The 144,179-nt window shown below is 38.4% G+C and overlaps 3 protein-coding genes across 6 annotated transcripts; 2 read left to right on the forward strand and 1 right to left on the reverse strand.

The window, feature by feature from the left end:
* Positions 1-619: 619 nt before the first annotated feature.
* Positions 620-45,119, forward strand: INTS10 (integrator complex subunit 10). 2 transcript variants are annotated; one of them, XM_032235313.1, is made up of 18 exons: positions 620-756; positions 1,876-1,943; positions 3,920-4,023; positions 6,093-6,232; positions 7,287-7,368; positions 8,813-8,953; positions 12,878-13,049; positions 14,353-14,522; positions 17,485-17,618; positions 18,356-18,509; positions 18,968-19,050; positions 23,517-23,669; positions 26,153-26,261; positions 27,048-27,127; positions 29,916-30,078; positions 30,861-30,954; positions 42,188-42,265; positions 44,510-45,119. In XM_032235313.1, the coding sequence occupies exons 1-18, from the start codon at positions 628-630 to the stop codon at positions 44,664-44,666; spliced, it is 2,211 nt and encodes a 736-aa protein (XP_032091204.1). In that variant the 5' UTR covers positions 620-627; the 3' UTR covers positions 44,667-45,119. The 2 variants fall into 2 exon arrangements, with proteins under 2 accessions (XP_032091204.1, XP_032091203.1); XM_032235312.1 differs by lacking the exon at positions 42,188-42,265.
* Positions 45,120-45,290: 171 nt separating this feature from the next.
* HGSNAT (heparan-alpha-glucosaminide N-acetyltransferase) lies at positions 45,291-79,121 on the reverse strand. Of its 2 annotated transcripts, XM_032235314.1 has the most exons (18): positions 78,956-79,120; positions 76,711-76,826; positions 76,164-76,294; positions 75,345-75,466; positions 71,044-71,113; positions 70,612-70,681; positions 67,251-67,360; positions 64,709-64,785; positions 64,278-64,308; positions 60,920-61,080; positions 58,738-58,853; positions 57,050-57,171; positions 55,979-56,105; positions 53,031-53,117; positions 52,535-52,612; positions 50,457-50,527; positions 50,262-50,374; positions 45,291-45,751 (listed from the first exon to the last, which is right to left on the reverse strand). In XM_032235314.1, exons 1-18 carry the CDS (start codon positions 79,044-79,046, stop codon positions 45,570-45,572), a joined length of 1,875 nt encoding a protein of 624 aa, XP_032091205.1. In that variant the 5' UTR covers positions 79,047-79,120; the 3' UTR covers positions 45,291-45,569. The 2 variants fall into 2 exon arrangements, with proteins under 2 accessions (XP_032091205.1, XP_032091206.1); XM_032235315.1 differs by lacking the exon at positions 50,262-50,374 and having other exon boundaries at positions 45,617-45,751; positions 78,956-79,121.
* Positions 79,122-82,129: 3,008 nt separating this feature from the next.
* Positions 82,130-86,464, forward strand: POMK (protein O-mannose kinase). Of its 2 annotated transcripts, XM_032237922.1 has the most exons (3): positions 82,131-82,345; positions 83,388-83,698; positions 84,881-86,464. In XM_032237922.1, exons 2-3 carry the CDS (start codon positions 83,393-83,395, stop codon positions 85,649-85,651), a joined length of 1,077 nt encoding a protein of 358 aa, XP_032093813.1. In that variant the 5' UTR covers positions 82,131-82,345; positions 83,388-83,392; the 3' UTR covers positions 85,652-86,464. The 2 variants fall into 2 exon arrangements, with proteins under 2 accessions (XP_032093812.1, XP_032093813.1); XM_032237921.1 differs by having other exon boundaries at positions 82,130-83,698.
* The last annotated feature ends 57,715 nt before the right edge of the window (positions 86,465-144,179 follow it).

A 144,179-nucleotide genomic window follows, 5' to 3' on the forward strand; every position in this document is an offset into this window, starting at 1 on the left:
AGTACTATAGTACTAGTATACTACTAGTATACTATAGTACTATTTCGTACTATTTGTGATAGTACGTTTACTTTAAAGTTATCCTCGAGTTTTGGAAACAGTTTTAAGTACCAAATGCGTACATAAGAGTGAAAAGATTTAGAAAGTCAATGTAGCTATGATAAGCAGCAGATTATCTGTGTTGTCAAAAACTAATGGAAGATTCACAAACTCAACTCTAAATCTTTCCTTATTTTAATAAATATTTTACTTTTTTTTAAAAAGTCCCTCGGAAACTTCATATACAGTTTAACCTACTATGGTGGTTACAAGGGAGAGGTTACAATTTAGCTACAAAAATCCAGGGAATACCTTCAGAGCTTCACTGCCTTCAGCAGTGAACAGTATCACTCCACCTGCGAAATATATTGCAAGAAAACAAAGAGTGATTTATAGAGTAACCTGAAAAGGTCATGATATGGATATCCAATATTCAACAGTTACTTCGTCCATAAAAAAAAAAGACCGCGTAACTTCAGATATTGAGCATGCGTAGAATTGTTCTCCGACTTCATTCGTCCTAGGAAGTAATAGAGCGATTTTTACTGGGCCGTTATGTACGCATGCGCGGTTTTAAAGGCCTGCAATATGTCGGCGTTGGGCGATTGTGAGTTTTTGGTGAAGCGAGCCCGGGAACTAGTCCAAGGAGACCTGTGGGCTGCCAAAGCTTGGCTTATCACCGCGCGGAGTCTCTATCCTGCCGACTTCAACATTCAGGTTGGTTGGTTGTGGATTTGGTGTTCGGAATGCCGCCTGTTTTACTTGTTTTCTGGTGCTTCGCTTCAGCCGAGCTCCACCGCCTCTGACCTGCCGCTTTCCAGAGAACTTTATCCTTTGCATTTGGAGGCAGCATCTTTCTTGCCTTTGACGAGAGGCTCTTTTCCTCGTGCGAAGGGATAACGTTGAAAAAAACCTTTTTAAAAGACTGTAGTAGAGAAATCAAAGATTGTATTATTTGGTATCTTTCCTCTGCTTCACATAAAAATAAAAACAAAAACAATTCATATCCCCTCAGAATCGAATCATTGTGGGGAAACGGATTGTCAGATTATTGCTTTCATTATTTAAATATTCTTGCTTCCTGAATTAGGAAGAGCAACTGATTGCCCTCACTCCTTTTCTTCTGTAGTGCAGGATTAGAAGACGTTGAAGGTAGATTTTAAATCCTTGTAAAATAATTCATTTATATTATTGCCTCAGGGAGAATCAGTTTAACAAAAAATGGAATGAGAAGAGGTGAAACCCTTTTAGATTGTGGTCTAAACAAGAGATGATGATTGTGATCTTTGCCAGAAATGGATTAAGGTTCCAAAAGAGTACACTACAATAACTGCACAAAATTCCTCCTGACAACTAATACTATTTAAACCTAAATTAGGGGACCAAGAATCATATAAAAATGAAGATATTTACAACAATGACCTGAACTTAAAATATAAAGAATGTGGTGAAAAGGGGGTTGCCTTTCATAAACTAATTTTGAAAGAAGGCCTTCTGGAAAAAAATATTATAATATAAAGAAATTAGGCTTTCATAATAAAATTTGCAAGCATCAACCTTTGACCACCCTATTTTATTCCCTTAATGTTTTCCAGTAATCTCATAAAACAGTTGGGTTAAACCCAATTGATAGTAATGGAGAAACTTTGGGGAAATGAACAGTGAAACCTGTAGAATACCACAATTTTAATATGATAGAATTGATGTCTCTATTAGTGTTAATGGTTCTGTTCTTCATTTTTTTCTCATTCTAGTTATGGTAAGTTAGAAAAGTTTGCAAGATGTTCAGTGTAGGAATGTTTTTGTCTCTTCACACTCTTCTTTCTTGTTTTCTAGTATGAGATGTACTCCATTGAGAAGAATGCAGAACGAACAGCATCAGCAGGCAGATTGTTATATGACATGTAAGACATATTTTACTGGATTTTTCCCAAATTAGGATTGAATGGATGGGATAACCTATTTCATTTGTAATTGATCTGTTTTATAATAAGATGTGATGCATTCTATTCCCTGCAGATGACCAAGTGCTCTCTGAAATTTAAATCAGTATGAGAATACCTTTATGTGCAATTGCTTTTTATTGTACATGTAGTATTTGATGTATGACCACAATTGGGCCCAAAATTTATGTTGCTAAATGAACCATTTGTTAAGTGAGTTTTGCCCATTTTACAACTGGGGAGGCAATATGGCGTTAAGAAGCTGTGGGAGTATGAATGGATAGCCAGAAAGGAAAAAGCCACCAGCCATAGGGGAGGCAAGCAAAGATGATGCAGGTCAGTGGCGGAAAGGGTGGGTGGGTGGAAACGATTATAAATATGGGTTAGCATGAATTTTTATTATGTGACCATACGGTTGCATTGGTTGGTCAAGGGCCAGTTATTATCAGTGTCACCATAATTTCAAATGGTCACTGAATTAATTGACATTAAATGAAGACTACCTGTAATAAATTAATCTGATAAGAGGGACAATCAAGATCTTTAAAGATTTATTTTTGAAGAAAGACATCTAGATTTATGGAGGTATGGAAGTGAAAGATGTGCAGATAGATTCAAAGTGGGAAAAGTGCTTTGGATTCAGCATGTGCATGCTTGTACCTTTTGGAAATCTTGCTTTATCCATGTTTCTCATAGCACCCATGCAATACCAAGAAAATGTACATTTTCCTAGGACCACTCAGTAGCCCCCAGAATCTGGCAAGTTTTCTTTTAGCTACCTCTATAACAAGTGCACCCATGTTGGATCCTGCTTTGGATCCAAATACTGATATCTTGGGGGGGAAATACTTAACATATATATGGTATGGATAGAATTTGTCACCTAATGATATCTATGAACAGTAAATTCAGAATGGATAAAAACATTTTTCTCATAGTTATAATTAATATATGGAATTTGTTAACATAGAATTTCAAGTTTTAAAGAGCAGTGTTAAATGAGGGAATATTGAATAGTTTCTTAGAACCCTTTTAGCAGTCATAGAAGCTTCTGGGCTGACCTCTTTAAAAGAGAGCTTTCATAGAAAAACAAAAAACTTCACATGCCTCAGCTTTTTTATATTTTTTCAATGGAAAAGTTTTCACTAGCAAAGAAGTGTCTTATTCTATTTTATGACAATAAGCTGAAATTATATACCTCAAGCACAAAATTTATTAGACAAAACTTTTTAAACGATGAATATAACTTGCTATAGGTACTTTTATATAAAAACTTTGTACATTTTCCTGATTCTTTTCTTTTAATTAATATTGGTCATGTATTATTATAAAACATAAATATTACATTATATTATTTGGGTACAGTAGTTTTTTTTATATAGTATTGACTAGAAATTAACACATGATTTAAATAACATAAAACTTTAAAGAAAAAAGTTGTTAATATAAACTATGTTTTCTAAAATGTTAATGTTATGATTGCATTCAGAACTAAGAGCAGCATTGATTGCATTAAATTGCATTAAATTTATTTATTATTTATTTATATTTCACATTTCTGTACTGCCCACCTCCCTCAAATGTTATTTGATATAAGGTTTTTATCTTAAGTTTAGTACTTTTACTACATGATGTATTCAGTATTAAAAAAAATGCTTTAAAAAAACTATTTGCTTTCCAATTTCCCCTTTTTTATCCCTTAACCAATGAATGTTCATATTGTCCTTTTTCTTTTACTTGTTGGTTTTTGAGCATTGATTATTTGAATAGCTAATTTTTATTTTTTTTGTGGTTCCATAATATAACTTGTACTGCTGTTAATATGACCAGTTTGGCAAAACCTTTTCACTTTCATAGCATACTTTTCATAACAAAATTTCAGCTGTTCTTAGTGATTTCAAGTAGAAATTTCTCTTGTCCCCTATTCTTTATTTCAGGTTTGTAAATTTTCCAGAGCAACCAGTGGTATGGCGGGAGATTAGTATTATCACATCAGCACTTCGTAATGATTCACAGGATAAGCAAACAGAGTTTTTAAAAGGTATAAATTTCTTCTAGACTTAAATTCCTTGGAAAATGATGTTTATTGGTGTGTTAATGAACTTGATTTGTAGGAAGCTTTGATGAACAAGATGATGGTAGGTTTTCTTCTATATTGCACTACCCAATATGAGAATCAGTGAGACGAGACAATATGAGATGGAAGAGACATTGGAGAGTCCAAACCCTGGTCAGGCAGGAAACCCTGTAGTGTTTCAAATAAATGGTTGCCCAATATCTTCTTAAAAACCTCCAGGGTTGGAACATTTACATCATCTGAGGCAAGTTGTTCCACTGATTAATTGTTCTAACTGTCAGGAAATTTCTTCTTAGTTCTAGGTTGCTTCTTTCCTTGATTAGTTTCCAACCATTGTTTCTTGTCCTGCCCTCAGGTGCTTTGAAGAATAGCTTGACTCCCTCTACTTTGTGACAATCTGTGAGATATTGGAACATTACTACAATGTAGTAACCCCTAGTCCTTCGTTTCATTAAACTGGACATACTCAATTCCAGCAACCGTTCTTTATATGTTTTAGCTTTCAGTCCACTAATCATCTGTGATGTTCTTATCTGTGCTCTTTCTAGAGTCTCAACATCTTTTTTTATATCATGGCGACCAAAAAAGGAGACGGGTATTCCAAGTGTGGCCCACATTATAAAGTAGTATTAACACTTCACATGACAATGAGCGATGAGCAGTAAGGGAAGTGAGCACCGGCCAGTACCTGCCTGGGAGAAATCAGGGGGAAAGGGAGAAGGCATGCGCACCGGATGGCTTCTCTTCTGCTTTCTGGCATGCCAATGCGCGTGAAGACCAGCTGGCTGCTGCACCAGAACCCGGAAGACCAACTGGTGATGGCTTCGCTGCCAGGAGAAATGGCTCTGCATGCCACTTCTGGCATGCATGCCATAGGTTCGCTATCACAGATCTAGATTCTTCTTAAAAACATCCAATGTTGGAGCGCCCACTATTTCTGGAGATAAGCTGTTCCACTGATTAATTGTCCTCATTGTTAGAAAGTTTCTCTCTAATTCCAGATTTTTTCTCTCTTTGATTAGTTTCTAATCATTGTTTCTTATTCTGCCCTCTGGTGCTTTGGAGAATAATTTGACCTCTTCTTCTTTGTGGCAGCCACTGAACTACTAGAATACTGCTATCATGTCACCCCTAATTCTTCTTTTCTTTAGCCAAACCCAAATCCTGCAGCCGTTCTTCATATGTTTTAGTCTCCAGACTTTTGAGCATCTTAGTTGCTCTTTTGAAAGGCTCTCAATTCACTCATGCTTTGGTCACTTCTTGGGTAAACTAATGTGGGTATAATGTAGTTGGGATGGCCTTTGAAGACTATCCAGAAGATTCAATGTGTAAATTGCTGCAGTGAATGGCACACATTACACCTGCTCTACAAGCTGTATTGATCGCCAGTTGCTTCTGGGTCTATTTTAAGGTACTGTTTTTGATCTTTGAAGCCCTTTCTATTATTATTTGAGGAACTTTCACCACCCGATTACATTTGCCCATCCTATCAAGTCTGCCAGAAGAGGTATGCTATGAGTTTCATCTAGAAAAGTTTCATCTGGTGGTATGCAGGAGATTTACTTTTTCTATCCTGGTGCCTGCCCCATGGAACATTATTCTCCTCCCACCAGGTGAGATTGGCTCTATCCTTGATAACTTCTAGAAGTCCCCGGAAACATGGCTGTCCTGGGAGCTTAAGGATCAAAAAGAAATGGTGATCTAATAAGATGGTTGCATTGTTTTTAACATAATTTCTACTAACTTGCTCTATAATGTTGCTGATATATTTTAAAGTTTTACTTATTTTAATATTTTAATTTTACAATTTTTTATTTTGTGCCATTTTTCTGCAAGATGCTATAAATATGATAAATACATAAATAAATCTGGAAAAAGATTCTCTTAGGACAGAATACTTGAGCTAATGTGTCTAACTCTTCCTTAGATTTTTATGTCTTTTTTCCTCCTATCTTCACCCCATACTTTCAGTTTCTAATTTTTACCTGTATCTATCTTTTAAAAACATTAATTCAATATTGCTCTCCTTTTAGGTTTATTTGAAACTCTTCCTGGCCGGGTTCAATGTGAAATGTTATTAAAAGCTACAGACCAGTGCTTCAATACTTTAGAACGGGCAGAAATGTTACTATTGCTTTTACGGCGTTTTCCTGAGACTGTGGTTCAGCATGGGGTAAGAGGATGAAGATTATATGCTAAATACTTGCATATTATTTCTTTAAAATATTGTAAAGCTTCAACAAACAAACGTATGTGTTTAGAATCAACTTGGTAGATGAAAGTACCGATAGATGGGATGGAAATAACGGCAATTTCTAGCAGCAATAACCAATATTGGGAGCATGAGGTTTGGCCTCTTTCCTAAGAAAATGTTATTGTCCAAAAGCTTGATTGAGATGATAATGTAGTTTTGTATGCATATTCCTTCCTTTTTACTTTGAAAGTAAGAAGTCCTCAACTTGTTTACAAAGATACAGGTAGTTCTTGGCTTACAACCATTCAAAGTTACAACAGCACTGAAAAAAGTCATTTCAGCACCTCCATGATTGATATTAAAAGAGCCAAGGTGGCGCAGTGGTTAAATGCAGCACTGCAGGCTACTGCTAGATCAGCAGTTCAGCGGTTCAAATCTCACCGGCTCAGGGTTGACTCAGCCTTCCATCCTTCCGAGGTGGGTAAAATGAGGACCCAGATTGTTGGGGGCAATATGCTGACTCTCTGTAAACCGCTTAGAGAGGGCTGAAAGCCCTATGAAGCGGTATATAAGTCTACTGCTATTGCTATTGCTATTGCTATATCTGACTGCTTGGCAACTGGCATGTATTTGTGATGATTGAAGTAATCTGGGGCCATGTGTTCACTATTTGCGATCTTCCTGAATTTCAGACAAGCAGAGTCAATAGGAGAAGCTGGATTCACTTAGTGATCACATGATTCACTTAACAACTAAAGTGATTCATTTAACAACCATGGCAAAAAAGCTCATAAAATTAAGCATAATTCATTTAACAATTGCCTTTCTTAACAATCAAAATTCTGGTCCCATTTGTGGTCATAATTGAGGACTACCTGTATTTTTATTGTGTTGGCCATAACATGTTAAATAGCTGTAGGTTTTGAAGTATTGAGAAAGAATTGGCAGCTTTATTTATGCAATATGTTACAAACAATCTGAAAAACATAAAAGGAAGAAGAAACAAATTTGATTTTCTTTAAATTTTGCAAAGGTGGGCCTTGGGGAAACATTATTAGAAGCAGAAAATATTGAAGATCAAGAGTCACCTGTTAATTGCTTTAGAAAATTATTTGGTAAGAATATAATTTTGTTCCAAAAAGTTTGTTTTATACATTGAAGGTTGTGAGATCATAGTTGTAAAATCTTTAAAATATATGCTTGAATATGAGTTGTGTGAGTAAATTAACATTCATTTATGTCATTGTTTTCCTTTGGTTTGTCAACTGACTGAAGTTGGAATGAAAAGTAAAATGGGCATGATGAATATTATTTAAATATTTAGAACAATTTGGGAAATAGGGAATAATGACACATTAATTTACTCTTTATATTTGAAACTCCTCTATTCTTTTTTCGTATTATCTCTTTGGGAACAGGGAATAATGATCCCAACATATTTGTAGTAAAAAGAACCTAACAGTAGTAAAAAATGAAATTCTACAGGTAGTGCTTAATTTATAATATTTATTCAGCAACTGAAGTTATGACAGCACTGAACAAATTGTGGTTACAATTGGACATTGGCATTCTGGCTGTCCCAGCATTGTGCTCTGAGAGTTTGACAACCCATTTGAACTTACAGAAAATCAGTAGGGAAGCCAGCAAGGAAGGTCACAAATAGTTGTAGTAAATCTTCATTACTTGCACACCCTCCATAGCCCTTCTGCACTCTCATTCATCCCCTCATGCCTGATTTACGCCATACATAAATGCATACTCTCCCCAACCCATGCTGTGCCTCTTGTGCACTCCCTTGCACCCTCATGTATCCTCATGCTCACTTCTCACGACCAGCCATACCCTTTCTGACCTGCATTGTGCCTCTTTCTCTGACCTGTGCTTTCACACATCCCCTCACACCCTTCCTGCTCTGCACCATGTTTCTTGTACACCTTCTTGATTCTCCTTGTACTCTTATGTGCCCTCCCCAACCAATTCCTGCCCAATCTTTCCTTCCTTCCCTCACCTGCCTGCAGGCCTGGAAGTTGCAATTTCTTTCTGGCTTCCTCATTCACTTTGGTTGTGGGAAGCTAGTAGCCTCACCTAATGATCATGGAATTTGGTTATAATATAATATAATAATATATAATATTGGGATTATAGAGGTTGCTGTTGCTAAGCAATGTGATTTTGCTGTATGACCTCATTATTTAGCAACAGAAATTCCAGTCCCAATTGCCATTGTAAGTTTAGGACTATCACGTTAAAAATGTAGTTGATTGATTTATTGATGTTGTAAACCAATTCACTTTCTATGATTCTGGATGGCTAATTCCAAACATAGATGAATATTTCAGAAGGAGAACATCTGAAAAATGATTTTCTTCTTCCTAGAGAAGAGAGAATATCCATTTGTTGCTTAATTTAAATAAGTTATTAGTTTTAGCTATTGTTAGTAGGACTTTATTTTAAATGAATTGCAAATACCTTGCTTAAGGAATATAGATAACGCTTTGTTAAATAATGACATGATGCAGGAAACTGACAAATTTAATTTGATTTCATTATCATTTTTAGTTTGTGATGTTCTGCCTTTAATAATTAACAACCCTGATGTACGACTTCCTTCCACATTGTTATACAAGTATCTGAATAAGGCTGCAGAATTTTATATAAATTATGTGACTAGATCATCACCGACAGAAAACCAATATCCAGGTAAAAATACTAGACCAAAATGCACTAATAAGGTAGAAATTAATATATATCAAAGAGAATAAAGAGAAATTAATATATATCAAAGCAGTGGCTTGGTTTATACAGCATATGAATATTATTCAAGAATCTTAAAATCTTCAATGAAGCAGTATAGCCATGTTTACATAATTCAGGAAGGACTGATAGAGCACAAGATGGTTGGGGCAGAGGGGCCTTTTCACTGTGGCTATGGAGTAGCTAGCAGTAGTGACAACACTTGGGCTGAGATAGATGTCTGAGGGCAGTGGTAGCTGGCTGAAACTTCTTAAAACCTTGGGCATTTACTGGCATGTGCTGCTGTGCAGGATGACCAAAAGGACAGAGATTGGGGGTGGGAATAAAAGTGGGTAAAGGGAATTGAAGCTCCCCTGCAGTTATAAATTCAGTCATGCTACCAAGATCCCAAATTTTGATCAGATGACTGGTAATGGTGGCTGCAATGGCTGAAACTTCAGGATCAGTGACAAATACCATTTGTTTAGCACCACCATAATTTTAAGCAGTCACTGAATGAATTGTTCTTAACCAAGGACTACCTATATGTCACTCTCAAATAAACAACCTATATTGTGGCTTATGTAATGATACTGTTTTTCCACAGCAGGATAAGATAATATCTAGAATTCTGTAGCATCTGAATTTCAAGTTAAGTTCTCATTCTGGTTATTCATGGCAACAATGAAAATTATTTATATTATCTTCTTCCTAGTTGCTTTTTCTTTTTTTCCGTAGTCCTAATATTCCCTGCACAATTTCCATCCAAATCCAAGCCCTATTCAGTTTCCAAACAAAAAACAAGGCTGGACAAGTACTTAGTAATAACATTACATTAATTTTAACCTTAACTTCCATGCTGTGTGTTTCTCCCTCTTGGTAAGGGAGAATGTAAATTTCGGAACTGTGATTTAACATGTGGTTCTTTTATATATTTTATTTTCTATTTTAAGAAAATTTATATTGCTGCCCAACCCAGTCTTGGTGAGTCTGAGCAACCTACGAATATTAAAACCTAGTATAAAAACAATGAAAAGCCATAAACCCCAGACCTCTGGCAACAACATCAATCAAATAAGCCACATGATAGGCTCCATCCCACTCTGGGATCCCCAGGCCTGTTGGCAAAACCAGGTCTTCAGGGTCTTGTGAAAGAGTTACAAAGTAGGGGCCAGTCTTACATCCACGGGGTTGATCTTCTACAGAGTGGGAGTCATCATAAAATAGAAATAGATTAGAATATTGTTACTTTAAATGTCCATTAATCAGCATTGCATTCAGCTCTCAAAAGAACCATTATGCATATACCCACATATATATGATACAGAAACATCACAGTCTGGTTTGAATGTATACAAGATGGATGGCATAAGGGAAAAAGGTTGTTACAGAATTTAGTAGTCTGCTAGAAAAACTTTGAAATCTCCTCCCAGAGCGGAGCAACAGAAACAGACTGTGAAGTGGGTGCGTGGGGTCCCCAACAATGCTTCGAGCTCTAAGCATATAGTGCTTATAAGCAATATCCTGAATAATGACAAGCAAGCATCCTATAATCTTCTCAGCTGTCCTTACCACTCTATATGGATCTTCTATCTGAAGCACTGTTTCCACCAAACTAAACTGGTGCAGTTTTTTTGTTAAAATGCTCTCAATCGCGCCTCTGTAAAAAGTGGTCAAGACAGGACAAAGATATGCTCTCTTCATCCGATGCAGAAAATGCAAATGCTGGTTTGCACATTTACTGAAGATAACATATGAAGAGACCAAGTCAGATTGTTAGCTATCTGCATCCCCAGATACTTAATACTGTTGACCACTTCCATAGCTGCAGCCCTTCTTGGTCATACTAGATGAACCCACTTAGAAGAGAGGACTCATAACTTTTCTTGCCTGCCCAGTCAGGTTGATGTGATCTGGAAAAGATGACCCTTCAAATAGCCTCATCCCAAGCCATCTAGGGTTTTAAAAGTAACACCTTGAATTAGTCCTGGAAGCAAATGCACAACCAATGCAGCTCCTGAAGAGAGATGACACATGCCATCTAGACCTGCAGAAAATCATGTGCGCTACTGCATTTTGAATATGTTGAAGCTTCCATATGCTTTTCAAAGGCTCCAGTATGTAGAGTATGTTTCAATAGAGTCAGGTACTGAGGATTTCATAGCTGCCAGCTGATGTAAGGTTGTAATCTGTAAACTGATGCAATGTGGATGATTCAGCAATATAGTTATAGCCTATTTAAGACTGATGGATCCACACAAGTCATTTACCCCCTTAAATAGTCAAGATGGGAAGTGATTAGGGCGTGAGTGTAATTACCATTTCATTTCACTTATCTCTGCCTACTTTATCATCTTCAAATATTGTGATAAAGTGGAAATTCAGATGATGTCAATTCTTAGTGTTTGTTGGATTTAAACTCTTCAAGTAGCCTATTAGGTAGTCTATTTTTTTATTTTTAATCTTTTAATTTCTCCTTCCCACCCCCTTATAATTGTAGTTTCTAGTATTAAAACTAGAAACTACAATTATAAGATGCAATCAAAAAATCTGCATTCTTTTGAAAAATTATCACTGTAGTCTAAAAGCAAAATAAGATATTAGAATTAATATAACCAAGTAATGTAAAAAACTAGATCTTTTTTCAGATACTTTCAGAACAAAATTGGTCTAAAATCTCTAGATTTTTATTACTCGGTGTATATTTATGTATAAAGAATTGAATTTCTGCTTCAAGAGGATTGTAACTTAAACATAACAGAGAAGATAGCAAAAGAAAGGAAGAGGAATTGATAAAATAAAGAGATGAAATTGAGGGCTCAGATTGTTGGGGGCAATATGCTGCTCTGTAAACCATTTAGAGAGGGCTCTAAAGCACTGTGAATACTATATAAGTCTAAGTTCTATTGCTATTGTAATAGATCGCCTTGTCTATACACTAAGGGGTTTTTATAATGGGTAATTCAAATAATGATTGACAGAAAAAAACACTATGCCTTTAAGAACAGATTTCTTAGGGGCATAAAGAATAACAGAGCTAAATTAATGAAAATCACAATTAAGAATGCACATAGAGAAATCAACTCTTTATGGATTTCAAGAATTAAAGATAAAAAAAATGTTTATAGAATTTAGTGGGTCTCCCCTGCTTGTCTTGATACTGGATTTATCTCTGTTTTTCTCTCCCTCCCTCCATCCATCAATTCATCTATCTATATATCTATCAAATTTATGTAGCTGGCCTTCACACCAGAAGTTACTCTGGGAGGCATATAACAATCAAATGAAACCAACATAGGAAAACAATTAAAACAATCATCTTTAAAATATGGGCAATTATTTGGTCTTAACAAACATTGGAGCACATTTGTATTTGTATTTATTAATATTTATATGCCGCCCTTTTCCCCAAGGGGACTCAGGGCGGCTCACAATTCAAGGGGAGGGGGAGACAAACCGAGTTACATATAGGACAATACATCATTAAAAGCACAACATTCATACAATTCGGGTACGGTGAAGGTCTTTAGCCTCAGGCCTGTTGGGACAGCCAGGTTTTAAGTGCTATGCGGAAGGTCTGGAGGGTGGTGAGGGTACGAATCTCCACGGGGAGTTCGTTCCATAGGGTCGGAGCTGCCACAGAGAAGGCTCTCCTCCGCGTAGTTGCCAGTCGACATTGACTGGCTGATGGAACTCGGGGGAGGCCTAACCTGTGGGATCTAATTGGTCGAGTGGAGGTAATTGGCAGTAGGCAGTCTCTCAAGTACCCAGATCCAATACCACATCATTAGTATTTCATATAAATATTCATTGCTGAAGTAGGAACTAAAAGTTGTTTTGGATGTTGGACTAATTTTTAATAATTAATTAACTGATTTTATTCACTTCTAGGAACACAGGACACATCTGATCTTGTGTCCCCTAATAAACGAAGTGCTCAGAAATATATTATTGAAGGTCTCACTGAGAAATCATGCCAGATTACAGATCCTTGGGAAAGGATATTCAAAATACTATCCATAGTAGGTGTGAGATGTGAATGGCAGATGGACGTGGCAAGAAGGTTTGATAAATTGTTAATTTCTTAAAATATATCTAATTAACTATTTGATGAACTTTGGCCTGATTCTTGTTGACAGAACGGTACAGCTGGCCCTTGACCTATAACATTTTATTTAGTGAACATTCTAAGATACAACAGGACTGAAAAAAGTGACTTAGAATCGTTTTTCACATTTAGGACCATGGCAGCCTTCCCTTGATCATGTGATCAAAATTTAGACATTTGTCAGCTTATTCATGTTTATGTTGCAGTGTCCCAAGGTCATGTGATCTCCAATTGTTCTTACAAGGAAAGTCAAAGGGAAAGCCAGATTCACAACTAATTAATTATCAAATATTACTAATTTAATAATTCTAGTAATTCATTAAGAACTGTAGCAAGAAAAGTCATGAAATAGGGCAAAGTTCACTTAACAACATTCTCAGTTAGCAACAAATTTTGGACGAAAAACGGCTGAAAAAGAAGGCCGAAGTCCTGGCCAGCATGCAGGAGCCGACAGGGCAACGCCTTGTGTATCCTAATAAATGGCTTCACGTGCCATCACGGCTCAATACTCTTCAGCCTGGAGTCACTCATCAAGTTTAGTATCTTACAGATTTGTCATCTTTCCAGGCATGTGGTAAAATTAGTAAATGAGATTTTTAAAAGAGATAGCGATTGGAGGGCAGAACTGGAGAATTTATTTTCAGTACCTATTGGCTGGGGGAGAAAGGCCAACAAGTCCGCCCTCCCAGCTTTTTTCCATTGGTTGGAAAAGACTGAGAGGTTTTCAGTCTTTTAATGGCCTGATTTGAAATGGAAAGCTTTGAAAGAGCAGCCATTTCTTCAATAAATTGTTAGAGTGCTAAAAATGATGACCGCTTCCGGTGACATGGGAAGCAGAGCCATGCATTATGGGGTCATCTCGGAGTGGGATGAGGAGACGAGGTCAGGGGTGCTGTAACATTCCTATGGTAGGTAACAAGGGCAAATGAATACTTGGGTTCTGTATAGTCACCATAAATTTGAAATGGGGTTGTATATAAAGTAGGGGAGAGTGTCTATTTTAACTTTGAATGACCATTAAGTGACTTGTCCTATCTCAATGACTATTTGTATTCACTTTTAGCTGGCACCTATGAGCCTCCCTTATTTTGTGTTGTTCAGAAGGTCACCTAACTTGAAGATTTTGGGGGGATAAAGTAAGGAAAATACTCCTTATAAATTGGGTTTTCTCTTTTTCCATTAAATTAATTTTTAGAATGTGTTTTACTTTATTGTATATTATAAATTCCAGTATAACTGAATATTCTTTTATCTTTAGAAGTTTTGGTGACATATTGCTGAAAATGAAAGATGTCTGCAGATATATAAGTAATTATGATAATGAAGCTCATGCAAAGTACAAGACCCAAGTAGTGTATTCCACAATGCTGGTCTTCTTCAAGAATGCATTCCAATATATCAGCAGCATCCAACCTTCTCTTTTTCAGGGTGAGTTGAAATGATGCCCTTCCTGTATCCATTTGGGCAGGTTTGCCAGAATTACTTTTGTATGAAATCTAACTTAATAGTGTTATTGGCATTTTGAAATGAAGCATTTGTATTGAGATAACATTCTATTTTCCACACTTACTATGTACACACTGCACTAAAAATCTAATTATGATGTGAAATTATTGAACTGTTCTAACTAGTGATAACTGCATTATGTATTAGCATAATCCACCTTTTCTTCCTATGTGCGCCTTGGACATAAGGTCATGAGCTGTGTGTGTGTTTTTCGTAGTTCTTTTTCCCTTTTGAAGTGAGAGCAGGAAAAATTTGGTGCCAGAACTTTAGAAGCTGCCATATTTTTCGGAGTATAAGACACACCTTTTTCCTTAAAAAAGATTTCAACATACAGAAACCATGGAGGATTCCTCAAGAGCAGATCTCCCTCAGCCAAGGAGTCATCAGTCATCCGGACCCCCAGTGGCTTCAACTGGCCATCTGGCACTTGAGGGGGAGCTCCTGAGGGGGAGCTCCTTTCTGACAATGGTCCTTCAGACCATTCCAGAAGACCATCCACAACACGCATATACGACGCGACCTGGGCCGCATTTTCCACTTGGTGCAAGGGGCGTGAAATTGTAGACTTTTCAGCATCCATACCCCAACTTCTGGACTTCCTTCAAGAGGTGTTGGACAAAGGGTTGGCGTCCAATACTCTCTTTCGCCAGGTTGCAGCCTTGTCCACTCTACTGGCTAGAGACACTCATCAGTCCCTGAGTGAACACCCTCAGGTCAGGAGTTTCCTGAAGGGCACATCCAACATCTGCCCTCAGGCTATAAACATGTACCGTTCCTAGAACTTACCTTATGTTCTGCGAGCCCTGACGAACGCGCCCTTCGAACCGATTTGAACTGCCTGTCTCTGGCATTTGACTCTTAAAACTGCCTTCTTAGTAGCAATTACTTCTGCTAGGAGGGTATCAGAGATTGCAGTACTTTCTGTCAAGGAGGAACTGTGTATTATCCATCACGACCGGGTCATCCTGTGACTCGATCCTTCCTTCATACCAAAAGTGAATACTCAATTTCACAGGGCCCAGGAGGTGATCCTCCCAAACGTTTGCCCCAGACTTAAGCATTCTAAGGAACGTTCCTGGCACAAGCTAGACGTTTGACGAGCGGTGCGCATATATATTAAAAGGACTAAGGACTTTAGACATTCAGAGTCATTGTGTCGTTTCAGCCTGGGTCATTGGGCCGTAAGGTCCCTTCCTCAACCATTGGACGTTGGCTGCGGGCCTGTATAAAAATAGTTTATGAGCATCAGGGCAGGTCCGTGTCAGGTCGAGTGACGGCACACTCTACAAGAAGTGCAGCCACTACAGTAGCCTAGGCGACCCAAGCGTTCATCATTGACATTTGCAGAGTGGCTACGTGGGCGTCTCCCACAGCATTCATCAGAAATTATAAAATTGACACCTTTGCCTCAGCCGAAGTCTCCTTTGGAAGATGTGTTTTACAGCAAGTTGCCTCGGCTTCGGACAATCTGACACGATTTCTTCCCTCCTTGGGACACAATAGCTTGGGTATGTCCCATACTTTCACTCTCCAAGCAGCGCACAGGAGAATGACCGTTGGTTTACCTGAATGATCGTTCTCTGAGCACTGCAGGAGAGTCGAAACCTGCCCAGGGTTTATTACTGTGTCCAAGATTCTGCATAATGATCAAGATACATGAAAGGTGTTGTCAGCGGACAAGACTTTGTTTTTAAACTGCCCTCAATGAGGCAAAGGAGGCATGGTCAAAGAAAAATCTACTCAGTTCTAGGGCAGATAGACTGTATTTAACCCATGCTTGGACTCTCCCGCAGCGCCCAGAGAACGACCAGTCAGGTAGGCCAATGGTCATTTTTTGCCTCCCGAAGCCCCGTGCCCTTGATCAAAATGGCCATGTCTAGCCTCTAGGAAGCCTCTTGGGGGGCTGAGAAGGGCAGAAATGAGCAAAAAATGGGCCATTTTTTGCCCTCAGCAGCACTCTATAAGCCTCCATAAGACTATGCATGCAATTTTTTTTTGGCAAAAAATGGGCCATTTTTTTTGCACATTTTGTCCCCTCCCGAGCACTGTAAGCCCCCCCAAGGCTACTCATGCCTTTTTTTAAAAAAAAGCAGGCCCGTTTTCACAAAAAAACTCCCCCCCCCCTTTTTGGAAAGCTCTTTAACTGATTGATAAGAATTACATTGATCAAGTGCTGTGCCAGCAGAAACAAACTCTTAGGTACTGCAGATTGTCAGCGATTTCCTTCTCCAGCACATGGATAAATACACCTGGAAACATCTACCTACCTACCTACCCTCTCTCTCTCCCTAACTACCTACTGTATTTCTCTCTATTTCTCTCTCTCCCTCTATCTACCAACCTATCTACTCTCTCCCTACCTATCTACTGTATTTCTCTCTCTCTTTCTCTTTCTCTATCCCTCTACCTACCTACCTACACTCTCTCCCTCTCCCTCACCTACCTACTGTATTTCTCTCCCTCTCTATCTCCCTCCCTCTTTACCTACCTAACTACTCTCTCTCTCTCCCTACCTACTGTATTTCTCTCTCTTTCTCTCTATTTCTCTCCCTCTCTATCCCTTTATCTTCCTACTTACTTTTTTAAAAAATTTGCCTCTTCAAAACCTTGGTGCATCTTATACTCTGGGGCGTCTTATACTCCGAAAAATACGATAACTGCTATTATCAGAACTAACTGGGATTTGGAATCTTTTTATGGCAGCATTCCCCAATATAGAACCTTTTAAATATGTTTAAATATTTAATCAAAGAAAAATATGGCATTGCTTACATTTTGATCATAAACATTTGTGGTATTAATAACTAACTTATGTTGAAGCATATATTTCATAAACCAATAATAACAGGAAAAATAGAAGTAATTTTTTTCATTTTACACCTAGGATCAAATGCTTCAAACCAAGTTCCATTGATTCTCATCGAGGATGTGTCCAATGTTTTTGGTGATACAGATATTGAACGTAGCAAACATGTTCACAAGAAACGAAAACTTCCTGAAGGGAGAGAGAAAACAATGGTAATTTTCTCCTCTGTTTTTTTAAATAGAAATGTTATGTAATCTGTTGTAGTGTTTGAAATATTGCCCAAACATTTTCTTTCCAAAATACTGATATAGATTGATATACAAAATAAACTTGTCAAAGAGAAATTTTAAACTTTCAAGATACATTCTCAGTGTCTGTTTTCTTGTTTTTAGAAAATCTTACTCAGGTAAAAATAATCCCAACTGTTAACAGCAGTCTGGAGAATAGTTAAAACAATGCTTTTCTGGAAGACCATTCGTGATTACTGTGTGCATTTTTAAATAAGACAGGAACTAAAATGCGTTCAACTCATTTGTGAATGGGTGTATATGTGAGTATGGTAATATCATACCTCTATATGCCCTACGTATTGGTATGTAAGTCCATCTGCACGTAAGCTGACCCTCATTTTTTAACCAAAATATGAAAAATGGATAATTCATGGGATTACTAATGGGTAAACCAATTAAAAATAAACGTACAAAAATTTGATTGCTATCTTATTTAAGTGACACATTTTTATAGTATTGGTTAACATTTTGAGGGATAGCCTATCTGAAGATGGACTTATAAGGAGCAAGCAACTAAAGGAAGATCCATATCATTAATTTTGGTTATTACTTAAATTTTTATTATGGGTTATTTTTATCTCAGAGAAATGCATGATTTAATAGTTTGGTTTGATCTAGTTGACTACTGCTTGGATTTTTGTGTTTTGTCTTTGGAGTAGAGCTCTGATGATGAAGATCCTTCTGGGAAAGGCAAAAATAGAGTCATTACAATAAATGCAACAGATCTCCCAAATTCTGTTGAAGTACAAGAGAGCTTTAGATTGGCTAGAGAGAGCTGGGAACTTTTACATTCATTGGAATCATTGGATAAAGGTACTTTACTATAATATGAAAAAATATTTAGAGAGTTTGTTGTAATTGTCAATTCTTTATGTTGAATCTTAGATTTTTGACAGGGAAGGAGGCATCATTAATCTTTCCTTTAATGAGACTTGCTGAAAATCTTAAATTAAAAATAAATAATTATTATAATTATTATAACACCTATACTGTTACATTTTACTGGGTTGATTATTCACTGAACTTCATTGCTGTTGGTTTCAATAGAAGCTGTATCCTTTTTGATTATGAATCTACATGAAAATAAAATATTTTTATCTTTCAAAGGAGCTAACACAATTTAGGGCAGTTGTTTACATTATCAGAAGCAGACATAAGAAGTTTATAATCAAATTTAAATTGATGAATCCTATGTCATTTTCTCACAACTGAGAAAGAACTGTTTCAAATACATTATCTTATATTTTCGTCTACTTCACTTCATTTTACAGAATTTACAAGAATTTGTGTGTCTTGGAAGACAGATACCTGGCTTTGGTTGAGAATCTTCCTCACAGATATGATTATCTATCAGGTAAAAATTCCAGGAGCAAACAGACCTATGTATAATCTTCCTTAAGCCTTTGTCATAAGCATTTAGATCAAGGCTCCCAAATTCATCAGCTCCTGTCTTGGAGACAGCGACGGGCCAGACACTGCCACCTTGGCCCTGAACCAGCTCGGCTGGGCGCTCCCCTTCGGGAGTGCAGAGGAGGTGGTGAGCTCACAAAGCTGGCGTCCTGAGTGAAAGGGAAGTGGGGCAAGAAGGTCACTGGGGATGCCAGGCTGTGCATGCTCGTCACCTACACATGCATCCAGGGGGGCAGGGCCAAGGCGGCAGGAGTGACCCCCTGCCGTCTCTGTGGCTACCCTGGAGGCCAGCCTAAGGCTGCCCACATTCAAGCCTCGACGGCTGCTGCAAAGTTGTAGGACAGCACCTTGCTCACCACCAGAATCTCCATGACCTGCTCACTGGCCCAGCCTCAAAACCTGTGAGTGCTTCCCTTTCACTGGGACTGCCCTTTGCATAGCAAAACCATGGCCACTGGCAGCACTGCCAACCTCTCCCCTTCATCTCTTCCTTGGCAAGGAGAGAAGAAGGAAGGAAGGAAGGAGATTGAGGAGGGAGTCAGGGAAGGAAGGGAAGAAGGAGGGAAGGAGATTGGAATGAGAGGGACTGAGTCTGAGGGACATGTTGATAATTTCCTTAGCACCTGGTCACCAGTAGCACTGTTGTCCTTTTGCCATCCCTTTGTCTTCTCATCCTGGTCTCTCCTGATGGTCTCCCATCCTATCGCTAAGGATGCTTTGGTTACAAAGCCTGCAGTGGTGGAATTCAAGATCAACTTTTAAGAGCACCCCCATGGAAGAAGCCAAGAAGCTGAGGGCAAAATCAGAAATGCGGGGGTGACTGGAGTGCCCCTCCACAAGGAGTGTGAAGGGAAGCAGACATCTTCCCTCTGAGGAAAAGAGGAGGTGGCGAAGTCCCCATGGAGGGACATGTCACATGCCTCTGTCGCCCCTGCCCCCGCTACTGGACTACTGCAACGTGCTCTACATGGGGCAGCCCTTGAAGAGTATTCGGCGACTTCAGCTTGTCCAGAATGCAGTCGCGCGAGCGATTGTGGGTGCACCTTGGTTCACCCACGTAACACCTATCCTCCGCGAGCTGCACTGGCTGCCTATTGGTCTCCGGATACGCTTCAAGGCGCTAGTCGTCACTTATAAAGCCCTTCATGGTATTGGACCTGGGTACTTGAGAGACCGCCTACTGCCAATTACCTCCACTAGACCAATTAGATCCCACAGACTAGGCCTCCTCTGAATTCCATCTGCCGGCCAGTGTCGACTGGCGACTACCCGGAGGAGAGCCTTCTCTGTGGCTGCTCCGACCCTCTGGAACGAACTCCCCGTGGAGATTTGTACCCTCACCACCCTCCAGGCGTTCCGCATAGCCCTTAAAACCTGGCTGTTCCGACATGCCTGGGGCTAAAGATTTGCTGCCCCTATCTCGAATGGTATGATTGTTGTGCTTTTTAACTATGTATAGTTTTGTGTTCTTGTTAAACTGTTTGTATCCCCCCCCCCCTTTCCTTTTTGAGTTGTGAGCCGCCCTGAGTCCCCTTAGGGAAAAGGGCGGCATACAAATGAAATAAAACTCTAAACTCTAAACTCTACTTTTGCTCTTGGCTTCTTGGCTTTTTCCATGGGGGCGCGCTTAAAGTCGATCTTGAAGAGCTGGAAGACGTTTTGTTAGATCGCCACCAAACTCATCGTTGGGAGAGGTGTAGCCCCTGAATACACAAGAAGTCTTGGGCAAAGTTCTTCCAAAGTTCGGCCAAGTTGTCACCTCCTTCTCAGACCAGCCGGTTCTTCGAACTAGTTAAAATTTCCACTACTAGTTTCCTCGAACCGGTCCGAACCACCTGAATATCACTTCTGAAAGCTATGTCTCTTCATATGGAGAGGGGGTGGGCCTCCTTGTGACCCACCCACTTTGTCCTCCTGCACCTACATGAGCAACCTGGCTAAAGAGAGTGAATACAGTAGCAGAAGCCTTGAGGAGGAGGCTAGTGGGCACCCCTCGGGAAAACAGGCCTGGGCTGGGTCAGGCTACAGGTTCCAAGTGCCCCGGGAACTCAAGGGCCAGGCTGTGCACTGACCCTCTGTTGTCCAGGGTTCTGAGCAGCCTGTGCTGCCATCTGGGGGACCTCCACATGGCCTGAGAGGGACCGCAAGGCTCCTCTGGTGGACTAGGCTTTGGGGCTTGCCCTGGTGTCACTTTTCTCCACTGGAGACCTCTGGATACCCCCTTCCAGCCTTGCCTGGCCCCCCACAGAAGACAGAGGATGATGCTGTTGCATGTGGAAGCGTGGAGAAGAAAGTTTGCAGGAAGCAGTATTCTCCGAGTCCAATATCTGCCTTGACATATCTCTGGAGAGAGGAAGGGGGTGGTGGGGGAGCTGCGTGAGAGAAGGCTGTCCCAACAAGCCAGCATCCTTACCATACATGATTGGAAATGGGGATTCTCTTTTGAGAAGAGCCAGCCTCCCTCATCAGTTCCAGGGAGGTCTGTTCCCCTGCCTTCTCCTCTTGCTCTCCAGAGATCTGTCAAAGCAGAAGATGGACTCAAAAGAAACTGCCTCCTGCAAACTTTTTCTTCCGTGCTTCCACAAGCAGCAGCATCGTCCTCCATCTCCTGCTTTGCCAGGAGGGGACACTGGACAAGGAAACAGCAACAAAGTCTGGGATTGGGAGAAGAATATCTCCTTTGGCATGACGTGGCATGCACGCACACACGATCACAAACATATTTTAAATTTGGAGACTTTTATCCACATCTGAGTTTACAAGCTGCCAATCATCCCAGGACTTGGAGGGAAGGCCCTCTAATTCCTTTGTGGATAAAAGCCCCCAAACGTGGAATATGGTATGTGCGTGTATGTGAGTGCAGGCACTTGGCTGCCAGGAGTTTGGGGAGATGAGCAGTTTATGGGGCATCAAATTGATCCCAAGTTGAGTTAGCCATTGCGATTTGTTCCATCCAATCCCAGCTGTCCTGAGTCAGCCACGCCCAGTGAATGGCATTGAGACAGCCATGCCTACTCAGCCATGGCCACCTAGTCTTGGCAACCTAGCTATTGGCCCTTTGAGGGTAACCATAATGCTGATGCAGCCCTCAGTGAAATTGAGTTTGACACCCTAGCTGTAGATTTAACAATTGTCAACAAGCAAGACAAAAAAGCCTGGACTGTGGATGTGGCAGTTACTGGAGACAGCAAAATAGGAGAGAGATAATTAGAGAAAGTCGCAAAAATATAAAAACCTATAAATAGAAATTGAATAACTGAAGAAAGCAAATGCAGTACCAATAGTAATAAGCACATTGGATATAATCCCAAAACAACTGAAGCATCATTTTAATACCATTGCCCTTGACAAAATCACCACCTGTCAATTACTAAAGGCAGCTTTACTCAGAACAGCTTCCATTCTATATTGATACTTTTAATACCAGCACATCAATCAATATCTGCCTGTCTGAGGTCCTTGGGAAGGAATTGATAAGTAGGTAAAAATGCCAAATCTAGTCTAAACAACTGACTCTGCAGTGAAACGATAATAATTTATTAAAGGGTGTAGTTGATCATACAGCTCTGAGTAACATTCACCAAAAGCCAACTCACCTTCTGGTTAGGCTGGAGATGCCAAACAACCTATTATTTATCAGCCATCTATTGATCTCCAGACATTTATCAATATTGATCATTTTGTAGAATCTTGATTTAAATGAATGATGACATGTTTTAACTAAACATTTTGAGTAACCTTATAATCTTCATAGCTCTACAGGAAAATCCCAAAGAAGAGTGGAACAATACTTCATTGAGATAGACTAAAAACAGAATGTGAATTTGCCCTTCCCTCCCTATTATACTCCAGGGAATTGGAGATGGGGAGGGGAAGCCAGTCTGAGTTTCTTTCTAATACTGTCCAGTCTTCCTAGACTTAATGCTTGTTTTGTACCAGTTATTGTTTTAAATGCATCTGGTTTTTTTTATTCCCTACAATTGGATGGATTATAAATAGAATACGAAGTAGCATTCCCTTCTTACAAGATTTAATGAAGAAATATCTAAAGCATTTTGATGTTTTATATTATAAAAATATAAAGTGCTGGTAAAATATAAAACTGCTAATTCAAAATTTGCCTCTTTCATAAATTCATAAATTTAGTATGCTAAATTCAGAGCTTTGAGCATATTGTTTTTCTTAAAACTGGAGCATAAGAAAGACCCTCAACTTTATAAGGCTCTTTTAAGAGCTGTAAAAAACTTGTGTGAAGCTAATTACTTATGCAGTGTATTACACCTGTCAGTATTAATATGTTTACTTCTGTATGAAAATTACTATCTGAAAATCTTGGAACTTTTGTAAATTATTTGCATTATAAAATGGAACAGTATTTTTTTAGTGATTTGATTTTTATTCTTTTGAAAGGGTCAATATAAAAAAGCAATTGCCAGCTTACATCACTTAGCAGCTCTGCAAGGATCTCATTGTCCACAACAAATTATGGGGCAAGGATCGCTAGAAAATCAACGACCTCTAATCCAGTTAGCGACTTGTCATTTTGCTCTTGGAGAATACCATGTAAGCCCTGCCTGACTGCCTGCTTTTTACTGTTAAGTTTGGTATTTATGAGAAATGCAGGTTACTGAGACCAGACAAAATCTTTACAACTACTTTAGTGTATGAATTTGACTTTCAATTTGATTAGGATGAGTAAAATTATATTCATTTATATATAACTTATCTGCTTTCTTTTCATGCAAATTGAAGAATGTATTACACCAGTAAAATGGATAATATGTACACTGAAAGCCAATGTAGTGAGGTGACTAAGGCATTGGACTGACATTATGCATTCAGAGGCTAGTCCATCTTTGGCCATAGAAGTTCACTGGCTCACTATGGACCAGTCATTCTCTTAACCAACTCTACCTTAAAATATTGCTGTATTGTTGGAGAAAGTAGCAGAAGAGAGGACTTCATATGCCATCTTCAGGTTCTGCATAAAAATAGAAAATAGTTAACAGAAACTATATGTATATTAATAAAGGAGAATATTTGTAGCTTGGGGTTGAAATGGGAGGATCCTTAGTGCTCTCTGAGCTTGCTTGCCTTCTTGCAGACATTTCATTACCCTACCTAGATAACATCATCAATGCTAATAAGGAGTGCTGTTCGCTGTCAGTTTATATTTTGGTGACTTGCTTGTCTGTATTGGTGGGAGTGGCGTTAGAGATTATTTGGTTGGCCTGTGTACTGATGGCTCTTCGGTAGTTTCTTGATTGGGGTATTGCTTATTGCTATGCTGATCTGAGTGCTGATTACTAGTGAAGTGCTGGAGACTTTTTCTCTTTTGGGCTTTCGATTGTCTCATTTGCACAAATAGACATCTACAACTACCAGTACATGGAATCAGCTAGCACACCAGTCAACCAACCCCCTTCAAAACATCCTAAGCAAACTAAAAGACACAACAAGCCCAGAAGAAAAAAAGAACAGAAGTTATCTACAGCATACAGTGAGAACTGCAACAACCACTATGTAGGACAAACAGCCAGAAGACTGGTAGAATGTATCCATGAACACAAACTGGCAGTCAGAAGACATGATGAAACATCTAGACAAATTTAACCATAGTTTTAATTGGGAAAATGTAACAATCCTAGACCAGGCCAAATAAAAAAACGCCAAGGAATTTCTAGAAGTCTGGTACTTTGACAAATTAGCCATCAATAGAGACATAGACATTAACAACATCCATAGACTATGCAAAAGATACAACCCACCACCTCTCCACCAATAATCAGCACTCAGATCAGCATAGATTAACTTCAGGCCAACAATCCAGTAAGCAGTACTGCCCAAGAGCCATCAGTAAACAGCCCAACCAAAGAATCTCTAAGATCACTCCTACCCAAACAGACAGGCAACACACCAGAATATAGTGACAGAAAACAGCACTCAGTAGCACTGATGATGTTACCTAATTAGGATAATGAAATTTTCTGCAAGAAAATAAACAAGCTCAGAGAGCACCTAGGACCCTCTAATATAATATTGTATATTATACAATTTATACATACACACTCCCGCAGACAAATTACATTAATTACATTTAGGCCCAGAAGCGGACTGGGTGACTTTGGGGCAGTAACTCTTAGGATCATCAATAAAGAATGGTTTGATTTGGGTTGATTATTATGGTTGTATCCACTCACCTACCCACCTACAAATGTGTACCTAGAATTGTGCATCTATTTCAAATCTTCCATTAAGCTCTCCCAGCTTTACCTGTGAATCCCAAGTGACAGTTAATGAGCTGTGCTTTTCAGTTCTATTTTTAAATCCTATTTAATCTTAAGAGAACGACAAACAAGTCTTTGAAATGAAGATGAAGTCAGATATAATTGCATATATTGGTTTTTCTTAGCAAACTTAATTTGCAGAAGAATCACATTCTATCCATTGCAGTTTTACAATTTGTAATTCAAGTTTTGTTGTAGTGCATTAGCTGAATCTGAATAGGGAGGCTGCTTAATTCAAATACCATTTCATCCATAAATCTACTCAGTTTGCCTTAAGCAGCTTCAGTTTCTTTTGCAACATATATATTTAGTAATATATCCATTTAATTTAACAATAACAATTAAGGTGACTAAATAGTAATTCTTGTCTTCCAAAAATGAGGTTTCTTTAAGCAGCATTTTTGACAAAAAAATCCAAATATTTCAGTATTTTCTCTCTGCTGAAAGGATTCAAGTTTATTTTGACCAAGATCAGCTAGAATTTTCCTTTGTGAGCAAAACTGGAAATGAAAACTGAAAGCCATATATTGATTGCATAACCTATAATGGTAATTTTTCAGTGTTCACTCTTTAATATTATTACTATTGGCTTTCCCCACACTCAATAGCTAGAAATGGTATAATAAAATTCTTTTATAAATGTACTTTCTCTCATTCCTAAGAACAACATGGTAATACAATTGCTGGTTATTTTTGTTTGTTGTAATTTTTTGATGTATAGACATTTTATATATAATGGAGCTCACCTTTTCTTTGTAGTTGACTTGTGAAAAAATTCTTGACTTAATGTGTTTCATGACACTTCCCATACAAGAAGGAGCCAAAATACAAGAAGATCAGCCTGTATTAAAGTCAAAATTCAGGAAAGGTAAATTATAACTTTGTCTCCAAATAGTAAATTTGAGTATTTTAAATTATGATTTCTGAAAAAAATATTGAATATTGTAATATCCTGAAAGGGCAATTGACAAAATGGCAAAAAATATGCTACCTTTTAGGAAGAACTATGGGTAAAAGCAGCTTACAGATTTTATATTAAATTTTTTGTGTGCTCTACTCCCAGAACTGGGCAAAGGAGTGGATAGTTTTGGGAAAAATAACTGACCATTAGAATTACCAGTGATGGCAAGAAAGGACTTATTTCTTATTAAGCCCCTTGGATTCTAATAATTAACTAGTGGCTTTTAGTGGGAGGAGATATATATGGTAGCATATATAGGAATAATTGCTCCCCTACCCCCACACTATACAGGTGAAAACCACCAAACGTTGAGTAGCTTATCACAATGTAGGGCAAATAAATTATTTTACTATTCTGGAATGTATAGATGATATATGAATACTTATCCAAATAAAGAATCATTTATGCCAAGAAATGTAATTTATTTAGCACAGGCGTTTAATTAAAACATTAATACCTGGTTTCTGTTTAAACACCACCAGGAAAAGGAAGCCAAACATTACATTATGTAGTCAGCCACTATCAAACTGCTCTTATTGTTGGGAGGGCTTTTTTCCTAACATTCAATTGGAATCGGACTTTCTATAACATAAACACATTTTATAGATATTAAAATGGATATAATTTTAGGTCTGTCATACTTGCTTTTAATTCTATTTGATTTTAATATTTTCAAAACTATTATTTGTCTAGTTTCAGAGCTGAAGCTTTGGCCATGCAACAGTAAAACTATTATGCCTTACTGTCTCCGATTACTATTAGCTTGTTTTAAGGTAATTTATTATATTTGTGGTGAAGTAAATTGTTACTATATTTTTTTTTTTATATTTTCTTCCAATTTTTCATTCTATTCATGTTGGCTTCAGTATTTATGTTAGCATATATTAATGCAGTGCTTATTAAGATACAAACAACTTGAAATCAGCTTAATTAAATCATTGATATCAAATAAACTATGAGTCAGTTTTAAGAGAGTTAAAAATGGTTACCCTGATTACCAATTAGTAATCAAGTCGCTGTCCTAATTGAAGTTTAAACAGTTTTTCACTTAAATGCTGAAGAATAACAAACATTCTCATAGGAAAATGAACTAGTAAGCAATCTCTAAAAAAGAAACACATTTCTATATATTTGGGGGGGGGGGTGTCAGTCTAAATAAATGTTCCTTGTAGTAATAGCATCATTATTGAGAAGAATCTTTTTATAGCCATTTGTAATTGTAGATCAAATTTATAAATGCTGATTGCTTCTTTAGGAAAGGAAAGATAACTCAGTCATTTAGCAGAATATTTCCAGGACCTTCCAGCTGAATGTGAATTAAATGATCCATTCACTTTTAAAGAATATGGAAGGAAAAATGACCTTTCAATTCATGTTAATCCCAAAGGTGTCCCAACTCTCCTTGAAGTAAGTCTCATTCGCCTCTCAACATTGAAGGTACTTTATGAGGACTATTAACTAAAATAATTGGCTATCAAGGTCATCTCAAATTTGTGAAATTTTATAGATTTGAATTGGCATCTTCATTTTTTAACATGAATCTTCAATGTGTCATGTACATGACAGTGTTGGAACAATTGTTTTCTACATTAGAGAGGTGTCATAACAGATTGGAAAAAATAAAGATAACAAAAAAAATTCAAAACATTGAAGGTATTGACTTCATGATTGAAGCAATGGAATAATTATTTTTATTATAGGGATAAATTGTATATTACTAGCTAACAGAACATTGCAGCATTAGTACTTTAAACATCTCTGCTGTTCATTTCATTATTGCATATTGTTATTCTTGTGGTAGGCAAGTTGACTGAGCTGATACTTGTACAGATTGGAGCCCCATTGTGAGGGTGATAGATGATTTCTAAATAAATAAATACAATTATTTAATTAATTTATACAGGTAGTAATTCTGGTATTGATTGATTGCTTCTTTACTGAACTTATTTGCCATCCATTTTGCTATCCCGTGACTCTGGACAGCCCATAGTCAGATAAAACCATAGTATAAAAAATTAAAATAGTAAAACAATGAAGCAATGAATACATTTAAATTAACAAGAAATAGCTTAAATAATAGGGGCTATGATGAAGGTAGAAGGGAGATCTTGTTAATACTCCAGGATGACACACCACTATCTGGGCTTCAGGTCAAGTGGCAGAGCAGTTTTTAAGATCTTTATAGGACAAGAGGTCGGGGTGGATCTCACCCCAAGAGATACGATATTCCAGAGGGCAGACATTATGGCAGAAAAGACTTTTCCTGGATCTTGACAGCCAAAATTCCTTGGTGGTTAAGGTCTGCAGCATGCCCCTTCTGCGGATACAATGAGGAAATTCAATTCCATTAGGGTGAGATGGTTCCTCAGGTAACCTGGATTCATGCCATGAATAGAGTATTGCACCTTGCAATACTCCAGTACTACGATATCAGTTGCATATGTACCTGATATATATAGCAAAGTTTTGTTAAGATATGCATGTTAAAATAATATGTAAAGCTTAAAGAATTACCTCTTGAGAAATATTTATCCAAGGATGGCTTCACCTCTATAATCAGTTTTGCTATGTTTTGGGTAAAAGGAGTTTATAAGAATTTATTTTTTTCTAATATCCTGACTAGATGTTCCAAGATTAAATTCATTTTTGTCACATGCTATCTGACCAAAGCTTGGAACTTACATATTTTTAATATTTATTTGCTTCTTAGCCCAATGTAGAATCATTCTGTATTTAGGTAGTACATTTGCTTCTAGTACTCATTATATGAACAGAGTGTAACAGATCCTCCCTTTTTACAATTGTGGTGAGTACCATATGTCCATTTGCAGTGAGGAAACTCTTTTAAGTTCTACATAGAAAAACATAGTTTCCACATAGTTCTAAGGATCCAGTTTACATGGTAACTTTTGTAAGTAGGATTCTGCACTTGAAGACTCTCTTGTTATACATATTTAACATTTGGGGAGAACTGCTGACACAGTGTGACTTGAAAGAAGATTTACTTCATGGTGAATACTACACACAAATGTATTGTCTAAATAACTGAATATAAGTGTTACTGTGTTTCCCTGAAAATAAGAAAGGGTCTTGTTTTCTTTTGACCCCCAAAATAAACTCTTGGCCATATTTGTGGTGAGGTCTTATTATTTTTGAGGTGCAGGAGGTGGCCAGTGTAGTCACCTCATGGCTGCTGCTGTGTTGCAATATTTTGGGGGGAGGGCTTATTTTAACACATGCTCTCAAAAGCCTGATTGGGCTTATTATTCGGGGAGATCTTATTTTCAGGAAAACAGAGTCACCTTCATTCTAAGCTACCTTTAATTGTTTTGAGAACTTTTAACACTTGTTGTTCAATATATCCCACCCTAATAACAGCCCACAAATTTTATATGTTTTTTAGAATAGCATACTGGAAAAAGTATGAATAATATTTTTGAGTACTAAAAATAATTCTTAGAAAAATGAAACAATTTGAAGTATATCTCTCCATTATATTTGTTTGAAACAAAACTTTCTGAGATGCTGTTTACATTGTTTGGTTTTTTTCCCCCCTAACAGCTGAAAGCTTTCACAGACAACAGGGATGATATGGCATTGGGTCATGTGATTGTGTTGTTACAGCATGAGTGGCCAAGGGGTGAAAACTTATTCTTGAAAGCAGTTAACAAAATCTGCCAGCAAGCAAACTTCCAATATGAAAAATTTTTCAACTATATTACAAGTATCCTTTGTCTTCAGTGGATCAATATAGGAGATAAACAGTTTCTCCAAGAACACATTTTTTTTCAGATTATTAAGAATACTGGAATGTAAAATCTAATGGAATATTATACATAATAGTTGAAACAGATGTAAAAAGCAAATAAGAGGATGATGGAATTTTGAGTGTGCTATAAGAAACATGAGTTCAGAAATATTGCCAAGATCACATAACATATTGAACCAATAGTAGACTGGTTAATGTAGTTTGTTTGGTTTGATTTAACATTGTATGAACCAAATCATTGTGGTCTGTAAACCATAGCTTAGGCCTTTTGTATTAGATGTGAACGTGACCAATTTTGTTTACTCAGGAAGCAGGATTAAAATAAATCATGAATGGTGCTTGAACCTTTTTGTTATTTTATAGAAAGAGCAAGCTATATACTTTAAGATATGGTATGCTTTTCTGATACTAAGAACAAGAGGCTGATGTATAGTCATTTTTGTTCCTAAGTAAATTCTTTGGAACTCAAGGGGGTTTATTCCTAGATAAACTTATAAAGGATAGTTGTGTTACTCTGTTGCAAGGATAAAACTGACAAAATTACAGCTATAGTTAAATTAAGATATTATAATAAACTAATAGATACATCATATCTTGTTTGGGAACAAAATAAAGATTAAAAACTTTAAAGACATCAGCAATGAGGGATACAATTAGAAGAGAGTAGAGGAATCAGATAATGGATCATAGTAATTTTTTCAAAGATACTTTCTTTTGCACCTGAACATTTGTTTTAGATATTGATATGCTGGAGGAATTTGCCTACTTAAGAACACAAGAAGGAGGAAAAATTCATTTGGAATTATTGCCAAATCAGGCAATGCTAATAAAGTAAGAAAATATTTTTCCAAATTTTAAAAGTTTGTGAACTTACTCTAAAGGCTGCTATACTTTGTTTGTTAAGCCTAAACTGATGTTAAAACACTATGGTATTTATGAAACATTCAGATAAATGTTAGGCTTATTTCTGAGTATATTTTAGATATTCAGAGGATTGCTATGCAGAAATATGATATATTTTTGGTTGAGTGAGCTTTTTAACCATAGTAAAGATTATGTGGCATTAAATACTGTATATCTCACTTGGCCTGTAAAATAGCTAATCTGGAGTGGATGTAATTTTCACAAAGTAATAACCTTGATATATTGGATTAAAGTGATGAAGAACATTTATAAATACATAATTGAAGATGATAGATACAGTATGTAGGATTCTCAGATGAAAGTTCAAACATGATGAATTCATAATTGGATCAATAGCATGTTATAAATATCTCAGTATAATGTGTTTTACAAATTTTGTTTCCTTAACTGTAAAAATAGAGAAATGTTATTGGAAAAAAGATATTATTTTGACAATTCAGAGATATCCAAGTTCGATATGTTTTATATGAACTGTGATATTTTGGAATAATGAGACAGTGATACATGTCTTGGCTTATAAGCATTTTCTCTTGATAAATATTTATTTGCTCTTGTTTGTATTTCATTGAGCTGCAATTTAATTCATGATGTTAGTTATTATTTTTAAAGACTTGCTAGCACAGGGCCTGGATACCTGAGAGACTGCTTGTTTCCAAGGGTTTTTGCCTGCTCAGTACGTTCACTTCAGGTCTTCTCCATTAAAATTGCCATCTTGTGGGACCTAGGAAGCATGTCTTCTTTGATGCAGCTCCCACATTTTGGAACAACTTCCCCCCACCATAAGGAGGGCTCCTCCTTTTCTAGGGTTTCAGAAAACTTTCCTGTTTTGGTCTCAGGCCTGAGGTAGATGTTTATTATTCGTCCAGTGATTCCTGTTTTGTCTTGTTGATCTTGGTTTTTATTAGATTATTTGTATCTGGACTCTCAGATTTAACATTTTAACTGTTTTTAGTTTTTTTCTAGTTTTATACATTGCCCAGAATCTACCGGAGTTGTATGCACAATAAATTTAAATAAAATAAATTTTGAATGCTTATGATAGCAGAAAGTCAGCCAGATATTGTCTTGATTTTCAAAGTGTGATCAAAATATTTTCCCTCCACAAAAGGATGTTGACTTGATAGCAAGGTTAAATTAACTGAAAAATCCGTACAGGACTTCCGCCTTAATGGAGGTTCACATCTCACAAGTACATTGGTTACTAGTTTGCTTCTGGATTTTTTTTAAAATTTATTTATTTATTTATTTATTTATTTATTTATTTAATTAATTAATTAATTTGTATGCCGCCCACTCTCAAAGAGACTCAGGGTAGCTTATAAGTAAAAAAATGGAAAGGGAAGGACATGCAAAAACAAGACAACATTAAAAGATCCACAACATTCACAACTTAGGAAGGGGCTGGACAAACTCAACAGCCCCAGGCCTGCCGGAACAGCCAGGTCTTGGTTGCTTTGCGGAAGGCTGGAAGGGTAGTAAGGGTCCGGATCTGTGCGGGGAGATCGTTCCATAGGGCCGGAGCAGCAACAGAGAAGGCCCTCCCCTGGGGAGTCGCCAGCCAACATTGACCGGCAGATGGAATCCGGAGGAGGCCTAATCTGTGCGATCTTATAGGCCTCAAGGAGGTAATTGGCAGGAGGCGGTCTCTCAAGTAGCCAGGTCCGATACCATGTAGAGCTTTAAAAGTAATGACTAGCACTTTGAAGTGGGCCGGAGAGCAATGGGAAGCCAGTGCAGATCGCGGAGGATAGGTGTAACGCTCGCGTGACTGCGTTCTGGACTAACTGGAGTCTTCGAACACTCTTCAAGAGCAGCCCCATGTAGAGCGTGTTACAGTAATCCAGTCTTGAGGTGACGAGGGCGTGAGTGACCACCCGGTCCAGATAGGGTCGCAATTGGTGCACCAGGCGAACCTGGGCAAAGGCCCCCCTGGTCACAGCCGACAAGTGATGTTCTAACGTCAGCCGCGGATCCAGGAGGACTCCCAAATTGCGAACCCTCTCTGAGGGGCGTATAATTTCACCCCCCAAGCTAAGAGATGGAATAGCTGGACCATCTTTGGGAGGGAGCATCAATAGCCACTTGGTCTTGTCGGGATTGAGTGCAAGCTTGTTCGTTCCCATCCAGACTCTTAACAGCCTCCAAGCACTGGCACATCACTTCTACCGCTTCACTGAGTTGGCACGGGGCGGACAGATACAGTTGCGTATCGTCCGTGTATTGGTGGTATTTAATCCCGTGCCGTCGTATGATCTCACCCAGCGGCTTCATGTAGATGTTAAATAGGAGGGGGGACAGGACCGAACCCTGCGGCACCCCATAATTGAGGGGCCTAGGGGTCGATCTCTGCCCTCTGACCAACACCAACTGTGACCTATCCGAGAGGTAGGAGGAGAACCACCGATGAACGATGCCTCCCACTCCCGCCTCTCGCAACCATCGCAGAAGGATACCATGGTCAATGGTATCGAAGGCCGCTGAAAGGTCAAGAAGCACAAGGATAGAAGAGTGACCCCTATCCCTGGCTCGCCAGAGATCATCGATCAGCGCAACCAAAGCAGTTTCCGTGCTGTAGCCGGGCCTGAAACCCGACTGAAAGGAATCCAGATAATCGGTTTCATCCAAGGTCCGTCGGAGTTGAAAGGCCACCACTTTCTCAACAACCTTCCCAACAAAGGGGAGGTTGGAGACTGGACGATAGTTACTCAAAATGGCTGGGTCCAGAGAGGGTTTCTTCAGGAGGGGTCTCACCACCGCATCCTTTAGGAGGTGCGGGAAGGATCCCTCCTTAAGAGAGGTGTTAGCTATCGTCTGGAGCCAGCCACGTGTCACCTCCCTGCTGGTCGAGACCAGCCAGGAGGGGCACAGGTCCAGTATACAGGTGGAGGCACTCACCACTCCCATGGCCTTGTCCACTTCCTCAGGAGCGACAAGTTGAAACTCGCTCCATAAAATCCGCTCAAGACCTTCCCACGGTACCTCGGCTGGTACCGTGCAATTGGAGTCTACATCTGCCCGAATCTGAGCGACTTTATCCGTTAGAAAGTGAACAAATTTCTCAGCTCTACCCTGTAAAGGTCACCCGCATCCCTCCCTTTCAAGAGGGAGCGGGCTATTCTAAACAAGGTGGCTGGGCGCGATTCAGTGGATGCAATAAGAGTGGCAAAATGTGCACATTTTGCTGCCTGTATTGCCACGAGATAGGTCCTGATATAGGCTCTCATCAATGCTCGGTCGGATTCAGAGTTACTAGCCCTCCTGCGGCGCTCTAGACGTCTCTTTGGGCGCTTCATCTCTCGGAGTTGCTTGGTAAACCAAGGAGCCCTTCTGGATCCATTGCCTCAGAGAGGCTGTAAAGGCGCAATCCGGTTTAGTGCCCCCGCCGCCGCTGTGTTCCAAGCAGCGACTAAGGACTCTACCGGACTGTGGACGAGAGAGACAGGTATGTCCCCAAGCGCTGTCTGAAATCCCATAGAGTCCATCAGGCATCTGGGGCGGAACCACCTAATCAGTTCCACCCTCCCTACAGTGGGGGATTGGTTTCCGAAAGTCAAGCCTCAGTAGGAAGTGATCAGACCATGACAAGGGCAATATCTTAATGCCCTTCAAATCTAGATCATGTCTCCACTGCTTCGAGAGGAATACGAGGTCAAGCGTGTGACCCGCTGAGTGAGTCGGACCCCGAATTACTTGGGTCAAGTCCATGGCTGCCATGGAAGCCATGAACTCCTGCGCCTCGTCAGAGTGTTCACCGAGCGAAGGCAGGTTGAAATCCCCAAGCACCATAAACCTGGGGAACTCTACCGCCAGCTCGGCTGCCGATTCGAGGAACGAGGGGAGGGCTGTTGCAATGCTGTTGAGAGGTAGGTACATTAACAACAAGCCCACTTGACCCTCAAGGTCCAACTTCACCAGCAGGGATTCACACCCGACATGCTCCGGAGCAGGGATCCTATGAGGAACTAATGACCTTCGGATGATGACAGCCACTCCCCCACCCCTTTCCTGCGGTCGCGGCTGATGGAGCATCTGAAACCCTTCTGGGCACATTTCAGTGAGGGGGACTCCTCCCTCCGGGCCCAGCCAGGTTTCAGTAATACATGCCAGATCTGCCCCCTCGTCTAATATTAGGTCCCGGATGAGGGGAGCTTTGTGAACCACAGACCTGGCATTTAGCAACAACAGCCTGAGACCAGGGCCCTGACAACTCTTCGCCATCTGGTCCTGGAGTGGAACTAACAGGGCCGGAAGCAGGGATTGACGTAGCAAACCCTCCTTCCACAGTAATGGCTAGCCCTGAAGTTCCCGCCGTACCTGCCCCTCCCCTTCATGATCATAATGCTCCGGCCCACCCCTGCACCCGTAGACCCCATTTCCCTTCCCGTAGCCTCCGCTCTCTCCGGCAGGCCATTTATATCAATCATTCTAGGACGGGAGGTAGGAGCTAGAATTGAAGGTACTGGTAATGGTTTATTAAATCCTACATGGCATAGGGCTGGATTATTTGTAGGATTGCCTCTCATCTATCACATCTACCACGAGATCTGGTGGGAAAGAGAAGTTGAAGGTTGCTGTCCATAAAGGAATGTCATCTGATGTGACTCAGGAGGAGAGCCTTTTCTACTTTGATACTTGCCATTTGGAACATCATTCTTTCTTAAGTTGAATTGGCCCTGACTTTGTTGGCCTTCTAAAAGAGTGAAGGAATGGCTTTGGCATCTGGTCTGGGGAGCCAGTAACATATATATGGAGCCTGCAAAATAACTATGGAAATTGAATGCTTTTTCCTACAAATTATTGAGAATGGGATGGTTTATGTTTTTTATTGTTTTAAGTTTTTAAAATATTTTTAATGACTTTGGTTATTTTCCCGTATTGTATTGTATTGTATTTTATCAGTTTTAGGCCCAGTACTCTTCAAGATCTTCCTAAACAATCTAGATGAGAGAATAGAAGGGGAATTCAACAAATTTGCAGATGACACTAAGCTGGTAGGAGCACCAACACCCAGAAGATGGGCTCAAGAATCAAAAGGATTTTGACAGACTTGAGCCCTATCTAGAAAAGTGAAATTTAATGTAGAAAAAAAGTAAAATCTTACACTTAGAAAGACTAACTGTACAGGTACAAACTAGGTTAAACTTGGCTCAATGCCAGTAACTGAGAGGAATCTTGGGAGTCCAAGCGGACAGTCACTTAAATATAAGTGAACTATGTATGGCAGCAGCCAAAAAAGCCAATGCAATCCTAGGATATAATCAAAATAATGTGAAATATTAGTACCACTTTATAAAGCCTTAAAAGGACTATGGATAATGTATAGTGTTTTTTAATACAGAATAATAGAGTTGGAAGGCACCTTGAAAGTCTTCTAATCCAGCCCTCTACTCAAGTAAGAGACCCTATTCCATTATAATCAATCATTTCAGACTAGTTAATGTCCTGTCTCTTCTTAAAAACCTTCAGTGAGGGAGCACCCAAAATTTCTGAAGGCAAGCTGTTCCACTAGTTATTGTTCTCATTGTTAGGAAATTTCTCATTAGTTTTAGGTTGCTTCTCTCATTCATTAGTTTCCATCCATTGTTTCTTGCCTTGCCTTCTGGTGCTTTGGAAAAAGTCCCCCCCCCTTTTTTTGTGGCAGCCCCTCAAATATTGGAATTCTGCTATCATGTCATCTCTAGTCCATCTTTTATCTAAACTAGTCATATTCAATACCTGCAACCATTCTTCATATGTTTTAGTCTCTTGGCCCCTAATCATCTTTGTTGCTCCTTTCTGCATTGTTTCCAAAGTTGCAACATCTTTTTTACAATGTGGTGACCAAAACTGGATGAAGTTCTAAGTCTTACTAAGATTTTATAAAGCAATACTAATACTTCTTGTGATATGTGAAATATCACATTGGCATAAATATTCAGACCCTTTGCAACAGCACTTGAAATTTAGCTCTGGTGCCTCCCATTTCTCTTGATGGTTGCTAACATGTTTCTATACCTTGATTGGAGTCAACCTATGGTAAATTAAATTGATTGGATACGATTTGGAAAGTCACACACCTCTATATAGAAGGGTTTACACTTGACAATGCATACTGTAGGAGAGCAAAAGTCATGAGGTCAAAGGAAGTGCCTGCAAAGCTCAGAGACAGGATTATTGCAAGGCACAGAACTGGGGAAAGATACAATAAAATTTATGCTGCACTGATGATTCCTAAGAGTGGCCTCCATAATTCTCAAATGGAAGAAGTTTGGCAAAACCAGGATTCTTCCAAGAGTTGGTCACCCGATCAAATGAGTATTCATGGGAGATGGGCCTTAGTAAGAGAAGTGACCAAGAATTTGATGGTCACTCTGACGGAACTCAAGAGATCCTGTGTGGAGATGGGACAGAGTTCCAGAGGGACAAGCATCACTGCAGCCCTCCACTAACCTGGGCTTTATGGCAGAGTGACTGGATGGAAGCCTCTCCTCAGTGCCGAACACATGAGAGCCCGCTTGGAGTTTGCAAAAAAGCACCCGGAGTTCTCTCAATCTGTGAGGAACAAGGTTCTCTGATCTAATGAAACTAAGATTGAACTGTTAGGCCTCAATTCTAAAGATATGTCTGGAGGAAACCAGGTACTACTCATTATCTACCCAATATCCCAATGAAGCATGGTGGTGAGAGCATCATGGTGTGGAAGTGTTTTTCACCAGCAGGGACTAGGAGCCTGGTCAGGGTTGAGGGAAAGGTGAATAGAGCAAAGTAGAGCACTCAGGACCTCAGACTGGGCTGAAGGTTCACTTTCCAATGTAACAACGATCCTAAGCACACAACCAAGACAACACAGGAGTGGCTTAGGGACAACTCTGAATGTCCTAGCATGGCCCAGCCAGAGCCCTGACTTGAACCCTATGGCCCATCTCTGGAGAAACCTGAAAATTGCTGTCCATCAACAGTTGCCATTGAATCTGGCTGAGCTTGAGAGGATTTTCAAGGAAGAATGGCAAAAAATCCCCCAATCCATGTGTGCAAAGATTGTTGTATCATACCTAAATAGACTCGAGGCTGAAATTGCTGCCAAAGGTGCTTCAACAAAATACTGAATGAAAGGTCTGAATACTTATGCCAATGTGATATTTCAGTTTTTTTCTTTTTAATAAATTTACAGACATTTCTAAAATTTTGTTTCACTTTGTTGTTATAGGGTACTGAGTGCTGATTAATGAGAAAAAATGAATTTCAACAACTGTACAATCAGCATAACAAAAGTGAAGGGCGGTCTGAATACTTTCTGAATTCACTGTAGTACAATTTATCACATCTAGGATATAGTCTAGTATCCGTGATTTAATACCGAAATCACCGAACTGGAACATATTATCAACACTACAAAGCTCTACATTATGGGTAGCTAACATGGTGTCTTCCAGATGTGTTCCCACAATCTTTCATTATTTGCCTTGCTATCTATGGTTACTTATGGTAGAACTTTTAATTGAAAACATTTGCATGGGAGATGTTTTAGAAGCCTGGAAAAGGCTTGTTCACTTCAGCGGAGTTGAATTTTCTATCCATATATATTATCTGTTGGGCTTCCAAAATGACAGGAATTGGGAAGCTTGAGCAGTAGAAATGTGTTTTCAGTCCAAAAACTATTTTGGTCATATTGCATTTTCATTGATTATTTTTTATAATTAGCTTAAAAGTTTATTGCGGTTATAGACTACAAACAAAGGAAAATACAAAAAGAAACTCAGCTCGCAAGAAGAAAGCTGAAGAGGTGATTAACCAATGTCCACTAGGCTTACTACATTATGAATTTCTCTGATACGCATAATGCAAAGTGAGAAATCTGCAAGGAAAATAAGGGGGATATCATTCTGATTTACCACTTACTCTTATTTTTCTGGGTATGAGAGAGCCTGATATTTCTGAATCTCTTATCTGTTATTGGATTCATGCTGCTATTCATATCCAGTGAAGTCCCAAGTTAAAATATTGAGTTCTATCAACTATTACCAAAAGCTTTTTGGCTTAAAAAAGCTTTTTCTTTATCTTCTATGCACATTAGATTCTCAGTTATTCCAAATAGTAACCCCAAAAAAGTAAATTTCCTTATAACATGTTTTTATTGCATCCAACATGTTTATTAGAATATTGGTTCTCAATATTTGGGGCACATTATCAAACAACCTACATTTCACTAAGATTATAAAAAGCCTATTTTATCCCAAAACATGTATAGTCATTTTTAATTTGCTGAGGTAAATTTTAAAAGTTTCAAAGTTTTAGTCTTATGCCCAATTTACCTATGATTTATACATGCTACTGGTTGAGAAGATAATAGCAGCCAAATGTTCTGCGTATAGGGAAAGAGTTTTGTATTTTATATAATTACAAGGTAATCCCTTGTTACCATTCTTTTCCCTGGGATAGGGGAGTTAATTTCACAAAACATTTTCCGAAGTACTTTCTTACTAAGAATATATTCTTAAGAGACTAAGTCTTTATTTTACTTTTCCAAGTTAAATTTGTATTTTTCAAAGCCAGTGAATTTTAATTATCAGGTTGGCAGTTGTGTGATGGAATGCATTATTGTGGTATACAAATAAAAGTGACTGTCAATCCTGAAGCTGATCTGGCCGAAGCCATCTTGGAGCTTCAGGACTGCCACGCTGGAGCGAGGGATAGGGAGGAGGGATTAGAGATAGCTGGGGTTGTGCAGTTATAATAAAATGCTTTTTCTTGGGGACCAAGGACATTTTCACACCTGGCTGGAGGAAGGAGGAATGATGTCACCAGATCAGTGAATGCTGCCTTGATAGGGCCACGTGACTGATTGTTTGGGGTTGAGGAAAAAAAACTTACTTTTAATTAGATGAAAACCAAGGTGCCCCTCAGTTGGTTTTCAAAAGATATGTGCCAATACGATATTTCCAGTAGAGCTATTCTTTGAGGAATCTACCTGTCTCAGAGTTTTTGCTTGCTATGAATCTATTACTTGGAATCCTGACACTGACTCCATCCTACCTAACAGTTTCAGTTGCTAAACCTTCTATTATGACTACTAATGTGCACCACATTGAACTATGAAACAATGATCTGTTCTTCTATTGTATAATAATCGTATGGGTTTCAAGTCATAATTTTGGTGAATAGACAGGAAATTGGACCTTTGCCCTGAATTAGCGAGAAAGGATTAGTTGCAATAGCATTCTTTCCCCAGTTACAGTTCTGTTTACCTTCTTTAGCTCATTTCTCTATTTAGCATTATTACACCTGTTGTAGAGTCTGATCTTTAATTGAAAGTTCTGTTTCAAACATTTGGGTTTAAGTAGTGGTTCAGCTTTATCATGCCACAACTTTATTAAGAGCATAATGCAATTCGTTTGCAGAAGGGACATTTGCTGATCATAAAATAATTCCTGTGTCCAATTTCTTGTAAATGTGTTGGAGAACCAGATTGGCATAGTGGTTGAAGCACGAGGCTAGGGAGACTCTTGAGTTCCAGTCGCACCATAGCTACAAACCCAGCTGTCACTTTCTCTTAGTATAAGATGCACCTTTCCCTCCCCTAAGAACGTGGAAATGTTGATGCGTCTTATACACTGAGTACAGTCTTTTTTGGCCTCCCGAAGCCCCACTCTCGCATCCCATTTTTGCAAAAAACGGAGGTGTTTTTGCCTTCCCTCAGGCCCTAGCAGCACTCTGCATGCTTCAGCAGGGCTCGGGTAAGGCAAAAACGTTTTCGCTGCTAGAGGCTGAGTGAAGATACAAACTTTTTTTTCTTGCCCCTTTGAAATCTTGGTGCTTCTTATACACCTGTGCGTCGTTTAGACTGAAAAATATGGTAAATTCAGTAGAATTCTGTTAGAAGCTTTCAAACTGATATGACTTCCAACAGGACTTCTCAAATGCTAATATAAAAGATATATAAATTTGTTTTCTTATCTTTTTAATAGATATATGAAACAAATCTATTAGGTACCATTTTGGTTAATGGGGGTGGGGAAAACCATCTCTAAAGCATCAGTATCAGTGAAATTATTGCAGCTTTTCATTGTACAGCAGCAATTAAGAAAAATGCTGGAAAAATAATAAAACACTGGAGAAGGCAAAAATTACAATACGTATTTCCTGTAGCACATATGAATAATAATAAACTTCAAGTGACATTAACTTGCAGCTATTACCAAAAAAGAATGTATTTCATGCCTTAATATTCTGCTAAATTTCTGTTTGGAAGCATTTGTAGTGTAAGTCAGTTCTGGAATGGTCAAGCCCTGGTGGTGCAGTGGTTAGAATGCAGTATTGCAGGCTAACTGTTCACAGCCTGGAGTTAGATCCTGATGACATTCAAGGTTGACTCTGCCTTCTATCCTTCCAACATCGTTAAAATGAGGACCCAAATTATTGGGGGCAATATGCTGAAATTGCAAACTGTCCAGAGACTGCTTAAGGCACTTTAGGGCGGTATATAAATCTAAGAGCTATTGCTATTGAAATGTTATGTTTTCTTTTCTCTTTCAAAATACCTTGGTTTTGCTGTTGATTTGTTTTCTTTTGAAAGTTGCTTTCACAAAATTACTAAAAGAAATATTCAGGAAAAGAATTATAGAAGCTGCAGTTTCCCTAGATGTGCCCTGGGGCAAGAAAAGGTGTACCATACCTGATGCCTAGTAGCCCTTTCTATTTTGTAAAAGAAAGAGGTGGCTTGATATTATCTGTTACATTGGTAGCCTAGTCTAACAGTAATGGTTTTCTTCCATTTGAAAAAGACATAGCGAATCAGAGTATGTGCTTCAGGGGATATCTTATATTCTCTTCAATATGTGAACATTTGCTGAGCTTCCTTACTGAAATTTTACATGCCATCCAAGGATTGCTTGCCACATTGTATCTTTCTTGGTAAAGGCATTATTTATGCCAACAAGATTTAAATCCTCAGCTGACTTCTTGAATGCTCTTCTTTGAAACACCTAGGCTTGCGAAGCTTTTTCTGTTTCATCTCTAATAAAAAAATCAATTGGATGCTTGCACTAGGATTTAGACTTGATTTGTACTCCTCTTAATGTATACGTTACTGGAGAATTGATTTTGTAGCACAGCGGGAAGTTGGTGTGTGTGTTTGAATGCTGCTGTTTGCTGTTTTTTAAAGGACTTCTAGCCCTCCACTGGGGTTACTGCAGCAGGAATTCATACCTGTACTACAGCCCAGCATGCAGACTGCTGACAGGTACAAAGCAGGAGGACACCCCTGCTCATAGTGTGCTGTCTTTTCGTCAATATGTTGTACCGGTCATGGTTATCAGACCTTTGTTAATTCCATGCTTTTGTTCTTCATTTGTGCCTACACCATTTGGCAAATTGTTTTATTATTGTTAACATTTGTTATTTTTTCATGTTACTGGCCCATGTATGTTAAACTTTTAAATGGATTATATAATAAAACGATGCTCTATTTTTTTCTGGACAAACTAGTCCATTCTTTTATAATGTAGCTAAACATTGACTTTAATATGTTAAGACTGGCAAGGATTTTCATGGAATTTTTCATATTCTTTACTTTCACTACATTGCTTGTTCCTATTTTCTTTGCCTCTTGAGAAGCAAATTTGACTATAAGCAGCGGAAGAAAATTGATCTATGCAGTTTAGTGCAGTTAGTAATCTTGGAATATATATATATATATATATATACATACACATACATATATATACACATATACACATACATACATACACATATATATGTATGTGTGTGTATATATATACATACACACACATATACATACATACATACATACATACATACATACATACATACATACATACATACATACATACATACATATATATATATATATATCCATCCTGATTTCTGGTTTGCGGTTTCAGCAAGTTGTTTCTTCAACAAGAAATTAGCCTTCTGTTAAAACACTATATGGGCAAGATAGAGGCAATGAAAAGACAGCATATAAATAATGTGAAGTCTTATTTAAAATCAAACAAATGCAGCCTTATTAAATATGTGGTTTAAGAACTAAAATGTGATACATATTTTTCTGGAATTGAGGTCAAATTGTGCATTTTTACTTTGACAATTAGCCTCAGCTAATTCGTGATATTGTAGAGAGGGTTTTTTAGATAAAATAGTAATAACTGTTGTAAAGCAATTTCGGAAGATTAAAGACTTGCAATTCATTTCTACCATTGCCTTCCTCTTTTTTGCCCATTTTTATTTTGAACACTCTACCAATAGCTAGAGGTTGTATAACAAAGAAATACGCTGTAGTCCATGGTGGATATACAGCAGTTTCTGGTGTCTTAATAGTTCTGTTATGTACTGATGATGTGTCCCAACCCATTAAGATAAATTGGGTGCTTATGTGTTGCAACATGGTTAAATCTTAACCTTTCAAATTGCTTGAGAATCCATAGGTCATACCTGAGCGCAAGATCATAGCAATAGGAGGAAAAAGCAGAGTCTGGAGAAACTAAAATGAAGTTTAGAATGTCCATTACAAAATGGCATAATCTGACTCATTTCTGTAGCTCTTGGTGCTGCAGTAGTGGTTATAGTGGAATTGGTAATCATTGACTTATAACCAATCATTTAATGGCAAATCAGAGATATGATGCTGCTGAAAAAAATGAGTTATGATTTGTCCTCAAAGTTACATTTGTACTAACTGCACGATCATATGATTGCAGTTTGGGTGCTTGGCAACCAGCTCATTTACAACAGTTGCAGTGTTCTAGTCATGTGATCACAAATTGGGGCCTTCCCAAATGGCTTTCAACAAGGAAAATCAATGGCCAGATTCGGTTAACAACCATGTTAAAAATGGTCCCGGAATTCCTTGCTTAATAACTGCATCACTCAGCAACCAAATTCTGGTCCCAATTGTGGTCATAAGTTGAGGACTACTTACTACTATTTAACAGTAAATAGTACTGTTGATTCTTCTCTTGTTAGGCCATAAATTATTTAATTTCTTATGGAGAGAGTAATGTAGCGTTTTGGGCAGGGATATCATCTCCAGAACTTTACAGTTATATTACTACATATATATTGACCTGCTTTTATTCTATTTTGGTAAATAATTTATGCTAAAAATGAAATACAGTATTAGTTCTAATATTCTTTTAACTTGCAGTCATAAAAATATTCTTATGGCCAAATTTAAACCTGAATACAATTGTTCTTCAGCATGGCTACTTTAATACACTGCATTAAAGAGATCCAGACATTTCAGGACTTAAGATTCTAGGATGTGTTTCCATACCTTTAAAATCATTTGGAGGTTTTACATAAAATCTTATAATATATGTATGATCCTTATCACAGAACATTTTCATTCTATAAATATTTTAAAATGTTAACTGGAATGTTCTACAACCAATACTATGTAGTTTTCATTTTACAAGATGTAGCTCCATGGCCTTTAATTTTTTTGTGTGTGTTATTATAATTGCAGACATCACACTATCACCAGAGGAATCACCAAAGGTGTGAAGGAAGATTTCCGTCTGGCAATGGAGCGTCAAGTATCACGCTGTGGAGAAAACTTGATGATGGTATTGCATAGATTCTGTATGAGTGAGAAGATTTTGCTTCTTCAGACATTGAGCTGAGTCGACGTCACTTGAGCTCCTTTATTGGAGTTGAGAAGCAAATAAGAAGGAAAATCATTATCATTCCATTGGGGCCAGCCAGTTATCCTTAGCTGCTGAAGCAAAGTTGCTGGAAAAGTATAGCCAAACTTCATGACTTCAACTTTTGACTTTGGCATTCTAAATAAAATAAGCTTTCAAAATTAATTAAAAATCATCCTTTCATTAAAAAAATAATCTAGTTTAGATACAAGACTGGATTTAAAATTGTAGGTAAGTAATAGAAATCCATAATTCCATTACAGTCATATTACAATAATTCATAAGTCATGTAAAGCTGATACAGATATTCATCATGATATTTTGCTGGAGATCATCATGGTCAAGTGTTCTGCCTGATATCATCAAGCAAGCAGGCTGACGGCAGATACAAGTCATTTGTAAGCCATATTTGACTATTGCTTAAGTGCATCTTAGCTTTACAAAACAAATATAGCAGCTGAACTGAAGCCATGAAGGAGACTGAAGAGTACTGTTGTTCATTCCATTCTACAATCTTGAATTGCGGCACAATAAAATGAACAGAATCTTCCTGACCCTGCATAGTCCCAAATACCACTGCATAATCTATGTGATTTTTATGAGGCAAATTTCTGAATACTTGTGTACCAAAAATTCTTTTGAAAATACCATTATTGGAAAGCATTCAGTACATTTATTTAGAAATTGAATAATGTAGAAAATAAAGTTTGAACAAAGTCTTGTTTTACTAAATGGAAGGCTAACTAAATATACAGATTTCACTTCAAAATAATCTGGAATGTAAACCAAATACAGGACCCTTCGGGGAAAAAATGTGACAATAATATGAGGGGAAATACAACGTTCTTATAGCCCATACTTTTTGATTTGTATTAAGTTGAATTATATCTTCCAAAATATCCTTTTCTGGTAGAGTATATATGATATGATAACCCATAAAGATGTAGCAATTAGATCCTGAGTCAAATGTTCACTGTGTGATTGTGTATCATGCAGCTTCCATTTAAAAGGAAAATAGTTTTCAAATATTTCATGTCCTACATAAACAAGAATGGAGTTCATACCTGTAAAGAAATAAAAAATACCATCAGAAAAGTAATAATGCATTTGTGTGTGTGTGTGTGAGAGAGAGAGAGAGAAATTTGCCACTCATTGCTTTGAAGCAGCTCTGGGCAGCTTATAACATTAAAAACAATAAGATCATAAAAGATCAGAATTTCTAAGAATAAAAATAGAATTATAATCTAAAGTAAAGTTACAGTTAAAAGATACGACAGGAGGAAGATGGGATTTTTCTCTTCAACCACCTTCAGTATGCTATTCCCTTGTTGGGGTCCCAAGCCTCCTGGCAGAATCAGGCCCTTTTGAAAGGCTGGGAGTCAATCTCATCTTGGGATAAGATATTCTAAAGGGCAGAAGCCACAGCAGAGAAGACTTTTCTGGACTTTGCACCTGAAAGTCCCTATGTGATGGGCCCACAGCATGCCCTCTCTGCTGGGATAGGTAAGACAGGGCAGTCCCATCGGGGTGAGGATGGTTCCTTAAGTCAGTGGTCCCCAACCCCCGGTCCGCGGACCGGTGCCGGGCCGTGGAGTACCTGGCACCGGGCTGCGCAGCGGCCGGGGGCCATGATTGCTGCAGCGGCCGGGGGCCATGATCCCTGCTGCCTCTTCACCCACACGCGCAGCCTGAGATCAACCCCGGGACTCGAACCCGAGAGCCGCCTCTCCGGTCCAAACCCCACTCCCACCCCGGCCGCCCGCCCGGCCGCCTTGGTAGCCCGTGGAGACGGAGTGCGTTCGGTTCGCCGCTACCTGGGGGCGCCGTCCCCATGACATCACCGCGGAGTCCTCGCCTCCTTCCCTGGCGAGGCTTTCTCCCCGCCAGCCAATCAGAGGCCAGTCCCCGGGCAAGCGGGGACAAGTTGCTGGCCGGTCGAAGCAGAAGCGGGAGATTGGAGGGGGGGAGAGAGAGAGAGAGAGCGCTGGGCGGGTGGCAGCGCGTTCCACAGCGGACTAGGCATGCCGCGGGCTGCCAACCCCCCCACACACACACACGTACACACACTGCCTCTCTGGCAATTGGCTGCCCAGGAAGGGAGCGGGGAGCTTTCACAGATAGGAACGTGATGGGGTTTGTTTCCTTCCCCCACTCCTGAGCCCCCTTTTTTTTTTTTGCTTGCCTTCTGGGGTCTCCGCCGTGGAGCAGCCGAGGTCAGATGGGGAGGCGGAGAGAGAGAGAGAGAGAGAGAGATGGGCGGGTGGCAGCTGTCTGTGAAACATCTTCCCCTCCCCACCTCCTGGGCAGCCAATTGCCAGAGAGGCACGGTGGGGGTGGTGGGGGTGGTAGGAAATAAAAAGAGAAGTTGCCCTTTCATTTTGCAATCTCTCTCTACGACCTTGTTTCATTCTCTTCCCTTTTGTTTCGTCCTCATTTCTCAATCTCAGCAACTTTAACACTTTTGGACTTCAACTCCCCAAATTGCCCAGCCAGCTAGAATAGATAGATAGATGGTGGATAGGTGATTGATAGATAGAGAGGGATGGATGGATGGATGGATGGATGGATAAATAGATAAATAGATAGATAGATGATAGATAGATAGAGGATATATACACATACACGCATACACACATACATACACAGAGAGAGACAGAGACAGAGACAGACATGGATGGATAGATATCACAGAAGTGAGTACACCCCCTCACATTTTATCAATATTTAAGTATATCTTGCAGCAGTTTAGACATTAATGGCTGGGGGCCATGATCGCTGCAGAACAACGCCCCCCCACCCCTGCGCGCGCTCAGCGGGCCACGGTAAAATTATCAAAGGCTGACTGGTCCGCGGCGATAAAAAGGTTGGGGACCACTGCCTTAAGTAACCTGGACCGATGCCATGCAGAGCTTTAATTCATCCTGAATTTCACTCAGAAGCAACATCATGTATAATATGGGCCACTCTAGGGAATCCCTGGAACCACAGTAATCCACATGTGATGACCAGGGCTTGAGTGATTGAAAATAGGGACTCTTGATCCAGGAAAAACTAATTGCTACACAACATAAAATGCAAAAGCCACCTATTATTTGACCAGGAGTTGTGAGGCAGGAGAAACCCCCAAGTTGCAGGTGCATTCTGTAACCCCATCCAGAACCGAAGTCCCAGATTTTGAAACTCTATGCTCCCAAAACCATCAGGTTTTGGCTGAAGACTATTGTACCGCATCCAAGTCCTTACAGCCTCCAGGCATGGCGAGATAGCATCACTTGGATCAACAGAGGTGGAGATATAAAGTTGAGTATCATCAGCATATTGAAATTCAACCCATGAGGGCGAATGATCTCACCCAGTGGCTTTATATAGATATTAAAAAGGATGGAGAAAGTGCTATGTCCTGCAGCATACTACAAAGAAGTGGCCATGGATCTCCCTGTTAACACCAGTTGGGACTGGTCTTGGAGAAGGGAGCAAACTGAGCACACAACTGTGCTGCCCAGCCACAAACCCCAAACTGGCCCAAAGAATAGGGTTGAAATCTGCAGAGAGGTTCAAGAGCGCAAGTATGGTTGCACAACTTTCATCCTGCTCTTGCTAGATATCATCAACAAATGTGACCAATGTTGTTTCTGTTCTATAACTAGGCCTGAATTTGACAGGAAGGGGTCTAAATAATTCAGGAACCTCTGAAGTTGCCAAGCAATCACTTCTTTCTGAGGAAGGAAAAACGGGAACTGACAAAAATTGTCCAGGTAGATAAGATCAAGTGATAATTTTTAAGAAGGTGGTAGTCCAGGTACTCCTTAAAGCACCCAGAAACCTCGCCTCTTGCAATAAATTTATTACTGCTTGAATCACCTGACAGTCACCATCTTGGAGGCTTTCACCAATCAGGTGATTAATCCTGTTCAGTTCATCATGTCCAGCAGGATTGAACAGTTCCCAGGTAATTGGGCAAGATCTTGAGCACCTCATATGGACTTACACTATGCATAAGTTCCAACTGAGAACAAACCCAAATCTCCATTAGATCTTGAACAAATGCCTCTGTTTGACTTTGAAGATGATCAATCAAGCCTTCCTATCCCAGGAGAGACTTGATGATACAAAAGAGGACCAATGGAGGACATTGTAAATGCAATAAGGGTGTAGAAATACTGTTTCTCTGCTCTTACTGCCACAAGATAAGCCATAATAGCAGCTCTAAGTCAGATTCATCATTCACTTTTCTTCAATGTGCTCTAGTCGTCTCTCAATCTTTTTCAGAATCTGCAGCTCCTCCATGTACCTTGTGGAAAATCGGGAGAGTTGGGTTGAGAGGCCACATAGGGGCAGTCCTGGCTGTCCTTTGATTCCAGGATGTTACCAAGGCTTTGGAAGGGTTGTGCAGTAAAATCCCTAGAATGTCCCCCAAATTCCCTCAACATTCAGGGCCATCAGTTTTTGGAAGCAGATCACGCAAACGGGGTTGGCCTCCTTGCCAGTGTATGGTGGTGACACAAGTGATCTCAAGAATACCAGGGTGTGCTCTGACTATAATGGGACAATGTTATATTCTCCAACACCTCATGTTGTTCTGACAAGAAGATTATATGTGTGACTACTATCTCAACTTAGGTTTTAGATGATCTGTGATAGGCCCATGGCCGCCACGATGACCATCAACCCTTAGGCCGCTTCAGATGCCAAATCTAGGAATGACAGGCTGAAGTCTTTCAGAACCTTAAGTCTGGGGAAATCCACTAACTGCCCCAAATGGCCTCCAGCATCTCAAGCAGGAAGATTGTCATGCAGCAGGGATGCTGGTACAATAGCAACAATTTCAACTGGTCCCGTCAGCCCAGCTTTAGAAACTGTCTCACAACCAGGAATTTATGAAGCACAGTCCCTGAATGCCAAGAGATTATCAAATTACCACTGCCACCTCACCCCATCCCACCTACCCTACCCTACCCTGGAGTTTCAGTCCTCTTCCATGGCTTCTAAATGACTTGAAAATTTCTATAAACCACAAATAATGACCCATATATCACATTGCAATAATCATTAAGAGGATTAAGGAAGTAAAAAATTCCTATAAACTACAAATATAATATCACAATGGAACAAAATGGTATTTTTTTTTACCAGATGACATCTAAACATTATTGGTTATCAATCCCACAAATCCTGCCACCAGTATTTTCAGTTGTCCCTAAAGCTACTTGAGTTTCTTTTATAATTAATCCAAATTAGACTTTCCAGGACATTCCTACAGAATAATCAAGCTATATCATTCCAGCAGCTATTTCACCCATATTGCATGGAATCATTATTTCAACCATAAGCTGATGATGGCACACATCATGATTCCAGGAAATTCAGTCCACTTGTTAGCAAAAATTTTCAGTGAAAATTGAACAATGCATCTAGTGAGGCTGCTAGAACAATATAAACCAGTGTAAAACTGGGTGGGAGAGATAGAAACTTCCCACTATGAATCAACAGACAAAGAAAATCTACCAAGGTCTTCATTGCCACCTAGGTGTTTAATCTGAAAAAAGTTAAATTTTTATTTTTAAGCATACTCACCTGGATAAAAAAATGGAGCACCTGACCATACCTTCTTAACATCTATAAGATAGTATATCAACATCAGAAGTATAAAGGCAAAGCTGCTCAGTGTTGTCACGTATGAAATTGACCTGCAGGAATGTTAAAAGGTAATCCAAGATTTATCTATCAAATATCAGTTTATAGAATAAAATGATTCCATATGTTCCTCACCATAAATTCTTGTTAACTGGAATGAAGCCTGCATCTTTTGAGCATTTTGTCAACACCATAGAAATGACACCCTAAAAAAAGCACAGATATTTTAAATGAAAACTAATGCTGGACTTACAGAATGTTATTTAATTTGTCTGCCCACTTGTTTTGCTAGTTCATTCTCTAGAAAACTACCTTATATTCCTAAAATCTCAATAAGCAATTGCTCAATCATTTGTAACATGCGATCGGGAGCTTTCAATACATATCTCTTCCAATCAACAGGTTCTAAGATTTTTTTTCACTTCTCATATCATATAATCCTCAGAACATAATAGTGTCACTGATTGTTCTCCTTTGTTCTTTATGTCTTCCTACAACTTATGTCTTCCTACTGCTCACCTCCTGACAAACTCCTATTTGATGTCATGCTTGACTTGCTCTGAATTACTCCAGAGCTGCTGCTCTGCCAATCCTAGAACATAGAATTATACAGTTGGAAGGGACTTCATGTTTTCTAGACTGGCACCATGCTTGAGCAGGAGCCCTATTCCATTTCAAACAAATGATTGTCCAGTCTCTTGAAAACTCACAACTTCTGGAGGCAAGGTATTAGGAAATTTATCTTTAGTTCTAGATTGTTTCTCTCCTTGGTTAGTTTCCAACCACTGTTTCTTGTCTTGGCTTTCGGTTCTTTGAAAACTGTTTGACCTCCTCATTTTTGTAGAAGCCCCTCAAATATTAAAACAGTACTGCCGTGTCATCCCCTAATCCTTTTCATTAGACTAAACTCCTATAACCATTCTTTGTATGATTTAGTCTCCAGCTCCCTAATGCTTTTTGCTATTCTCTGCACTCTTTCCAGAGTCACAACATCTTTTTTTATATTGTGGTGATCAAAACTTGATATAGTATTCCAAGTGTGGTCTTACTAAAGCTTTGTAAAGCAGTACTAGAACTTCACGTGATCTTGATTCTATCCCTCCATTAATGCAGCCTAGGATTGCATTAGTTTTGGATGCTGCTGTGATTGTTCAGTAGGACTCCAAGGTCCCTCTCACAGTTACTAGCATTAAGCCAACTTTCACCTAGTTTATACCTAGACATATTTTTTTCTTACCTTAGTGTAAAATCTTATATCTATGTTGAATTTTGTATTGTTAAATACAGCCCAGGGTTCAAGTCCGTCAAGATTTTTTTAAAATTTTGAGCTTGTCTTCTGGGGTATTGGCTATTCCTGCCAGCTTCGTGTTGTTTAAATTTGATGAGTTTCCCTTTAATTCCCTTATCTATATCATTTATGAAGATATTGCAGAGTATTGGGCCTAAAACACTACGTTGGAGTACCTCACTACTTATCTCCCTTCATACGGATATAGTTCCATTGAAGACTACACACTAAGTACAATTTGTCAGCCAGTAACAAACCCACTTGCTGGTGGTGCCGTCTATCCCACATTTTACTAACTTGCCAAGAAGTAGGTTTTGGTTACTTATCAAATGCTGTACTGAAATCTAAATGTACTATGTCCATAGCATTTTACTGATCTACTAATTTTGTCCCTTTGTCAAAGAATGAAATTAGATTTGTTTGGCATGATCTGTTTTTGGCTTCTGTTTTAATGTTGTTTGTATCTAGGTGTTTGCAGATTTGTTCCTTGATTATCTTTTCCAAGATCTTTCCGGGGATTGATATTAGGCTGATTGGTCTGTATTTTCCGGGATCTATTCCCCTCCCCCATTTTTTAAGATGACGACCATGTCAACTTTTTTCCAGTCTTCAGGCAGTTCCCTGGTGATCCAAGAACTTTGAAAGCTGTGGTTCTGAAATCACATTTGTCAGTTCCTTCAGAATTCTGGGATGTAATCCATCAGGACCCGGTAATTTGAATCCATCTAGAGATGACAGGTGTTCTCTTATTTTTGCATATTTTAATTTACATTCTAAGTGTGATCCTCTAAAGAACTGAAATTCAGTTTATTGCCCAGGAAATATTCATCTCTTTTGAACCAAATTTACTAGAAAAGAACACACTTCAAAAGAATTGATAAATAAATATAGTACTTGACCTAACAAAGCAATATTTGTAACTTACCATTATTACACCCCACACAAAAAATCGAAGAATTATTTCCTTATGCTGATCTCTATAAAACAAAAGAATTTTTCCTCCCTTGAAGAAAAACAAGAACATTAAATGTGGCTTAGGATAGTTTTAGTAGACTAATAAAGTGAAACAGAACTAGTTCATGATGTAAATATTGCAGCATTAAATAGTTCTATTAATACCTTCATCTAATCTGATTTTGGAGTATGTTTTTCTTAACCATATTAAAATTTCTCAGCATTGTAATGTAAATAAGAGCAGTTATTAAATAATTAATTCTGACGTTCTATGACTTGTTTGAAATGTTAAAATAAGTATTTCCTTGTGTTGTTCCAAAAAACCTATTTGAACAACACTTGTATTATTATACCTATGGAAGGGCCACCCACCCCTCATACTTATATAGGGAATTATAATCTCTCATCTTTCTATATAGCACTTGATGAAACTTTTTTTGCTTATGTAGAGGAAGAGAATACAATACCTGAAGTCCCAAAAATGCCATAAGAACAGAATTTATTGTTCCTAAAATTCCTTCAGGGTCAAAGGGGACTGTAGTAAGATACAACACCTATAGATTGAGAAAGGTACATTAGAAATTCTGTTTAATTTTATTGAAACATTAGTTGCTAATTTAAATACAATTTGATTTAGCAATACTAAACTATTTAGCAACTATTTATAAAATTTGTTTGTCATCCATCTCACTGCGAGATGCCTCTGGGCGACTTACATTAAAAGCAGTAAAACCATACATATAGATAGATAGAAAGATAAAACTAGAACAGTAAGTAAATATATAATATGTATACAAAACAGTAAGAGTAAGAATACAAAGTTATGATTAAAAAATAGAAGCAGGATGCATAGTAGGGGAGGTACCATTGAGGCCCCAGGCCAAATGACACAACTAGGGCTTCAAACTCTTAATGAGGAAGGGTGAGGGCAGATCTCACCCCAGGGGCACAAGATGCTCCAAAGGGCTGGCACCATGGCAGAGAAGGCTCTTAATTCTGGACCCCACCAGCTAGAATTCCTTGACCAATGGGGTGTTCAGCATGCATCCTCTACCCAGCATGGTTGAGATGGTTCTTCAAGTAATCTGGATTCATGGCATGCAGGGCTTTATAGATAATAACCAATACCCCAAAAGCAAACTAGCAGTCAAGTGCAGCTCGCAGAACAGAAGTATAACATAGACCACTCTAGGGGATCCGAAGACTGCCTATACTTCCAGTTGAAGCTTCAGAATGCTGTTGTGTAGCCCGATGCAGAGCTTTAGATCTAAAAATGTTTTTTGTTCAGATGTTTCTTCTGACCCTGAATTTCTATGTCACGAGACTGGGAGCAACACATAGGCATAGTTATTCCATTCCAGTTAGAAAGTAGGAATAGCATGGGAGTTACCTGTGCCTACTGTCACTTAGTGTTAGACATCTGGATGGAGAAATTTTATTTGTTATATTTAATTTATTTTAAATGTATTTATTTATTTGAAAATAGAAGATCTAAAGTAAATTTAGGGCTATTACAAATGCATAATTGTGATAACTATAGCAGTAATTCACTTAAATTATTGTTCAATAGGACATAATTTAAGTTAAATGAAGTGAAGATGGGAAAAAATAGCCAAGCCATTCTACATATTGCTAGCACTAAAACTTACTGAAAAATAGGTGAAATTGCTCCAGCCATTGCATTTCTTATCTGCTTTCTAAAGTCTTAGAGGTGGAGAACCTCAACTATTTCTGCAATGTGCAATCATAAAATTACTTTAAGAAATTAAAGAATGGTAATGTTGATTTCCTTGTTTGAATGAAATTGTAAGTGAAAGTTCTGTCACATAATATGTATCTTCTTTACATTTTAAAAATATTTAAAAATATTTCTAATGAAAATATTATGTGAACACATTAAGAAGAAAAGTTACCGTATATACTCGAGTATAGGCCGACCCGAATATAAGCCGAGGCACCTAATTTTACCACAAAAAACTGGAAAAGTTATTGACTCGAGTATAAGCCTAGGGTGGGAAATGCAGCAGCTACCGGTAAATTTCAAAAATAAAAATAGATACCAATAATGTTTTTGAATATTTATTTCAAAGAAAAACAGTAAACTAGCGGTGTATTCAATGAAATACTTCACTCACCTCATGATGCTGATGTCCCGCTGTGATGATGATGTCCCGTGCAGCCGCGGGAGCGATGTCCCGCCTCCTATGACACACGGCACAGTGATTCCTATCATTGGATCACTGTACCAGAGGAGGTGGGACATCGCTATGTGGCTGCTTGCCATAACAAGGAGGAGGTGGGACATCGTTGCAGAGCGGCAGGAGGGGGAGGAAGGGGAATCGTAAGACAGCCCTGCATTACATTAGAACGTGAGGAGGGGGGATGGTGCGGTGCGCGCTGCGCGGCAAACTGACACAGAGGGAGGGGAAACTCACAGGGGCACTGGGCCATTCACGAGTGTCACCCAGCGGCATGGCCCCGCCCCTTTTTCTCCTCCATTTCGGGCAAATTTTTCACTGACTCGAGTATAAGCCGAGGCGGCTTTTTTCAGCCCAAAAAGTGGGCTGAAAAACTAGGCTTATACTCGAGTATATACAGTACTTGATTTCAAGGAATAAATACAGAAAATAAGAAGCTGGCAGCAATTTTGAAGAATTACAAAAATTGAAATCACAATTTGCCTTCCAATATTCTTAATAAGCAGTGATAAAACTTTGAACCAGGTTGAATCTAGCACTACTGCAACGTGCTCTACATGGGGCAGCCCTTGAAGAGCATTCGGAGACTTCAGCTTGTCCAGAATGCAGCCGCGCGAGCGATCGTGGGTGCACCTCGGTTCACCCACATAACACCTATCCTCCGCGAGCTGCACTGGCTGCCTATTGGTCTTCGGATACGCTTCAAGGCGCTAGTCGTCACTTATAAAGCCCTTCATGGTATTGGACCTGGGTACTTGAGAGACCGCCTGCTGCCAATTACCTCCAATAGACCGATCAGATCCCACAGATTAGGCCTCCTCCGAATTCCATCCGCCGGCCAATGCCGACTGGCGACTACCCGGAGGAGAGCCTTCTCTGTGGCTGCTCCGACCCTCTGGAACGAACTCCCTGTGGGGATTCGAACCCTCACCACCCTCTAGGCCTTCCGCAAAGCCCTTAAAACCTGGCTGTTCCGACAGGCCTGGGGCTAAAGAGTTTTTGCCCCCCTTCTTGAATGGTATGGTTGTTGTGTGTTTTTAAATTTTGTATTGCTATTTCTCGTCTTTTTATTCCCCTGTCTGTACCCCCTTCCCTGATTGAATTGTGAGCCGCCCTGAGTCCCCTTCGGGGAAAAGGGCGGCATATAAATGTAATAAATCCAATCCAATCCAATCATTTTACAAATAGTTGATAGATGTTTGGAATGTTTAACTCACATTAGAAGATGGATGTTGATAGATATGTTTTCCTCCTAGAAGCAAATGATCAATGTAAGCTGCTGCCCCTCCAGTACAGTTGGGAAACTTTCCAAAACTGCCAATACCTCCAGGTCCAAGGTAGCCTCTACAGGAGGGGAGGAAAAAATATTTGTGAGTCATATGTTAGCATGGGTGTGATCAGACTGATTTGAAAAGGTCAAGAGCTCTTTTTGTGTAGTGTGTAGTATAATGAGAAAGCAGCTTTGCAAGCTATTAAGATTGTATGTACAATGGCTTCCAGAATATGTCAACAATTTTCGCAACTGGCCAATGTCCATCATTTCATTTTATTGCTTTTCCCACTGTCCATAAAAATCCCAAAACAGGAATCTCATGACAAAATTCTTAGCCTGACTATCATATCTAAGCCATTTTCACAGCCCTTTAGAAGTTCCATATGTGAATCACTAAAAAAAAAAAAAGCAGTCTAGGGATAAATAGCACTCCTGGAATAGTTAGCTCCAACTAATTTCAGTGAAGCTTCTTAATTTAATTTTATTTAATTTTAAATTTTATTTATTTTGTCAAGCACGTATAGGATAACAGATACAAGTATAAACATGATTATGAATACAGGAAATGGATACGAATAAGTGGGGACAGTAGGACAGGAATGGTAGGCATGTTGTTGCGCTTATGCATGCCCCTTACAGACCTCTTAGGAATAGGGTGAGGTCAACAATAGAAAGTCTAAGGTTAAAGTTATGGGGGTTTCGGGATGAAACCACAGAGTCTGGTACTACATTCCAGGCATTGACCACTCTGTTGCTGAAGTTGTATTTTCTGCAACTGAGTTTGAAGTGATTTACATTAAGTTTGTATCTATTGTGAGATCGTGTATTGTTGGGGTTGAAGCTGAAGTAGTCATGAGAATATTGTAGCCAGTTGTCACTCAAGTTAACTAATGGCAAATAAATATTATTTTAATGCTAAACATTGCAGTGTTATTAATCAGAACAGCATATTAAATCTTATAGGTATCTGGAAAAGATAGAATTGAAAAGAAAAAGGATTTAAGTTTCAACTGACTTTGGACATCCAGGTACACTCAAAAAAAAGGTGAGACACAGCCAAAGTCCTTCAAGGGCCAGCATAAAAAGCCACTGGGGCCAATAAGGAAGAATATCCTGAAGAGCAGGGTAGGAAGTTTCCTATTAAAACATAGAAAGAAAAGTAAAATGTGCGTAATTCAAGTTTCATTGGGAAACTCCTACAAGTGCTGAATTTGCTGAAGGTATTTACTCTAACACAATTTGTATACTTTCAAAAGGTTTTCTTCTATTAAATATCTTCATAACACTAGTTAACTTCAGCCACTGACATATGGGCCAATCTTTTTTTTCCACAATGGAAAAGAAAAACTAATGTGAATACACTTGCATTCAGTGTGTAAACTATTTCAGTGGTTTTCAGTCCAGATCAAGCATTACAGTCAGGTAACTGATTTGTTATCTAATAACTTACTTTTATCATTCTTCCATTTTCAATTTTTTTGAGCAATCCAAAAAGAAGCAATATATTCATTAACAAAGAAAACAAAATTAAACAAATGTTAACAGTATTAAACATTAAAACAGCTAGCAAAAATAAAGCACCCCAGTAAAGCATTAGGAAGGGCCTAGCTAATCCCAAAACCCATTTCTCACTCCTTTCTTTGATTCATCACCTACACTAGCTAGATATTTGAAGGAGTGTTTTAAACTTGTATGTTTAATACATAGTTCAATTGATGTGGAAGAGAAGGACTCCATTTTGTTTTGGACTTAAAGCTAAGTGCTGCCTCTTTTGTCTGTTCTAAGAAATAGATCAAAGAACTATATTCAGGTAGTAAACATTCTATAACCTAAACCCATTTCAAATACTGAATGACAAGAACAAGAAGCAAAAATTAGCAACTTTATTCTTGAAAAGTTTAATAATCTAGGCTTCTACGAGATGCCTGAAGTCACCTTTTTGACCTAATTTACTTTACTTCAGGAGAAGCTTTTAATTCAGGAACAACTCCACCAGATGACACACTTAAAATGCAATAGCAGCACAAAAGCCCTGTATGCTTGGAAAATTATTCTGATGTATTGTTCTTTAAAGCGTTCTGAAAAAAGATACTTCTGTCTAAATCATTTAAGAAACTCTATTGCTTTCTTGGGGACGCGATGGCTCAATATTAAATTCAATATTAAAATTGAACAGACCTCTCTGAACAGATGGGGAGGGACACAATGACACCTATCTCCTATTTACAACACAGTTCTTTCAACAGTTCCAAGGTTCCACACCCATTTATAATATTCAGATATCCCTGAGGGCACAGATAAACCTCCAATAGCCTCAATGACTCTCAGAGAGAATGCCAACAACCAGATGACTGCAAGGGAAATAAATCCTTCCATTCTCCATCATTAAGTCATAACTGAAGAAGCTTCTTGAATGAGAAGTGAAATGTCTTTAAGGAAAAACAAAGAAAATCCAATTGCTTTTTGAAAAAGTACCTTTGGGACAATCATGATCTGGATGACTTAGAATTTCCATAGATATTGGGGTAAGTTAACTATTTAAGCAAGGGAGATAACTGATAACTTGTATTTGATGCATTCAATAAGCTCTATTTCACTTTTCTCTAAATTTCATATTGAAGCAGAGTTTTAATTTTTGAATTAGGAAAAGCCAATACTCTCTTCACTTTAAGTTGAAATACTACTATTAAACCATTCACTGACCAGAGTACTGTTCTCAGGTGCAGGTTTGACAAAGAGCAGTTCTAGTGTTGCAACAACAAAATATGTGCAAGCCAATCTTTGGAGCACACCTGGAATTCGTAGATTATCCAAGGAAACTAAAAAAACCAAAACAAATAAAAGCAATACAAGTGAGCATAAAAGTTTACTGAATAATGGATGCAGAAGTAGTTCTCATACTGTCCTATATATATATATATATATATATATATATATATATATATATATATATATATATATATATATATATATATATATATATATATATATATATATATATATATATATATATATATATATATATATATACTGTTTCCAAATTAACAGTGTTATAACTGGATTTTAATCTAAGCAAATTAACCCAATTACTTTAAGAAATATTATGTAGCAAACAAGGAAAATTAATTTTTTTGATTGGAAATGAGAAAAGTAATTTTTTAAGGGAGACTATTGAAGTTAATAATTCCAGTTTTAATTTCAGTAGTCCTCAATTTCTTGTTCCCCTTTCTTACTTACTGTATTTTTCAGAATATAAGACACACCATGGTTTCGCAGAGGTAAATTCAAAAAAAGTTTTTGCACTCTGCAGGCTTCCCAAATCCTCTGCATGCCTCGTTTTTTGCAAAAAAAAAAAAAAAAAAAAAAAAAAAGAGCATGCAGAGCTTTGGAAGACTTGTAGAGTGTTCCTGGGGGTTTGGGGTGTGTGTGTCAAAAACTAGCAAAAACCAGCCCACTTTTTGGAAAACAAGGGGGGCATGCAGAACTTTGGGAGGCTCGTAGAGTGCTCATGCGGGCTTGGGGGACAAAAATGGTCCATTTTTTGCTCGTTTTTGCCCTCCCCAGCCCCCAGGAGCACTTTGCAAGCCTTTCAAACTCTCTGCATGTCCATTTTTGCAAAGGGGGTTGGGTTTCAGTAGGCCAAAAATGCTGTATTTAGTGTATAAGATGCACCCAGATTTTCACCCTGTTTTTGGGGGGAGATAGTCACACCTAGTCCTATGTAATTATTATTTAGTTTTTGACTGTTCAGTCATGTCTGAATCTTGGTGTGATGACTCAGGGCTGGACATGAAAGCAACATAGCAGGAGTGAAGGCTTAATTCCCTTTTATTGCTCCAACTCCCCCCCCCCCCCAAAAGTCCCCACAATTCATTGTAAGTAATTATGTAACTTCTGAGGTGAATAATAGAATAAAAAAAGAATGTTTTTTTCGACTCCAATATGATACACTGGATTAAAAACATGAATCAGAACAAAAGAAAAATTGTTAATTCTAATACCTGAATTAAATATAAATTTATCCTCCGAACTATCATGTTGCTTCCGAAGTCATTTTATTCCACTCCCTTTATAATACTTAGATTTATACCCTTTATGTGCATTAAGATGAGATGTTACAATGATTTGGAAACAATATGAAAAGTAATTATCATGTTTTCCCCAAAATAAGACCCGGTCTTATTTTCTTTTGGGCCCCAAAATAAGCATGGGATGTTTTACCTGCTTACCTTAGGACCACCACAGCCAGGCCTCCCACACTCCAAGACCTGTTGTGCTGCTGCCTGAGTTCTTCTGCAGCCGCTTCTAGGCAGACACCATGTGGTGTATTGTTCTGGTGCCACCACTTGCAGAACAGTGGTGCAATGCGCCATATGGCATTTGGCCACGAGCAGTAGCACTGGTGCAAAGTGTCATGTGGCATCCAGCCACAAGTGGCTGCTGAAGTCAGGCAGCAGCACAACATGTCTTGGAGTGTGTCAGGGCATGGGAGGCCTGGCTGCACCAGTCTTAAGGTAAGTGAGTGTGGGGCATATGAGTCAGCTCCACTCCCCACCCTCATCCTAGCTTGATTTTTACACATGCACCTCAACCCATCTCATGCAATTAGACAGTGGGACGGAGTGGGTGGGATCTTAACTAGGACTTATTTTTGGGCTAGGTCTCACATTAGGTGCACCCCTAAAAATCAAGGTAGGGCTTATTTTCAGGATAGGCCTTACTTTTGGGAAAACATGGTACTACTTTGCAAGAACTCATGTAGTTGCAACAGTTTGTACATAGTTCCACCTGTATGAATTTCCATTTTTTCAAAATTCTATTGTGATATACAAAGTGAAGGGCACGATTTTAATCAATATAAAAATATAAATCTCTTAGCACTTACGTGGTCCAAGGCAATAATTTGGGTTTACAATTATTAGTCCTATTAAAAATAGGAGGAGACTTCTCCATAAAACTTTGCCCAGCAATTGCCATTTGGAACAACCCCGTCTTAACATGACACTGAAGGACAGTGAAATAGAGGTGCCCATAATAAATACAAACCTAGAAATGAAAAGGAGAAACAGAAAATCAGAAAAAGACATATATTATCTGAGGATGAAATTAACTTCAAGAATTGAAAAACTTTAGAAAAACAAATATGAATCTTGTATTGGCAATGAAAGGGGGACAATTTGAATATTAGAAAAAGAGTTGAACAGTTCCTCTCTTTCCCAATGATCTACAATAAATTCCAGAAAACTACTATATTTTTCTGAGTATAAGACTCACCTTATACTCAAAAAAGAGGCTGAAAATCTGGGTGCATCTTATACATTGAATACAGCATTTTTTGCCTCCTGAAGCTCCGCCCCTTCACCAAAATGGCTGTGTATACCCTTATGGAGGCTTTCAGAGAGCTCCTGGGGGCTGGGGAGGGCAGAAAGGTGTGAAAAATGTGACGTTTCTTTGCCCCCCCCCCAAGTCCCCAGCAGCACTCTATAAGCCTTCATAAGGCAATGCATGCACATTTTTTGACAAAAAACAGGGCCATTTTTGCAAAAAAATGAGCTTTTGCTCATTTTTGGCCCCCCCACTCACCCAGGAACACTCTGCAAGCTCCTCCAAGGCTATTCATGACTTTTATTTGGAAAAAAAACTGGCCGTTTTCACAAAAACCAGGCTGTTTTGGGGAGGTTTGCAGAGTGCAAAACTTTTTTTTTCCTTTTTGGAAAGCTCTTGGAAACTGATTGATGAGAATTACATTGATCAAGTGCTGTGGCAGCAGAAACAAAGTCTTAGTAGCTGCAGATTGTCAGCGATTTTCTTCTCCAGCACATGGATAAATACATCTGGAAACATCTACCTACATACCTACTCTCTCTTCTTCCCTCCCTCCCTCCCTATTGTATTTCTCTCTCTCTCTATCCTTCTACCTACCAACCTACCTACTCTATTTCTCTCTCTATCCCTCTACCTACCTACCTACATTCTCTCTCCCTACCTACCTACCTATTCTCTCTCTATTTCTTTCTCTATCCGTCTACCTACCTACCTACACACACTCTCTCTCCCTATCTACCTACTGTTTTTCTCTATTTCTCTCTCTTCCTTCATCTACCTACCTAATTACTCTCTCTCTCCCCCTACTTTCCTACTGTATTTCTCTCTCTTTCTCACCCTCTCTATCCCTCTATCTTCCTACTCACTTTTTTAAAAAAATTGCCACTTCAAAACCTTAGTGCGTCTTATACTCTGGTGTGTCTTATACTCTGAAAAATACGGTATTTCTTTGTTTCAATATTACTAGAAAATGCAAAAGACTTGAGCTCTTCTTTAACATACATATTCTCTGCAGTTCTTTTGTGGGTTCCATAGTACAAACTATGTGGAACATATTTTTATATAATAAAAAATCAACTATTCCAAAATTCTATTTTTCACTTACCAATTTGGCAAGAGCCTTCCTTGTATCTATTACTTTCCAAATTTTGATCCAAAAGTCCTCCTTTACCCAAACTGTTTAGACATAGCCTACTTCTTCATAATATAGAAAAATGTAGGATAGACAGCATCACCACCAGATAGATTTGCAGTTGGCTGACCAACTGCACTCAGAGTGTAGTCTCCAATGAAACTATATCGATATAGAGGCAAGCATGCAATGGGGCACCTTTAGATTCTGTTTTAGGGCTAATACTTTTCAACATCTTCATAAACTATTTGGAAGAGAGGATAGAAGAGGAACTTCTATTCTCTCATCATTGCAGATGATAGCAAGCTGGAGAGAATAGCTAACATTTTAGAAGATTGTCTCAAGATCCAGAAAGAACTTGACAGACTTTAATACTGGCCCCTATCCAACAAAATGCAATTCAAGTAAGGGAAAAATTAGGTTTTACACTTATGCAAGAAAACCCAAATGCTCAGGAATAGAATAGGTGATACCTGGCTTAAGAGCAGTAAACTGGGATCTGGGAAGCCTAGTGAACTATTAAATATGAGCCAGCAGTGTACTGCAGCCTCCAAAAAAACAGTACAGTCCTAGTCTGAATCAACAAAAGGATAGTGTCAAGATCACGTGTAGTACTGCTTTATAATCCCTTGGTAAGACCACACTTGGAATACTGTGTCCAGTTTTGATCACTACAATACAAAAAGGATGTTGAGACTCTAGAAAGAACTGAGAGAAGAGCAACAAAGTTGATTAGAAGACTGAGGCTAAAATATGACAAAAAGTTGTAGGAATTGGGTATGTCTAACAAAGAAAAGGAGTAAGGTGTGACATAACAGCAGTCTTCCAATATTTGAGGTTCTGTCATAGAGAAGAGGGGTTGACCTATTCCCCAAAGCACCTGAAGGCAGAATGCAAAGTAACTGATTGAAATCTATCAAAGAAAGATTCAATTTAGAATTAAGGAGAAATTTCTGACAGTAAGAACAATTAATCAATGGAATAGTTTGCCTCCAGAAGTGGTGAGTACTACCACTTCTTGTAGTATAACTCCCTCAGTGAAATACATTATTGTTGCTGGTAAAAATTCTTTAAATTGTAAGATGAAAAAATAGACTGAAATAGACTTCTACTGAAATATAAAAAAAAGTTGACTGTGAAAGAATGAATACTTAGATTTGCTGAGGAAAACTGCAAAAAATAAGAACACAGTGCAAAGGAGAGGGGGACAGAAAATTATGCCAGCTCAAAGAAGCACTTCCTGCATGAACTTCCAAACCTAGTCCTATCTCAGCAATGAAACATCTACATATGATGGAAGAAATTGAGCAGATGGACCATTTAGGAAACTTGAGCCAGCAGAGGGATGGGAAGAGCAACAAAAGACAGGATGATGTCACATTTGCAACTGACTGTAGCTGAGATGAGGATTTCATGTATTTCTTTTTTTGAGAAACAGTCAGTGGATCTCTCTTATGGTGGGAAGTATAGAGCAGCCTTCTGTTAAATGAACTGCATGACAATGTTAAGGTTTTTATGCTTTGGAAAAACAACTTTAGGAATTATATTTAAAAATCCAATTATTTTTTAAAAATAAAGTTTTGGAATTGCATGCACTTATTACCATTTTATTCTAAAACTACAGTTTAAAGAAAGTCACTGGAAACAGTAACCATTTTGGCGATTAAGAATCCAACTAAACTTGTCCTGACCAAACTGACAGACCAAATTAGAGATATTCCCATATGGATTTCTTCTGAATGGACTTATAATTAAATTCAAGCTATTAGTAATCAACATGAATTACCATGGAAAGACGAGGTCTGCTATTGTTAAGCCTATAAAGAGAAACAGACATTGTTAATGTTCATAACAATGAAGAACTACTATTCTTAGATAATTAAATGTACTATCTGGTTCTAAAGTATTATTAACTGTTAACAAATACATTCTGAACTTTCTAAAAGACATAATACAAGGTCTGCACATTGAAAAGTAGTATTCTGAAGTGAATAAGTTAAAAAAAAGAATTTATTTCAAACCACATACAGGTCCCATTCCTCCCTTTTTTCCTCTTTCTCTGCTTGTCCAACTACAAACTATTAATTATCCTTACTGAACATTAGTTGGAACAGCGGAATTTTAAAAACTCCCAAACTCCCAAAGCAGAACAGTAAATGAGGCAATTTCATTTTATATAAATAATGCGGGAGGACAAATGGATTTTGAATATCTTACCATTCCAGCTCTGATGCTTGAAGAACCAATACTTTCCTCCACCATAATTCACAAAGATCATAATTGTAAGTGCCAGGCTATAAAGTCAAACAGATATCATAATCACACACTGAATGCATATATTAACAATTCTGAATACACTTTTTCATTGTTGTAGTGATAAAATATTGTTTCTCAATAAGTCTTAAATTAGTAAATTTGATCAATACTTTTATCTTTCAAATTGTGACAGCACAGAGAATATATTGTCATTTAAATGTTACCAAATAATTTTTTTAATGGGGTAGGTGGGTCAGATATAGCAACATCAAAAGAGACCAGCAGAAATACTTAAAAGATTTCATGAATACTTTCACAAAATAGCTGCCAGAAGAATATGGCAAATCTCAAAATGCTCATTTTCCCCCCTGAACCATGCTCGCCTAGCCAGTGTGATGGGAACTTTTAAGAGTTCTTGGGCCAGAATGAAAGCTCTATCTAGGACTTGGAATCACATGAGCAGAAAATGCCCATTTCACTACTGGGTTTGCCTATAAATACAAGACATTTGAAGAAACCTGAAGCAAGATTTTTTCAGGTGAGTTCAGCTTGGAGGTGGGGCTTCCAGGATTTTTCACCTGGAAAAAAAATGGCCATTAAAAATAAAAAGACAAATATGGACAATATAAATTGCCTACTACTACACTGTAATGTAGTGTCTAAGGGAACTAGATCTCTTTAGCCTACCAAAGAGAAGATTTGGATATGATAGTCATCTTCCAGTTTTGAAAGGCTGTTACATGAAAGAGGGGCTCAATTTAGTCTCCATAATACCTGACAGCAGGACAAGAAGCAACGGATGGAAGTTCAACAAAGGGAGATCTAGCCTGGAATTAAGGAGAATTTTCCTGATAGTGGAAACAATTAATCAATGGGATAGGTTGTCTCCTGGAGCTGTGGGTCCTTCATCCCTGGAGGTTTTCAAGAAAAGATTGGACAATTTTCTGGTAAAGTATAAGGGCAATTCTGCCAGGGCTAGGGGATTAAACTAGAAAACCTCCAAGATTTCTTCTAGTGGCTAAGGCTGGAAAAAAATGTTCAACAATGTAAGTACACAAAAGAGGCCAATTCTGAAATACTAAATTCCTGTTTTAAATGTAACATACATTTAACAGAAAATAAATTGAAAAGCATTGAGGAAAATAACTTGGCTTAACAAATTTAAATTGTAGGCAAAAATAAGCTGCAAAAACCAGTTTATATTTGTTCTCATCCATCCAGTTCAACAAAATTCCCATTTCATACCAGAAAACTGCAGATTCTAGAGAACGGTCTAGAACAACCTGTGCTGGCAGAGGACACATGCTACAGACCCTGTCAATCAAGGATTTTCAGATGACAGGATCTTTGATAAGATGGGTGGCAGAAGTGGTATTCAGCAGGTTCTGACCAGTTCTGAAGAACCGGGAGCAGAAATTTTGAGTAGTTCAGAGAACCAGTAAATACCACTTGATTGCCCCCCCCCCCCCCGTCTATTCTCTGCCTCCTGAGTCCCAGCTGATCTGGAGGAAATGGGGATTTTGCAATAACCTTCCCCTGCCACGCCCACCAAGCCATGCTCACAGAACCAGTAGCAAATGTTTTTGAATCCCAACACTGATGGGCGGCACATAAATTTAAGAAATAAACAACTGTCGCTCAACATGGATTATCCAGATATGTTAGGATACATTTCCCGGATTGCCACCCAATGATGATGTTCATGTCAAGGACATCAGATTGAGAAGGCTCATCAAAAAAATAGAAGTATTCAAAATAAATAGACATATTCTTTCATTTTCTTAAAGAAACCCAGCAGACTAGTTTAGCCCCTTCCAAGTAGGCAACATACAGTACAACCTTTTCTTGTCTCCTTCTCTATATTCTTGTGCATACATTTCAAAATGGTGTGTTGATTGCAATACGTGTTTTTATTACCCACAGATGCTTTTGATCAACAGGGGTTTTATCAGATCTTACTTCTGCTACAATTTAGATTTTATCAAAAGAAAAAAGGTGCAGCAGCTTCTCAATTAAAAAAAAACAGTGCAAAAAAAAAAAAAGGAAACTATCCTAATCCCTAAAACAAGATTAAATCTGATGAGGGTTCAAGCAGATATGATGTTGCTCACATGTACCAGATCATTAATCCCATCTAGAAGAGCCTTAAATGTGTTGTGTTCTCTAAGCTCAATTGTTTAACAGACAACAACCTGAAATCAGAACCTTCAAAATCAAGGTGATTTCTGTTACTTCAGGGACATATGAAGTGAATCTACACAAGAGTCCAGTTCCTTACCACAGTAAAGAACAGGAAGTGCCAGTTATATCAGTTTTAACAGATTGTACCTGTTCTATTGTTCTGTCATTATTTATAGCATCACTGTAAAGGACAAGTGGGTTCCACTCTTGGTAGCTGTCTTTCACGAAGGTGAATATTACTGCACCTATAAATCTCAGCTGATAATATCCTCAAAGACATTTACAGAAAAATTGTAAGGAATTATCCAGAACTGCAATTTACCCTCTGAAGGTATCCAGGGAACTAAGTCTCTGTAGAGAAGAAGCAGTGTTCCATACCCGTATTGGGAATTCTCCACCAATGGAATCTGTTCTGCTTGGGGATCCAAGCTCCTGAAAAATGAAGATTCACTATGAAAATTTAGTTATAAAATTAGTAATCCTGATAAGAGTCTTGTCTTTCCATGTTTCCAGCATGTGTGTGTGTGTGTGTGTGTGTGTGTGTGTGTGTGTATCTGAACACAAACCCAAACTCTGGCTTAAATATGTAGATGACACATTAGTAATTTGACCAAACGGGAAGGAAAAACTGGACAACTTCCTCACACATCTCAACAGCCTACACCCCAAAATACAATTTACTATGGAAATAGAAGGTAACAACCAACTTCCCTTTCTGGACATCCTAATCTACAAAAAACCCAATGGCTCCCTAGGACACACCATCTACTGGAGAAAAAAACACAGACCAACCATTACTTAAACACACAATCCCATCACCACCCTGCACAGATCAACTCCATAGCCAAAACCCTCATCTCCAGAACCAAACACCTAGCTGACAAAGATCACCTGAAAACAGAATTACACACTCTCACAAACGTATTAATTTCCAACGGATTCCAAAGAAACACAATTACCAATCTAATCCAAAAGGAGACACCCGCCCCCAAGAACCGAGACACAGAACAGGACAATGGCATCGCCCTCCTCCCTTACATCAACGGCACCACAGATAAAATCAGCAAAATTCTCCACAAGCACAATATCAAGACAGCTTTCGGCCCTGACCAAAAAATAGCCAACATCTTAAGAAACCCCAAAGACAAGATCCAGCTAGAAAACTAAGGAGTCTATGAAATACCATGCAAAATCTTCCCAGCCACATACATTGGACAAACTAATAGGACAATAAATGCATGCATTGCAGAACACAAGAACGCAGTCAGAAAAGAAGAAAAAACGTCCTCCCTTTTCCAGCACCTTAAAGCAACAAGACATAAAATTGATTTTGAAGGAATCAAATTAATCTCCAAAACTGAACACTTCAACAAGAGAATAATTATGGAAGCCATCGAAATAGAGAAACACCCCTACAACATGAATAAACGTGAGATATCTACTGCCTATCAGACATCTGGAAACTAGACCTAGTCAACAAACAAGTCCCATCCATGAAAACCTACACCGGATCAAGAACAACACAGGACGCCACCACCAATCACCCCCACCAGACTCAAACCCAAACCCAGTCCATAGACGAAATGCAACCACCATCCAGAAGCCAAATCATGGCGGCATCACCAACTGCTGCACCCCTCTCTGACTCCCACACAAAGCAAACTGACACATGCCATGAACACATGGCCAGACCACAAACCCGGAGCCAAACCAAAGCCCAGGATGTTACATCACAGCCATCTGCTCAGGACATTACATCACAGAACTCAGGAGGTTACAATGCAAAGGCTCAGGATGTTACAATGCAGCCAACCTCCCAGGATGTTGCAGCACAGGACTCAGGATATTACTACACTAGAGCTCGGGATGTCATCACACAGCCCGTTACCCAGGCCGTTACAACACAAAAGACTAATGGGCACACAGCTAGTACCTTAGCCACACAGGATGTTACGAAACAGCCAACTAATCTACATACATCAACTCCATCAACTAATCAAGATGTAACTACACAGCCAACCAACCCGCTTACAGCAACAAAGCCAGCACTCCACACCCACCCACCAATATTTATAGAAGGACGGCAGCTCCGATCACGCTTTGCTCACACAAGCACAAAGCCAGAGGTACCAGCCTGAAGAAATATATATATTTCACATACCATGTTCCGTATTGAATTGGATAATTCTAACATTGTTTTCCTTCAATCATTCTTTCAATGAAAGCTGAATCTATATCCCAAATGCACAGAAATATGCCCCTATATTCATCTAAAACCTCTGCATGCTATTCAATCTAAACTTTTGTAAGTACTCTTCAAGGTTCCATGTTGTGTTCCAAATCTAATTCACATGGAAAGAGAAATGATCTCATTGGAGATGACAGTTTGTATTTGCTGTTTCTCTTATTGGCTCAAGCTTTTTCGTGATGACTTGATGGCAAGATGGAAAGCAATTGAATTATTATAGTCTGCTTTCCTGGAAACCTTTCAGATCTGAAAATTACCTATCCAGTCTGGTTTGTTCAGTACTTTTTCCTTTTGATTCACTTTTATGCTCTTACTCTTGGCAGAACATTACCGTTGCCTAAGAATGCTTAAGGTTCATAATCCTGAAATTATGTCGTAAATAAGTTATAGTATTGTTTTATCTTAATTTTTATCTATTTTGTTTTGCCTTCTTTTATTTTGTTTACTTCTCAAATCTGTACACTTTAATCAGCAGGTAGTGGTTTTGTAGGAGATGACATGCCTGAGCCTGAAGGAGGGGTCAAATGAGTCATCAGTCATAAGTCCCTGTGTGCCCACAAGATCCCTGGTGCTTGACAGGTTTTACTGTATTGCTTTTATTGTAGATGTGTCTACTTTTATGTGATGTTTTTGTGTTATAGCTACTTTGCTGGTCATTGACTATAAAAAAAATACTATGCTATGCTTTCTATGAAAAAATACATAGTTTGATATTGGGGGTTCAGAGCTCAGCTCTTGAAAGACTAGGGGAAAAAGTTAATTGGTTTTATAAGACTCATCAATTTTCTTTCTTTTTGCTTTAACAATTAGCCATCATAGATATAGATATTTTATTATAGTATTTAGCCATGTCCTCCACAGCAACTATATGGTGAGAATGGTCCCTATATTCTTAAAATGTCCAAATGAGCATGTTGACCCCAATAGCTCGGGCTAATTCTGTACACTCACCACTGTACCAATTGGGAATTCATAGACATATTTGGTGCTCTTTTAATTGTATTTCGCCTCATTCTAGAGCAAAACAAAGAATAAGTATAGCATTCTTCTCTAGCATAACTAAACAAAGATCAGTACTAATATCATATCAGTGATAATAGAGCAATCTATTTAGGCTGAAACAATGATATCCATTTATGCAAGCTTTACTAAACTCAGATTGACTTTTATTTCTTTTTAAGCAAAAATCATAAAAGAACGAGTGCATGTCGTTCAATGTCTGAAGCATTTATATGAAAAGCAACTCAGCTGCAGTGATGTTAGGTTACCTTCAAATGCTTTGAAGGTTATCTGTGATGGTTTTTACACAATTATTCCATGATCATAAAGCTCTCAGTCTTAATGGTCAACATGCATGACTAAAGTCATCGGAGAGAACTTATTTGTAAAGAGAACAATCCAATTATCAGTCAATAATTTATATGATCCCACTTACTGAATTAATAAGTCGATCAGTTTCTCTAGGATCCATCTTTTTGAAGAACCATTTTCTTACTATTTCAGTGCTATAAAACAGAAATTTAGAAAATCAGATTTTAGTCTTGAATAACACAAATGTTCTTCTAAAATCATCATCCTTAAAACATTGTCACAATTAAGCACTTTAAAGCCGTTAAAATAATTTTCTCTCAAAACAAGGCAATTATGGGAGCCAACTGATAAAGTTTTGTGGAGAAAATCCCCACTGAAGGACCTTTCCTTAATAAACATGAAAAAATACTTCTCCAAAAGCATATATTTTGAGAAGGATTTCTGGGATAAATCTCAATACATTGCCATATTGTTCAATGATTAAATTAAGGTTTAAATGCAAATATGGAAAATAATGAATACATCCAATTAGTCTCATTTTAAAATATTTACTTACTTTATGAAAAACTGTCCAATCATCAGAATAATGAAAATGCCCATGTAGATGAGAAATGCATATAAAATAGCTGCATAAAAGAACACATAATTACTGTAAATAATAAGGTATGCATTCTACAGCAAATTATTTCATTTTTTTTAAAGGTCCATTTGTGCTTATTAAGCTTATAATTGAAAGTTTACTTCCAAGGTTGAAACCAAACTTTGTAAACGTATAAAAAAGGCATGGTGTTTCCATATTTAATGTAAACCATAAAATGGATTTCTTTTTCACTTTTTGACAAGCATTTTGTGAAATACTAAAACTTCTAAATTATTCAATTCTTTCAAGAAGCATTATGAAAGATCTTCACTGTAATAAACATTTTTATGTCAGTTTCCTGGAGAAGGATTAGCTAGGAAAAAAAATAACAATTAGACATTACACTATAGCAAAGTGTAACAACGTATTAAAATATTTAGATAATAGGTAAGTAAAATGAGGTAGGTTCAAATATAATTTAAAAACTTATGTAACTTCCATACAATACCCTAAAAATAGCCTACATAACTATATTTCTTACTAATGTGCTTTGAGAGGAGCCAGAAATAAATGATTAAAGATATTGCAGCAATACGAATGGAAACAGTTTTATTGAAATCGTGAGCATCAAGAATAACTACGGAGGAGGAGAGTGGGGGAAGCAGCAGCAATACAAGTAATATAAAAAGCAATAAATGCAATTGATATAAGATGTGCCTATAAATTAATAACATAATGTGTGCTCCTGTAACATATCTTTTAAATTTTCTTGAACAAATTTGAGTTCACTTATTTATTAATCTAACCTCATTTCTTGCTGCACAACAGATGGAAAGGAAAATACTAAAGTCAGAAATAAAATCTTCATCAATATTCTTAAGGCTAGAGCTTGCATGAAGGAATACTAAAGACAAACATTATTTAGGAGAAAAACAATGATGATAGGAAAGGCTGAGTTATTTAAGCTTTCTAAAGTTAATTACCTGTACTCTCCTCTATTATGGAATAACAGAGAAGTCAGTATAAAGACTGAACTGAGAAAGGTGATGAAAACCTTGAGAACATTCATCCAACCTACAATAAGCATGTTTCAAAGACATGGAACATTAAGTCTTTTAGACATGGGAAAGAAATAAAAATCCAGAGATGCTCGGCTAACTACAGATAATCCTCATGTAGCAACTACAATTGGAATTGGCAACTCTGTGATTAAAGGAGACATCCGCTGATTGAAAAATCATGTAATCACAACAGTTCTTATGATTTTGCTTCAACGTTTTCTTTTGTTTAAGCATCAGAAGATTATGATCCCAAAACAAGTGAACCCAAATGGCTGGAAAGCTTTCTAGAATTTAACTTATAAGGAAGCCAGGTAAAAAGGAGAAATCGTATAGCCCTTTCTCCCATTCTCCTATCCTGGAGTAAATGCTCACACCAGAACTGGGATGATTGGCAAGATGGTTTATATTTACATTAATGTTTTGTATTTACATTATTTGGAGAGGAGATTACAAAAGAGTAAGCAGGTACACAATGAGGAATACACATTGAAAAGAACGTGTTAGCCATGGCTGTTTGCCTTGCCAGTGGTTTAGGTAACAAAAGCCTTTACTATTAGGGGAAGCCCCCCACCCCAATTCTTTGAATAATGAAATATTTTGGGGAATATTAAAAGAAACAGATTATATTTCCTGAAAGGGAGAAATGGAGACACATGCTCTTAAAAACAGAACACAGACTCAGCCTTTCTTAATATCCCCAGCAGATATTTTGTGCTCATTAAGGAAGATTGGGCCAGTCTATTCACAAGACAAGATGAAGCTCCTTTAGTTCTGATTGGCTGGTGGGGAATGGAATAATGCAAAGCACAACATGGGAGAACAAACCTGTCAGGACTAGATTCAGCAGTCCATTTGCATTTAAAAGACAAAGGACACTCTTATGAAGACAGCAAAGTCCACATTTTGGACAGAGAGGAATGCTGGTTTGAAAGAAGGGTCAAAGAGGCCATCTATATCAAAATCGAACAGCTCTCTCTCAACAGAGGGGAAGGGATATGACATCATCTATCTCCAGTCTGCAACACAATTCTTTCAACAGTTCCAAGAAGGCGCCACACTCATTTGCACTTGTCAGGTGATCCTGATTACACAGATAACCCTCCAGATGGCCTCAGCGACTCGCTGAAAGGATGCAAATGAACAACTGTCTACAAGGAGTATGAATCCTTCCATTCCCCATCATCTAGTCAGAGCTGAAGAAGCTTCTTGGATGAGAAGCGAAACAATTTCAAATAACAACCCACCCACCCCGCCCCAGTTGCAGAAAATCCAGTTGCCTCTTGAAAAAAAGCACCTTTGGTATAGATCCTATGGCACTAAGGCATAATCTTGAGTGATAATTTGGGAAGAGTTTGAACCTTTTAATTATGATGAGTAGATAGTGTTTGAATTTGTGAGTTCCGCTACCTATGTTTTACATAAGATTAATATTTTCTTATGGGAGAAGGTGGTGCCATTTAAATGCGAATCTTTGTTGGGCATCTCTCTTCTTGACCACATCACAAATGACATCATTCTACAATATTTTGGTGTGGCACCAATTATAGAGAAGATAAGAGAAGGCCAGCTCCCCTAGTATGGACATCTCCTGAGAGCACCGTTGCCAAGACTGCCTACCAACTAGAAGTCAATGGCTAGCAACCTTGCAGGCACCCAAAACAGAGGTGGCAAGACACCATCAGCAAAGATATGCAAGCCACGGGCCTGTGCCCTAGAGACGCAGTTGACGATGCAACATGCCATTCAATGATCTAAACAAGCAGACCCTGCACTTGCAGGAACACACTAGGAAGAAGGTGACTCCATTTGTCTTCAAAGAGGTAGTTGTCTGCCCTCTCTTCAAGAAGCCTATACTGAACGATTTCAACCAATTTTCCTTTTGATTAAAGGTAGCACTAATCTTTTGATCGCTTTTGGTGGGGTGGGATGGGTAGTCCATCCATCTGGCTTTCTTTGATCTCTCGGTGAGTTTGATATCATCAATCATGGCATTCTTCGGGACTGACTCAAGAGGTTGGAAGTAAGAGCCATGGGGTTGCAGTAATTGTCCTTTTTCTGAGGCCTGTAGCAGTTGGTGTTGATTTAGGTAGTCCTCGACATGACAATTGACCTCAAAATTTCTGTTGCTAAATAGACATTTGTTAACTGAGTTTTGCTCCATTTTAAATTTTTGTTGCCACAGTTGTTAAGTGACTCACTACAATTGTTAAGTTAGTACAACAGTTGTTAATTGAATCTGGCTTCCTCTTTGACTTTGCTTGTCATATGACTCTAAGACACCACAACCATCATAAATATGAGTTAGTTGTCTCTGAAGCATCTGAATTTGGATCATGTGACCATGGGGATGTTGCAGCAGTTTTAAGTATGACAAATGATCAGAAGTCACTTTTTGCAGTGTAATTTTGCAGTGTAATTTTGAACTGTTGTAAGTTGAGGATTTTTTACATCGAGCTCTGTCATGATTTGTTTTATATAGTACTTTCATTTTTTTCAACAGAAGCAAATGCAACACTCATATAATCACACCATTAGAAGGGTCTTACAATTAGTCTTCTATTCCAACCCCTATTAATCTACTAATTATTCTTAACATTTGAAAACTGTTAATGAATGGATAGCAATAGCAAGAGACATATACAGGTTCATATGCTTTACAGCACTCTCTAAGCAGTTTACAGAATCAGCACATTGGCCCTAGCAATCTGGGTCCTCAGATTTACCTCGGAAGGATGGAAGGCTGAGTCAACAGTCAAGATGAAACACCTGGCATTGGACAGAGTTAGCCTGCAATATTGTGTTCTAACCACTGCACTACCATGGCTCTTAGGATAGATTTACCACTGTTCTAGGCAGACTATTTTACTTCTTAATTCTTATAAAATTCTTCCTAATATTCAGCTAAATTCTTTAATTTCAACCTATTGGTTTTTATTCTATCCCCAATTTTAAAATACGGTAATCAAGTATGGTAAGAAGCAGGCTGAACTGTTCAGAAGTGATTGCAGAGTTACTTGGCAAATTTCTACTCTGCAAGTCTTAGGTTCCTCTTGTCTTATAGGATATAGGGTGAACTGAGATGGGATAGCACACCTGCCTAGAAATAGTTAAGCCTAACATGACTGTACGACAACTAGTTAGTTTTCTAAATGAATTAAGGTAAGCATTAAGACAATTAACAAACAATACAAGTTATAAAAGTTTAAAGTAACATACGTAGATAGCTGTTGAGAGGACTTTGACTGATAACTATATCACATGTAATGTACATGGGGTTGTTCTGGAGATGCCTAATCCTTAAGGAATAGTTTCCATATTCTCCAAAATGATAATGAATGCTAGAGACAGCAAAGAGGAAAAAATACTTGTGAAGTTAGTTCAGGTTAGAACAATTCTGACAACATATGAACAGAAGTAGGGCCCTTAAAAATTTAAATGAGCTAAATATAAATAACCCCATTAAACATAATCTTAAATTCATCCAGTTTTCCCGATATGTTAATATTTGATACATTAGGTTATCGAAATTCTTAAGAAAGAGGTCTCACATAAAATGCTGTTACTGCTCACAAAGTCAGGAGTCTCCAACATACCTGACCACTTTACAGGTGCTAAAGAAACAGAGAGCTTTAAGCACTATGAATATACTTGGATGTTTTCTTACTGATATGTAAGTTTATGGAATACATGCAAATCTCAACAATTCTCGATATGCTAACTTTCCTCATATTATACTTCTCATTTCATTTGCTGCAATTTCTATCTTTGAACTGTTTATCCTATCATTTATTACTTCACATTTTCTAATATAATTTTGCTTTTACACAGATGTTTGGATATAGTCAGCAACTGCAGTTGCCTATTTAATTTTGTTTACATAATGTTAATGTTTTAGTATAAAATTAAATAATATACCTAAATCGACATTTCAATCCCTTTTTGGATAAATTATCTAAATAAATTACTTACAATACATCTGTGATTTCTTTAAGTGATAACCACATAGCAGAAACTATGCATCTTTAAAGGACTAACCTGCACAGTTCTTTTCCTTCTTTCACATTATTGACCATCAGTGTGAGAGCATGCTGAGTATCAATACCTACAAAGTGAGTTTCTTTCGATGTTCTGTTCATCGGGATAGAAATCAGCTCCTGTTGCAAACACTAAAAAATGAGGAAAAAAGAATAAAGACCACAACAAATTGATTTGCCTTGCAGTAGATGAACCAATATTACCTTTAAAATGAAAAACAAATAAAAGGGTTACTGGATCTAGAATAAACAATGTGGTTTGTGCTAAAGGAAATAGTTGCCTGTTGAAACTATACAATTCTAAGATTTTAAAAATGGCTTGATTTTATATATTCAGAGTTCTAGTACCTAAAATAAAATGCACTTAATTGAGCTAGCTGTATCTATTTGCTTGTGATTAGACCAGTTTTCTTCCATAACTATCATTCAGTCCAAACATGAATCAAATCCGAATTGCAGTTTGATTTAGATGAAGCATTTCATCCAACTTGAATCATTTTATGTATTTTGTTTATAGGACTTTCCCCTCCCCTCAAAATTTTCATTACCTCATAACAGTAATCTGAGACCCAAAAAATGGACAAGTTGTCAATGGGCAATTCATTATGAATTCGTAATAAAGCTTGATCCATTTTCAAGTTCCACTGACGCCGTCTGGATATATCTAGAATTAAAAATGAAGGTGATTTAATATTTATATAATTAAAAAATCAGAATTTTTGTGCAGCAATTGAGATTTGAGGAATCCTGGAATTGTCTCTTTTTTCTTGTGTACTTTGAGGCCTCAAAAAACATTTCAGAAAGGAAATCAGTAATGTAATGTGGTTGTTATATGTTCTCTTTATACCAAGTAAATTATCAACATAGCAGAATATTGTATTATATAGCAATAACATAAATAACCAATATAATAAAACTGCCTTCAAGAACTGCCTTCTTTGAATTTTTCGTTACTAAATACAGGCAGTCCTTGACTTACAATAGTAGTGACCATTTAAAGTTACAACGGCAGAGAAAAAGTGACTTATTACCATTTTTCACACTTGTGACCACTGTAGCAGTCTCATGGTCACATGAGGTTCACACACAAAAACATTATTTTCTCATTTGTATTTTAGATTTATGTATCAGGAAGTTGATAGCTGAGTGAAAGCAGAAGTAGAAAATGAAATAAGCAAGCAAATAGTTGATAGGAACGACCCATCTGATTTTCATTAGATAATATTCACAACGAAAAATGGATGTCTGGATTTTTTTTTACTTTAGAATAGAATAACAGAGTTGGAAGGGACTTTGGAGGTCTTCTAGTTCAACCCCCTACTTAGGCAGGCAACCCTATACCGCCGTTTCAGACAAAAGGTTGTCCAACCTCTAATTAAAAACCAGTGTTGAAGCATTCACAGTTTCTGGAGGTAAGTTGTCCCATTGATTAATTGTTCTGTCAAACAAATTGCTTGACAGTTATACATTGCTTTTGTCCTTGATTAGTTTCCATCCATTGCTTCTTGTCCTGCCCTCAGATGCTTTAGAGAATAGGTTGAGTCCTTCTTTGTGAAAACCCGAGATATCAGAACACTGCTATCATGTCACCCCTACTTCTTCTTTTCATCAGACTAGACATACCCAATTTTAAGAGCTCTATTTTATATGTTTTACCCTCCAGTTCCCTAATCATCTTTGTTGCTCTTCTCTGCACTCTTTCTAGAGTCTCAATATTTTTTTACACTGTGGATGCAGTATTCCAAGTGTAGCCTTTCAAAGGCAATATAAAGTGATATTAACACTTCATGTGATCTTAATTCTATCCCTGTTAATGCAGCCTAAATTGTGTTGGCTTTTTTGGCAGCTGCTACACACTGCTGGCTCATATGTAAATGATAGGATAGGATAACACCCTGTCCGACACCCTGCCTAGGCAGGAAATCCTATACCACTTCAGACAAATGGTTATCCAACATCTTAAAAACTTCCAGTGTTGGAGCATTCACAGCTTCTGGAGGTAAGTTGTTCCACTGATTAATTGTTCTAACTATCAGGAAATTGTCCACTAGGACTCCAAGAATCCTCTGTTACTACTATTGAGCAAGGTACCACCTATACTCAAGCTGTGCATTTGGTTTTTCTTGCCTTTTCATCATTGAATTTCATTTTGTTAGATAATGCCCCATGTTCAAGCCTGTCAAAATTCTTCTGTATCTTAAACCTATCTTCTGGAGTGTTGGCTATTCCTGCCAGCTTGGTATTGTCTGCAAATTTGATGAGTTCCCCATCTATCCCATCCTCCAAATCATTGATGAAGATGTTGAAGAGTACTGGGCCTAAAACAGAGCCTTGGGATACCCCGGTGCATACTTCCCTCCTCGCAGATGCAGTTCCATTGAGGACTACATATTGTGTGTGGTTGGCCAATCAGTTCCGAATCCATCCGATGGTGATGCTGTCTTATCCACATTGGATTTAAGTGCATGTTTAGCTTTTGATTGTTGTTTTTAAGCATCTCCTAATGTCTCCAGAAAGCGAAAATAATAAATTGCAAGCAATGGTGCCCTTGAAGCAAAGAATGATGAATCCATTCATTAAAAGCCGGGCCTCCCGTCCCTCCTCCCCAACTGTCGGTTGATTCCCACTTGCTGAGGAGCTCTTCTCGAAGGGATCTGGAGTCGAGCATCTTTTCATCGGGCAAAACAAAAGCAAAGGGATTCTGCGCCTTCAAAAGCTCCTGGTAGAAGTGCGAAGGAGGCAGCCCTTGCAGGGTATAAGAGAAGATACTGTGGTGGGGAAGAAAAGGCTTACCGTGGGGCTGAGCTAAGCCCGACACAAGGAGGGCGATAAGCGCCCCTCCGAGATAGGCGGCCGAGCGACCCCGACAATCCGATGCCACCATACTGGCTGCCTCTCTTCCTTCTTTGCTCGAAAACGGACGAGAGAACAGCTCGTAGAAGAGGAGGAGGAGCAGGAGACAGCTTCCTGCCCTTTCTTTCTCCCCCGCCCCGCGCGCACTCCGCGATATTTGGGGATAAAGCACGACTGGAGCTGCCATTGGGTAATCGCCATGTCTTAGATTTAGGTGGTCTTGAGCACTGAAGAGAGCGCAAAGGGCTCCGAAAACGGGGTTCCAGTGACCAGGCTTAATTTAATCATGCTTTTTTCATTCACGTGATTTTGGGTTTATTTTGTCGTTTCTTGGTCAGTTTTAAATACTTCTACTCCTTCTGTCTGTTTTAAATCACTGCTATCATTTCTGATTTCTGAGCAGTTTTTCTAAGTTGCGAGGACCCACTTCAGGCTGGGTGAGGAATTCTGGGAGTTGAAGTCTTTGCATAGCAAAGTTGTCAAGGTTAAGAAACGCTGCTCTAGAATAGGGGAATTCTGGTAGTTGAAGTCCTCCAGGCTTAAAGTTGCCAAGGTTGGAGACTCCCGCTCTAGAAAGAATACAGGTGTTATGTATTCTGAAACCTTCAATACTTTAAAACAGGTAGTCATCAAGTTACCATCACAATTGAACCCAAAATTTCTGTTAAGCTTGTTTTGCCCCATGTTACGACTTTTGCCACAGTAGTTAAATGAATCAGTAGTTATTATATCTTAACTTAGTTATTGTGAAGTGAATCTGGTTTCCTCATTGACTTTGCTTGTTAGAAGGGCTCCAAAGGGGACCACATGACCTCGGTCAGAACAATGGTCATAAATATCAACCAATTGCCAAGCATCTGAATTTTGATCACATGATCATGGGGATGCTGCAAGGGTTGAAAAATCAGCCATAAGTCATCATTTTCAGTGCTGTCCTAACTTTGAATGGTCACTAAATGAACTGCTGTGAGGACTTACGTTTGTAGTAAAATTTCAATTTGGTGCTTACAAAATAAACTCCCAATCTATAGTATTGTTAACGATTTAGCAAATTTATTAGTATATTACACTTTTGCTGTGGCGACATCCCACAACATGTAGGTAAACCAAATAAGTCTTTTGCTATACTGATATAGCAATTGATGACTGTACTTTCATTGGAATGATACAAGTAATAATGCTTACATGTAGAGTTCCTATAATTACAGCATAGTTTTTGCTCCTAAATCAGTTTAAACCATAGTGCTTTCCATTCCATATTTTAGATTGAGAAAAGAACCTCATATACATGAAATTATGACCAAATTATTAAATGTCTTGATAGCTAAAGTGTGCACAGTATATATGTACTGTTTGGCAAATAGGAAAACAATAGCATAATATTTCAACTCATTTTATTAGCAAGCATGTGCAAAAGGTATGTCAATGATTACACACACGCGTGCGTGTGCACGCACACACAAAAATGTTGGAATTCTGGGATGACTTAAAAGATAAGGTCAAAGGAACTTCCTGCAGACCTCAGAAATAGGATTATTGCAAGGCACAAATCTGGGGAAGGCTCCAATAAAATTCCTGCTACACTGAAGATTCCTAAGAGCCCAGTGATCTCCATACTTCTCAAATGGAAGAAGTTTGGCACAACCAGGACTCTTCTAAGAGCTGGTCACCTTGTCAAATGAGGGGGAGATGGGCCTTAGTAAGAGAGGTGACCAAAAACCCAATGCTCCCTCTGACTGAGTTCCAGAGATTCTGTGTGGAGATGGGACAGAGTTCCAGAAGGACAACCATCACTGCAGCCCTCCACCAATCTGGGCTTTTTGGCAGAGGGACTGGAGGGAAGCTTCTCAGTGCCACATGAAAGCCCATTTGGGGTTTGCAAAAAAGCACCTAAAAGATTTTCAGATTGTGAGAAACAAAATTCTTTGGTCTGATGAAACCAAGATGGAACTGTTTGGCCTCAGTTTTAAATGATATATCTGGAAAAAACAGGTATCGCTCATCACCTGTCCAATATCATCCCAACAATGAAGTATGGTTTGGAGGTGGGAGACTGGTCAGAGTTGAAGGAAAGCTAAATAGAGCAAAGTACAGGGATATCCTCAATGAAAACCTTTTCCACAATGCTCAGGACCTCAGACTGGGCCAAAGGTTCACTTTACAACATGACAACGTTCCTAAACACACAGCCAAGACAACATAGGAGTGGCTTAGGGCAGTGTTTTTCAACCTTTTTTGTGCAAAGGCACACTTTTTTCATGAAAAAAATCACGAGGCACACCACCATTAGAAAATGTTAAAAAAATTTAACTCTGTGCCTATATTGACTATATATAAAGTAATTCTCCCACGGCACACCTTACACTATGTCACGGCACACTAGTGTGCCGCGGCACAGTGGTTGAAAAACACTGGCTTAGGGATAACTCTGAATGTTCTAGAGTGATCAAGTCAGAGGTCTGACTTGAACCCTATTGACCATTTCTGGAGGGACCTGAAAATGGCTGTCCACCAATGGTTGCCATTGAGCTTGAGGATCCCCCAATCCAGGCGTGACTAATACTCCAAAAGACTCCAGGCTGTAATTGCTGCCAAAGGTCCTTCAACAAAGTATTGATTGAAAGGTCTGAATACTTATGCCAATGTGATATTTCAGTTTTTTTTTAAAAATAAATTTTCAGACAGTTCTAAAATTTTGTTTTCACTTGTCGTTATGGGGTACTGTGTAGGTTAATTAGGGGAAATGATATCCTACATTTTGTAGGATCAGGCTGCAGCATAACATTGACAAAAAGTGAAGAGTCTGAATAGTTTCTGAATGCACTTTATTGTACACTTTTTAATTAAGCATTTCTATTTTGCATTTTAGGTTAAAAAAAAAATCCTATTAAGATTTTAAACATGAATGGAAGGAGACAAAGCATGATCTAGTGAATAAAGGACTGTTATTTGGATGCTCTGAGAAGCTACCGTAATACAATGTATATATCCATTCAAATCTCTCTCTAGAAACACTTAAATGTCCCAAAATTATCAAAGTTATATTCACACACAAGTTTATAGTAAAAGCCAACCAACTATATTTTTAGTTTTCCAAATGTTCTTGTTAAGAAGTAAAAAGAAAGATATGTTTCCTCTGTCAGCTTCAGCACAGAAAGGCTTTATATTTCAATCAGAATCTGAGAAACTAAAGAAAGGGAATATGTCACTCTACCCTGTTTTAGCTCTATGTGCAACGCCGGATACCACGTGTGGCTCAAAGCAGGGAACCCTGGGATTGTCTTATGCCGATATTGATAATGGTATATAAACTATGAAGATAGGGAACAGGTAAGCATAGTACAATAGGATAAATCTATTTAATAAAATTTATGTCATTCTGCCCCGAATTTCTGAGATGATGCAAACCAGACAGATTTTTAAATTCTTTTTACTCTGTTGCTTTTTTCAAGTCCTATCTGTTTCTTTAAGATCTATACATTAATTTAGGCATATCGGTAGAAATATATTCCATTATATTCTCTATATTAAATTATCTCTAAGAAGGTGGATTTCCTGAAAACAGAAGTTGTGAAAACACATCCCGAGAAATAGTCAGATTAAAAATAATCAGAAAATAATGTGGCTTCCGTGAATTTATATGTCTTGTTTTCATTAAGTGTATTGAATTTTAAAATTTATTTGAAAGCCTTAGTAATTCAGCTAGACTTGTTTGTGAATAGTCATTAGCTATTAACAGTAAATATTTCCTACCGAAATCATTAAAACCAGAAGCATTTAAAATATTAGAATTTGAGTACGGTAATATCTATGATGAAAACATTCATTAATGATTTCTACCAGAGATCCATAGAATTTGATAGTCAAACAATGTTTATTATTCGTCAGGCTATGTATAAGATATTCACAAAGAACATAATTGAAGCTCAGAACCAAGTTAAACAATCTTCTGCTTTCCTTTTTTAAATCCACAAGTGGTGCATACATTTATTCCCTTATATATTTAATCATGTTCTCCAAAAGGGATATTTTGCTTCAGCAAATATAATTTGAAATTATGGGTTTTTAATATTAAAGTATTAATTGAATCTCATATCAGTTAGTAAACAGATGCAAATAGATACATGTATCTAGCATTTGAGTAAATTGAATTAATGCATATTTTCCCCTGTGTGCAGAATTGTTTCAGTATATCATGATTTATGAAAGGAAACATATTACCACAACACATTCTCATTTTCTATGTATATTTCATATTTTTTGAGACCATAGAATTGCTATGTACAAAAATAAAATAAAATCATTCTGAAATATCACTTCTTTTGCTGTTTTGCTATGTTCGATTAATAATTTGTTACTGTTTATTTTTCAGAAATTATGAAAGATGATAGTTTTACAACATGGACAAAAAAGGCTTGTGATTTAAAAAGTGATATTAAGCAAAAGCTGATCCTTTTAGCCTTGCTTTTGTTTTTAACTGTGCTGCTTGTGATCTTGTTTCTCTACCAATACCTCGGCAATGTATATTTTTCCTATGGAGAATCCTATGTTGAGCAAAATTTCTGTCCACGTGGTTACTTCAAATTAGGAACTATGAAGAACTGCTCACCATGGTTGTCTTGCCAGGCTATAAAAAGAGAAGTCCGTAAACTGAAGCATGTTGGTGGAGGAGCTGTAAAAAGGGTTTGTTTAACTTCATGGATCTCAAACATAATAAAATATTATTCTATACATTTCCAGGTCACTATTTATGGCCAATGATAACCCCAATCTACAGAGAGATACATAGGTATTCTCAGAATCCACTATTGTTGTCAAAATGATAAAAGCAATATTACATTGTTATGTATAGAAAGCAGTTGCAACACATTTACAAAAGGATAGAATTTCTGTCATATCAGCCATTATTTTATGTCACTTCCCCTTTCCCTCATGAAGATGCTGCTGAAAAAATTGTTGTTCTTAATATATCTGAAATCAATTTGTAAGTAAATGCTGATGATTCCAGATGACGTCTAGAAATAAATACTCATATATGTTTTACAAGTGCTTATAACACAATAACTTATTTTCATTTACTGAAGTATTTCTAAATAAAACTTATTTGTTGAGATATGGCATAGACATGATATTTACTAAATTTTCTTGTGTTATTTACATCTAATTGGCACTCATTACTACATTAATAAATGAACTCTCATCTTTTAAGGTTAAAGTTGGGCATGGCCAAATGGTGCTGTTACCACCTGAATTAGAAAATAATTGAATTTTAATTTCCAGTTGCTTTCCCCATCTTTTCTTTCCACTTATTTGCAAAAAGAAGAGCTCAATGGAATTTTGAAAGAAGTTTCTTAGCTTTATATACACTGAGTATGACTGAGCTGAGATTTAGGCAAACCCTCCCCCATTTCAATAAGAGAAAAATATTCTAAGCTCATATTTTGAAGGAGAAAATTAGTTATTTAGAAGATATATATTTTAATACTTAAAAGTATATACTTATGTACCAAATTATATAGAATAAAAGCAGGGAATAGATGAAGGAATATGTACTATAATAAAAATATTTCTGGTTCATTCATAGAAAACACTCCGTATCAGTTTATAGATATGATTATAGATGGGTTTGATCCATCTTTGTAGGAGACATAAGGATTAATTAAATGCTGCTGACTAGTGTTCTATTATGTATGATCTGTTTTGAAATACTGAAATATAGTGGCCTTTGTTATAATTGGAAGCTTAGTAAGGGCATGGATCTTGTTAACTCATAAAATGAATAGCATGTTTAAATAATAGTGAACATTAGTGACTGTATGTGTGAGATGCATTTACATATTTCTTCCCCCACCCCTTTCTTTCTAGGTCTTTCTTTCTGAGTGGAAAGAAAACAAAGTGGCACTTTCCCAGCTAACTGTGCCAGAGCTACAAGAAGACTTTATTCATGGGCTTCAGATGCTAAAAAAGTTACAAAGCAAGCATGTGGTCAAACTCCTTGGATATTGTGAAGAGGAGTTCATGATCCTTACGGAGTATCACCCATTTGGGTCCTTGAAAAATGTTAATGAGATATTGAACCTTCCAAAATATAAGAATTATAATACATGGCATAACAGATTTCTGCTTGCCATAGGCTATGTGAGCATTATCCATTTTTTACACAATAACCCCCTTGGCACTTTTGTTATGTGTGACTCCAGTGATCTGAATAAAACACTGTCACAATACTTACTGACTAGCAGCTTTCAGGTGATTGTGAATGATTTGGATGCCTTGCCCCTCTTGAATAGGAGGGCTGGTGAATTGATTAAGTGTGGTCATCGGGAACTGGAAGGTGAATGGGTTGCTCCTGAGCAGCTTTGGCCACATGGAAAAGAAGTACCTTTTGAAGACCATCTCATGCCTGCCTATAATGAAATGATAGACATATGGAAAATCCCTGATGTTTCTAACTTTCTCCTGGGAGATGTTGATGGGAGTGATCTTGTCAGATTTCACTTATTCAGTATACATGAAGCATGTAAAAAAAATGCAGCTGAAAGACCTTCCTCTCAGATGGTACTGGACAGATATAACAATGTTCTTGCCTCACTTGTGAAAGAAGCAACGGTGTCCAATACAAGGGACATGTTATAAAAAGATTGGAATGCTTTGACAGCACGACTAATATTGGGTATGTTCAATGTCAGTGTTTGATTTTTTTTTTCAACGTGGAAAGTAGCCGAGAATGTAAAAATATAAGCATAAGAATTCTCAAATAACTTTAAATGTTTATAAGATCTTGCATAGGAACAAAAGCGTGTACTTGAAAATTCATATTGTTTTCATATTTTAATTTTAAAATAAAATTTCTGGGTCATGGTAGCACTAGTGTATTAAACATCAATCATTTGATAGCAATTCTAGTATTTTTTAAAAATTTATTATTGATGATTGTGCAATTCTTTCTCTTGATTTTTTTTTTTAGTATGTTCCCAATTAACCTCATTTCTGTCCTGGTAAAATTTCTTCTTGGATTTTAATTCCATCAAGATGTTAATGTAATCTTGAATAAGTTGTGCTACGATCAATATATGAAGAATGAACACTTGAGTATGTAATTGTAACAATTGCAAGAATGTTACGGTTTCAGATAAAACTTCTTATTGTCTAAGGAAGCATTGCTGCTCAGTTAACCTAGTTCAAAGGTATGAAACAAACCAGTGTACAAGTTCCATGTTTCCTTTTATTAGTAGCAAAAGCATCAATATTTCTTTAGGAATGCTAATGTGAGAGGATTTTAATATTTTGACAAATGCACTTTTGGAAAACATTTCCTGTGTATAATGATTTAAATCCATACCAAGAAATCTTTTGAAATTCAAAATGAACTTAAGTGGGAGAAAACAATGCTGATTGAAGCCATTTGAATGAATGAAGTCAACAATGAATAAATATTTTTCCAAAGGATGAATGTTTTCAGCTGGAGGTCATGTTTTACACTGTCACTATATCAATTACCTAAATAGTAGTATACACACTAGTGTAATGCATTTTGGTAGTATACAAAAATATAATAATGTACCATAACATTGAAAATATTAATAGTATTCTTGTTATTTATATTGTTATCCTTTACACATTATGCATATTGCACATTTTTCATATTTATTATATTTATTGGATTTCCATCCTGCCAGACTCCCTAATATAGCAACTCTGGATAAGCTCACAATGTAATAATGTATTTATCGAGAGAAATCTCTTTAAAATATTTATATATAGAAAGAATAGGCAGAAGATTAATCTCGATCTACTAGAATTTTTAGCTCTTAGTTACTTAACAACAGTATTCTTCCTAAATTCTTGGATAAATTATGAATATTTGGATAACCAAGGAGGACTTTTCTTGTGGAAGGATTAAGATCCGCTCAGATCTGGTATTAAAAATAATTCCAATCTTCTACCTTCCTTAATTCTTGAGTATATTCTTTTTTGGAATCTGCGTTAATGTTCATGTTTGGAAAAAAGTTTTGGTTTTAAATTTGTTAATTTTAATTTTTTAATTTTAAAAAAGGATTAGAGTGTTCATTTAACCTTAGAAAGACATGATAATTCTTCAAGGGCAATTGAAAAAATAGTTCTGTTAGGTCCACAAGAAAATATTGAGCCAAATTACATTAAAGAGTGAGTGTCAACTCTTAAAACAACTCTGGTTGGAGCCATATTTTCTCTATTGTTTCCTAATTGCCATGCTTATGGGGTGGGAGACTTATGAAATGTAGAATATTTTCTTCCAAAGTGCCAGACATAACAGCTATAGACTCGTGAGAACCAAGGCAAACTCAACGTACTCTAGCAACGGCAGGAGGAAGTGCTGAGAGGTTCATTACCTGCTTGGTTGGCTAACGCGACCTGTGACACAAGGAGTGGTGGTGGCCAGTATCTATTATTTAATTATACCGAAGCACGGGGATTATTCAGAGTTGGTTTCACATTTGATCGTGCCAATATGATGTATCCAGTAAACAGGATCTTTTAAGAAAGCCACAATCTCAAGAGTCATGAAATAATTGGGAGTATTACTTGGAATCATGACATTGAGTTTTAGTACCTATCTAGCTGTTTCAAGAGGATTCCACAAATACAGAATTTTGAGGAAGTTCTGAAAATGTTTTTTAGGCTCAGAAACATTTAAGTTTAGTGAACCTTACCATAAATCAGGTGTATCATTGAGGGCCGCATCAGTAGTATGGTTGCCCTCAAAGTGCCAGTTGCATGTAAGACTGATGATTCACAGAAGCCAGGTGGGCATGGCTGGGTGATTGTAGCCAGGTTTCCATGACTAGGTGGGCATGGCCAGCTCAACGCCACTCACTGGTGCAGCTGATTTGGAATGGCTGGGTCAGGATGTAACAAGTCACGCCAGCTAACTCAATAGGATAATTCAATGCCACACATGTTCCCTGCTCCCCAAACTGCTAGCAGCCAAGCACATTTGTTTGGCTGCACACACACACATGTGCGCGCGCGCACACACACACACACACACACATCTTTCCAAGCTCAGGCATGATTGACAGTTTGCAAACTTAGATGTGGATAAAAGCTGATGGAGGTGTTGCTGCTGGCTTCATGCTGATCTACAACAACTTTGTGGTAGCCACCCATGTTAGAAAACATAGCCTTAGATCTAGCCTCTGGCTGAGGCTGTGGCAACAGGGACTGGTCCCTTGCTCTCTCCAGGGTGCTCCACGGACCAGATCTAACAATATCGCAGGACCGATGTGGCCTGCAGGCCTTGTGTTTGATATGTCTGCCTTAGATCAACTATTTGATGAGCTCTGTAAGAAGGGTTAACTAGAATGCATCTTCTTCAACCACCATATGGATGCAATTAAAGTTATGTTGAAAGCAAACAATTCAGACCAGCGATTCCCCAGTACCATCGAAGAATATATTCTGTGTGCAGTGAACCGGTGGAAGATATCTTTATCATTTCACTCCAGAGAAAGGCCCAAAAACAGGAAAACCTGTTCAAGTAATTTCAGATAATCTGGTGTATTTCATGAAGAAGAAAGGCATTGGCAAAAGCTTAAAAACCATTGGAGGAGATTCTACAAATATTAATATTGGCTGATAATGTAGTGACATGCACTGGGTAGAGGTCAAGGTTGACTGGAAGTTGATCTGGTTTGTGTGTGCACTCCACACAAATGAGTTATACTTTCCAACACTTAATCACAACTTTGGATGGGAAGACCTTGTCTAACTACAAATAGGCAGGTAAAATTGGCAACATGCTAGACACTGCAACAGAACTTGACATTTGTCAAGCCAACAAATAGCTTGATATGTATAATTAATTATAGAAATATTCAATATTCAATCATTTCCCTGATGGAAGATGGAGGAAAGTATGGGAAAAGAAATTAAAAGGAAGGTTGATAGACTTTTCTAGGATTATGAAGAATACTTTCCAAAATGCATCCAAGAGTTTCTGTTGCACTGCAAACTTCTGCAAGTTGCAGGTAGACAGAAATCCAAAATAACAAACTGATTCAAGATTTCTTGGTAACGCAGGCAGATTTAACTCAGATTTATATATATAAAATTTTTATTTGACATATGTAAATAAATAAAATTAATTAAAATTGCTCTGCTTCTATTTTATTTACACTCCTCATTTCATTTAGGAATATTGGTGTAATAGCCTTTTACCAAAGTGTTGGATTTAAGCTGGAGCCAGAAGACTTGCATTCGAGCACCATGTGCTATGAAATTCAATTACTGAGTTTGCACATTATGTTAAACTAAGCCTTGTTTTCGTAGTTTGTTGAATAGTGCAAATTGTGATCTTTATCAAGATAACTTTAGTTCAGTTATCACATTTCCATCTGTCTACAAACTTTCCTCAATAATGTTAGCTTTAACCTCATCCTCCCCAGTGCCTTCAATGATCTACAAACTCTTAAACCTTCCAAGCTAGATGGCACCTCAGGCAATTATCCCTCAACATAGCTAGAGGATCACCAAGATTACTGCAGATGGGGACTACAGTCAAGAAATTAAAAGACTCTTGCTCCTGGGGAGGAAAGCTATGGCAAATCTAGACAGCATACTAAAAAGCAGAGGCATTACCCTGCCAACAAAAGTGCGTATAGTCAAGGCTTTCCCAGTTGAAATGCATGGCTGTGAAAATTGGACTATAAGGAAGGCTGAGCAGCAAAGAATTTAGCCTTTCAACTATAGTGCTGGAAAAGACTTCTGTGAGTCCCTTGGATTGCAAGGCGATCAAACCAGTCAGTCCTAGAGGAAATCAACTCTGACTGTTCTTTAGAAGGCCAGATCCTGAAGAAGAAACTCAAATACTTTGGCCACCTAATGAGAAGGAAGGACTTACTGGAGAAGAGCCTAATTGTGGGAAAGATTGAGTGCAAAAGAAGAAGGGGACGACAGAGAATGAGGTGGTTGGATGGAGTCACCAAAGCAGTAGACATGAGCTTAAATGGACTCCAGAGGATGGTAGAGGACAGGAAGGCTTGGAGGAATGTTGTCCATGAGGTCATAACTTTGCAACTAACAACAACAAAACAGCTGTAGGATACTTGGCTTAGGGAGGTTACTCTAAAAAACTAAAACCAGTCAGACTATTTAGCCCTTTTTTAACCTGCTACAGATTCCAAAAACCATTCATTATCAGTTACCCTTCCAACCAACAGGTTCAATCCATATTTAAAACTAAATCATAACCTAACATATACCAAAGTGCTTTTTATTGGTATGGAAATGTCACCGAACGTAAGAATCATCCCCAAATATGAATCTTTGGGTGAGCAAAAGCCCATCTTAGTAGGGAACAACCTTTTTTTTCTGACTGCACTGTAACTGGTAATATTACTTTTATATCTCTTTGGGTTTTTCACTCTAACCTGCCTTACACTCTCCATTTCCATATTAACCCGACTGAGTTTCATATGAAGTTCAGCCATGACATTCCCTCTGGGGTGTAATTCAGCAGGTTCTGAAAGGTTCTGGACAACCAGTAGTAGAAATTTTGAGTAGTTCGGAGAATCAGTAAATACCATCTTTGGCAGGCCCCAGAGCAGGGTGGGAATGGAGATTTTGCAATATCCTTCCCCCAGGAGTGGGGAAGGAATGGAGAGTTTGCAGATTCTTGAATCTGCCTTCCCCCTGTGCATCTGTCTCCACCTGTTGCCAGTGCTGCAGTACAAAGATGAGCCTCCTGTGGCTCTTCACCTGCTCCAGCCCACTGACTCTCGGCTTTCCCACAGCCTGAGTGGTGCATCTGGATCGCATGTTTCCCCCCACCTCTGCCTCCCCTTGCTGTTTGGACAGGTAATCAATTCACCTGCACTGTGGATGCTGCAGCTTCTGCCAGACAACATTGACCCCTGCACTCTCACCACCTCTGGTGCTGGTCATGTTCTTCTGGCTGATGGCGGTCTTAACTGGGGCTTATTTTGGGTTGCTTATATTAGGAGCATGCTTAAAAATCAGGCTAGGGCTTATTTTCTGGTTAGGGTTTATTTTTGCGGAAACACTTGACTGAAGAATATAATTGAGCCCAACATTTTGTTGCAGGGCATGACAGTTGCTAAATAGGTTTTTCCCATTTTACAATCTTTCTTGCCATAGTGGTTAAGTGAATCCAGCTTCCTCATTGACTTTGCTTGTCCAAAGATCATAAAAGGGAATCATATGACCTCTGGACACTGCAACCTTTGTAAATGTAGTCCAATTGCCAAGCATATGAATTCTGATCATATGACCATGGGAATGCTGCAATGTTCCTAAGTGTGAAAAACAGTCATAAATCACTTTTTTTCTGGGGAATATTTTGCAATACGAGGGACATGTAACTCCAAACAGTCAGTAAACAAATAGTAAAGCAAATAATCAACTATGGATCATTAAGCACTCTATTGGTTGAATTACCATAAGTCATTGCGGTTATAAGTCATAAATCTTTTATTTAAGCCAATTTCAATTTGTTGAGCAACACAATTTAGGGTGACTAGTGTACATAATTCAAGAAATTCAAGAAATGAAGTGTACATTTGACAGAGTAGGTTCTCTAACTTAGTGACTTTTCTTATATAAATACAGTTTTGCTTCATTGACACTACTACATCTTAGGGACTTTTGTTTTAAATGTTTTAATTACAATTTTAATTTTATATTAAAATATTTTAGTTTAGTTTTATTTTAAATGCTTTAATTTTATTTTGTTTCATATAGAGAGTTTGGTCTAGTGGCATCAGGCTAGAAACCAGGAGAGTGAGAGTTCAAATCCTGCTTTAGCTATGAAAGCTAGCAGAGTGACTTTGGGCCAGTTTCTCTTTCTCAGCCCAACCCATCTCCCAAGGTTGTTGTTGTTGTGGGGAAAATAGGAGGATGAGTCTCATATCTGTACTTAGAACAGAACATATTTGCTGATATTCTGCCTTAGTTATATGTAACTCTTTCCACTTTTTATACTTGTTCTTTTTGTCTTTCAATTTATCAGACGTTTTTTATGCAGCCATGCTGGTTTCTTTTGAGAGCTGTTGTTTTTCTTTTTAATTGGTATTGTGCTAGACAGGGTTTTTATAATCTAACTTTTCAAAATTTCCCAAGCTTCTTGAGTTGTTTTCCCCTTGAGGATTCTCATCAATGGAATCATTCCCAAGCTCTAAGTTTATTGAAATTAGCTCTCTTAAAGTCCAAGACTCTAGTTTGATTTTGTTCTATTGCTTGTGTTTGCATAATGTTGAATTTCAATATTGCATGATCATTCCTCCCCAAGCTTCTTGTAGATAGAATAGAATAGAATAGAATAGAATAGAATAGAATTCATTATTGGCCAAGTATGATTGGACACACAAGGAATTTCCCTTTGGTACATATGCTCTCAGCGTACATAAAAAGACAATGTACATTAGTCAAGAATCATAAGGTACAACACTTAATGATTGTCATAGGGTACAAATAAGCATTCAGGAAGCAATCAATATCAATATAAATTGTAAGGATACAAGTAACAAAGTTATAGTCCTGCAATCATAAGTGGGAAGAGATAGGCGACTGGAACAATGAGAAGATTAATAGTAATAGTAATGCCCCATTTTTCACATACCCCCACCTCCAGAAGTATTCTACAGGCCAAAACATGCAGAAATGCCAGTTTTTAACCACTTGGGGTGTCTGTATGTCCCATTTTTCACCCAACCCCCACCTTCAAAACGTCTGTGCAGGCAAAAATTGTTGGCCTTACCTTTCAGTTTGGGGCTCCTGAAGATAAGTCCTGCAATTGGCTGAAGGATGGGCAGGACAGCTTTGTGCTCCTGTGAGGCTGGATTAATGGCTTAATTAATTAAAAACTATGGTCAAACTACAGGCCGTAGTGTGAGGACCCACACTCTAGCTGTACGTTCCATATGTGGGTTTCAACCCAGCAAGTTTCCATAATGGCAATAAAATCATATCTGCCCTAATTTACTTGAATTTCTAATTCACCCTGTTTATTCCTTGTACTGTGTGTGTTGGTGTGCATACGTTTGAGTCCATTTTGATTGATCCCGTGTTTACTTTTTACAAACCTGTATTATGCCTGACTTCCCCTACTTCTTTGCCGCTTGTTTGATTAGTGCACATAGTATGGCACTCACTATTAAACGTTTGATTTTGCTTGACAGCAAGGTTGATATTCTTACCCTCACAAGCATCTATGTTACATATCCTGATAATCCTGTTAATTTTAGATTGTTGGGGACAAAAATGTTTTGTATCAATTAATTATCTGCTGTTTAGTTTAACTATTTATCCAGAAAGTCTGTGAATTTAATGCTAAGTAACTCATTCCCTTTTCTCAATGGATGCAAACTATTTCTTTTGTACAGTTTTTTTATTGGACCAGCTTCAGATATTATGACTAATAAAACTTAATGAAACTTCCCTTTTACACCACTCCTTTAGCCACACATTAAACTCTGATATACCCTGGTCTTTTCCTTTTTGTTATTTATATGCTGATAAAACCTCTGAAAAGGTAAGCCTACAGCCTATGCTACTAAATAAAGTTGTGTTGAATATGTTCACTGCCTTGAATTATCTATAAAAATAATAGACATGGGTGTGTTTTGGGGAACATTTTGCAGTAGGAGGGGCATGTAAAAGAAAACGTGATTATGGAAATAGTTACGCCTTCTTCTTCGATATTTGAATGGTTCCCATACTATTGGTGTTGTGAAGAGCTTTGAAGACATGTATCTTCACCCAGGCCTTTGCTAAGGGTGAGTGATACTCCTTCTTTTTCTGAGTTCCCATCCAGAGTTTTTTCCTGATAAATTTTATCGCCTGTTTGTTATATTTTGAATGCTATTTATTTTTTAATGTCTTTGTAAATTGCTCAAAATTTCTGGGAGTTAAATGGCATAACAATTTAATAAATTATTATTAACACCATTCTGGCAGGAAGGAAGGAAGGAACGCAGCAGAAAAGGATTAAGTCATCAAGGAAAGAAATGTCACAACATGTGTTCACTACCAAAGTCAGAAATTAAAGCAGTGTAGTGTGGAAAGCTTGACCAGACATAGCAGGTTTTCTTTTGTTAATCCATTATTAATAACAATGAGCAACAGATGAGTCCCTTTTATCTGCCCTACCTCTCTTATTCTAGAAATTAAATATTTTTTTGTGGGGGGAGGGAATTTTAGATGTAATACCCTCTAGCCTAACACTGTTTGCAAGCAAATACACTCCTCAACATACAACAGTTTGTTTAGTGACCATTCAAAGTTACAATGGCATTGAAAAATGTGACCTATGACGATTTTTCACAGTCACGACCTTTGCGGTATCCCCATGATCATGTGATAAAAATTTAGATGCTTGGCAACTGGTTCATATTTATGACCATTGCTGGTGTCCCAAGGTCATGTGATCCCCTCTTGCGACCTTCTGACAAGCAAAGTCAATGGGGAAGCCAGATTCACTCAACAACTGGGCTACAAACTTATAAACTGCAGTGATTCACTTAGCAACTGAGCAAGAAAGGTGCAAAATGGAATAAAGCTCACTTAACAAATCCCTCCCTTAACAACAGAAATTTGGGCTCAGTCATGATCATAAGTCAAGGACTACCTGTATCTTATGTTTGCTCACAAGTCTGTTTTGTGTCCCTTTGCATTAATTCTGCATTTGGAAGATTGACTTGATCAGAATGGTCTTTAAATGAACAAAAAACTTTATAGAATAAGCCGTAAAGTGCTGATAGTAAACACACTATGATATGGGGGGAAAATCAAGGTGGAAAAATATATTAGATACCATTGAGTCCCATTAAAATGTTGTCTTAAATGGAAATCAGCGGACGTGGAAGGAACATTACCTTTAAAGTAGTATAAAATATGGATTAAAAATATAAAAACAGAGACGTGGCAAAAGAAACAGTTAGAAGCTTGCTTAAAGGGACAAAGAAATGTCATCAACCTTCAACCACAAAATGTTCCAGTATATGCCCTTATGTCAAAAGCCCAAAACCACAAGGTTCAATTAAAGTTCGCATAAAGACACGAAGTCAGTACCTATGGCCCAAGATAAAAGGAGAAGTAAGACCCCATCTCCTTATAAGGCTTTTTCCTCAAGGTAATCAATAAAAAATGAGTTAAGTGTTTCCATGTTATGCTGCCTTTGAGAATGTATAAGAACACATGCTTCAATAATGAAGGTTGTTCAGAAATTGCAATGCTAGCCATGTGCTAGCTTTCTGAACCTGATTGCTAAATAATCTCTTCCTGAATCCTGAAAAGTCTAAGTCTGCCATTTTCTGCAACACCTTCATTATGAACTGGGATTGTGCTAGCACTCCTCCCCCCCCCTTATAATAGTTACAAGGCTGAAAAAAGCCAGCTACAAGCCAAGATGGAGCCAACATTCTGATAGCCTTTGGGAAATAATTCCCGAATAATCTTAAAATGAAAGTTGCATTCTAGAATACAATAAGGCTATTTGCTAAAAGACAAAATTGTTAGAATGTGTTTAAACAATTTTTCAATGGAAAAAATGTGTTTTAAAATACCCTTGTTGTTTTCCTTATATTTTGGAGAACATACTATGGAGAACATAGAGCCGTGGTGGCAGAGTGGTTAGAATGCAGTATTGCAGGCTGACTCTGCCTATTGCCAGGAGTTCAGTTCTGACTGGCTCAAGGTTGACTCAGTCTTCGATCCTTCCGAGGATAGTATACTGAGAACCCAGATTGTTGGGGGCAATATAAGTCTAAGGGCTATTGCTATTATAAAAAAAATAAACTACAAGTTAATAAGTTTATTTGAGTGGGGGTCTTTTAGAGGCTTCTTTGTGTAATTTTTTTAAAAAATGCTTGCCTTAATTATATAGGAATTGAGTGAGGGGAAATTACTTTTATAAACAGATTTAGACATACTTTATTTTGGCAGAATCGCTGTTCTGATAGCAAGTTTGTGATTCTGTGTAAAATGAGGGCAAAGCCTTTAAGCTTGTATTCTTTATCATTTAAGAGACAGATCTAATTGAGCCAGTCAGCTTATAGCACTAAAATAAAATAGCATTTATTTTTGCACAGAAATCAAGGAGCACTGAGGGACTTCACAAACAACAGGGCTTGAAATGCAATAGGTTGATCTTTACTTGACCCAGGCATGTAGGCAGTTGGCACAGGAGTAGCCCATTCTCTTTCCCAGGTTCTAGGAAACTGCATAGGAAAAGTGGAATGGAGAGGCGGGTCTTTTCGGCCTTTAGGAGACACAGCTGATCTCTCTGAAACGACGGCATTTCATCACTCGCAGGAAGGTCTCCACTTTGTGCAGGTCTTTCTTGAAGCAGGACAAGAGATTGTAGTTTTTCAGCAAAGCGACTTCACTCCGGAGATTGAACTCAAACTTTTCATAGGTGGGCCTAAGCAGCTGAAGATTCCAGGGAGTACCATCCTGCACCTCCTGGAAGTACATGTTGTAAGTGGAAAGAGTAGTACAAAAGTATTAAGAATCTTATTCTGCTTCAAAAAATCTCTCTCTCTCTCTCTCTCTCTCTCTCTCTCACACACACACACACACACACACACACACACACACAAACACACTTCAACTCAGATTTACCGAGTTAAGTACTTAAGCTAGGAAATTAATTTATAATAGTGTATAATTTCTAATATATTTTATGTAATGACTTATATATAATTACAATGAAATATATATTTTATCCAATATCATTTATAATGTTTTCAGGACTTGAAGATTGGGACATACTGAGTTTTTATGGTTGATTTTGTGGACTTTCTATTTAATGAACATAAAAAGAATAGTGAGCCTATAGCTGCATCATATCGACCCTCCAAATTGCATTCCACCAGAGTCCATGGATGGACAACTATAGCTGGGTGACAGGATTCCCACTTTTCCCAACCTTGGGACTATATTCTGAGCTCCATGTTGCTTACCAACTTTTGAGTTCTGGAGCAGGAGGCCAAGGGCTGTGCCGGTTGCAAATTAATGGGAGAGTTAAATGTGTCTGGAAGACACTGAGTTGAAAAACACTACAATAACTATGAAGGGCTAATCTCATTCTGCAGATCCCATGATTCATTTTGGGGTTTATTTTTCTTTTGATATTAAAGAATATCTTAAATCCATATACTTTCTAGGTACAATCTCAACATCATGTAATTTTCTTTATCCTTCGTCAATAGCCTCATTCATGTTATCATTTGATACAGGTAGTCTTCAACTTATGACTGCAATTGAGCCTGGAATTATGATTGCAAGTCATGCTGGTTATTAAGTAGGTGACCAACCTGATTTTACTTCTTTTTGTGGCAGTTAAGCAAATACAAAAAACAAACCCATTGCCCAAGCACACACACACATACCCAAAGCAGTGTGGGGAGGGGTTTTGTTTCCTGAAAACTGGAAGCAAATACCAATTCTCTGCAAGAAACGTCATAAATTGAGTGAGCTAATAGCAGTGGGTGGCAGGCTGTAAATGAGAACTGATTGCCAAGTGCCCAAAATGTGGGCATGTGACCAAGGAGGGAGCAACCATTGGAACTTTCAATCAAGAAACCTTTTGAGGAATCATTGTACCCCCACATGGTCACTAGGCAACTGGTCATAAGTCAAGGACTACCTATATTTTTCTACATTTCTATATTTTGTAGAGTTAATAAATCATAATAGCAAGGTTTTCTCATTGGGAGTTTGATAAATTAATAATTTTGATGCCTGTGATTGCTCTGAGTTTTAGGAATAGAGAGTTCTGCCTTCTCTAGGTTCATATTCATAACATTAGCCAGGTGGTACAGCACAATCTGTGACAGCATTTAAAAAGTGCTCCTTGGAAGGGACTGCTTACCCTCATAAGAGCTTGGATACCTTGTTCCAAGTCTTGGAGTTTTTCGTAGACTCTGTCTGAGGTCCCAAATACAAGACTGTTTGTAAACATCCTACTTAGAAACCGTATAGGATTTAGCCAGGACTGGATGAGAATCTGTGAAAACCTCAGCAGTTCCGTGTCCTAGAAAAATAGATACATTTAAAAAAAGCAATTTAAAGACTTCTTTTTACTCTCTTGACTTCCTAGAGCCAAAGAAGGAGAACAAGGATAATAGCATTCAATTGTCTGTCTTAAGATAAACGGCAATGGAAGTTCAACAGGCAAGAAAAATTCCAGCCAGGGCAAATTGTCTATTTTCTGATCAATTCCTTGAGCCCGCTTTAAACCCAGTTTCTTGCTAAATAGCAGTTACACACTTTTCATTATTGCAGAGCACATGTATGGACAGATAAAAATGCTTCCTAGATGGCTTTTAGATGTTTATAGATAGAATATATCTCTTTCCTCCAATGAAAACAGGACATGTAAAACTAATCCATAATATGATCTGATTTATTTATTTTTTCTTAATGTGGAAGTTTCTCTATATGGGAAATAATTGTTTATAAGCCACAGTGGATGGGTTTTTAGACATTTAATTAAGCCAAATTAAGAATTCTTGCCTAGCTTACATATGACATTGATTAAATGAAAGAAGCAACAAGGAAGTACTATTTGGAGAGTAACATGCCCTGGGATGGATTGGCATAATATGCCTGAGTTCATTATACAAAATTATAATCTATGTTTTCTTTTAACCATGTGCTCTATGAATCCAGGCTTGTGATTTGTAAAGCATGACTTCGGCTTAGTGAAGTAGGTTGGTCTTTCTCGGTGTTGAGTTCAAATGCTATACAGAAGATCCCTGCATTGATAGAAAAGTACAATTTGTTTGCAGAAAATGTGTTGTCTCTAGTGTTTATCTTCATTCTGATTCACTGTTTAATGGTGGTCAACATCTTAAGTATGTGGTCAAGATAAAGATAACATCATAGGGAAACATCAGAGGAAAACAGATATTGCCAGGGCATGTTTGTGTAAATGCAAGAGAGTCATAGTCTACTTCTAGATCTTTGCCTGAATCTTGGCCAAATATATTTGGAATTTGCAAATGTGATAAAGCATAGAGTTTCCAGTGTTGTGTCCTCTAAGGAATCAGATCCCGTAATATAGAAATGAGAACCTGGCAGCCTTCAGATGATTGACTATGGCATTTAGTCCCCCTTCACTTTTACCAGGGTGTCTGTCTAGCTGTCTGACTCTGTTCCAATGTTTAGAATACACCTATTGCTCTTTGTTAACACTTCTTGGAAATTTTGTGAAAGTGGGAAGTTTTCAGATAGGCAACACAAGATTATATATATATTTGGGGCACCAAAATAATTCTTCAATGGAATAAAACATGAAAGGAGTTGTCTTACTGTTTTTTGTTGAGTTTCCTCTTTCCTCGTGGGTGAAGGGATAGTGTCAGAGTAACAACGTACAGTCTGAGAATTCTTCATGGAGTATCGCTGCTCTTCTGGGATATAGGAACGCTCCTTTATAAGTCCCATAAAACGCCACCATTTACAAAGAAGTAGAAAAGGTGAGAGTGTACAGAGTCTTGAATAACATTATCTAAAAAATTATTAACTGAGCAAAGACATTAAATCAGAACCAATGAAATGCTAATATTACTTGGAAGATAGTAAATATTTCAAAAGAGAACCTTATCTAAAAATTGTTCTGGTTTGTGGCAACTCTACGTTGATGTGGTAATGGAAGATATGAGAACATAAAAACATGTGAGGGGGAAAACTCTTTCTCATATCATTTTAAAAATTAAAGTGCTACTTGTATACCCCTTTTTTATGTTTTAATATATTATGTGAACCTAGAGAATCCTCCATGTTACTTTTAGATGAACTTATTCTGCTCCCAAATTGCTGAACACTCTAGTTTGCTATTACCAGGAATGATGATGCAACCTAAAAGTTTAGCTGACCTAAAAGATGGACCTCTACTCACAAATTCCTTGTAGGTATTTGTTGCGAGCTGATGGAGATGCTGTGCTCTTAGCACAGCATTGGTAAACATACTGGAGAGTGGCATTGTGGGGAAGGCTCCTCCGTCTGTCCATTGCAGAGCCAAGATAAGCAAGCCAATGGTAAGCAAAGAGGAAGGTCTACTGATCCCTGCAGAGGAAGATGAAGGAGGTTGGCTTCTTAAATAAAGAGGACATATTGGTGAATCCACCACTCTAATGCACAATGAAGCACTAACTGCAAGTTCTTTTCATCACTGGAAACTTAAAACATCCAAAAGACACACACGCACAAAGGTTCCATCTCTGCTGATGCTTCAGTTGAGCATTGCACCAGTTGGGTTTCTGGGTGGCAGAAGCAAATAGGAACCCATGTAAAACAGAAGCACTGTTATACACTACCACACAGGATGCATGATTTGAACACCCACTCCCTCTTTCTCTTCACACTGACCATCATAATGCTTCTGGGGGAGGGGTTGATAAGTAGGAGGCTTTACAAGTTGCCATTGCAACAGTTTCACACATATATGCAGTTCTTGTTTTCTCCATTTGTTAGTTGAGCATTTTTTCAGATACCTGTTTGTGCCGAGTAAACCACAATTAGTGGCATTCTCTCTTTGTTTTTCATTTCTCCCTGGGGAGAATTGCTTCAGTTTGATCCTCACTGGTATAGAATTTTAAAATTTCACTAAAGAAAATAAAAACAAACACACCCTTCTAGCTCCCAAATTTAGTAATAACCAAGACAGCTTCCTATATTTTGCTTAATGGATATATATTGCATGGAAAATTAGAGAACAAGCTTTTTTTCAATATAAAGGCTGGACCCACTGAATGGATGTCTTATAGCTATTAAAGATTCTAGCTCTCCCATCCATTAAAAAGTAGTAACTTCCCTATTGCTATCCAGAAGCTTACCTGAAGCCATGTCGTATCAGCAAATCACAGAGGTGTTCTTCACTTTTCTTGTTGATGCTGCCCCTTCCATTCTGATCTGTTTTTATACACGAATATAATAATACATATATACACAATCATATGTTTATTCATCTCTGGAAGATCATCAACGTGCACTGATGCATATATGGAGGGGTAAGCCACGTGGATGGGTAAAATGGGAGTGCTACAATCTGGATAGTAGGACCCAGAGGTGTGAAGGGGAAATTGTCTCAGCTGTGGCCCTTGGGGTTTTTTGGCAACACTATCGCAGGATTCCAATCGTGGATGGCATATTAATAATAAACAACAACTATCACAATATATAATATGCCATAGTTGAGCAATAAAATAATCTGACAATCTAAATCCTCCCCTTAAAAGGTGCCAATTAGAAAAAATATATATTTGATATTGAAATTAAGCCCAAGAGTGCTATCATATTCCCTGGAAAAAAGAATTTTAGATAGCAGTGAAGGTCATGTCTCCTGCTTTCAACTGCGTGATTTCAGATGGTGGACTAGGAACAAGGTCTTGGCAGCTAATCCTCACACTCATCATGAGGCCCTTCACAAAATTGGGGGCTTTTTGGGTGGGTGGATCCTTTGAATTGAATTGTCTTCAGAAACGTATCAAACCAACAGTAACTGCAGCAAGAACTGGCATGATAATTTTTGTAGAATCATCCCAGCACAGACTTGCATTAGAATTTGATTCTGCCTGAATCTCCTCCCATATCTAGAGTACACTTACTGCTCTTTGTTGAACATTTCTTGGTTCTGTTCAGTCCTGGCCCAAGACATTTCATAACTAAAGCAGATTTCAAAAGTGGAAAAAAAAGAATAGATTACATCAATTAAGCATCAGATTCACCCTAAACTGTCTCCTTGTCATGGTACTGCCTCAAGCAGATTGCTTTTAAGAAATTGCTTTTAAGAAGATACTGAACAACTACTTGTCTGAAGTGATATAGGGTCTCCTGCTCGATCATGGGGCTGGACTAGAAGACCTCCAAGGACCCTTCCAACTCTATTATTCTACATTCTATACTTTGCACTGTTAACATGTCTGCTTTCCTGCTGAACAAAGTTTTCTCAGCCAAATGTTTTTGTTTAATACGATATGTGGGGGGGGGAGTATAGATTTATTGATTATATTATTATCCCACCATTCATTCAGGAGGTCTAGGTAGAAGAAAGAGTTCCCTCTCCTGTCTTTGGAAAAACATTTTCCTACCCAACAGTCTACCTGCCTGAATTTATGGAGATGCTCTTGGACATTCAAGCAGTGCTATGGAGCCTTAGGCCACTGGTCTAGGGTGAGAGTGACATATCAGCAAAAGACTCCACAGCCAAACCTTGGCATTTCCATTTCAAAGAATCAAGTTTCTCTTCCTTCAACTATATGAAATGCTTAGATTGCTGAGAACATGTGGCCACTGGCAAGCAGCCCTTTTGTGTGGCTTGTTGAGGCTTGAGAACCACACCCACTTCCCAAATCCTGCTTTAAGAATGGGTAAGAATGTTTCTCCCTAGGATGCTATGCTTTGCCTTTATATTCTGCCTGGAACCCCAGGAATCATGGCACCATCGGACTGGTTGTAGATAACAGGTCAGACTTCTTTGAGGGGACTTAAAGGATGACATACAGACCTTCTTCCAATCTGGGAAAAGTAAACTTGTTTTGTGTTGATTGTAGTGTTGATTATGAAATTGTTATTGAAAAGTGAAATGGGTGGAATATCTCTTGGCTTTCTACCTTCCCTTCACAAATCTTTAAAAGGTCCACCAATTTTGGCTTGCCATCTTTGGAAGGGATTTGGATTGGAAAAATGGTTCTTGGAATTGGGTGGTGGTGGTGGTGATGGAGAAACTGCTTGATTCTGATCTAGCTAAACTAGGAGGATGCTGGGGAAAAGTTAAACAGCCACACCAGGACTGATATTTTCATAAAGATTCAGGATTGGGAACCCTAATTTTGTTCCCTCAGCACTTCGGGGTATGTTAGATGTTGTATAATTTTATTCTTTTATGCTGCCTTCGATAGGTTTTCTAGCTCATCCCAGTTGCCTACATGGCCTTCATCAAGAAGACACTTGAAAAGTCAGAGGTTTACACTGCCAGAGTTCCACACTCTGAGGACTTGAACAAGCACCAAAGGAAAAATTGTACTTTCAAAATGTGTGTGCAGGAGAAAGAACAGGTATAAATATATTTCTGTGCTCTGGTTTACTTTATGTGGGTGAAAAGGCCCCATTTCTTATTGTACTGTTTTTTTATACTAATTTAAATGAATGCTAAAACATGTCTACAGGTTTGTTAGTTTCACCTCCTAACTCTGTAAAAACATTTTTAGAAGAATAATTGTGCAATTTCCTGTATTATTTAATAATACAAAATTAAGGCATTATTTAAATATTTAAAACACTTTGCAAAATGTTCTTTAAAGCAAGCATATCGGAAAAGTGAAAATTCCCTGAAAATTATTTCTTTACAATATTTTTATTCTGCCTATAATGCTCTCTCTCTCCCTAGAACCCATCACCTAAACAATTTCATCTAGTGGGATCCAAGAGAAATGCTTCTCTGTTGCCATGCCTGCCTTATGGGACAGTTTGGATGGCCCTGATTCTGCTCCCTTTCAGGGGCTTTTAAAACCCAAATTTTCCCTCGGCATTAAGTCTAGAGATTTTGTACCCATCTGCATTTTCCTTGATTGGATGACGTTGGCCATGATATGCTTTATTAGTTTGAATCTACGTTTGGCTATCATCAGATGCAAAGTATCTGGAGCATACATTAAGTTGCAGTTCAGAAGATTTAATCTTCAAGTCTATACGCAAGGATCTAGTCAACTAAAAGCTCAACCCTAAATTGACACCAAATAAGGGTCAGCGGAATTCAAGAGGGGTTGTACTTAGACTGTTCATGGGAATGTAATGACTCTAGGCTGATGTTTAGCTCCATCCCCTAGCTCTGGCTGCGTCTTCTCTTGCAGTTATTATATGGGATTTCCATTTGTGTATGCTGCCCTAAATCATTTGCTGATTGGGTAGCTACATAAACTGTTTGAATGCAAAAAGTGTACAACTTTAAAGCATCTTTTGCATAATTTAAAAAGTTAAAAGCTAATGATTGTCATTGTGGAAGAAAAGACTGAGTTCTTATCTATTCCTTAAAAAATCCCTTTTGGATTCTAAACAATGGTAACAAACATTTGTATAATGTTTCATTAGGCACAATTACAGCATTGATTTATCTCTTTTTATACTTGAATGAAACTTTTAAGCTTTAGTCCCATTGAAGACTAAAAACTAAAAACACTCAATGTTCAAAATATGGAGGATTTAATAATTGAGAGCAAAGTTCTGTTATTTAGGTCATGATGCTGAGTATGTTAATCTTTCCATAGCAAGTGTATTGTTTGCTCATCAGAGTTGGTAACACGCCCACAGGGGCTTATGCAAGCCAGCCAGGGATCTTCCAATCTGTAACAGTAAAAAAAAAAGGTTTGATGTCACTCCATTAATAAACACAGATTTAGGAGGCGAGTTGTGTGCCTCTTCTCAGAAACCCCTCATATGGGCATGATGATAACACCATATAAAGGTCATCTCCTAGGAAAGCCATTGTGGGAGGGAAAGAAAGAAGTTGCATCTCATCCATCTTTGATGTCTAATAACTGAGGAGGCAGAAACACCTGGGACTGTTTTTTTCTTCCTTTCCCTCAGAGTTGGTTTTAGATAACGGCCACATTTTGAACACATGATAAGATACTGGTCACTTGTACCTCATGAAGTTGCATCATTGCTGGAGACTACACAAAAGACAAAATGGAACACACTTTCTTTGAAGAAATGTGTCCTAGCTTGGCCACCTCCAATGTATTGAACTATGAGGCTTGCTCATTGGGATTCTGGGAGTTGTAATTAACCAGAGGGAACTGGGGTGTGGACGGCAGTGTGGCTTAGGAAATTATCCATGAAAGAAAAGGCATCTGTGGGTAGGGAAAATGCTTCAGAGGTCTTCAATAGCACTTAGCTTTTGGTCAGCAACTGCTTAGATGGAACACCATTTGTCGGCTGTGACCAGGGGGGCCTTTGCCTAGGTTCGCCTGGTGCATCAATTATGGCTCTACTTGGATCGGGAGGCACTCCAAACGGTTACTCACGCCCTAGTCACCTCAAGGCTGGATTACTGCAACACGCTCTACATGGGGCTACCCTTGAAAAGTGTTCGGAGACTGCAACTAGTCCAGAATGCAGCCGCGCGAGCGATATTGGGTGTACCTAGGTACACCCACGTTACACCTATCTCCACGAGCTGCACTGGCTACAGACACAATTCAAGGTGTTGTTATTACCTTTAAAGCCCTACATGGCTTAGGGCCAGCATACCTGCGTGACCGCCTACTGCCACATTCCTCCCAATGGCCAGTGAGATCCCACAGGGTGGGCCTCCTTCAGATGCCATCAGCCAGACAATGCCGGCTGGCGGCTCCCCGGAGGAGAGTCTTCTCTGTGGCTGCTCCCACCCTTTGGAATGAGCTACCACCAGAAATCCGAACCTTACCCACTCTCATGGCCTTCAGAAAAGCTGTTAAAACCTGGCTATTCCGGCAGGCCTGGGGCTGTTGACCTCATTGTTGAGGTCCAGCCCCAATCGTAATGAATGTATGCATGTTGATTTTAATCTGTTTTTATCTTCATTTATTATTATTATTTTTTCTTTCGTTGTAAGCCGCCTGGAGTCCTCCGGGATTGGGCAGCCTATAAATCGATTAAATAAATAAATAAATAAATAAATAAATAAATAAATAAATAAATAAATAAATAAATAAATAAAATAGATACTGTGGTGAGTTGCATTAAGTATCATAATGCAAGTATAAATTCCTCATTACAATCAAGACAATCTACAAAGAAGGTGGGATACAGTTATTAAAAAAGCACAAAGTGAATCATAAAAAATTAAAAAGCTAGAAGATATAAAAGATACAATTTAAAATTAGTTAGGTATAGGAAAGCATAAAAGGTTAGTATGTGGAAGACTGCTCTCCAATACATAAACTAGTGGCTCTTTAAGTCCATTCTATAGCTCTGGTCATCAACCAATGAAGTTTGAGAACTGCTGCAAGGAATTTGGCATATTTCAATATAATCATTGTTTCTATAGTTTTGTGATCACCTTAAAGAATAATAGAGCCAGTTTGGTGCAGTTGTTAAGACACAGTATAGAAATGAGGAGTTTGCGAGTGCTAGTCCTGCCTCAGACACAAGATCAACTGGGTGACCTTGGGCCAGTCCTTCTCTTTCAACCTTAAGAAAAAGGCAATGTCAAACTTAGACACTTTGTGTCTAAGGCAGGACTAGAACTCACAGATTGCTTATTTCTAGCCTGTGTCTTAACAACTACACAAAACTGGCAAACCACTTCTGAAATCTTGCCAAGAAAACTGTGGGAGTTGTCCAGCCAGTCTCCAGGAGTCAAAAAGTGACTCTAAGGAACCAAAAAAACAAATAACTAAAATATAAACTAGTTAGTTTAATCTTACGTAAGCTTTTGTGAATCGGTCAAATTCATCAGGTACCCAAAACCATTTAGTCTTGCCAGTGATGTGGCAGTACCTGGAGACAGCAGAATAGAAGATAAAGAACTGGAGAAGCTAACAAAATATGTAGACCTACAAATAGAGCGATTGTGGCAAAAGGAAGCAAAGGTGATGCCAATAGTAATAGACACCTTGGGTGCAATCTGAAAACAACTGGAGCCCCACATGAACCCGTATCCACCATTACCACAAGTCAATGATATTTGTGACAAATCTTTAAATGTTCAGTTGACTGAGTTCCATGTTTAATAAAATAATAAAATAATAAAATAATTAAAATAATTAAAATAATAATAATAATAATAATAACAACAACAACAACAACAACAATAACAACAACAACCTTTTGGACCTTTTGGACCGAAAAACCAGGAAACTAATGACAATGCACTACAGTTTACATCCACGTGGTGATACTGATAGACTGTACCTGCCCCGAAAATCAGGTAGCAGAGGATTATTACAAGTGAAGCAAACAGTTGAAGAAGAAAAACATGGATTGGCTGATTATTTAAAAGAAAGTCAAGAACATCTATTAATCGAAGTAAAGAACAAAAATCTACTGAAGGCCCAACAGACGAAACAAGAATACAGAAAAGATGTGATAAAATCAAGAATGGAGAGTTGGCAGAACAAAGCACTGCATGGCCAATTTCTGGAAAAAATAAAAGATAAAGTGGACAGTGAACAAACTTGGTTATGGTTAACAACAGGTACATTAAAGAAAGAAACAGAGTCACTAATCCTGGCTGCGCAAGAACAAGCTATCTGCACAAATGCCATTAAGGCCAAAATCGAAAACTCCTCTGATGATGCCAAATGCAGACTTTGCAAAGAAGCTGATGAAACTGTTGATCACATCCTCAGCTGCTGTAAAAAAATCACGCAGACTGATTATAAATTGCGGCACAATTCAGTAGCACAAATGATCCATTGGAATTTGTGCAAAAATTATAATATTAAAACAGCAACAAACTGGTGGGAACATCAGCCTGAAAAAGTCACCGAAAATCAGATGGTCAAGATCTTGTGGGATTTCCGTATACAAACCGACAAAATACTTGCGCATAATACACCAGACATCACACTGGTTGAGAAAAATAAGGTCACAATCATAGACATCGCAATACCAGGTGATAGCAGGGTCGCTGAGAAGGAACATGAAAAAATCGCAAGATACCAGGACTTAAAAATCGAAATTCAACGACTATGGCACAAACCAGCAGTGATAATTCCAGTGGTAATTGGCACACTGGGTGCTATTCCAAAAGCACTGGAATTACATTTAAAACAGTTAAAAATTGACAAAATCACCATCAGTCAAATGCAAAAAGCCGCACTGCTTGGATCTGCACGCATATTACGAAAATACGTTACGACGTCCTAGGCCCCTGGGTGGGGCCCGACTAGTAACCAATGCCAAATCCGGCGAAACAACTGGCCGCTGTGATACAATTGTATAATAATAATAATAATAATAATAATAATAATAATAATAACTCCGCCGTTGCCGGTCCCAAGCCCGGATGAGAAAGGAGGAGGGTTGGGGTCAGGTTGGCATCTGGTCCCGTAAAAAAAACCCCGCCAACCCATACAATATGGTGAAAAAAACAAATAAGAATTCCATACCGCATTGGTCGTCGCGCGGGTTAACAAGGGCCGCGGCGGATGTTGGGGTCCCTGGACATCCGTCGACAAGTGGGCTACAAGTGGACCAGCCAACAAAACGACAAAAATATAGTGCAGATGAAAACCGTGCCATAATGGCCTGTTACTACAACTCAGAGCCAGAAAAAAGAGGCTATTTAAAGCGAATGTATGAATTATGGAAACAACAATATCCAGATTCAAATGTTAGTGAACAACGACTAGCAGATCAAAGGCGATTTATTATACGGAATAAAGTGTTTAGTGAAGTAGAACATGAGGAAATTCAGGCAAATTGCAAAACCCAAAAAACAATATCACAAGCGAAAATAACTGATATTCAAGACACAACTAAAGCCATTATAGCAGAACTCTCAGAAGAAACTCTCGGGGAGGAAATAACATCACCACCACTAGAACCAGTTATCACTGAACCAACTGATGAACTAACTCAAAAACAAAAAGAATTGAAGGATAAGATCATGGTGCATTTTCTGCTTAATGAGGAAAGGCAAAGTTTACCATCACTAAAAACTGTGCCTAAGAAAATTTTGGCCCCTATCATGAAAATGGTTAATGAGTGTTTTCAACAATTGAACCGGAATCCATCTTGGAAACAAACCAGTTAATGTACAGCGCAGCTGTAATAGTCACTAATGAACTAGGCATTAAAATTAAAGTACCTAGTCACACAACAGAAAAAGCATCAAAGCCAAAGTGGAAAATCCGTTTAGAACAAAAAATCAAAAAATTAAGGGCAGATGCTAGTAACTTAAAGAACATGCATGAGCAACGGCTTAAAAACAACAAAATCATAGATCGGCTAATCGGAAGATATAGATTGGATACAAGAAACATCAATGAAGCTGTAAAGATTGTAAAACAGCAGATAACAGCAACAGCTAGAAAAATTGAAAGATATGAAGCACGAATCATCCAATATAAACAAAATCAGCAATTTCGATCAGACCAATGGCGTTTTTATCAAAGTCTTAATGTGAATGGTGACACCAAAAGTGAAAAACCAGAAAAACAGGCCACAGTTGAATTCTGGAAAGAATTGTGGGAAAATGCAAAGGACTACAACAAGGAAGCAAAGTGGATACATGACTTTGAGAAAAGCATTGGCAACAAACAAATGCAAGTATTAGAAATAACAACTGAGATGGTCAAAAATCGAGTTAAAAAGGTAAAGAATTGGATATCACTTGGAAAGGACCAATTACATGGTTTCTGGCTCAAATATCTGACCAGTTTACATGCAATATTGACCAGGCAACTGAATGAAATTTTACAAAAGGGCCAAATTGATGACTGGTTGACAACTGGAAAAACATACTTGATTCAGAAAGATGCAACTAAAGGAACAACACCTGAAAACTACAGACCAATAACATGCTTGCCAACAACCTTCAAATTACTCACAGGCATTATTGCAAATAACATGATGGATTATTTGGAAACAAACAACATCTTGCCAGTAGAGCAAAAAGGCAACAAAAGAAGGAGCAGGGGCACAAAAGATCAGCTTCTAATTGATAAAATGATATTAGAAAATTGTAAGAACAGAAAAACGAACTTGAATATGGTCTGGATTGATTACAAAAAGGCATTTGACTCACTGCCACATAGTTGGATCATAAAATGCTTAGAAACAACTGGCATTAGCAAAAATATTACATCCTTTACTGAAAAGGCGATGAAACAATGGAGAACTGAGTTGGCAGTAGGGAATGAGATCTACGGAATGGTTAATATCAAGCGAGGAATTTCCCAGGGTGATTCACTTTCACCTCTTCTCTTCATCATCGCAATGATCCCACTATCAGTAATCTTAAAAAAAATGAAATTAGGCTACCAAACAGCCAAAGAAGCTGAAAATTTTTTGCATTTACTATATATGGATGATTTGAAACTCTATGGAAAGTCAGAAATAGAAATCCAATCATTGACAAACACAGTCCGAGTATTCAGCACCGATATTTCAATGCAGTTTGGCATGGAAAAATGCACCACTGTATCCATAAAAAGGGGCAAAATCACTGCATGTGAGGGAATTGAAATGCCCAATGGCCAATTAATTAAATGCAAAGAAAATGAAGCCTACAAATACTTAGGCATTCTGCAGTTGGATAACATCAAGCATGGAGAAGTAAAAACTATTGTCAGGCGAGAGTACAACAACAGAGTTAGGAAAATTTTGAAATCTAAATTGAATGGTGGAAATACAATCAAGGCCATAAATACCTGGGCAATACCAGTTATAAGATACACAGCTGGTATAGTTAACTGGACACAAGCTGATTTGGACCTTTTGGACCGAAAAACCAGGAAACTAATGACAATGCACTACAGTTTACATCCACGTGGTGTTACTGATAGACTGTACCTGCCCCGAAAATCAGGTGGCAGAGGATTATTACAAGTGAAGCAATAGCAGTAGACTTATATACCGCTTCATAGGGCTTTCAGCCCTCTCTAAGCGGTTTACAGAGAGTCAGCATATTGCCCCCAACAATCTGGGTCCTCATTTTACCCACCTCGGAAGGATGGAAGGCTGAGTCAACCCTGAGCCGGTGAGATTTGAACCGCTGAACTGCTGATCTAGCAGTAGCCTGCAGTGCTGCATTTAACCACTGTGCCACCTCGGCTCAAAGCAAACAGTTGAAGAAGAAAAACATGCACTGGCTGATTATTTAAAAGAAAGTCAAGAACTGGACACAAGCTGATTTGGACCTTTTGGACCGAAAAACCAGGAAACTAATGACAATGCACTACAGTTTACATCCACGTGGTGATACTGATAGACTATATCTGCCCCGAAAATCAGGTGGCAGAGGATTATTACAAGTGAAGCAAACAGTTGAAGAGGAAAAACATGCACTGGCTGATTATTTAAAAGAAAGTCAAGAACATCTATTAATCGAAGTAAAGAACAAAAATCTACTGAAGGCCCAACAGACAAAACAAGAATACAGAAAAGATGTGATAAAATCAAGAATGGAGAGTTGGCAGAACAAAGCACTGCATGGTCAATTTCTGGAAAAAATAAAAGATAAAGTGGACAGTGAACAAACTTGGTTATGGTTAAAAACAGGTACATTAAAGAAAGAAACAGAGTCACTAATCCTGGCTGCGCAAGAACAAGCTATCCGCACAAATGCCATTAAGGCCAAAATAGAAAAATCCTCTGATGATGCCAAATGCAGACTTTGCAAAGAAGCTGATGAAACTGTTGATCACATCCTCAGCTGCTGTAAAAAAATCGCGCAGACTGATTATAAATTGCGGCACAATTCAGTAGCACAAATGATCCATTGGAATTTGTGCAAAAATTATAATATTAAAACAGCAACAAACTGGTGGGAACATCAGCCTGAAAAAGTCACCGAAAATCAGATGGTCAAGATCTTGTGGGATTTCCGTATACAAACCGACAAAATACTGGCGCATAATACACCAGACATCACACTGGTTGAGAAAAATAAGGTCACAATCATAGACATCGCAATACCAGGTGATAGCAGGGTCGCCGAGAAGGAACATGAAAAAATCGCAAGATACCAGGACTTAAAAATCGAAATTCAACGACTATGGCACAAACCAGCAGTGGTAATTCCAGTGGTAATTGGCACACTGGGTGCTATTCCAAAAGCACTGGAATTACATTTAAAACAGTTAAAAATTGACAAAATCACCATCAGTCAAATGCAAAAAGCCGCACTGCTTGGATCTGCACGCATATTACGAAAATACGTTACGACGTCCTAGGCCCCTGGGTGGGGCCCGACTAGTAACCAATGCCAAATCCGGCGAAACAACTGGCCGCTGTGATACAATTGTATAATAACAACAACAACAACAACAATAACAACAACAATAATAAATACAATAATAATTTAAAATAACAAGAATATCTCTTCTACTGGTCACTTGATGAAAGTTGAGCTCAAACTAATATTCACCCATGTAAAGAAAAAACTTTAAACTTTTGGAAACAACTTTTGCTGGCCAGCAAGGGAGGCTTACCCAGACCAGGTCCATTGGAAAGGGTTAGTTTAGAGTCCCATCTTGGGTGCCAAATTGTTGGAAGAAATATCCATCTGTTCAGTTCCAAGCTGGGAGAAAGACACTGGAAACATGGAGGCTGATTAGAAAGATGGTTTAATGATGAAGCAGAACCACATGGGTTTTGGGCAGCTGACCACATGGAGTTGAGAGTGGGGGGCTAGGTTTATACCTTATCTTGGGCTTTACACTTGAGCTACCTGTTCCTGTGCAAGAACATGTATTGTAATGGCTGTTATCAGACTCCCATGGGGCCATGTAAGAGTTATGTAGGGTGTTGGAATCCATTTCATGTGTGTGTGTGCAGGGCAGTTTCTGCTGTCTGAAACACACATACAAAGGGATGCAAAAACATCGCACCAGAAACATCTTTCCGGCCTAACGGTCAGGACTCACTATGCAGCCTCATGTAACATGAACTATGTGAGCCAGCTACTCCTACACCTGCCCTTTCTCCCCACTATGCTGTGCTGTAACTTTTTATTCCCCCTTTCCCCTCCCAATGCCATGCAGCTTGTAACTTTCTATTCCCCCTTTGCCCACCCTTTGCCATGATGTGATTTTCTATTGGTTTATTTGTAGAATGCTGTGATTTTTCATTAGTTTACTTGTACCATGTGTGATTATATATGCCTTTTGATACACTCCTTTTTGATGACGCTGTAACTAACTTTTCTAATAAAAGAGACCTTCGATGTTTCATTCGAAGCTAGCTCATCCCTAGGAATTCTGTCTGGTGTTTTCCTTTTGATTAGGCAAGGACACATGAGCAGCCCTCCAGAGTGGCAACAACGCCGCAACTGATGACCCCGACGTGATCTCACTGACCGAGCTCGTCGCCTCATTCGTCTCACTTGGCACCCCCATGCTTACCGGCGAAGGAACGCCTCTTGCATACCAGGACCGGCCATCGCAGATGGAGCATCCTCCCAGAATCGTGAGTTATGGGGGCAGAATTCTCTAAGCCCCAGGTTGCACATCTTTTTGAACTTAGAGAATTAGCCAAGTCCTCAAATTTTGTACTTAAAAATAATGGGAAAAAATTGCCCCTGCCAACAAAATCTGAACTAATTGCTTTACTAAAATATATTTATGAACACTGCCCGGCTTATCCGGAAAAGGGTTCAATTAGGACGTCCACATGGATTAAATTAGGCACTTCTTTGCACGAGCCCCCAAGGGCTCCGGCGAAACTTCTCGCCACATGGCGGCTTGTTATGGAATGTTTGCAAATTCATGAGGAAGCCATGACGGGGGAACCAGGCCCTCCGCCACCATATCAATCTGACTCTAAATTAGCCCCATCGGAAAAAGCCACTGCTTTGATGACATTTTCATGCCTGAGCACCTGAATTTTTTTCACAGATGTTTCACAGAGCAATTGATTTATAGGATCCAAATTGGAATGGAGAAAAATGGTTTTGTGCGTGCGTGAGTGTGTGTGTGTGTGTGTGTGTGTGTGTGTGTGTTTGAGTGAGCGAGGGCTCCAGTAAGGGAATTGCGCCTATTTAGGAAAGTAGGTAAATTATTGCAAACATGATCAATCAAAGATAAGTATGGGGACAGGTTGGGCAGTAGAGAGAAGAGAAAGTGATAAAAGAGTGGGAGAGAGGAAGAAAGAAAAAGAGTGAAAGAGACAGAAAGAAACAAACAGGAGAGAGAAGGGAGAAGGAGAAATTGACAGACGAATGGAAAAGAGGGAAAGAGAAAGAGAAGAGAGACAAAGAGAAAGAGGATGAGAGAGACAGAGAGAGAAGAGAGGAAGAGGAAAGAGATATCCCACAACCCTTACAATACCCCAGTGTTTGTCATAAAAAAGAAATCTGATAAATGGCGTTTTTTGCATGATTTGCGGGCTGTTAATAAAATTCTCCAATCCATGGAGTGCAGTGCGGCCTCCCCAATCCAAATTTGATTCCCCAAGAGTGGGATCTCATGAACATTGATTTAAAAGATGCCTTTTTTTCTATACCACTCCATGAGAATGATCGCAAACTGTTTGCATTTACTGTCCCGGAATTTAACAACTCCAAACCTGCTTCTCGCTTTCAATGGATGTCCTGCCTCAGGGAATGCTCAATAGCCCCACCATGTGTCAATATTTTGTAGATAAAACTTTGCAGCCGTATCGGATGGCACACCCTCACTTTTTAATTTACCACTATATGGATGATATCTTAGTAGTGGCATGTGGGCCCCCAGGTACGGTTTTAGCAACATTACCTTTTCTGACTAATCTTCTCCATAAAAATGGCCTGCATATAGCTCCGGAAAAGGTTCAAACAGCACAACTTTTTTCGTACCTGGGTCATAAGCTTTTGGCTTCTCATGCTGCTCCTGCATTGCCTAAATTGGACTTGCCACACACTCTCACATTAGTACAGTTACAGCAATATTTGGGCTCCATTAACTGGCACGCCCATATATGGGGCTCACAACCCCTCAACTGGCTCCGTTGTTTTCTGCATTAACAATGGGCAAAAACCCTGCAGATGTTATTAAATTAGATGAAACACATCAGCAAGTTTTAAAAGAGGTAAATGAGGCCCTTGCTCAAATTTGGGTGGATCGTCTTCAGGACAACACCCCCTTAGCTTTCATCATATGTAACACTCTTGGGTTCCCAATGGGGGCCGTGGTGCAAAAAACTTCAAAATTATTAATTATTGAATGGGTACACTTGTCTCATACCCCAAAATCTACTATTTCTCAGAAACCTGCTGTTTTTGCAGCTCTAATTACAAAAGCCCGTGTCAGAACAAAGTTGTTGGCCGGAATTGAACCTTCCACGATTTTTGTCCCTTGTTCTTTATCAACTTGGGAGACCTTACTTGCTAACTCGGAAAACCTTCAATTCGCACTCGCCGACTGGCCAGGTGAGATTTCTTGCCATGCACCTCCCGACTCTAGATTGGCTCTTTTGAAAACTGTTCCCCTGCAATGGCACACTCCATATTCCCCTCTCCCGCTTCCTCAGCCATGACTATTTTTGCTGACAGAAGCAAGACATATGGTGCTTGTGCCTGCAGCAGGATGGCCGGTGGTGCACAAAAATTACCCCCCCCCCCCGCAGACTTCCGCTCAGCGTGCGAAGCTTGCTGCCTCTATTTTGGCTTTTTCTACTTTTCCAAATAAACCCTTCAACTTGATTTTGGATAGCCTCTATGTAACTCAGATTGTGAAATCAATCTAAGAGGCTTATCTTTCTCCCTCATTGGAACCACAATTACTCTTGCTCTTTTTATCTTTGCAAAAGTTAATTTCTGCCTGCACCCATTTTTTCCATGTTTCCCACATCAGAAGTCATCAGCCTTTCCCTGGGCCTCTCCAGGAAGGCAATGATGTGGCCGACGCTGCAGCAGCGGCTGCTACCAACTCTTCTTCTCTTTTAACTTTGGCTCCCACTCCATGGGAGAGTCATTCCTATTTTCATCAAAACAAGAAAGCGCTCATGAAACAATTTGGCATTACTGCAAATGAGGCCTCTGCCATTGTTCAACAATGCCCCACTTGTAGCCGGCAAGCGCATTCCCTCCCTATGGGAGTTAATCCCAGAGGGACAGAATGTTGCCAAACTTGGCAAATGGATGTGACTCAATATCCATCCTTTGCTCCTTGGAAGTATCTACATGTAATTATAGATACATTCTCTGGCTTCTTGTTTGCTACCCCACAAAGGGGCGAAGCCACAAAACATGTTATCAACCACTGCATTCAAACCTTTGCATCGCTGGGACGCCGAAAAGAGATAAAAACAGACAATGGGCCCGCTTATACCAGTGCAGCCTTTGCTGCTTTTTGTAACCAATGGGACATTGGGCATAAATTCGGCATTCCATATAATAGCCAAGGACAGGCTATGGCTGAGCGCGCTAATCAGACTCTTAAGCATGCCCTTGATCGCTGCATTGAAACAAAGGGGAAAGCGCCCCCTAGCCTCCCAGCTTTGCAAAACATTCTTAATCTTTGTCTCTATACATTAAACTTTTTAAATCTCACCGGTCAGCCGCCTTCCTCAGCAGCAACTCATCATTTCGCAGCTCCACCTTCTGCTGACACTCTTCGACCACCTGTCTACTATCGCTGCTTGCCTGACCTGATGTGGCGAGGACCTGCTGACCTGATTACCTGGGGAAGAGGCTACACTGCAATCCAACTAAAAGACAAGGTTCTTTGGATCCCAGGACGGCACGTAAGACCATATTTGCCCAAACCACCTATACAACCACCTACACAAACACAGAAGCAGCCTGATCATGACCAACCAGCAGGAACCACAGCTTGAGGCTGTCTCTGTCTCTGACCTGGAAAACAGGGCAGAGCACCCTCAACCCTACCACTTTTGGGTGTCGCATGGAATGTTAAACAACTGCGTATTTTATCTGCCCAACTGGAAACCCTAGCTAACACCATGATATTTGGGCTACAAGCCCTGCAGACGGAAGTTGACTCTTTAGCTGGAATTTTAACTCAACATAGATTAGCTCTGGATTATTTGTTAAGCAAGGAAGGAGGCCTATGTGTTTGGTTGAATGCTACCTGTTGTCATTATTTGAACCAGTCCGGAGAAATTGCAACCAGTGTGGAAAAATTACATGATATCGTTCAAGCAGTTAGACAAACATATAAGGCCTCGGACTCCTTGTGGGATTGGCTGACCTCTTGGCTACCTAATTTTAGCTGGTTGGGAAATACTGTCAAGACCATTATAACCCTTGTTGCTTTGCTGATACTGTTGTGCTGCTGTATTCAATGTGTACCCTCTTTATTTGCAATGTGTAAGAATGTACTCTCTAGCTTGGCTCCACAGAAGAAAATTCACATTGTCAACCACATGGAGTTACATGAACAGTCAACCCCTTTCATGGGGAAAGATCCCTTCCGCATGCCCAGCGACGAAGAGGGAGACGCTGCCTTTTAAAACAAAAACAGTGGAGATGTTGGAATCCATTCCGTGTGTGTGTGTGCAGGGCAGTTTCTGCTGTCTGAAACACACATACACAGGGATGCAAAAAACATCGCACCAGAAACATCTTTCCGGCCTAACGGTCAGGACTCACTATGCAGCCTCATGTAACATGAACTATGTGAGCCAGCTACTCCCACACCTGCCCTTTCTCCCCACTATGCTGTGCTGTAACTTTCTATTCCCCCTTTCCCCTCCCAATGCCATGCAGCTTGTAACTTTCTATTCCCCCTTTGCCCACCCTTTGCCATGATGTGATTTTCTATTGGTTTATTTGTAGAATGCTGTGATTTTTCATTAGTTTACTTGTACCATGTGTGCCTTTTGATACGCTCCTTTTTGATGACGCTGTAACTAACTTTTCTAATAAAAGAGACCTTCGATGTTTCATTCGAAGCTAGCTCATCCTGAGGAATTCTGTCTGGTGTTTTCCTTTTGATTAGGCAAGGACACATGAGCTGCCCTCCAGTGTGGCAACAACGCCGCAGTAGGGGTCATAGCTGCCTCCATAGGCAAAGTAGAAATCCTAGGTATTTGTATGAGGTAAGTTTGGTTGAAGATTTGACTGTTCTGAGATGATGTAATGAAGGAGGTTGTGTTCTGAAAGAGTGTTGAGCAATTCCTACTGTGGCTTAATGGCTTTGTCCTGAAGGATAATCCCATCATCCTAGAGCTGAAAGTCTCTTGTTTTGTAGATAGGCTGGTCCAGTCTTTCTTAATGGTTATAAAATATCTGCTGGGGGCTATTAAGACCGAGTCTACTTCTTGCCTCTAAAAAAACATGTTTCTCTATTTCTCATTTAGGGAAATATGCTATTTTGCCTTTTTAAATATTCCTCAAAATACTTCATTCTTCTAGAGAGGGGTGGCTTACCTCAGAGGCTATTGTTTTCTTATGGACTTTTTGTGGTCAAGCAACGGAAAAATGGCTTGCAGTATCTTCTGCCTCAGGCATTCACTGAATCTTGATCTGGATGAGGGAACTAGAGACATGTAGATGTTTTGGAGGAAGGGTTAAATCTGCAAAACATCACAACACGAACTCTGGCCTTTAGATATCCCTGTATGCAACATGAGTACAAAAGGTGTAACCTGTTTATGACTTCACAACAAGCCTTTCACTATTTTTGTATTGGAAATAGATGTCTATGTAAACAGTTGTTCCATTTTGAGTAGCAAAATACCTCTGACCAGGTCTGTTTTTAACAAAGTGTCTCTGCTTGCTAACAAGGTCTTCCTGTTGACAGATGTGTTCACCTAGGAATAAAAACATCTGCAGTCCTTACCATAATATATCATTTTTCCAACCTAGTGCCTTCTAGATGTGATTGAAATAAACTCTTGTGATCATCACCCAGCTTTGGCAAATGGCCATGCTGATTGTTTAAAATCGACCCAGCTGGAGGGTACATGGAGTTGCCATAGACCCAAAACATAATTATTTATAAGTAGTTCTATTGTTCACTGCCCAAATGGAAAATGTTATTCCTAAGAAGTTGGTTATGCATATTAAACTAAAAATGCTACATCTTCAGTTTTCTGTAATGTAGACATTTGAAAACACACAATGAGTTTTTATACTCCTGAAACAAAGAAGTAATATGCTAATTCAAAATTTGAAGAAAAAAATAGTATTAAGCTTTTTTATTATTTTGAAAAATTCAGCATATATGTTTGACATTCTTTCATAAGCATTCTAGTAACATTTTTTTAAACATAAGCCTAAGGAAGGAAAATCCTAACTACAAAGCTATAACTATCAGTAGAAAACATTATGTCCTATATAGCTAATATATTCCAGATATTCTCACCAAAGCCATCTTGGTAAGGAATTCTGGGAGCAGTAGTCCCAGATCATCTGGAAGGTCCTTGGTTAAAGAAACTGAAGCAATGTGATGCTAGATACTAATTTATAATATTCAATCTTTTGTTTCTTGCAATTTCTAGCAGAGCGGCTGCAAGCAAGAGATAAAAGCTTCTCTAGAGTAGAATTTTTAAAGGGGATCCTGGTTGTCCCAGGAATTGATGTCTCTTTGGTTAAGTCAACTGCTAGCTGCTAGCCTTTTTGTTCTTCACACAGATGTTCCCCAAAACCCCACTTCTCTGGTCTGTTTTGGTAAACCCCAATGTCTTCATACGTATCAGCTAGTTCAACTGTCAGCCCCTGCTGAAGAAGAAAAATGGAACCAACTAATGAATGGAAACAAAGTACTTTGTGTTTGGAGTTGGGGGTTGGGGTGGTGGTGGAAGCATGCTTCCAATTCATTTTCTTTCTTTCTGCATGGCAGTAAAAGAACTGCCCAAAAGTTGTCCTATGGCAGGAATGGCGAACCTTTTTGTCCTTGCATGCCAAAAGCATGTGTGTGCACATGGCCACACCCATAATACAATGTGCGCCCCCACCCTGTGTGCATGCAAACTCCCCCATGCCCTGTTTGGGGCCTAGCAGGCCTCCTCCTTGAAGCCTCCTGGGACCAAAAAAAGGGGTGCGGGAGGAGGGTGTCTCCCTCCCCCCCCCCATGCTCCCCCCCTTGCATGCCTATGCTGTTACAGGTGTTATGTTGGCCTTGCAGCTTTATTCCTCTCTAGCATTCATCTCCATTGCTTTGTGATCTATTTCCTGCCTCTCTAGGATTTACCTCTATCTGCTCCTGTGAGGAACTTCCTGCTTCTGTTGGATGTATATAGTTATATTCTTGGCTTGTATAGTGTTTAGCCTCCGCATGTGCCACCTGTTGCACACGTGCCAGAGATTTGCCATCACTGTCCTATGGGGATGTAAAAGGGATCCTCCCCAATGAGACAACAGGCCCAACTAGTCCAGTTCTTGACTGGTGGACTGTTCAGCCAGAAGTCGAGAATGAAAGAAGCCGACTTGTACAGTATTGAACTAGGTCCATAATTGATAATGACAATAAGGTACACATATGTGTTGGCTTGATGAGAAGAAAGTGGATATAAACAGTAAAGGATTTCCATAAATGGTTTTGTTAACAAATATTAATGACAACAACAATAATGAAATGATAAGAGATATAGTTAATTACATGTATGTATGTATGTATGTATGTATGTATGTATGTATAGGTTTAACATAAGGAATTTGGATATAAATTACAAACAGTGACTTGGGAAAAAAGGCTTAGAAATTATGTTAATTAATCCTTATTTTGAATATGTTATAAAGGTGTAATGTTATTGGATATATGAAAGTTGATAACAGAAAATTAACTGTTTTATAATTAATAAGTAGTAATTTAGTAACTTTTAGATTGTTATGTTAAATAAATAATTGATAATGGCAATAAGGTACACATATGTGTTGGTTTGATGGAAAGAAAATGGATATAAACAGTAAAGTATCTTCTGTTAACCAATATTAACTATAACAACTAATAATAATGGAATGATAATGATAAGGGATACCGTTAATTGTGTGTGTGTGTGTGTGTGTGTGTGTGTGTTTGTGTGTGTGTGTGTGTTACCTTAACAAAAGGAACCTGAACATAAATTTTAAACAGTGACTTGGAAAAAAAAGGGCTTAGAAACTTTGTCAACTAATCTTTATTTGGAATATGTTATAGAGGCTGAAGGTTATTGGATGATTTTTGTAATAACTAATGAAATGCCAGGTGGTTGTGTTTTTAACTATGGGTTATTTTAGGCAAAAGGACACTAAAACAACTTCAGCCAAATGAAAACTATGCTATGTTGATAGTAAGATTCATTAAGAATCTTTGACATCTGATATGAATATAAGTAATGACTGTGGGAGAGATGCATGAAAGCTAATTCTAACCAATTGACACACTTTCTACAAGATGTAATGTAAAATAATGATTTTTTGTGTGTGTTGTTTGTTTAATAAATTTTTTTTCCAAAAAAAAAAAGATCTCTCTGCTAAAGGATTTCACTTTATCAGCAAGAGTAACTTAGCTACTGATAGTCATCCTTGTATTTAACTATTTTAATTTCTCAATGTGCTCTGGCAACCTGCCTGATTTGTAATGCCAAGTTGCAGGTATTGCTGAGGAAAAGGAAGTTATTCAGACAAAATGGTTTAGGTTTCCATGACAGCTGTGACACACTGATTTTCAGTATGTGTTCTCTCATTTCCAATCTAATGACTGGTATTTAAGGCAAGTTTTTTGCAAGCAAAGAAGCTTTCTGTATTTTTGTACAGGTAATCCTTAACTTACAACAGTTCATTTAGTCACCATTTAAAGTTAAAATGGCACTGAAAAAAAGTGACATGACCATTTTTCACACTTACGACCGTTGCAGCATCCCCATGGTCATTAGAGGGTGGGTCGAGTGGACCATGCCCATCCAGTCACATGACCACCTAGCCATGCCCACTCAGCCAGTCATTAGGGGAGAGAACCGGTTGTTAAAAAATTTGCATCCATCTTTCTGTTCCTCAGTTGCCACCTGGGGGTGGGGGGGCAAATAGGGGAGGAGGTTAGAATGTATTACTAGACACAACAAAGAGTTTTCTCATGAGAACCAAGGTCATCTCTTCTGCCAAAAGATAAGGTTGGGGAAGGAATGTCTGAAGAGCCGACACTTAGAAATGGGGTTATTTTACTAGTTTAATTATACTGTAACAGCAGGAAAAATTTAGATTTGGTTTTCCTTTGAAGCTGTGTCAATATGATGTATTCATTAAAGAAGATCTTTGAAAAGGAGCCAAGCCTGAGAGTTCTGCTTTGCTTGAGTTGTTAGTCAGAGCCTTAACAGCGATCATGTCATCCCTACTCCTTCTTTTCATTAAACTCGGCATATCCAAATCCAGCAACCATTCTTTATATGTTTTAGCCTCCATAAAGATGATCCTAATCATCTTTGTTGCTCTTCTCTGAACTCATTCTTCAAGCGGAATGATATAAACAAATGGAGAAAAAAATGAAGCAAAATTTCCCTCCCCCAAATTCAGTTGTATAAATGTTGATGCTGGATATGCTTTTAATAGTCTTCCGGTATGGAAATGATTGGTGAAGTTGGATATTTTGAATGTTATATCCAAAGATTCAGCAGTTCCAACTAGTGTTCACTGCAATCTGACAAAGGCTGAAAGAGTGGATACAAATTGGAGTTTGGCAGGATATAACAAGAAGACTTAATGCATCCCCCAAGTGAGATAAATAGGCAGCAATGTTAACATGCTTCTCTCCAGCCCTTCAGCCGCCAGAAAAGTATATTGCCCAAATTGGACTCATGACACAGAGGGGGAAACATATAAAAAAGTCAACTAACAACATTAAGCTACCTAGGACTTTAAACCATCTTCATCAAAGGATTTGGCCAAAGAAGATGGAAGGAACCATACCTGTGACTACAAGCAAAAGCCCCAGGGTGGCCCCAAAATCCCTGCAAATCCAGAAGGAAGAAGCTGCCATAGCTGAGCAAAAGCTGAGATGGAAGGAACATATCTTGGATTAGATTCGATCAGAGGGTTGTGAAAACACCGTCAGCCTTCAATTTCTTCTTTCTTTTGACAAATGACTGACACTCCTGGGATGAGCTCCTGTTTCCTGTCCATGTGAATTCATTTGTCATGGGACAGTCCCTGGGGTGATTTGTGGGCAAGGGAGAGCTTAGAACAAGGTGCAGTTGATCATGTGCTGAGCAGTTTGATTGACAAGAGCTACACTTAGTGACTGGGTCTCACATGAAAGTGGAGGAAGTTATTCTGGTTCACCACCATTTCTCTTGTTGTGGATATTCTGCTTTGAATTGTTTTATTTTATTTATACCATGCTATTCCTTTCCAAAGACTCCAGTACAATATATGGAAGAAAATCACAACTAAGAACAATAAACAGCAATAAAAACAGGAACAGTAATTGAGTACAATAGTTGAAAATAATTTACTATGGCTAACACATGGCAATCCTTTTGGTCATTCAAAGGTTTTTCCTCCCCCAGGAGCAAATATATATTTGCTTAGCTGAATTAATGCTGACCACTGAATACGGCAGTAAATACATTCAGCCAGCTAGACAGCCCCGGACAGTTGTCCACTGGATGGACTTATGAGTATCAAAAAAAACCCTCTTGAATCAGAGAGTGGGTGCTGTCTAATCCATTCCCTGGTTGCCAGAAATATTTCTGAAAACTCCCCAAAAGGAAATGAGGGCAAAAGGTGCATCTAATAGGATGCTCCAATTCAGTGTCTGATTTTCTTCATGAATTCATGTTTCAGTAAAAGAGAGTTGTCAGATGGATTGAAAAAAGGCCATTATTTGTTTGTTTCTATAAGGTTCAGATTGATGTTTCTTCCTTCTTGCATAAAATTCACAGAGTGGGAATTTCCCTCCCTTCTGGCTGTCCCATAGTGGTATTCCATAGTGGTAGCTGTGCCTCTGCATTTTACTAGGCAGAAGTAAACCAGTCCCTGCAAGGCAACTCTTCTCCATACCTGATGCTGATCAGGGCTGCTTGCTAAAGGGTCAGCTTGACATGCAGGCACAACTGCCCACACAGACAGAATGTAAATTTATCAGCCCTTCATCATCCATTCCTGTTCATCACTAAATCAGGTTTCATGTTAACTTCTTGGTGCCAATAAAAACGGGCATTGTGTCAGAAGATAAACTGTATGGATCCTCCCTCTTACTCTGTTGTTTGCACTATTTGTTCTCACAGGACACTTCTTGGACATTCAGAATTAATATTCAACAGGGACACACCGTTCCCACAAATAAGGGAAACATTACATCATGGATATATTAGCAAAAGAATTGAAAATAGGGAACAAAGGACATCATCAAACGGCCATGGAAAAAGATCTCACATTGCTTGTTTTAAAAGTAATGCAGCACCCAGCTAAGATGGGGAACTTAAAACCTTTGCCTGCATATGCTCTATTCACCAAGGCTGCTTTGTATTTTACCTTACCACTGAGGTGGTACTGCCTTTTTTAAAAATGAAATCGGAGATAGCCCACCACAATGTCCTTTCTCATATCTAAGAATTAGTTTAAAATTCAGGTTTTAAAAAAAAGTTAAGGATCATTAATTTATGGTAGAGAGTAAGAAGCAGTGGCTTAGATGGGGCCTGCTTCCAGTGGGGCATCCAGGAGTGTGAGGCTTTGATTCTAAACATCCCTCTCCAAAAGATGGAGTTAGATCTGAAGCACATTTCTGCACATGAGGATAAAACAGATATCTTGGATTGGTGTCTCCTTAAAGCAGCTTTTCCCTCTCTGGTGCCTTTCAGATGCTTTTTATCTTGGCCAGTAAGAGTTTTGCCTAATGAATCCCAATGTGAAGCTGAATGGAATAATAGACAAATACACAAAGTATATAAAGCTGGAAGACAAGCCTTATACCTTTGGCTCAATACACACCACACATTTAATTACAAACTAATTAGATTTTCCCTTCAGTTTTTGAGAATTTAGCCATTGTGATTTATTCCATAAACAATTTTCTGATAATCCACAATTTGTCACAATGTGGGAACTATGTAATAAAATGTCTACCAAGATAGTTCAAGACAGTACTTTTTTCTAAATATTATAGTATGTATTTGGACATTTCAAATTGTCAGTTACCTAGAAATCACAGGTAAAGGACAGCCTGGGCTCAAGACCATTGGCTATTACAATTGCCTTCTTCTCATTCGACACAGAAAAGCTAGAGTTGTTCTGAATTATTTCTGGGAAGCTACATGAGAATGTATAGAATGTAAGTCCTCAACTTACAACAGTTCGTTTAGTGACTGTTCAAATGGATGGATAACAAAAACAAAGGAAGCAAAAACCAGCCTCTCTTCTCTGTAGGGTTTCGCTTACAGTCCTGAAATTTGTGAAAAGATCATGCAGTAGAAGCCCTTCTAATTCTTGAGAAATGTGAATGCCGGATCTATCAGCTCCAGACTGAACATCACTTAATGGAGGACAGTGAGGTAAGACCAATTTAAGATACTACCAATCCGGAGGAAAATAGATGCTTTACAGGAGTTCCTACATAGATATATACAGTGCACTCTGCAGTTTTGGAACTCACCTGAAAAGCTCCTAATTCTAGAAGTACAACATCATGGTAGAAATGGGGGGGGGGACACATGTATTTAGTGTTTGCTTTACAATTCTAGGTGTCAATTTTTGAGGACAAGATGAGAAGGGAATTGCTCCTTGGATATTATTTTGTGGCTTTTCTTGCTCCAGAAAGCGTTATTGACATCCACTCAGACATCTATCCAAGAATTCTTGAAAACTATTTAAAATCCTTAAAGGTAAGTTATGACTTTTTACTGTGGAAACATTAACTCACATACACACATAGACATTTCTCTGATATTTAAAGTCATTTAAAAATGCTTCCTGTAGGGAAATATTCCTTTCCTTATACACAGTATAAAAATATGTATTCTAACCTTATGTGCAGGTAATTGAAAAATTACTGTAGTCTCTTTAGGAGTAGCCAACGTCTGAGATGATTAGTATACTTTTGAATTAAAAGATTTTTTAAAAAACCATAGTTTGTGCTGTGAAGCACATATTGCTCAAGAACAGCCTTTGTCTTGATGAAATAAAAACATCATTTTCCACCAAAAGATGTTATAGGACAGAGTGTGAAACTCAAGGCTTGTGGGCCATATCTGGCCCATGGGATTCATAGATCTGGCCAGTGGGGCTGCCCTGGAAACAGTGAAGGCCTGGCAGTGCCTCTGCCAGCAAAAGTAGAGCTCAGGAGGGCCGCACACAGATTTCCCAAGCTCCATTTTAGCTGGCAGAGTGCTGCAGGAGGCCATAGCAGCCGAAAATGAAGCTCAGGAGGGCTGCACGCATTTGATCACAGAAAGTGGCATTTGATGACACACTTTGCCACCTCTACTGTATATTCATCAGGGATATGCTTTAGTTCATACCTGAATGGCCTAGTGCTTTCCCCTACTTTCCCTACTTTCTTCAATATAAGGCTAAATTTTGCCACAAGAAGCTGAGCCACAGTTAGTTCCTGGCCTTGTTTTTACTGACTGTAAAGAACTTCTCCATCTTTGGCTGCAGAGTACATAGTTAATTTGATTTCTGTGTTGACCATCTGGTGATGTCCATATGTAGAGATGTCTCTTGGGGTGTTGGAAAAGAGTGTTTGCTATGACCATCATATTCTATTGACAAAATTCTACCAGCCTGTGCCCTGCCTCATTTTGTACTTCAAGACCAAACTTGCCTGTTATTCTGGTTATCTATTGGCTTCCTATTTTAGCATTTCAATCCCCATGATGATAAGGACATCATTTTTTGGTGTTAATTCTAGAAGGTATTGTAGGTCTTCATAGAACTGGTCAACCTCACCTTCTTCAGCACCAGTGGTTGGGGCATAGACTTAAACTACTATGATGTTGAATGGTTTGCCTTGGATTCGAACTGAGATCATTCTGTCATTGTATCCCAGTACTGATTTTCCTATTCTTTTATTAACTCTGAAGGCTTCTCCATTTCTTCTGGGGGATTCTTGCCCGTAGTAGTATATCTGATAGTTCATCTGAATTAAATTCACCCATTCCTATCCATTTTAGTTCGCTGATAACTAAGATGTCGATGTTCAGTCTTGTCAACTCTTGTTTGGTCACGTCCATTTTGCCTTGATTCATGGATCTCACATTCTAGGTTCCCATGGAGTATAGATCTTTACAGCATCAAACTTTCCTTTTACCACCAGATACATCCACAGCTGAGCATCATTTCGGCTTTGGCCCAGTCACTTCACTCTTCCTGGCACTACTAGTACTAGCCCTCTGCTCTTCTCCAGTAGCATATTGGACACCTTCCGACCTGAGGGGCTCATCTTCCAGCATCATATCTTTTTCCCTTTTGGTACTGTCCAAGGACTTTTCATGGCAGAGATACTGGAGTGGGTGGCCATTTCCTTCTCCAGTGGATCATGTTTTATCAGAGCTCTCTGGTATCACCTGTCCATCTTGGATGGCCCTGCAAGGCATAGCTTTGCATGGCTTCATTGTGCTGTGCAAGCCCCTTTACCATGACAAGGCAGTGATCCATGAAAGGAAACCTTTCTTGTAAGAATAGCCAAAAGAAAAATAGTCTGGCTCCATTCAATAGCTGCAAAGAGCATGCAATTTGATTGTCTCTTCTACTAGCAAAAACGTCTCCAGAACTACTTATTTGAAAGAGAACATTTGCTTTCAAATAATAAAATAAAAATAACATAAAATAAAAAAATAAAATACACTTATCTTTTCTAGGTTTTAAGTTAAACAACAGCCCTTGACAGACTGTGCTACTCACTCAGTCTTGGGAGTGGTTTCACTACTGGGCATTTCTTTTTCAAACCTGACAAAGGGAAAAAAAACAACAAATATTTTAACAGAACAAAAGTTCTGCAGCTAAGACTGCCTCTTTCCCAGAAAATATGAATTAGACTCTATGGGTGGATCTACCTTCAAGTAAAGGAATACTATCCCACACATATAACTCTACAGATGCTCACAGATGCTACAGGCTGACCGGGCACTGATTTACAACCTGGTGGTGGCCATCCAGGCTGGAATGCAGTCAACTTTAGATCTGACAATGGAGCCACCCTGGAGCCAGCAAGAGGCTGCCCCCGCCCACCCCGTGATGCATGCACAAGTGATGAACGCATAGAGCCTGGCATTCCTGGGGACCATGTTTCCCCACTGACTGACTGCACTCTGAGTACTTCCCTTTCACCCAGGATGCCAGCACTCACATGCTTGTTGCCTTCTATGCGCATGTCCAAGGGACAAGCAGTGGGTTGACCTCTCGCTGTCTTCAGGGCAATCCCATGGATCAGCTCTAATAGGGCTGACCATGTTCTGGCCCAAATGCCTGCCACCAGGTTGTAGAATAGATCAGCGGCTGCACCTGCATCAGAACCTCCATGCCCCCCTTGCTGGCCTGTCCGCAAGGCTTTCCTTTCACTGGGACTGCCTCCTCTGTATTGGAAAATGTGGCCGGTGGTGGCATGGCCCCTGCCAGAGCTGCCAATCTCTTCCACATCCCTTGTCCCTTTCTGAGCATGAAGGGAGAAAGGAGATAGGAATGGGAAGGAGGGGGGAGATGGAGGGAAGGAAGGAAGAAGGAAATCATGGGTGGGCAGCAGTGGAGCAGCCTCAGTCTATCACACTGCCAGGCACCATGTTCCAACAGCCTAGGTTCGACATGGTGAGACTCAGCTCCTGGTGAGGCAGTTGTAGGGATGTTTTTTTTCACCAGTGCCTGCATGGTCCGCTTGCTGGCTTGGCCCCATCTTTCACTGAGACTGATGCTGCCCCCGCCTGAAAATGGAATGGGACCTTTAGGCCAATCTAGTGCAGCGGTGGGATTAAAAAAAATTACTACCAATTCTGTGGGTGTGACTTGGTGGGCGTGGCATGACTTGGTGGGCGTGGCAGGGGAAGGATATTATAAAATCTCCATTCCCTCCCCACTCCAGGGGAAGGTTACTGCAAAATCCCCATTTCCTTCTGATGGAACTCGGGAAGCAGAGAATAGATGGGGGCAGGGCCAGTCAGAAGTGATATTCTCTGAACCACTCAAAATTTCCGCTACCGGTTCTCCAAAACTGGTCAGAACCTGTTGAATAACACCTCTGATTAGGTGGCAGACAGAAGCCATGATGCTTCTGCCTGTCAGTGTGTAATGGGCGATAGGCAATCGCAGGAACTTTGGGGCTGTTGTTGGGGGGGACGTGGCAGGTGAATGGTGGTGGCATGCAGCTTTTGGCATTGTGGGGGCACAGAAGCAGTACCGCCATTTTGGCATCAGGTGTAGAGTCAGTCCGGGAATAGAGGCAATGGGGGGGGGGGTAGACAAAAAGAACAGGTTTTTTTTAAAAAAAAAACCTAGCAGAGGTTCCACTGGAGACAATGGATCCCCCAGCCTTGTCTGGGTCACAACTGGTGCCTCCCCATGCGAGTGATGTTGAGCTGGCCATACTCAGCTGGCCCCCTGAGGCCAACCACAACCCTGATGCAGCCCTTAATGAAATCAAGTTTGATACCCTTACACTAAGCCATGAGTAATAAGAACCTTAGTGCAACACAATTACAATTGCTCCAAATGGGAGAATAGCCTCAGAATAAAGATAACAATAAAAAAGGTGGATAGAAAAATGTATTTAATAATATAAATAGCAAAAAAAAGAGCTATAGATAAGCAGGATTAATCTTCTTTCTCTTCCTCTTCTGAATTTCTGTAGATATAAAAGAAATGAAAGATGATATTACAGTGTGGTTGTAAAACTTATTCTTATAATAAGTCTGTTTCAACTTTTGTCAAGATATTATTATTATAATTGATCCATTACGATTATTATCAGGTGCTTCTAAAGAAATATTCATATATTGAGGTGCCATTATTTTTTTGAGAAGAGCAAGAATTTCAGTATTCCAGAGCTGCATTTCAACAACCCTCTCATAGCCAGTTGCTATAAGAGAAAAGGCTTCTGTAATCACCCATAGAATCTTCTCCCAGTAGCTACTTTGGGTCTGGCACCATCACTTTCTATCTATGGTGAGGATAGTGAAAGGGAGAAGTGAAGCCCTAAGGTGAGCAGTAGGTTTCCTCATATTGCACTTCTAACAAGACTGAGGAAAGAACTACTGTGTTCTGGTTTCTCTTTTTTGGCATGTTTGAATAAATGTTATAACCCACCTGGAATTACCTATATGTGAGTTGGGCTGTTATATACGTTTGTTTAATAAATAAATGAAATGCATGACTATTTCTATCTTCCTGTAAACAAGCATCTGTGCTAAGTAAAATATTTCAATAGGAGGAATGCAATGGGTGCAACTAAAAAAAAACAGTAGCCCTATTCCTAGTAAACCAGTGTTTGGGAGGATACTTATTGTATCCTGGAAATGTACTTAGGAGTAAGACACACTATATTCTCTGGGGTTCATCTATGAATTGGTTATACAGATCGAGAAGCATATTCTTCAGGGGTGGTTTTCATTTACCTTCCCTACCGATTTGCAAATGTGCACTCACAGTTTTTTTTATTGTTATTATTTTAGATTTCATTTATTATTGTAATTATATATTGCTCTAGCAGAGGACCTCATTAATTCACCAAGCATTTCCATTTTTAAAAAGAGCCATTTGTCCATAAGTTGTTTAAGGTTTTCTGAGTATTCTTCAAAGAATAAATATAGGATCCAATTTAAATACAAATGCAAAAGCAAAACTGAAAAAGCCTCCAATCTGTTAGAATTAGATAGATGGAAAAATGATTGGAAATTAAATCTACATGTATACATGAAAAGTTTATGGTTTCATCTTTATCTTCATCTTCAAATTGTTCTGAATTAAAATATGAATGATGCTCCAATTTATTTATTTTTGCTTTATCACATCTCCACCATAAATGATAGAAAATCCCTTCTTTACTTTTACACTTCCAACACTCGTTTGACATATTTTTATACATCTTAGATGACTTACCTGATGCTAGATACCAGTGATACATCATCTTATAAAAAGTTTTTTAAATTATAATTTAATGTAAATTTTAAATCCTTCATTCATATATTTTCCCATTCTTCAAGCATCACATATCTAAAATTCCTTACCCACTGAATCATGCAATGTTTCACATTTCAATTTCACTAACAGTTTATAAATCTTAGCAATAATATGTTCATCATTTCCACAGAGTAAGATTTCCAACTCATTTTTAACAAAGTCAAACTCATAACTCTTTTTATTCAATATAAACTTTCTTTCTGTTGTTGACAAGTAAACCAATGGCAAACATAACCTTCTGATTCAAGTTCTTCCCTCGGCTTTAGTATTGGGTCACCAGAGTTTAAAGATAAACCAGTCTGGCTTTGCCACCATTTCTTTTCTTTAAAAAAAGCTTCCTGGGTTAACATCCAAAGAGGCAGCTTCATAGAGAGCCTTGTTTTATATTTATTCCAAAGTCTTAGTGTGGAACATCTAACAAAGTAAATATTAAAATCAACATTAATTTTAATTTTATCATACCATAGATAGCTGTGCCATCCAAACCTTAATTCATGGCCCTCTAGTTCAAGTAGCCTCTTTTTCTGGAGGTTCACCCATTGTTTTAACCAGGGCAGACATCAAAATACAGTTTCAAGTCTGGTAGACCCAAACTCCCTCTTTCCTTAGCATCTTACAGTAGCTTTTAGCTAATTCTTTTTTCCCTTGCCATATAAACTTAGAAATATCCTCCTGACATTGCTTAAATGGATTATTAGTTGCAAGTATTAGTAACGTCTCAAATTTTAAAAAAGCATCTTTGGTAAAATATTCATCTTAATTACAGAGATTCTGCTCAATAGTGATAGGTGCAGTTTGGCCCATCTTTGTAGGTCCGGCTTAATATCCCTCCAAAGAGGAACATAACTATTTTGAAACAGTTTTATATTTGTACTTGTCAACATAAAACTAAATATTTCATCTTTTTCTCAACCCTAAAATCCAACATTTTGGTCAATATATCACTGTCCTGAAAAAACATATTCTTAATCAACATTGTTGTTTTTGGTTTATTTTAAAACCTGTCAAAGGCCCAAACTCATTTCACAAATTTTTCCAAGAAAAGTGCAGGGACTTCTCCAGGCAGTCTCCAGAGGTCAACACTGATTAGAAGGCATCAAACTTCAATCTTTCATCTTCAATTATATTTATTGTCTCTTAAAACTGGAGTTTCCTGGCTCTGCTGTCTCCTTGAAAAGGCTGCTTTGCGCAACAATAGAAATAACCCTAGGTACTCAGACAAGGACTTGCCAAGCTTCCCCAACAGTTGCCATCAAATCAGATTCCTAGAATTTTCTGTCCGCAACCTTTCCACTTCTATCTCACCTGAAATGGTGCCTCTCCTGATATCTCTCAGGCATCTACATGGTTCTTAAACATCTACTGGACACTTGCCACTTCCCCAAAACCTTTACTATGTAAATGTTTATGTTTATTTATTATAATTGTAGTTGATAATCTCTCAATCATGTTTATTTTCTTCGTCTACCACTTGAGAGTGTAAGATGGCTTCCCTTTGTGGCTTCTGCTATAAATACAATAATTTTCCCATAGCTGCAAGAATGCTTGTTTTTCATACTATAAACTCAGATAGCAAGGGAGACACCATGCTTTAGCATATGACTTTGGATCAATAGCTCTATTTTTAAAAGAAGAACAGCAATACCTCAGGAACAAATAAGCTTCCATTATTTGATTTCATTGGAGCTTTTGATACCATCAAACCTTCTATTATTCTGAACAATCTATACAAATTGTATGCTGGAGGTGAGGCTTGAACTAGTTATATTAGTTTATAATAGTGATAGTAGCAGAGTCCCATTAAGGATTTCCTTCTTTTTTCCAAGTTAACTTTGATGTTTCAATCAATCTCTGGATGAGAGAGATCCAGAAATACCACAAAGAGTAGATGAATTTGAGTTTATTTTTTTTCTCAATGAATATAAAGAATGATGTGGTTATGGATAGAATAATGATTAGGAAACTTGAAACTAAGCATACAAGAAGGGAATACTGGTGTGCATATGTGTTTAAACTATTCATCCAGTTCTGAATGCGGTTATCAGAGAGCTTCCTGATCCAATGTTGCCCCTAAAAACCTGAACAGTCTTTGTGACAAAAAATAAAGATTCTTCATCAGTTTTGGCTGATACGCTGGTTGTCACTTTTCTTGCAGGTGACAACCTCTCTACCCTTCATCCTGCTATGGTCATCTTCCACAGTGCATTATTTTCAAATAGTCTTAAAATTTCAGTGGCCAAATAATGCTGCAAAATTTTTGAAAAGTGAGAAATTTTCCATGCTACTCCAGTGATTTATTAGCTGCACAGGATGTTTCTGGGCTCAACATCTGGTGCTCCTTTCACTTGGGAGCAAGATTTTAGAAAGAGTTTATATTCTCACATCTCTTCGTTTGAACCATGAAAGCTTTTTCAAAAGCTGTTTTATTTTATTTTATTGCTTCTGACAAGTGAAGTGAGGAAAATTGAATGTTTTCCTTGCAAAGGAGAACAGTCTTATAGAGGTAATTTTGTTATTTTGCCATCAAATGAATATTATTTTATTCCTCAGACTTTTTAATATCTGTTACATTTTCATTTTGTATTGTAAATGTTGTGGATTCTTAGTCATATTGTGAGTTTTATTTCACTCCCTACTATTATTTGTCTCTCTCTGTGTGTTACAGTTTATAGTCATAATTTTAGTTACAGATATAAAAAGAACTGATATTTATTCTGCATTTGGTGACCTGGAAACATTACTGAACATTTTATAGAGATACAATAAATAAATGAATACATACATACGAGGGTAATCCTGCCACTACACAAATGTCATGTGAATGATCTACACATTTGTAAAACATCATTCTGGCACCAGAAAACCTATATAGATTTTATCACTGCTAGTCACTAGGGCCATAAGTAATAAGAACCTTGGCCCAACCCAATTGCAGTTGCTCCAAATGGGAGAATAGCTATGCTGAAATGTTTTAAAGCCTTGGATAAGGATAACAATAAAAAGGTGCACGGAGAAATGTATTTAATAATAAAATATATAGCAATAAACAATGTTCTATATAAATAGGATTAATCTTCTTCCTCTTCCTCTTCCTCCTCTCCTTCTGAACTTCTGTAGATATAGAAGGAATAAAGATAATATTACGATGTGATTATAAAACTACATATTTTCAAATCAGTCTGTTCAACTTTTGTCAAGCTATTATTATTAGAATTGATCCAGTACTATTATTCTCAGGTGCATCTAAAGAAATATCCATATATTGAGGTGCCATTATTTTTTTATGAAGAGCAAGAATTTCAGTATTTCAGAGCTGCATTTCAACAACCCTCTCATAGCCAGTTGCTCTAAGAGAAAAGGCTTCTGTAACCACCCATAGAATCTTCTCACAATGGCTACTTTGGGTCTGGCACCATCACTTTCTATCTATGGTGAGGATAGGGAAAGGGAGAAGTAAAGCCATAAGGTGATCAGTAGGATCTGCTCCCTTTCGTAATAGGGGTTTGGTACTCCAGAATGGGAATAGGCAAAAAGTTGTTGCTCTTTTCTAGTTTTGCTCCTTCCTTTTTCTATTTCCTACTAGAACTTTTTCTTTCTACTGTTGAACAGTGAAATAAAATGATGAGATTATGAGATGTTTTACACATTAAATGTCCTATAATGCATTCTGAATCATTTCAAAAATTCTTAAAGAGAAATACTCCTGACTTGCACACTGAAGCTACTTACGCTTTTTTGGAAGTACCTTCAGTGTCTTCTGCTTCTGAAGCCCTGGTTAAAAGAAAAAATAAAAGCAGAATTTAAGTATTGTTGTGAATATTTTATCTTCACCTCGTCAGCTTGCCTCCTCATTTATCTGTTTATTTATTCAATTCAATTGCCACCCATCTTCTTCCTGAGCAACCCCGGGAGGCTTAGAGGATAAAAGATAAATATTTCTAAGATTATAAAAATGCCTATAATCAAAGATAAAGTTAACAAATGAAAGATAACTAAAAGATAAAAGAGGGGGAAGGAGGGAGCAGGATGTTTGGGGGGGGGGAGATTGCCTCTTAATTCACCAGCCACCTCCAGTGTGATGTTGTCTCTTGTTGGGACCCCAAGCCATCTGGCAGGATCAGGTCTTCAGGTCTAACCTTATGGAAGGTCAGAAGGGTGGGAGACGATCTCATCTCAAGGGTAAGTTATCTCAATGGGCAAGAGCCACAGCAGAGAAGGTCCTTCTCCTGGACCCCAGCAGCCACAATTCCTTGACTGGCGGAGCCTGAAGATTGCCTCCTCTGCTGACGTGAGTGGAGTGGGCCAGCCTCAATGGGGAAAGACTGTTCCTCAAATAGCCTGGACCTATGCCATGCAGGGCTTTAAAGGCAATAACCAACTCTTTGAATTGCACCCAGAAGCAAGCTAGCAACCAGGGCAGCTCTTAGAGCAGTGATGTAACATGGGCCACTCTAGGAGCCTCAAGAACTGCCTGTGTTGCAGTTATCGCTTGTATGTAAGCTTGCTTTTTGTATGGGTTCCTCACACACTAGATCTACCATTTTAGTCCTTTCCTTCCAAATACTACTGCTTATGACTCGCTTTTCTTTGTCTCTCCAAATTCAGTCATGAGGATTTTATTTTATTTTATTAGTAAGACGGTTCTCTTTCATCTCACATTGTGGTCTGTTGGGCCTAGAGGACAATCAACCCCATATTTAAGCCTTCTTTTATCTAAGTGCCAGTCAGGTTGGAACAGACTTTGCAGGTAAATGGATTTGTGGCAGAAGAGGTCAATCCACAAAGGCATCATGCAAGGCACTTCTCTGTCCCTATTGTACCAGCAAACAAATCAGTTTTGTAGCATCATTAACTCCATTTACTTACACTAAAGAGAGTGAGAAGATTTCACAAAACCTTCCTTAATGTGCAACAAAATAAAATAAGCCTCCCCGGGAGGAAGGTACTCTCTGCTGCTCAAATTTGGGGAGCAAACTATTTTGGGCCGTTTCCTGCACTCAGCTAGAAACTCTCATTTGGGTTTAGGGAGTGGGGCAGTCTGGAAAGAAAGCTGCTTTTTGCCTTGTAGTTTCAACCAGGTTAGTGAGTGCTGGAACTAGGAAGCATTCTCTGCTTCCTAGTTCTGCTTCCCCCAATTTACATTTTTAATTCAGAATACTCTTAGAATCAAAATGTCTTCAGCTACTAAAAATGGACCCTTTATTTTTCCAGATTATTTCATACTATTACAGTACAGGAGGAATTAGGATGTTTCAATTGTGTGTGCAGCATATTTTATTTTTGGTTTATATATGCAAAGGCTTTTAGATGTGTAAAGTTGTTGATTTTAATAATGATGAAGCTGCAATAGTAACAGAACAAATTAGATGTTGCTTTAAACAAACACATTACTTAGAAATAACTTGGAGGAAAAAAGTTCTAAGTGAAAGAACAGCCCTTGACACACTGTAGTACTCACTCAGATTTTGGAGAGGCTTCACTAGCGGCCATCTCTTTTTCTGACCTGAGAAAGAAGAAACAAACAAAAAAGTTAAAAAGAATTCTGCTTCAGCTAATATTGTCTCCTTCCCTTCCCAGGAAATATCTTGGAGGAAAAAGGTTATAAGTTAAAGAACAATCCTTGAGGGACTCTACTACTCACTCAGTCGTTGGTTCGGCTTCACTAGTTGGTGTCTCTTTTTCTGACCTGACAAAGAATAGAAAAACATTGTAAGACAATAGAAGTTAAAAAGAATTCTGCTGCATCTAAAATTGTCATTTTAGCTGTCAATTTAAAATTGTAAAATTCCCAGGAAATATCTTGGAGAAAAAAGCATATAAGTTAAATAACAATCCTTGCGAGAGACTCTACTACTCACTCAGTCATTGGTGTGGTTTCAATAGTGGGCGTTTCTTTTTCAGACCTGACAAAGAAGAGAAAGGTGTTTTAACAGAAGAGAAGTTAAAAAGAACTCTGCTACAACTGAGATTGTGTCCTTCCTATGGACACGTTATCCTGGGAAGGTAATGGTTCATTTCTTTTCAAACTTCTTAAAATGAAAGGAAATTTAGACTGGATTTTCTCAACCTCAGGAACTTTTAGTTGTTAATGTTAAGCATGACTGGCTAGGGAACTTTGGGAGATGACATCCACTCATCTTAAAGATTCTGTGATTGAGAAACATGCTGTAGATAAATTGTCCTCTCCATTCTATTGGAGATTTTTTTCCCTTCCTGAGCAAAATAAACATCGCTCCATCCCAATTTGCTTGCCTATGGATAAGGCTAGGAATTTCGAACGGTCTCTCTTAATATAGCAACTATGAAACACAATCAGTTTATATAAATATGATTAAGAATAGCAACAGCACTAAGACTTATATATCTCTTTACAGTGCTTTACAGAGTCATTTTTATAGAGTCAGCATATTGCACCCAAGAATCTGAGCCCTCATTTTAATGACACTGAAATGATGGAAGGCTGAGTCAATCTTGAGCCAGTCAGGATTGAACTCCTGGCAGTCAGCAGTTGAGTTACCCTTCAATACTGCATTCTAACCACTGCACCACCATGGCTCTTTCATAAACTGAATGAATTAGAATCTATGGGTGGATCTACCTTCAAGTAAAGGAATATTATCCCACACGTATAACTCTAGAGATACTCACAGTTTTTTTGAACTGGCCTTTTTAACAGGCGCTGGAGCTGGAGCTGGAGCTGGAGCTGGAGCTGGAGCTGCGGCTGGGGCTGCGGCTGGGGCTAGGGCTGGAGTTGGAGTTGGAGCTGGAGGTTCAGTTACTGCTGATGGGCAAGGTGGCATTATTTCCCTAGGAAGATAAAGCAGAAACAAAAACAAATTTAAATGGTTAATAAAGAACAAAGTTGTGATCTTTTATTTCCTTTCCCAGCATTTCACAATTTCTCTAAAGGTAGCAATAATTGTGTGATTGCTCATAAGAATCCTAAAATGGTTTTGCTGCAAAACTCAGGGCCTCAGCTCTGTTGAATTTGAAGTTTAACTTTTCCAAAAAGTCTAAGCAGACTCTGCTAGCTTTTTTCAAGCCTTTGTTTCTTTTTTTTTTTTGAAATTTTTTATTGTTTTAAACAAAAACACACACAAAAAAGAATCATCTTTGGCTACATCTTGTAGAAAGCGTGTTGATTGGTTACAAATACATTTCATGCGTTTCTTCCATAATCATTGCATATAGTTCATTCAAATTAAGGTATACATTTTAAAATTTACATATTTTACTATCACTGTACCACAATTCTCAATTAATTACAGTTGCTTAGATGTACTTTTATCTAAAATTATTTGTATTTAAAGACACAACCACCTACTGGCATACCTTTGCAATCTCAATTATGCTCCCATAACTTTACACCTTTATAAGATAATCTAAGACAAAGTCAATTAGTAGGATATCTAAGCATTCCGTCTCCTTCCCCCCCAACTCACAAATTAAAGCTTATGTCCAATTTGCTTTTATAGATAGAACACACATGTATATATCATTAAACATTATCCATTAATATTTCCTTGTTATTATTGTAATTAATTGAAAATTATTTGCTATTTATCTCAGCTCTCCTCTCTTCAGGCCCAAAAGAGATTTTACCCTTGTAACAAGCTCTAGGCAAAAATTTGTTAATAAGATTTATAGGTCTTTTCCCCGAATCCCAAATAACAATTTATATCCAGTTTATTTTTTCTAATTAAGGTTGTCATTTCATCATTATTATCGTATTTAAAATCTAAAACAGTCTAAAAAAATGCTAACATTCCTACTTATTAATCACCAAAGGTATCAATTAACATTTCCTTATTATTATTATAGTTAACAAGAAAAAATAAATTGTTTATTATTTGTATCACGTCGCCTCTCTTCTGACCCATATTAATTATACCTTCATAACAAGATCTAAGCAAAAATTTATTAATCAAATTTATGGGTCTTTTTGCCAAATCCCAATTTACAATTTATAACCAGGTTATTTATCCTAATTAAGGTTATAGTTTCATTATTAATATCATAGTTAATTGTATGTTAATGAATAAACATTCAATGATAATCTAAAACAGTCTACAAAATACTAAAATCCCTACTTATTAATCACCAAAGGTTAGCTAGCTTTTTGTCGTCAACTATCATTATCAACCTGTATCTTCCCAGTAGCAAAATGGTCTTATCTCTCTTGCCAGTTGTTGTGTGAATTCTCTTTTCAGCCCCTTTCCAAAGTTAAAAACTTCTCACCACACTTTATTGCTTAGAAGATCTTTCATGTAGTCTCGTTGCCCTTGAATTGTTATTAACATTGGCTTATCTTTGATTGTCAAACTTATTTCTGAATAGATTTGTCTCATTAACTCCATCCTTTTTACTTTTTTTTCTTCTCCTGTATCTTGAAATTTGGGATAAAGCTCCAAATTGTCAAATTCACTTTTCCAGCTTCCCTTCTCTCCGCTTTCACCCATATCTGCTCCATTAATAAGTTCATTTGTTGTCTTTTCTTTATTTTCTGTATTTTCATTCTCTTCTTTAATTTTTGGGGCTCCAACCCCATCATCTTTTGCTGGGATACCCAATAGTCTATCCAATTTCTTCTCAAATCTCTCAAATCCTTCTAAAATATTTTGTATTCCAACCAGGATGTTTTGAAATTTTAAGTTTTCCTCATCTGAATGTTGATCCTTTTTTCCAAAAGAAAGGAAATGTTAAAAAAAAGAATAAAAAAGAGTCTAATAATCACTGCGCTCTAGTCTGTCAATTTTTTTGTGTGAATATATCTATATTTATTTTGAGCCTTAAGCACAAGTTCTTTTGTACTTTTCAAAGTAGAAGGGTTCTTATCTTTTTCTTTCCTTTACCTTCTCTTGCCAAAATATTTTCCAAAAGCACCTGCAAAGTGCAAATCGTGCCTTTGAGTCTTTATCAGGTTTTATAAACAAGTTCCAAACCCTTCTGTTGCAAAGACAGTGAAATCAAATAAGAGTGAACAAAGGATACATTGTTTCAAGGAAAAAATTCAAACTCAGGCTTCCAAATGGCAGATTCAACCTTTTTATAATTTCTCTCAATTTTATGGAAAACAAAAATCTTTAGATATCTTTAATGTAATTTTATAGTGAATAGAATAAGGAATTTGTTAAAATAAAAAAGAGCTTTAATTTAAGCCGAAAAAAATATGGTGGTAAAAAATAGAAGAAATAATCACTCCATTCACTTCAAGCGGAGAAACAGGAAATGTTACAATCACTTCAATCCACAAAACATCGTTGCAGACAAGAACAAAAATGTTCTAAAGCAGTCCAATAAGGATTAAATTTGCCGCTTTATTCTTTACTTAGAGGATTAATTTATCTTTTTAAAAAAGGTTTCTTTGGCAATCTTTCTCAAAGTAAAAAAAAACCTCACCTGATGGACTCACTTTCACTTCTTTCCTTTCTGAGGCGTCTCCGACTTCATCAGCCTGGGGGCTGCCTGCTTGCCGACAGTTGGAAGCACTTCCTTTGGGTCAATCAGGGACTTTGCAGTGTCCCTGAGACCAGCATGGCTTTGGCTTCCTGGTCACCGTCTCTTCGGGATGGTTTAAGTCCTGCTGGACCATCCAGGGGCAAAAGTGTCATTGTCGGGCACGGGCAGTCAAGCCCGCATGATGTATCGTTGCGACATTGGCTCCACCACTCCAAACCTTAGATTCTTATATACATGTATTTATTTTACGTATTCTCATTCTGCTTCAGCTTGTTGCTTCATAGTTGAGAGTGTGACATAAAGGATAGCTGGGTTAAACTGTTGGACCAGGTGTGGGGAGACCCAGGTTCAAATCTCCACAAATGTCATGGAACCCTTCGAGTAATTTGGAGCCAGTCACTTCCTGAGATAAATCTACCTCACAGGTTGGTTGCTGTTGGGATTAAATGCGTGGGGACTCCCCTATATGCTATCTTGAGGCCACAGGAAAAGAAATGTTAAAACACATATCCAACAAATAAGAACATAAACAAATATGTCTCTAACTTTGGTACTAGAAGTGGATTAGCTTTCTGGAAGCACCAGTGGTTCGTGCCTCTTTTATGCCTCAAGAAACAGAACAGGATGCAATAGAGTAACAAATTATTTTAGCCAATGTAAAATTTGTAAGTGTCCTTGAAGAACCAACATAAAGGACTTTTTCTGCAGTCCTTTTAAAGCCTTAAAGCTCTAAGGCTTTAAAGAACATGTAAAAGCAAATCCTAAAGGCATAGTTGTTTGTTTAATTGGTTCTGCACCCAGTTGGCATTCTTGCTCTAAGTTAATAACCAGTTTTAAGCTATTTTTGTTGGATTTATTTAGTTAACAATCATTGTTTATGTGGTGCCTTTATATTAGTGTTGACTTTTTGGTAAATGTCTGGACTGTCCGTGCAGTTTTCTAGGAAAGATTTCAGAAGTGGTTTGCCATTGCCTTCTGCCTAGGGCTGAGAGAGTGACTGACCCAAGGTCACCCTCCTGGCTTAATGCCCAAGGTGAGACTAGAACTCACCACCTCCTCGTTTCCAGCCTGCTATCTAAATCACTGCAACAACTGGGTCTCTGTATCCATTGTTACCGTTTCTGAAATATTAATTGAATTATATTTCCACTTTTGGATTGCTAAAATATGAGGAAAATGTAGTTACATTTGAAAAATAAAATACATTATTGCAGAGGGTAAGTCCTATAATACATAGACTAAAATATATCTATTTAAATACATACTAAAATTTCAATGAAATACCATAAGTATTCTTCCAAAGCTTTAAACTCTGTTCAGTTACTCAATTGTGTTGGAAACAGCACTCTAAAGTTTTCTAATAATTTCATTTCAACAAAAATGTAGAAGAATTGATGTGGTGCTCTAAATTTTAAACAGGAAAACAACCTTAGTAATAGTTTTGTAGTATATATAGTAACTTACGTTATTTCCACAGGACGAGGCTGAAATGTTTCTGGAGGCCTGATAAAGAGCAGAAATTACAGAGTTTGTTGTTCAACAATAAGCTCTTGTACATGATGGTTGTAAACAAGCCTGTTTTCAAAACAATATTACACACAAGGGTTCTGCAGTGATGTATGCCCATGCATACCTCCGAGCTCCCACCAGATGGCAAGACTTCAGGAAAGGAGCTGGAGTGTACCTACCAGTGACGTGCAGTCAGGGGAGGCAGGAGAGGCAGAGCCTCACCACTGACATCATGAAAAGAAAAAAAATGTAAAAGGAAAAAGGCTGAGCTAGTTGCTGCCAGAGTCACAGTGGATGACTCTGCTTAGTGCTTAACTGTTTTAAAAAGCCTCTTAAAAACGCCCTGTACAGGAGGAGGCAGGAGAACCACGTGCCTCATCTAGTCTGACTTTATGATCACTCGACCAGAGTTAAGCAAGGGTTAAAAGCCGAAAAAATCCTGAGGTAGGTGAGGCACATGGTTTTCCTGCCTCCTCATGTAGAGGGCGTTTTTTTAAGCGGCTTTTTTAAACAGTTAAGCAGAGTCATCAATGGCGACTCTGTCAGCAACTAGCCCAGCCTGACCTCAGCTTTTTCCTTTTTCCTTTTACATTTTTACATTTTCAATTCAAACTTAATGCTCCTGGTGTAACTTTGTGTGTGTGTTTGTGTGTGTTGTGTGTGTGTGTGTTTGAGATGAGTGAAGAGAGGGAAGGGGGTAGGAGAGGCAGGGAGGGCAGCCGCCAGCTCAGGCAGGCGAAAGTCACTTTCTTTCACCCGCCTCTGTGTCCGCAGCAGCCCGCCAGCTTAGGCGGGCAAAAGAGACTTTCTTTCGCCTGCCTGTGGCCGTGGCAACCTATCAACACAGGCCAGCGAAGGAGACTTTCTTTTGCCCACCTGGATCTGCGGCAGTCCACCAACAGGCGGGTGAAAGAAAGTCAGTGAAAGTGACAGTGGGGTGTCGGGGGAGAGGACTGCCTCACCAGCCATAACCTCATCGTACGTCACTGGTACCTACCCTATCCGATCTGGTAGAAGGGCAGATACTGTCAGGAAGAAGCAATCCTGCAAGTATCCTGATCCTTGGTATGCAGGCATTTAAAGGTGACAACTAGGAGCTTGAATTACACCAGGAGAAAATTGGGAGCCAATACAGCTCATACAACAGAGGGTAAAATTGCAAACCTAGGGTTGCATGTGCCACTGGTTTTGTGGCCAGTTGTAGCTTCTGAGTTGCCTTCAAGGCAATTGAAGTGATCTTCAAGGACAGATGTAAAACACATTGCAGTGATCTAAATTAGACAAATCCAAATTTGTTTCAAGAATTTTGTAATGAAAAATATAAAGATGTTCTCTAAGTTACAGAATGGGATGATTCACACTCTAGTTTTACTTTGGTTATGTCACACAGGGGAGTTCACTGGAGAATGCAATTACATTTGGAAGAGTCAGCAGTAAAAGGAAGCCAGGCTTTCAGAAAACATGGTGGCTGGACACTATCAAAGTCTAACATCAACCAGAAAGGAAGATGGCGAGATCTGATCCATAGAATTGCCAAGAGGTGGACATGATTAAATACATCCTCCTCCTCCTCCTCCTCCTCCTCCTCCTCCTCCTCCTCCTTTGTGAATGTTCTTGTAATATGTGCCAAAGGGAGAATAAGAAAAGAAAAATACCTTGGAATTTCACGACTGAATATCACTTCCTCTTCAGAGGATTCTTCATCTTGAAATTTATCAGTGCTGAATTTTTTCCATACTTTATCTTCATACATTGCCTCAAGCCAATTATTCTTCTCCAAAGAAGATGCTAAAGTCTAAGCATGAGTAAAGGATGTGAAATAATGAAAATAAAATTTCAGCCTGAGATTTTAATGTTCGTGTTGCATTATCATTTTATTTATATCTCAGATTCAAATTCCAGACCCTGGAATGGAGGTTCTTTCTGAAGGAATATGTGGCTAGCAAATGAGAGCAAACTTAACTGTGAACTTCTAATTAGGTCATGAGTTTCAGCTCCTTCTTTATCTATGATAGAGAATCCCAGAATGTATTTTGTACTTCTGCTAATTAGTATTAATAGCCAATAACATTAGTAGTTACCTACAGTTAAAAAAGTATTAGCATTCCTAAACTTTGCAAGTGTTGTTATGCTTAATATACGTATATTATTTAATTTGTGTTTAATTATGATATATTAAATAAATGTATGCCTTAACATTGTATAGAAATAAGGCTCTTATCAATTCATCTGGTAGATACCACTCTGGTTTAAGTGAATTGTCACTATTATTCTTATAGAATCTTTTCAAAAGATCAGTCTTGCTTCATGCATTCTATCTCCCACATTAATGGGTTTGACAGAGCTGGAAAAGATGCTTGCAAAATCTTCCAAAGCCATATTTGTTCATCTTTGGTATATTTAATAAGTCACAAATGGTTGTATCAAAACTTTTCTCCTGAAAAGATGCATTAGGAATGATCAATACACAAAATACATAACACTGTAAGATATGTTTCCACATTTGAGTCAAAGCACTTCACGCAT

The sequence above is a fragment of the Thamnophis elegans genome, chromosome Z (genome assembly GCF_009769535.1).
Source record: "Thamnophis elegans isolate rThaEle1 chromosome Z, rThaEle1.pri, whole genome shotgun sequence".
Lineage (NCBI taxonomy): Eukaryota > Metazoa > Chordata > Lepidosauria > Squamata > Colubridae > Thamnophis > Thamnophis elegans.

Coding starts and splice junctions, on each gene's coding strand:
- INTS10 (XM_032235313.1), top strand. CDS start 628: ATGTCGGCGTTGGGCGATTGTGAGTTTTTGGTGAAGCGAGCCCGGGAA. Junction 4,024..6,092: donor GCAAACAGAGTTTTTAAAAG/GTATAAATTTCT, acceptor CTCTCCTTTTAG/GTTTATTTGAAACTCTTCCT. Junction 14,523..17,484: donor CCAACCTTCTCTTTTTCAGG/GTGAGTTGAAAT, acceptor TTTTACACCTAG/GATCAAATGCTTCAAACCAA.
- HGSNAT (XM_032235314.1), bottom strand. CDS start 79,046: ATGGTGGCATCGGATTGTCGGGGTCGCTCGGCCGCCTATCTCGGAGGG. Junction 58,854..60,919: donor AAATTATTGCCTTGGACCAC/GTAAGTGCTAAG, acceptor TGGTTTTTTTAG/TTTCCTTGGATAATCTACGA. Junction 56,106..57,049: donor AGTGTACCTGGATGTCCAAA/GTCAGTTGAAAC, acceptor CCCCTCCTGTAG/AGGCTACCTTGGACCTGGAG.
- POMK (XM_032237921.1), top strand. CDS start 83,393: ATGAAAGATGATAGTTTTACAACATGGACAAAAAAGGCTTGTGATTTA. Junction 83,699..84,880: donor GTGGAGGAGCTGTAAAAAGG/GTTTGTTTAACT, acceptor CTTTCTTTCTAG/GTCTTTCTTTCTGAGTGGAA.